General features: G+C 36.0%; 8 protein-coding genes across 16 annotated transcripts in view; 4 read left to right on the top strand and 4 right to left on the bottom strand.

Moving 5' to 3' along the window:
- The first annotated feature begins 33,323 nt into the window (after positions 1 to 33,323).
- On the top strand, positions 33,324 to 40,522 carry LOC117341529. Of its 3 annotated transcripts, XM_033903402.1 has the most exons (9): positions 33,324 to 33,387; positions 34,652 to 34,684; positions 35,415 to 35,503; positions 35,975 to 36,046; positions 36,735 to 36,843; positions 37,175 to 37,263; positions 37,709 to 37,777; positions 39,630 to 39,762; positions 40,444 to 40,522. In XM_033903402.1, exons 1-9 carry the CDS (start codon positions 33,378 to 33,380, stop codon positions 40,470 to 40,472), a joined length of 633 nt encoding a protein of 210 aa, XP_033759293.1. In that variant the 5' UTR covers positions 33,324 to 33,377; the 3' UTR covers positions 40,473 to 40,522. The 3 variants fall into 3 exon arrangements, with proteins under 3 accessions (XP_033759293.1, XP_033759294.1, XP_033759291.1); XM_033903403.1 differs by lacking the exon at positions 33,324 to 33,387 and having other exon boundaries at positions 34,305 to 34,680; XM_033903400.1 differs by lacking the exons at positions 33,324 to 33,387; positions 34,652 to 34,684 and having other exon boundaries at positions 34,697 to 35,503.
- A 1,759-nt stretch (positions 40,523 to 42,281) lies between these two features.
- Positions 42,282 to 52,893, top strand: LOC117341528. 2 transcript variants are annotated; one of them, XM_033903398.1, is made up of 9 exons: positions 42,282 to 42,353; positions 43,506 to 43,538; positions 46,466 to 46,554; positions 47,352 to 47,423; positions 47,953 to 48,061; positions 49,447 to 49,535; positions 49,922 to 49,990; positions 51,596 to 51,704; positions 52,829 to 52,893. In XM_033903398.1, the coding sequence occupies exons 1-9, from the start codon at positions 42,344 to 42,346 to the stop codon at positions 52,855 to 52,857; spliced, it is 609 nt and encodes a 202-aa protein (XP_033759289.1). In that variant the 5' UTR covers positions 42,282 to 42,343; the 3' UTR covers positions 52,858 to 52,893. The 2 variants fall into 2 exon arrangements, with proteins under 2 accessions (XP_033759289.1, XP_033759290.1); XM_033903399.1 differs by lacking the exons at positions 42,282 to 42,353; positions 43,506 to 43,538 and adding an exon at positions 44,105 to 44,497.
- Positions 52,894 to 59,933: 7,040 nt separating this feature from the next.
- LOC117341524 (tetraspanin-9-like) lies at positions 59,934 to 70,994 on the top strand. The gene is made up of 9 exons (XM_033903395.1): positions 59,934 to 60,012; positions 63,059 to 63,146; positions 63,716 to 63,946; positions 65,637 to 65,711; positions 66,494 to 66,622; positions 67,208 to 67,396; positions 68,254 to 68,337; positions 68,565 to 68,635; positions 69,041 to 70,994. Exons 2-8 carry the CDS (start codon positions 63,081 to 63,083, stop codon positions 68,628 to 68,630), a joined length of 840 nt encoding a protein of 279 aa, XP_033759286.1. The 5' UTR covers positions 59,934 to 60,012; positions 63,059 to 63,080; the 3' UTR covers positions 68,631 to 68,635; positions 69,041 to 70,994.
- Positions 70,995 to 72,484: 1,490 nt separating this feature from the next.
- LOC117341526 (tetraspanin-18-like) lies at positions 72,485 to 83,248 on the bottom strand. The gene is made up of 8 exons (XM_033903397.1): positions 83,096 to 83,248; positions 81,365 to 81,439; positions 78,010 to 78,240; positions 77,354 to 77,428; positions 75,970 to 76,083; positions 75,395 to 75,586; positions 74,659 to 74,742; positions 72,485 to 73,888 (listed from the first exon to the last, which is right to left on the bottom strand). The coding sequence occupies exons 2-8, from the start codon at positions 81,425 to 81,427 to the stop codon at positions 73,832 to 73,834; spliced, it is 816 nt and encodes a 271-aa protein (XP_033759288.1). The 5' UTR covers positions 81,428 to 81,439; positions 83,096 to 83,248; the 3' UTR covers positions 72,485 to 73,831.
- Positions 83,249 to 89,700: 6,452 nt separating this feature from the next.
- On the bottom strand, positions 89,701 to 98,680 carry LOC117341525 (tetraspanin-9-like). The gene is made up of 8 exons (XM_033903396.1): positions 98,496 to 98,680; positions 96,813 to 96,885; positions 94,779 to 95,009; positions 93,460 to 93,534; positions 91,962 to 92,075; positions 91,467 to 91,658; positions 90,986 to 91,069; positions 89,701 to 90,071 (listed from the first exon to the last, which is right to left on the bottom strand). Exons 2-8 carry the CDS (start codon positions 96,873 to 96,875, stop codon positions 90,012 to 90,014), a joined length of 819 nt encoding a protein of 272 aa, XP_033759287.1. The 5' UTR covers positions 96,876 to 96,885; positions 98,496 to 98,680; the 3' UTR covers positions 89,701 to 90,011.
- A 2,088-nt stretch (positions 98,681 to 100,768) lies between these two features.
- LOC117341127 (tetraspanin-9-like) lies at positions 100,769 to 127,884 on the bottom strand. Of its 5 annotated transcripts, none has more exons than XM_033902970.1 (9): positions 127,863 to 127,884; positions 110,219 to 110,324; positions 109,265 to 109,495; positions 108,512 to 108,586; positions 107,798 to 107,908; positions 106,671 to 106,853; positions 106,069 to 106,152; positions 104,603 to 104,724; positions 100,769 to 104,151 (listed from the first exon to the last, which is right to left on the bottom strand). In XM_033902970.1, exons 2-8 carry the CDS (start codon positions 110,282 to 110,284, stop codon positions 104,659 to 104,661), a joined length of 816 nt encoding a protein of 271 aa, XP_033758861.1. In that variant the 5' UTR covers positions 110,285 to 110,324; positions 127,863 to 127,884; the 3' UTR covers positions 100,769 to 104,151; positions 104,603 to 104,658. The 5 variants fall into 5 exon arrangements, with proteins under 5 accessions (XP_033758861.1, XP_033758859.1, XP_033758858.1 ...); XM_033902968.1 differs by lacking the exon at positions 127,863 to 127,884 and adding an exon at positions 126,101 to 126,172; XM_033902967.1 differs by lacking the exon at positions 127,863 to 127,884 and adding an exon at positions 125,888 to 126,094.
- An 8,356-nt stretch (positions 127,885 to 136,240) lies between these two features.
- On the top strand, positions 136,241 to 138,908 carry LOC117341126. Its single transcript, XM_033902965.1, has 2 exons — positions 136,241 to 136,792; positions 137,885 to 138,908. The coding sequence occupies exons 1-2, from the start codon at positions 136,309 to 136,311 to the stop codon at positions 138,679 to 138,681; spliced, it is 1,281 nt and encodes a 426-aa protein (XP_033758856.1). The 5' UTR covers positions 136,241 to 136,308; the 3' UTR covers positions 138,682 to 138,908.
- A 4,931-nt stretch (positions 138,909 to 143,839) lies between these two features.
- LOC117341125 overlaps positions 143,840 to 144,179 on the bottom strand; it is a 10,699-nt gene continuing 10,359 nt past the window's right edge. For both annotated transcript variants that reach the window (XM_033902963.1, XM_033902964.1), the window contains exon 3: positions 143,840 to 144,179. This exon is cut by the window's right edge. The gene's annotated coding sequence lies outside the window, so the exon portion shown is untranslated.

Here is a 144,179-nt window from a genome sequence, read left to right as displayed (position 1 = left end):
TTTTGCCGAAATCATTACGTTTTCCTGTTGATCACATCCCACTGGGGGTGCACAAAAAGATCCGAAGCTCCTAGCAGCTCTAGAAATGACGTCAGAACTGCACATTGAGTGTCACCATATTCCGTAGTATTGTAACCACGCGTCCGCGGTAGCGCGGTTAATTATTCACCGATGGAAGTTTTGCCGAAATCATGATGTTTTCCTGTTGATCACATCCCACTGGAGGTGCCCAAAAAGATCCGAAGCTCCTAGCAGCTCTAGAAATGACGTCAGGACTGCACGTTGAGCGTCACCATATTCCGTAGTATGGTAACAACGCGTCCGCGGTAGCGCGGTTAATTATTCACCGATAGAAGTTTTGCCGAAATCATGATGTTTTCCTGTTGATCACATCCCACTCGAGGTGCCCAAAAAGATCCGAAGCTCCTAGCAGCTCTAGAAATGACGTCAGAACTGCACGTTGAGCGTCACCATATTCCGTAGTATTGTAACCTCGCGTCCGCGGTAGCGCGGTTAATTGTTCACCGATGGAAGTTTTGCCGAAATCATTACGTTTTCCTGTTGATCACAATCCCACTAGAGGTGCCCAAAAAGATCCGAAGCTCCTAGCAGCTCTAGATATGACGTCGGAACTGCACGTTGAGCGTCACCATATTCCGTAATATGGTAACCACGCGTCCGCGGTAGCGCGGTTAATGGTTCACCGATAGAAGTTTTGCCGAAATCATTACGTTTTCCTGTTGATCACATCCCACTGGGAGGTGCACAAAAAGATCCGAAGCTCCTAGCAGCTCTAGAAATGACGTCAGAACTGCACATTGAGTGTCACCATATTCCGTAGTATTGTAACCACGCGTCCGCGGTAGCGCGGTTAATTATTCACCGATGGAAGTTTTGCCGAAATCATGATGTTTTCCTGTTGATCACATCCCACTGGAGGTGCCCAAAAAGATCCGAAGCTCCTAGCAGCTCTAGAAATGACGTCAGGACTGCACGTTGAGCGTCACCATATTCCGTAATATGGTAACAACGCGTCCGCGGTAGCGCGGTTAATTATTCACCGATAGAAGTTTTGCCGAAATCATGATGTTTTCCTGTTGATCACATCCCACTCGAGGTGCCCAAAAAGATCCGAAGCTCCTAGCAGCTCTAGAAATGACGTCAGAACTGCACGTTGAGCGTCACCATATTCCGTAGTATTGTAACCTCGCGTCTGCAGTAGCGCGGTTAATTGTTCACCGATGGAAGTTTTGCCGAAATCATTACGTTTTCCTGTTGATCACAACCCACTACAGGTGCCCAAAAAGATCCGAAGCTCCTAGCAGCTCTAGATATGACGTCAGAACTGCACGTTGAGCGTCACCATATTCCGTAGTATTGTAACCTCGCGTCTGCAGTAGCGCGGTTAATGGTTCACCGATAGAAGTTTTGCCGAAATCATTACGTTTTCCTTTTGATCACATCCCACTGGAGGTGCCCAAAAAGATCCAAAACTCCTAGGTAGCACACCACAGTAAGACAGCCTGGCCATGGGCAATTTTTTTGTTAAGCAAATAACTCCTGTATTATGATATGTATAAAAAATGAAAAAATAAATGTACACTATAATTGGTATATCCAGTATGAAGTAGTACATACAGGCTTCACATTTATTAAAACAAAAATCAATAAATTGGTTCCGGATTTTAAATATCCGGATTTTCCGAACGTGTGTTTACACAGGAAATTTAGTTTCGCCTACAGCGCAAAATGGAAGCCCACAGAAAAGGTAAGATAGCGGAAAAACTTAATTGACAACATATGTTCAAACAAGATTAATTCTGTCTTTGGGATAGAGATATTTAATTTTAAATAGGTTTCAGAAAAAAAATTGTGTAGAGAATTGTGCCATTTTGGGTCAAATATCATAATATTTTGCAATTTTTGAGAATTTTTTAAGCTGTTACCATGGTATTCACAGCTCTAAAAATCACAGAAAATATCAGTTTACTTATCCTTCAGAGCTCTATTAAAATTGCAAATGTTGTACAGATTTCAAATATATATACTTTATTAGAGGTTATATGTAAGGTTAACTGGCAATGTTTACATATCTAAAGCATGTGCCATATTTTTCAGAATTTGGCATTTTTACTGTACACTGCTACCTTATAAGGGCTGAAAAATGTTATTTTTTGGAAATTGTGCTTAATTATGCTTGATTAAGCTTCATTTTAGTTCATTATTGCTCAAAAATGCATAAAAACAATTTAAAACTTGTTTATTATCATTCTTGTCATATTAGAGGAATCAAGGGAGGTAACTCGCATATTTACCCATTTTAAGGGTGGGTTAATTAAGCATAATGTTAATGAGTCAGTGTAAATTGAAAAGATATTCTATGTTTTATAACAAACCCAAAATAACTTATTGGGTATCTAACAAACCATATAGACTGAATTCTGGTTTGTTTTACCTGTTTATTACCCCGTATCCATGGAAACTATTACAGTAAGTGTTATTTTTTTGAAATATTTGGTGAAACCATTATTTTCAATTTATTTATACATTGGTAAGCATGTAATTTCAATTGATGGAGTGTACGGTTGATACAATATTGTCAATTATTGTCACTTCCTTCGGTAAAGCAGAACAAATAGCATTTTCCGCATAAAATGGGATCAGCGGACACTTTCATATGATCATTGGTACATATCTGAATTACCGGGGTGGAAACAGATGACTGTGATGTCATAGGCATGACATTTTGAAATCTTGGATGTCATGTCATGATTTATCAGTTAGAATATTGCATGTGTTGCTAAGCTGAGGTTTGGAAAGGAATTTGGTTATTTATTATAACACCATTGAGTATTTATGACGTCATAGATACCGCATGATGACGTCATAGTTACTGATGACGTCATGGTAACTATGACGTCACATTACAAGGCTAAATTTGATAGTTGTATAGTATTTTTTGCTTGATTACATGCACAGAGACTCAAAGTACCACATTCAACTCAAAACACAACTTTATTCAAGAGATATACAGAATTATGGGAGTTTTCATCTTTAAAATTACCTCCCCTTATTACTTGATTGGGAGAAAAAGTTGTCAAAATAAACCTCTCAGGGAAATCAGCAATACTCGGTGACTATTAAAGATACACAGTAACCCGATATGTCATTTTGTTCGTCGGAACATATTCTAGACATTCATGGGGTTTTTAGTAAAATTAGAATTAACAAAAGTGATGTATAAGGTAGCACACCACAGTAAGACAGCCTGGCCATGGGCAATTTTTTTGTTAAGCAAATAACTCCTGTATTATGATATGTATAAAAAATGAAAAAATAAATGTACACTATAATTGGTATATCCAGTATGAAGTAGTACATACAGGCTTCACATTTATTAAAACAAAAATCAATAAATTGGTTCCGGATTTTAAATAACCGGATTTTCCGAACGTGTGTTTACACAGGAAATTTAGTTTCGCCTACAGCGCAAAATGGAAGCCCACAGAAAAGGTAAGATAGCGGAAAAACTTAATTGACAACATATGTTCAAACAAGATTAATTCTGTCTTTGGGATAGAGATATTTAATTTTAAATAGGTTTCAGAAAAAAAAATTGTGTAGAGAATTGTGCCATTTTGGGTCAAATATAATATTTTGCAATTTTTGAGAATTTTTTAAGCTGTTACCATGGTATTCACAGCTCTAAAAAATCACAGAAAATATCAGTTTACTTATCCTTCAGAGCTCTATTAAAATTGCAAATGTTGTACAGATTTCAAATATATATACTTTATTAGAGGTTATATGTAAGGTTAACTGGCAATGTTTACATATCTAAAGCATGTGCCATATTTTTCAGAATTTGGCATTTTTACTGTACACTGCTACCCTAGCAGTTCTAGAAATGACGTCAGAACTGCAAATTGAGCGCCACCATATTCCATAGTATTGTGACCACGCGTCCGCGATAGCGCGGTTAATTGTTCACCGATGGAAGTTTTGCAGAAATCATTACGTTTTCCTGTTCATCACATCCCACTGGAGGTGCCAAAAAAAGATCCGAAGCTCCTAGCAGCTCTAGAAATTAAGTCAGAACTGCACGTTGAGTGTCACCATATTCCGTAGTATTGTAACCTCGCGTCTGCAGTAGCGCGGGTAATTGTTCAGCGATGGAAATTTTGCCGAAATCATTACATTTTCCTGTTGATCACATCCCACAGGAGGTGCCAAAAAGGATCCAAAGCTCCTAGCAGCTCTAAAAGTGACGTCAGGACTGCACGTTGAGCGTCACCATATTCCGTAGTATTGTAACCACGCGTCCGCGGTAGCGCGGTTAATTGTTCACCGACGGAAGTTTTGCCGAAATCATTACGTTTTCCTATTGATCACATCCCACTGGAGGTGCCCAAAAAGATCCGAAGCTCCTAGCAGCTATAGAAATGACGTCAGAACTGCACGTTGAGCGTCATCAAATTCCGTAGTATTGTAACCACGCGTCCGCGGTAGCGCGGTTAATTGTTCACCGATGGAAGTTTACCGAAATCACTACGTTTTCCTGTTGATCACATCCGACTGGAGGTGGCCAAAAAGATCCGAAGCTCCTAGCAGCTCCAGAAATGACGTCAGAACTGCACGTTGAGCGTCACCATATTCCGTATTATTGTAACCACGCGTCCGCGGTAGTGCTGTTAATTGTTCACCGATGGAAGTTTTGCAGAAATCATTACGTTTTCCTGTTGATCACATCCCACTGGAGGTGCCCAAAAAGATCTGAAGCTCCTAGCAGCTCTAGAAATGACGTCAGAACTGCACGTTGAGCGTCACCATATTCCGTAGTATTGTAACCAAGCGTCCGCGGTAGCGCGGTTAATTGTTCACCGATGGAAGTTTTGCCGAAATCATTACGTTTTCCTGTTCATTACATCCCACATGGAGGTGCCCAAAAAGGATCCGAAGCTCCTAGCAGCTCTAGAAAGTGACGTCAGAACTGCACGTTGAGCGTCACCATATTCCGTAGTATTGTAACCACGCGTCCGCGGTAGCGCGGTTAATTGTTCACCGATGGAAGTTTTGCCGAAATCATTACGTTTTCCTATTGATCACATCCCACTGGAGGTGCCCAAAAAGATTCGAAGCTCCTAGCAGCTATAGAAATGACGTCAGAACTGCACGTTGAGCGTCATCAAATTCCGTAGTATTGTAACCACGCGTCCGCGGTAGCGCGGTTAATTGTTCACCGATGGAAGTTTAGCCGAAATCACTACGTTTTCCTGTTGATCACATCCCACTGGAGGTGCCCATAAAGATCCGAAGCTCCTAGCAGCTCTAGAAATGACGTCAGATCTGCACGTTGAGCGTCACCATATTCCGTAGTATTGTAACCAGGCGTCCGCGGTAGCGCTGTTAATTGTTCATCGATGGAAGGTTTTTCCGAAATATTACATTTTCCCTGTTTATCACATCCCACTGGAGGTGCCCAATCAGATCCGAAACTCCTAGCAGCTCTAGAAATGACGTCAGAACTGCACGTTGAGCGCCACCATATTCCGTAGTATTGTAACCACGAAAATCATAATGTTTTCCTGTTGATCACATCCCACTGGAGGTGCCCAAAAGATCCGAAGCTCCTAGCAGCTCTAGAAATGACGTCAGGACTGCACGTTGAGCGTCACCATATTCCGTAATATGGTAACCACGCGTCCGCGGTAGCGCGGTTAATTATTCACAGATGGAAGGTTTGCCGAAATCATGATTTTTTCCTGTTGATCACATCCCACTCGAGGTGCCCAAAAAGATCCGAAGCTCCTAGCAGCTCTAGAAATGACGTCAGAACTGCACGTTGAGCGTCACCATATTCCGTAGTATTGTAACCACGCGTCCTGCAGTAGCGCGGTTAATTGTTCACCGATGGAAGTTTTGCCGAAATCATTACGTTTTCCTGTTGATCACAATCCCACTGGAGGTGCCCAAAAAGATCCGAAGCTCCTAGCAGCTCTAGAAATGACGTCAGGAACTGCACGTTGAGCGTCACCATATTCCGTAGTATTGTAACCACGCGTCCGCGGTAGCGCGGTTAATTGTTCACCGATGGAAGTTTTGCCGAAATCATTACGTTTTCCTGTTGATCACATCCCACTGGAGGTGCCCAAAAAGATCCGAAGCTCCTAGCAGCTCTAGAAATGACGTCAGAACTGCACGTTGAGCGTCACCATATTCCGTAGTATTGTAACCACGCGTCCGCGGTAGCGCGGTTAATTGTTCACCGATGGAAGTTTTGCCGAAATCTTACGTTTTCCTGTTGATCACATCCCACTGGAGGTGCCCAAAAAGATCCGAAGCTCCTAGCAGCTCTAGAAATGACGTCAGAACTGCACGTTGAGCGTCACCATATTCCGTAGTATTGTAACCACGCGTCCGCGGTAGCGCGGTTAATTGTTCACCGATGGAAGTTTTGCCGAAATCATTACGTTTTCCTGTTGATCACATCCCACTGGAGGTGCCCAAAAAGATCCGAAGCTCCTAGCAGCTCTAGAAATGACGTCAGAACTGCACGTTGAGCGTCACCATATTCCGTAGTATTGTAACCACGCGTCCGCGGTAGCGCGGTTAATTGTTCACCGATGGAAGTTTTGCCGAAATCATTACGTTTTCCTGTTGATCACATCCCACTGGAGGTGCCCAAAAAGATCCGAAGCTCCTAGCAGCTCTAGAAATGACGTCAGAACTGCACGTTGAGCGTCACCATATTCCGTAGTATTGTAACCACGCGTCCGCGGTAGCGCGGTTAATTGTTCACCGATAGAAGTTTTGCCAACTATACACTCTGTCCCTTAGTCGCTACCTCCCAACAATACATTCAGTCCCTGAGTCACCACCTTCCAATAATACACTTAGTCCCTTAGTCACCACCTCTAAACAATACACTCTGTCCCTAAGTCGCTACCTCCCAACAATACATTCAGTCCCTTAGTCACAACCTTCCAATAATAAACTTAGTCCCTTAGTCACCACCTCTAAACAATACACTCTGTCCCTTAGTCGCCACCCCCCAACAATACACTCAGTCCCTTAGTCACCATCTCCCAACAATACACTCAGTCCCTTAGTCACCACCACCCGACAATACACTCAGTCCCATAGTCACCACCTCCCAACAATACACTCAATCCCTTAGTCGCTACCTCCCAACAATACACTCAGTCCCTTATTCACCACCTCCCAACACTACACTCAGTCCCTTAGTCGCTTCCTCCCAACAATACACTCAGTCCCTTAGTCGCTACCTCCCAACAATACACTCAGGTCCTTATTCGGCACATCCCAACAATACACTCAGTTTCTTAGTCGCTACCTCCCAACAATACACTCAGTCCCTTAGTCACCACCTCCCAACAATACACTCAGTCCCTTAGTGGCTACCTCCCAACAATACACTCAGTCTCTTAGTCGCTACCTCCCAACAATACACTCAGTCCCTTAGTCACCACATCACAACTATACACTCAGTTCCTTACTCGCGACCTCCCAACACTACACTCAGTTCCTTAGTCACCACATCCCAACAATACACTCAGTCCCTTAGCCGCCACCTCCCAACAATACACTCTGTTCCTTAGTTACCACCTCCCAACAATACACTCAGGTCCTTAGTCGCCACCTCCCAACAATACACTCAGTCCCTTAGCCGGCACCTCCCAACAATACACTCAGTCCCTTAGTCGTTACCTCCCAACAATACACACAGTCCCTTAGTCACCACATACCAACAATACACTCAGTCCCTTAGTCACCACATCCCAACAATACACTCTGTTCCTTAGTCGCCACCTCCCAACAATACACTCAGTCCCTTAGTCACCACCTCCCAACAATACACTCAGTCCCTTAGTCACCACATCCCAACAATACACTCAGTCCCTTAGTCACCACCTCCCAACAATACACTCAGTCCCTTAGTCACCACCTCCCAACAATACACTCAGTCCCTTAGCCGGCACCTCCCAACAATACACTCTGTTCCTTAGTCGCCACCTCCCAACAATACACTCAGTCCCTTAGCCGCCACCTCCCAACAATATACTCTGTTCCTTAGTCGCCACCTCCCCACAATACACTCAGTCCCTTAGTCACCACATCCCAACAATACACTCAGTCCCTTAGTCGCTACATCCCAACAATACACTCAGTCCCTTAGCCGCCACCTCCCAACAATACACTCAGTCCCTTAGTCACTACATCCCAACAATACACTCAGTCCCTTAGCCGCCACCTCCCAACAATACACTCAGTCCCATAGTCACCACATCCCAACAATACACTCAGTCCCTTAGTCACCACATCCCAACAATACACTCAGTCCCTTAGTCACCACATCCCAACAATACACTCAGTCCCTTAGTCACCACCTCCCAACAATACACTCAGTCTCTTAGTCGCCACCTCCCAACAATACACTCAGTCCCTTAGTCACCACCTCCCAACAATACACTCAGTCCCATAGTCACCACCTCCCAACAATACACTCAGTCCCTTAGTCGCCACATCCGAACAATACACACAGTCCCTTAGTCACCACATACCAACAATACACTCAGTCCCTTAGCCGCCACATCCCAACAATACACTCAGTCCCTTAGTTACCACCTCCCAACAATACACTCAGGTCCTTAGTCGCTACCTCCCAACAATACACTCAGTCCCATAGTCGCTACCTCCCAACAATACACTCAGTTCCTTTAGTCGCTACCTCCCAATAATACACTCAGTCCCTTAGTCACCACATCCCAACAATACACTCAGTTCCCTTAGTCGCTACCTCCCAACAATACGCTCAGTCTCTTAGTCGCCACATCCCAACAATACACTCAGTCCCTTAGTCACCACATACCAACAATACACTCAGTCCCTTAGCCGCCACATCCCAACAATACACTCAGTCCCTTAGTCACCACATACCAACAATACACTCAGTCCCTTAGTCACCACATCCCAACAATACACTCAGTCCCTTAGTTACCACCTCCCAACAATACACTCAGGTCCTTAGTCGCCACCTCCCAACAATACACTCAGTCCCTTAGTCGCTACCTCCCAACAATACACTCAGTCCCATAGTCGCTACCTCCCAACAATACACTCAGTTCCTTTAGTCGCTACCTCCCAATAATACACTCAGTCCCTTAGTCACCACATCCCAACAATACACTCAGTTCCCTTAGTCGCTACCTCCCAACAATACGCTCAGTCTCTTAGTCGCCACATCCCAACAATACACTCAGTCCCTTAGTCACCACATACCAACAATACACTCAGTCCCTTAGCCGCCACATCCCAACAATACACTCAGTCCCTTAGTCACCACATACCAACAATACACTCAGTCCCTTAGTCACCACATCCCAACAATACACTCAGTCCCTTAGTTACCACCTCCCAACAATACACTCAGGTCCTTAGTCGCCACCTCCCAACAATACACTCAGGTCCTTAGTCGCCACCTCTCAACAATACACTCAGTCCCTTAGTCACCACATCCCAACAATTCACTCAATCCCTTAGTCGCCACCTCCCAACAATACACTCAGGTCCTTAGTCGCCACCTCTCAACAATACACTCAGTCCCTTAGTCACCACATCCCAACAATACACTCAATCCCTTAGTCGCCACCTCCCAACAATACACTCAGGTCCTTAGTCGCCACCTCCCAACAATACACTCAGTCCCATAGTCACCACCTCCCAACAATACACTCAGTCCCTTTGTCGACACATCCCAACAATACACTCAATCCCTTAGTCGCCACCTCCCAACAATACACTCAGTCTCTTAGTCACCACCTCCTAACAATACACTCAATCCCTTAGTGGCTACCTCCCAACAATACACTCAGTCCCTTAGTCACCACATCACAACTATACACTCAGTTCCTTACTCGCGACCTCCCAACAATACACTCAGTTCCTTAGTCACCACATCCCAACAATACACTCAGTCCCTTAGCCGCCACCTCCCAACAATACACTCTGTTCCTTAGTCGCCACCTCCCAACAATACACTCAGTCCCTTGGTCGCCACCTCCCAACAATACACTCAATCCCTTAGTCGTTACCTCCCAACAATACACTCAGTCCCTTAGTCACCACATCCCAACAATACACTCAGTCCCTTAGCCGGCACCTCCCAACAATACACTCTGTTCCTTAGTCGCCACCTCCCAACAATACACTCAGTCCCTTAGCCGCCACCTCCCAACAATACACTCTGTTCCTTAGTCGCCACCTCCCAACAATACACTCAGTCCCTTAGTCACCACATCCCAACAATACACTCAGTCCCTTAGTCGCTACATCCCAACAATACACTCAGTCCCTTAGCCGCCACCTCCCAACAATACACTCAGTCCCTTAGTCACTACATCCCAACAATACACTCAGTCCCTTAGCCACCACCTCCCAACAATACACTCAGTCCCTTAGTCACCACCTCCCAACAATACACTCAGTCCCATAGTCGCTACCTCCCAACAATACACTCAGTCCCTTAGTCGCTACCTCTCAGCAATACACTCAGTCCCTTAGTCACCACATCCCAACAATACACTCAGTCCCTTAGTCACCACATCCCAACAATACACTCAGTCCCATAGTCACCACATCCCAACAATACACTCAGTCCCTTAGCCGCCACCTCCCAACAATACACTCAGTCCCATAGTCACCACATCCCAACAATACACTCAGTCCCTTAGTCAATACATCCCAACAATACACTCAGTCCCTTAGTGGCCACCTCCCAACAATACACTCAGTCCCTTAGTCGTTACCTCCCAACAATACACTCAGTCCCTTAGTCACCACATCACAACAATACACTCAGTCCCTTAGTCACCACATCCCAACAATACACTCAGTCTCTTAGTCGCTACCTCCCAACAATACACTCAGTCCCTTAATCGCTACCTTCCAACAATACACTCAGTCCCTTAGTCACCACATCCCAACAATACACTCAGTCCCTTAGTCACCACATCCCAACAATACACTCAGGTCCTTAGTCGCTACCTTCCAACAATACACTCAGGTCCTTAGTCGCTACCTCTCAACAATACACTCAGGTCCTTAGTCGCTACCTCCCAACAATACACTCAGTCTCTTAGTCGCCACCTCCCAACAATACACTCAGTCCCTTAGTCACTACCTCCCAACAATACACTCAGTCCCTTAGTCGCTACCTCCCAACAATACACTCAGTCCCTTAGTCACCACATCCCAACAATACACTCAGTCCCTTAGTCGCCACCTCCCAACAATACACTCAGTCCCTTAGTGGCTACCTCCCAACAATACACTCAGTCCCTTAGTCACCACATCCCAACAATACACTCAGTCCCTTAGTCACCACATCCCAACAATACACTCAGGTCCTTAGTCGCTACCTCTCAACAATACACTCAGTTCCTTAGTCGCCACCTCTCAACAATACACTCAGTCCCTTAGTCGCTACCCCCCAACAATACACTCAGTCTCTTAGTCACCACCTCCCAACAATACACTCAGTCCCTTAGTCACCACATCCCAACAATACACTCAGTTCCTTAGTCGTCACCTTCCAACTACAATAAAAATGGCAACGGTTTTCATCATCATTATTAGTTATGTCGTAAGGAATAAAGTCAAAATATATTTCGATGTTTGTTAATCATTTTGCTTGAACGAATGTATTAGTTTTAAAAAATACTTTCGGTTTAGCGTTGTTGTTTTCCTGTAATACTATTTATAGATTTTTTTCAGATGTATAGTACCGCTATACATTTAGTCGGGGGACTGATCAGATATGAATTTGGATGTTCTTCAAAATCGGTAAGTCTGTTTGCAAACATGACCGTGTATACTAAAAAAAATCATCATATGATCGGCATGTTATTACGTGAAGTAGCCCATATAATAGTTTTCATATGTCACTAGCGTCATAATTTGGGCAACGACATGAATCGAAATTAGGAAAATGAGCATAGCCTTGATGTTCCGACAAAGTTGAAAATTGATTCCATCAGATTCGGAAACCAAGTATATAATTAGGTCATTCCTGTTTCCAATAAATTATCTATTGAACATGCAACTTTTTATACTTCAGCTTTGTGCAGCACTTGCCGGTAACGCACCTGCCAGTAACGTTCGGTCTGGTAATAGCGGTGTAACGATATGCAGCACATTCTGTGTCGGAAATGACTGTAACAGGCAGGATTGCTACACACTGCAATCAAGTAGGTACCAGTTTTACTATCATGAGAATGGTATAGTAAAGTCATTTATCAAAACATACATCCATTTGTAAATACACATAGGCAGTGCCATGCTGTTCAACAAGCACTTTTTATGATATAACTGGCCAATTCTACAATGTTATACCGCCATATCATAAATCGTGTAAGGAACATGTAGTTACACAATTGTGACGTCACAAATACTTTATTACCGATCAATGAATATGTAACATAGTTTTGCTGCAAAAGACTGTCCGTGTCGAAATTTTCCATATGTAAACATACTTCTCATAAAAACGAGGATTGTTTGAAAAGAATCGTGTAGTTATCATTTATGATGTCACAAAAGAGTTATGTATGTATAACGAATTCAAATAGATTATAAATGTATTCCTGGTAACTGAATTTCATGTAATATCTATTGTTGAAACGTTACCCTATCATAACATAATGTATATCATCGTTTCATCATCTGGGTTTAAATAATAACATCCAATCACACAAAAGATATTATTGTTTCATTATCTGAGCTGATAATCAATCATCCCATCACACAATATATATTATTGTTTCATTCTCTGGGTTAATTATCAATTATCCAATCACACATTAGATGTTATTGTTTCATTCTCTGAGTTAACATCCGGCGAATCAACGTTTTACATTTATCTTTCAGGTATGACATCAGCACTGCCTTGAACGTCACATCATCACGTTTGAGTGTTGTGTCTCCTTATCATTAAACTTGATAGTGATCGGTGATATTCTTAATTCAAACAAATACTACAATTGCAAAATAAAATAATTGCAAAATAAAACAATTGCAGCAGGTGTTATTTTATTATATTAAGATTAGTACAATAAGCAATGATTATAACATTAATCATCTTTTCTTAGCATGGGTAATATTCGTATTTATTACATTTTTACCAGTGAAATATCAAAAATTATTCATTCTATAAAAGTGATATTTTTCACTAGTGAAAAATATCACTTTTGCTGATTTGACCAATCAAATTAATGATTAGAAAATACAAAAATAATTAACCAATCAGAACGCCCGACATATATGTCAGCACCTGGACAGGGGGAACTACTTTTTTTGTTTACAAATTATCGCTGTAGGCCTAGTTAGCATACGGGGTAGGTTTTTCGTTGATAAAAAATGTAATAAACAGAATATCTAACAGTGTCTTCAGTAATACCAAATATATTTCACTCGTGAGGCTAATATTTTGATATTTTCACTCGTGCTGCGCACTCGTGAAAAATATCAAAATATTAGCCCCACTTGTGAAATATATTTGGTATTACTGAAGACACTGTTAGATATCTTCTATATCACCAATGCTTCCTCGACTTGACATTGCTTTTTATCTCTTTGATTTATGTTACATCAATCAGTTCTTTTCCTTCAGTAAGTCTCCTTTGCCCGACCTCACACATTGGTGTCACTAGTTCTCATAAAATACTGACTGTTGATGTCCCACTAGAAACCCGTCCTCATGTTACCCTAAAGTTGATGTCCTGTTAGACACCCGTCCTCACGTTACCCTGACTGTTGATGTCCACTAAACACCCATCCTGACGTTACACTGACTGTTGATGTTTCCTAGACACTCGTTCTCAAGTGACCATAACTGTTGATGTCCCACAAAACACCCGTCCCCACGTTACACTGACTGTTGATGTCCCTCTAGACACTTGTCCTCACGTTACCCTGACTGTTGATGTCCCACAAGACACTCGTCCTCACGTTACACTGACTGTTGATGTCCCTCTAGACACTCGTCCTCATGTTACACTGACTGTTGATGTCCCTCTAGACACTCGTCCTCACGTTACCCTGACTGTTGATGTCCACTAGACACCCGTCCCCACGTTACCCTGACTGTTGATGTCCCACTAGACACTCGTCCTCACGTTACCCTGACTGTTGTTGTCCCACTAGACACCCGTCCCCACGTAACCCTGACTATTGATGTCCCACTAGACACCCGTCCCCACGTAACCCTAAAGTTTATGTCCCCAAGACATTCGTCCTCACGTTACACTGACTGTTGATGTCCACTAAACACCCATCGTGACGTTACACTGACTGTTGATGTCCACTAGACACCCGTCCCCACGTTACCCTGACTGTTGATATCCCACAAAACACTCGTCCACACGTTACCTTGACTGTTGATGTCCCCTAAACACCCGTCTTCATGTTGCCCTTGAATTGATGTCCCCTCGAAATCCGTTTTTATGTTACCCTGAATTTGATGCCCCGTATACATTCGTCCTCACATCTTTTTTGACTCATGCTCATCGCTTATTCTTACTGGAATTTTGTTGATATCAATTTCATAACTTTGATGATATCATGTGGACTCTTTCTAGGTAAGGTTCTCAAGCATCAGTCTTTTTATTACCTAGCAATCATATACAAATAGGGCAAATTAACTTTGTATTGATTGACTTTGGTCAGATACCAGTCACACTGATAAATGTACCCATAACACAAGCAAGGACACTTAATACCATAAAGTAGAGGACGGACGAAGTAAAGACAGACAGACAAAACAATAATTAAAGAGGCTTGGCACAACGATCACGTGACTTGTTGAGACTATTGGATGCCCTCTCAAGCTTCGGATTGATCCGATCCAAATAAGTTGAGTATGAGTTGATTGGTGTTATACAGCAGTATGATCCTTCCAAGACTTCTTAATGATGCTAGAGACATTGTGTTGCTCTATGGTCCCTCTAACACTCGTCAAAGATGACGGAGTAATGCTATAGCTGTATGGTCCTCAATGCCTCGGCAGTGATGATAGAGACTTCATACAGATGTATGGTCTATTTAGGATTCGTCAGTGATGGTAGTCATCACATATCTGTATGGTCCCTATAGGACTCGACAATGACGATAGAGACATCATACAGTTGTATGGTCCCTCTAGGACTCGACAGTGATGATAGAGACATCAAACAGCTGTATAGTCCCTTTAGGACTCGACAGTGATGATAGAGACATCATACAGTTATGTGGTCCCTCTAGGACTCGACAGTGATGATAGAGACATCACACAGCTGTATGGTACCACTAGGACTTGACAGTTATGATAGAGACATCATACAGTTGTATGGTCCCTCTAGGACTCGACAGTGATGATAGAGACATCATACAGCTGTATGGTCCCTCTAGGACTCGACAGTGATGATAGAGATTTCATACAGTTGTATGATCTATTTAGGACCCGATAGTTATGATAGAGTCATCAAACAGCTGTATGGTCCCTATAGGACTCGACAGTGATGATAGAGATTTCATACAGATGTATGGTCCCTCTAGGACTCGACAGTGATGATAGACTTCATACAGTTGTATGGTCCCTCTAGGACTCGACAGTGATGATAGAGTCATTATATAGATGTATGGTCCCTATAGGACTCGACAGTGATGATAGAGACATCATCAAGTTGTATGGTCCCTCTAGGACTCGACAGTGATGATAGAGACATCACACAGCTGTATGGTACCACTAGGACTCGACAGTTATCATAGAGACATCAAACAGTTGTATGGTCCCTATAGGACTCGACAGTGATGATAGACTTCATACAGTTGTATGGTCCCTATAGGACTGGACAGTGATGATAGAGACATAAAACAGTTATATGGTCCCTATAGGGCTCGACAGTGATGATAGAGACATAAAACAGTTGTATGGTCCATATATGACTCGACAGTGATGATAGAGAGGCATCATACAGTTGTATGGTCCATATATGACTCGACAGTGATGATAGAGACATCATACAGTTATATGGTCCCTCTAGGACTCGACAGTGATGATAGAGACATCAAACAGTTATATGGTCCCTATAGGACTCGACAGTGATGATAGAGATTTCATACAGATGTATGGTCCCTCTAGGACTCGACAGTGATGATAGAGATTTCATACAGATGTATGGTCCCTATAGGACTCGACAGTGATGATAGAGACATCAAACAGTTATATGGTCCCTATAGGACTCGACAGTGATGATAGAGATTTCATACAGATGTATGATCCCTATAGGACTCGACAGTGATGATAGAGATTTCACACAGCTGTATGGTCCCTCTAGGACTCGACAGTGATGATAGAGATTTCATACAGATGTATGGTCCCTCTAGGACTCGACAGTGATGATAGAGTCATTATATAGATGTATGGTCCCTCTAGGACTCGACAGTGATGATAGAGACATCATACAGCTGTATGGTCCCGCTAGGACTCGTCAGTGATGATAGAGACATCAAACAGTTATATGGTCCCTATAGGGCTCGACAGTGATGATAGAGATTTCATACAGATGTATGTTCCCTCTAGGACTCGACAGTGATGATAGAGACATCAAACAGTTGTATGGCCCCTATAGGGCTCGACAGTGATGATAGGACTGTATGGTCCCTATAGGACTCGACAGTGATGATAGAGACATCAAACAGTTATATTGTCCCTATAGGGCTCGACAGTGATGATAGAGACATAAAACAGTTGTATGGTCCATATATGACTCGACAGTGATGATAGAGACATCATACAGTTGTATGGTCCCTATAGGACTCGACAGTGATGATAGAGACATCATACATTTGTATGATCCCTATAGGGCTCGACAGTGATGATAGAGACTTCAAACAGTTGTATGGTCCCTCTAGGACTCGGCAGTGATGATAGAGAGGCATCATACAGTTGTATGGTCCATATAGGACTCGACAGTGATGATAGAGACATCAAACAGCTGTATGGTCCCTCTAGGACTCGACAATGATGATAGAGACATAAAACAGTTATATGGTCCCTATATGACTCGACAGTGATGATAGAGACAGATTACAGTTGTATGGTCCCTCTAGGACTCGACAGTGATGATAGAGATTTCATACAGATGTATGGTCCCTCTAGGACTCGACAGTGATGATAGAGACATCACACAGCTGTATGGTACCACTAGGACTCGACAGTGATTATAGAGACATCATACAGTTGTATGGTCCCGCTAGGACTCGTCAGTGATGATAGAGACATCAAACAGTTATATGGTCCCTATAGGGCTCGACAGTGATGATAGAGATTTCATACAGATGTATGTTCCCTCTAGGACTCGACAGTGATGATAGAGACATCAAACAGTTGTATGGCCCCTATAGGGCTCGACAGTGATGATAGGACTGTATGGTCCCTATAGGACTCGACAGTGATGATAGAGACATCAAACAGTTATATGGTCCCTATAGGGCTCGACAGTGATGATAGAGACATAAAACAGTTGTATGGTCCATATATGACTCGACAGTGATGATAGAGACATCAAACAGCTGTACGGTCCCTATAGGACTCGACAGTGATGATAGAGACATCATACAGTTGTATGGTCCCTATAGGACTCGACAGTGATGATAGAGACATCATACATTTGTATGAGCCCTATAGGGCTCGACAGTGATGATAGAGAGGCATCATACAGTTGTATGGTCCCTATAGGACTCGACAGTGATGCTAGAGAGGCATCATACAGTTGTATGGTCCATAAAGGACTCGACAGTGATGATAGAGACATCAAACAGCTGTATGGTCCCTCTAGGACTCGACAATGATGATAGAGACATAAAACAGTTATATGGTCCCTATATGACTCGACAGTGATGATAGAGACAGATTACAGCTGTATGGTCCCTCTAGGACTCGACAATGATGATAGAGACAGATTACAGTTGTATGGTCCCTCTAGGACTCGACAGTGATGATAGAGACATCATACAGTTGTATGGTCCCTATAGGACTCGACAGTGATGATAGAGACATCATACATTTGTATGATCCCTATAGGGCTCGACAGTGATGATAGAGAGGCATCATACAGTTGTATGGTCCCTATAGGACTCGACAGTGAGGATAGAGAGGCATCATACAGTTGTATGGTCCCTATAGGACTCGACAGTGATGATAGAGACATCATACAGCTGTATGGCCCCTATATGACTCGACAGTGATGATAGAGACAGATTACAGCTGTATGGTCCCTCTAGGACTCGACAGTGATGATAGAGATTTCATACAGATGTATGGTCCCTCTAGGACTCGACAGTGATGATAGAGACATCACACAGCTGTATGGTACCACTAGGACTCGACAGTGATGATAGAGACATCATACAGTTGTATGGTCCCTCTAGGACTCGACAGTGATGATAGAGACATAAAACAGTTATATGGTCCATATATGACTCGACAGTGATGATAGAGATTTCATACAGATGTATGTTCCCTCTAGGACTCGACAGTGATGATAGAGAGACATCATACAGCTGTATGGTCCATATATGACTCGACAGTGATGATAGAGACATCAAACAGCTGTATGGTCCCTCTAGGACTCGACACTGATGATAGAGACATATTACAGTTGTATGGTCCCTCTAGGACTCGACAGTGATGATAGAGATTTCATACAGTTGTATGGCCCCTCTAGGACTCGACAGTGATGATAGAGACATCATACAGATGTATGGTCCCTCTAGGACTCGAGAGTGATGATAGAGACATAAAACAGCTGTATGGTCCCTCTAGGACTCGACAGTGATGCTAGAGTCATTATATAGATGTATGGTCCCTCTAGGACTCGACAGTGATGATAGAGATACATCATACAGTTGTATGGACCATATATGACTCGACAATGATGATAGAGACAGATTACAGCTGTATGGTCCCTCTAGGACTCGACAGTGATGATAGAGATTTCATACAGATGTATGGTCCCTCTAGGACTCGACAGTGATGCTAGAGTCATTATATAGATGTATGGTCCCTCTAGGACTCGGCAGTGATGATAGAGATTTCATACAGATGTATGGTCCCTCTAGGACTCGACAGTGATGATAGAGACATCAAACAGTTGTATGGTCCCTATAGGACTCGACAGTGATGATAGAGAATCATACAGTTGTATGATCTATTTAGGGCCCGATAGTTATGATAGAGTCATCAAACAGCTGTATGGTCCCTATAGGACTCGACAGTGATGATAGAGATTTCATACAGATGTATGGTCCCTATAGGACTCGACAGTGATGATAGAGACATCAAACAGTTATATGGTCCCTATAGGGCTCGAAAGTGATGATAGAGACAGCAAACAGCTGTATGGCCCCTATAGGACTCGACAGTGATGATAGAGACATCAAACAGTTGTATGGTCCCTATAGGACTCGACAGTGATGATAGAGACATCAAACAGTTGTATGGTCCCTATAGGGCTCGACAGTGATGATAGAGACATCAAACAGTTATATGGTCCCTATAGGACTCGACAGTGATGATAGAGACATCACACAGCTGTATGGTCCCTCTAGGACTCGACAGTGATGATAGAGACATCAAACAGTTGTATGGTCCCTCTAGGACTCGACAGTGATGATAGAGACATAAAACAGTTATATGGTCCCTCTAGGACTCGACAGTGATGATAGAGACATCAAACAGTTATATGGTCCCTATAGGGCTCGACAGTGATGATAGAGACATCAAACAGCTGTATGGCCCATATAGGACTCGACAGTGATGATAGGGACATCAAACAGTTGTATGGTCCCTAAAGGACTCGGCAGTGATGATAGAGACATAAAACAGTTATATGGTCCCTAAAGGACTCGGCAGTGATGATAGAGACATCAAACAGTTATATGGTCCCTATAGGACTCGACAGTGATGATAGAGACATAAAACAGTTGTATGGTCCATCTAGGACTCGACAGTGGTGATAGAGACATCACACAGCTGTATGGTCCCTATAGGGCTCGACAGTGATGATAGAGACATCAAACAGCTGTATGGCCCCTATAGGACTCGACAGTGATGATAGAGACATCAAACAGTTGTATGGTCCCTCTAGGACTCGACAGTGATGATAGAGACATCACACAGCTGTATGGTCCCTATAGGACTCGACCGTGATGATAGATACATCAAACAGCTGTATGGTCCCTATAGGACTCGTAAATATTGGTAGTCATTACACAGCAATATGGTCCACATAGAGCTCGTCAGAGATGATAAAGACATCATACAGCGGTCTGGTCCTTTTAAGACTCACCAGCTAAAATAGTAACTATAAACAAGAATGCGTGTCAAAACAGATCTAAACAGATATTCCTCCTCATTTACCTCCCTTGTGTATGCTACACAGTTCTGACGAAAAGTAGAAAAAAAACTAAGGAGGACACGCGTCTTAATATAGAAATGACGGTTCAATTTAATTATAATTTGACGGCGCATTTTTTTATTTATTTTTTTTTATGTTTGCATGTTAACTGATATCAAAAGATCACAAAATACTCGTGAAATATCTAGCAGCTTGATGCACAATTTGTTAAACGTGAAGAAAACGGAACATCCATAATTATTCTGTGACCTTGAAGGAGTTCAGAATACAGACAAGGGAACAAAAACAAATAAAGGGAAGAGAGGAGGAAGGTCTTAACTGTTACAGAAAGTTAACCAACATTAAAATGCTGAGCATAGACAAGTCACGACTTATATTCTCAAACTAGCCGTACTTTTAACTGATTTCACAGTAAAATCACCGTATCCCATTTAACTTTGGAAGCTTCTCTCGCCTAAATATCCAATCCGTAGGCCCCAATGTTTTCACCTTCCTATTAAATCTTCTGCCCAAAAACCCACAATCTATTTTTGATTTGGTTCTGTGGTCCCTTAAGATAAAATCTTTGTAATTTGTATAGGTAAAATGAATGAATGTCCTAATTGCTATCATAATTGATAGCAACCGGACCTCATCAACAGTATCTCCTCCATCGCTGTTCCATGAGGATCAGTTCTCGGTCCACGTCTGTTCCACAAGGCGCAGTTCTAGGTCCACGCCCATTTCACAATTTACAGTTCTTGGTCCACGCTCGTTCCTCTATTTCATAAACGACGTTCCAGATTTAAAGATTCATCTATTGAACCAGTGAATGTCAGTTGCCAAATTCTTGTATTCCTCAAGAAATCGGAATCTGACTTAAAACTGAATTTTGATGCAAACCAAAGCTTAGTCATGATGACAACAAAAACTGACATCAAATGTCCTATTTGGTCTTCCAGTAATTACTTCAAGTAGTCCTACATGTAGATATCTCACAGTCGTTCAGAGAAGACGGCCAGATATGTCTACGAAAAATCTCCGACAGTTCTAGGGTTTCTCTTGACATTGGTCGACTCCCTCAAATGAACGTTCCAGCAGAGTTGTAGAATCAAGGCCAGATATTTCAAACTCTATAACGTAACTCTCGATTTCAATGCTATAATGGCCGACCAGTACCTTTCAATGGCCGATAAAGAACTAATATGAACCAACGATATCGTCAAATTTAGGCATCTGAAGTCCACATAAAAAGGTCCAGAGCATACCCGATCAGTGTACATCTTGCGCTTGCTTTTGCATGTAGCCTTAAATCATTTGGAACGTCATATAATCTTACTCATTTTAATATGTTTGTAGTAATACTACAACATATCGAAAGTTATGAGGAAAACAACAACAATAACACGACATTGGATCGTGAAATATCTCCGAGATCAGTCCGAAACATCTTGTTAATGGAGTAAGTTTATGGAAGCTGAGCTAAAGAAGATGACTTGTTTCCAAGCCCTTGCAAGGGAGTGAAAAGAATATTCACATCATCTCACTGTAAATGTAATCGAATGACTGCGGGGGTCTCTGAAGGATCAAGTTTCTGTTATGCTATGTTAAGGGGATGCTGAAGAGATGGTGTCTCTAACAATACGGACATTTATCGATTTCCTGTGTAATCGTGCTTTGTTTTCTTATGATGACACTTCCCTGATCGCCTGTCCTAGTGTCACCTTGGTGGGAGAAGGATGTCAAACTCTACTACTGTACGTCTGTCGACTTGAACTCCGAGAATCAAAGTTATGTTATGACAAGGCTCCTTGCAAAGCACTAAAATAGATTTTACAGTAAAAGAAAATATCACATTCATCGCAATAATTTATTATGGATTTAAAATTGTATTTAAATTTTCCTTTTCTAAGAAATCCTGGCAATCTTATGCATCACTCTAGTAGCTAAGTAAATTATATAGAACTCTTTGATGTGTGTCTTTGTATACCAGCTTTACGTGAATAGTGCAAAAAGTTGTATCTTTACCTATCTCTCAACTTTTCTGACACTATCGTGACGACATCATCATAGATATACATTGTCAGAGCTGTTGATCTACATGCACTTTTAACATATATACATGTATTTGCTTCGATACAAACATAAATATAATCTAAAACAGCAAAATTTGAAATAACATAATTCTTTAGGACGTTCAAGAACAGGATAACTTCCTAGTGTTTAGTGTAAATAAGTCATCTTTTTATACGTCCAAGGAATATCATATCCTACCTGTAGATACTATGTTTTCCAACTATGTTATCGCCAAATACAAACCTAAATTTGCATCTTAATGCTATTTACTCACCATAGGATTGTCAGATGGTATTTATTGGTAAGAAAATTTTAATGTCATCTACATGAGGCATAAATTGAATGTAAGATTTTAAACCAATAATATTTGAAGATTAATATTCTCAAGAAATCGGGAGTTTGTCAGTACCCTGATGTCAATGATCTGCTCACCTTCTGCTTTGTATTTTGAGACGAAAAAAAAATATTTAAAACCATTGCTTTATTGTTTGTAAAGTACTTTATCTCTCACAATGTCCTTGTATCTTTTGAATTTGAATGAAATACAATTTATTACAAAAGGTATTATAGAAAATTACTTGACAAAATTATAGAATTTACAGGATTTAATGATCAAAATTTAAAAAAAAAAAAAAGTCCTGATCAGGAAGTGTGTTCCTCTTGCAGGCCTCAGATCGCGGTTACTTTCCCGATATGTTCTGCGGAAGAAAAAATAAATCAAACTATTTTGAAACTTTGCACAAAAATGGTTTTTATTTCATGTTGTAAATCTATTCTCTCAATTTCAAGCTATTGACTTATTAAAAAAACATAATTTTCAACCATTTTTACTTCTTTGTTACAGTTACAAATGTGCGATAGTTTATTAATACATATACAAGTATTTAAAGTTTGAACAGTTATCCCACATATGTGAACATATGTAGGAGAATGAAAGCTTAGAGACAGGCCGGTCTGTGCTGTCGTGGATTTGTCCTTGGACAAGACAATTTACGCTCATTACCGTGGATTGCATATGACGACCCCTCATATGTTGTTCAGTGAGGTAGTCACGAGCTACTACAAGGAGGCCCCGCCTCAAAATGACCCCGTTTGTTCATGGGTTGATAAACTTGATTGATAAACAAAATTAAGAGTTAGACATGCCACTTATTTTCTGCGCTGTCATTGCTGTGTCCATGGGCAAGACACTTCACCCTAATTGCTCTGAATGGAATGCGACGGGCCTCCTGGATTTTTGGAGGTCGAGGAAAGCCGGAGTACCCGGAGAAAAACCACCGGCCTACGGTCAGTACCTGGCAACTGCCCCACGTAGGTTTCGAACTCGCAACCCAGTGGTGGAGGGCTAGTAGTAAAGTGTCGGGACACCTTAACCACTCAGCCACCGCGGCCCCTATCAGATACATACAAGTATTGTAACACTAATATACACACAACTATGATCAAACCAAAATATACACAACTATTGTGAACCTCAAATAAACACAACTATTGTTACACCTATATACATACAACTATGATCAAACCAAGATATACACAACTATTGTATTAATCAAATACTCACAGTTGTTGCAAAACTCAAACACACACAACTTTTGTTAAACATAAATTTCCATAACTATTGTAAAGCAAAAATACACATAACATCGATTGTAAAACTGAAATACAAACACCCAAAACCATATCTGGATAAACGTAAATATTGTAAAACCCAATATATATACATGTATTGTAAAACTCAAATTAATACACAACTTTTGTAAAATCCAAATTTATACACAACTATTGTAAAACCAAATTGTTTACACAACTGTTGTCAAGCCCAAATTTATACGCAACTTTTGTAAAACCAAAATTTATATTACAACTGTCATAGTAATAGAAGAAAAAATTGGAATATAAAAGAAACAAGTGTTACCTTAATCTACACAATTTAAAATACTTACATGTACTATGTAAATGGAACAGTATTTCAAATAACAGGAACACGACCGTCGGATATTCTGATAAATGTATCCGCTTTATTTACAGATAGCGGACATGTTTTCAAAGTAGCCGTTGGTAATTACTGACGACATTACGGCCAGGAATATGGTCCCTGGGTGTAACAAACATCCAGAGATGAGGTTTGTTTACGTGTGTAAATCGTGTGAAGACCAGTTTTGTATGGACTGTGTAACAGACAGTCACTACGGTCACACAATGGGTAAACATACTGATTACGTGGAAACGGGAAAGACAACAGTATATTGACATGCTTTCAAAATCCGACATTCCTAAAATCGAGGAGGATATTCGTGAAAGCGAGACGAACAGTGGAGGTTATCAGAAAATCACAGAAACATTAAACGTCAGGGGGGAAATATGAAAGAAAGCAGCACTGCAATAACCAAACACCTGAGAGAGGACCTGGAACTAAATCTGGACAGATGCCAGCAGGTACTAACATCTGGTTCAATCGTTGACGTCACTACATTAACGCTGAAAAACCAGGAAAAACTCACAGACTAACCTACCCTTTCTCGAGAGATTGCAGACAGTGGAATTCAGACCGAACTTTTGGAACGTATGTTTGGTAACATACCAGTCGCTCGCGAAGATCAGTCGGACAAACCGATTCTAATACCTGTTGTTCCGTCCAAGTCTACGACGTCATTTCATTTCACTACATGTGTATTTCGCACTAGTGATGAGGCTTGGTTATCGCACTTGGAATTAAGATGAAAGTAGGTACTAGTGGATTCAAAAGGTAATATGAAGACGAAGGTGGAGTGTAAATTCAAAGGCAGACCGATTTTTGTATCCCCGGCTAAAGGCAGGGTGTAGTTTTGTGTGTTTGGTGAAGTATCCGGGAAATCACGGCGGGTTGTCACCAGCTTTAACGTTAACGACACACCACGTTCTCTGTGTATCATTATCAATTAGTACACCTGTACCAAGGTATATAATCTTTGATCATAATGAAGCCTGCTTCATCTTGGACTGAATGATATTGTAAGTTAAGTGCGTACAGTTGCCAATATATCGATGTAGACTACATCTGTATTTAGATTTGTATCTGTAATATCAAAAGGTGTTTTAAATGGCTGCTCTAATATTAAGGACTTCATATAATCTTACTCACTGTAATATGTATGTGGCAAGTGACAGAGAAGTGATAAGTTTCAGTGTAGCTGCATGTGATGAAATTATCAATACAGGAACTATATTATGGTAGCAGAATCACACAAACTAGTACTTAAAGATGTAATTCTTCATCAGATATATAAACAGTTCTAATATTGCGTCCAGGTTTTTTTCTAATTGGCCTATACATGCAGGTGTTTTTATGACTTGTCTGATGTATAATATTCTCTCTCTCTTTTTACACGCGTCCTTATCTAATCTGTTTCAAAGGCCCATAGTTTCTCAAATACGTGCAGAATGCTCATACGTAAGTTGTGTTTTTAATTGTTCTTTAAATGACAAATTGTATACATTTCATGTTAAGACAAACTCTTCGTTACGTATGGGTTGACTGTAAGACACTGTGTTGCCAACGATTTCGAGAGAAAAACACTTTAAAACTGTAAAAGCTATTTCCTTTGAATTTTAGTAACATTTACTTGTGTTATAGCCGCCTGGCGTAAATGGTGTTTTGTGTCCTACACGTTTATAATGTTCTCTTTCTGAATGTGTCATTTTACACCCTAAATACATTTCTATCTTTACATGAGATCGTTGAAATTATGTATGGAACAAATCAAACAAATAGAAACATTGCATAAAGCATAGACGTGCTATCTATACTGATAGAGTTAATTTAGCTGTGCATGAAGAGGACTACTGTTCCTGAGGCCCTCCCGGGTCTCACCCTCTCTATGAGAATGACTGTGAGGACTCTCTGAAGGTTCAAGGCTCTGTTATTATATTTACATGGACCACTGAAGAGATGTTGTCCCTAGCAAATTTTATACATTGTATGTAGCATTCGCTTTATTTTCTGTGTAATCGTTTCTGGGTTTTATCTTCTTTTCCTTACGCTCTTAAAAAATAATTTAAAACGAGTCAGTCAGTCATCAAAACCATTTTTCATGAATGTAATTTAATTTTGTATGAAACACGCATTTCCATTGGCTGAAATAATTGTGTTATACCTCCATAACAAAAATTTTGACGTTGCGAAATGTAACGTCATTTTGATTGGCTGATGACGTTGCGTAATAATTTATCACAGAAAAGAGTTCGCCAAAGAAAGTGAAATATATTGGTGTGTATAAAACGAAATTAAATTATAAGAATTAACATTAATTATTTTTTTCTGTTATACAGTCATAACATAAAAAACTGGAGTGTACTCTCTTCGTAAACCACTTCGCGGTTTATTTAGAGTACACTCCAGTTTTTTATGTTATGACTGTATAACAGAAAAAATAATTGATGTTAATACTTAAATAAATAAGTCTTTTAATTCATCTTTTAGAAATCTTGGCATTCGTAAGCATTATTCCAGTAGGTGAGTAAATTATATATTTATATATATTTTTGAAGCGAGGTGTTGCATATCAGCTTTAGGTGAAACATGAAGGAAGTGTTCTGTCGACCGATATCTGTTAACTTCTCTGGACTTATCGTGAGACCATAAACATAGATATAACAGCTGTTGAATGCCATGTCCAACTCTTAACATACATACATGTATTTGTTCCTTGTAGATATATACAATTGTATATAAATTTTAGAAAGTTAAATTTCAAGTAGCATAATATATTAGGACGTTAAAGAAACAGGACAACTTCCAAGTTTTCGATCGATGTTCATCAATTCATTTAGTACATGCACGATCTTAATGTTTAGCCGAAGGATTATTTTTTGTCTTTATATACTGACCTTTATTTGCCCCTGATAGTAAGCGATTTACCATACAATCGACAGATTGCATTTATTGAAAAAATGCAATCTGGTTGAGAGATGAATCATATATACGTTTTTTATAAACATTAGGTGATCGTTACACTAATTTATTATCAAAAATCAATATGGATTGCATTAATAAAAATCAATATGGCATTTAAACAATCAAATGTCCACCATATTGAATAAATAAGAATAAAAAAATGTTTATAACTGCATATTAATATTGTTTTCAACATTAAGCGATCGCGATATTTTACTCACAGCCAATAAATATATGACAGCAAAGACTTTTTTTTTTTTATTGAAACATGTTGTATTTATTAGGGTTTCTTTTACTAGATCTGAAAATTGGACTCGTCTTATTAGTAGTTAACATACTTACATGATGAAGTTATAACACATAACGGCAATAGAAAATAAGCTGTCGACTGTCCAATGTTATTTTAGGACTCAAGGATTCATTCAATATTATCATGATACCTCTAAAATCGAATTTAAAAGGTTTTCCTTCAAAACATATTTTAATGGTAGAGCTGTTTAAAATCCTTATCATAAAATAAATGATACAAACCAATATGTAGTAACAAAATGCATTCTGTGAAACTAAACATTGTAGTTAGGTGAAACCATTTATCATGTGTAACTAAAATGTTATTGAATATAATTTTAATTTTGAGGTATAAAAATAAGTTCTCCTAATAAAGTTGATGTCAGTAAGAGAAAAATTCTTTTACTTCCTATCAGTTTCAATTAATTAGTAGTTCTTGCTATCCGCAGTGCATTGTATAGACCATTGCTGGCTATGTAACGATGCAGCTGATCTCTCTTCCTGTCGGAATGCAACAATAGCATGCAATGCTGGTGAGGTACTGTATATATCATATTCTTGTCGCATTTCATTGATAGTAATTAGTAATTCCTCGCTTTATTGATATTGAGGAAAACACACAACTTCGTTTAAACTTTGGAATTATCTTCCAGTGTACAAGTTTTAAAAAATATGTTCTACAAAGCAATCAGGACAATGCATTTAAATATTTACATAATAACTGTGCTTTGTTGGGATAATCTAGGTGTAAATCACTCGGTTTTCCATACCTCTATCAAAGCTTTGTCGAATTTTCTTATATAAAACGTCATATTTGAAATACCTTGTCTTCGGTCTGTTTGAGCTGTAAGCTTGCAGATCATCTTGACTCCTCATAAACCTATTTATCAGCGTAATGTCTTGTATGGGTAATGATAAAACACACAGGAATAAAATTGGGTCATACAATACTCTTAATAAAATTGCTGATTGGATTTTGTACCCAATTGTCATGAAACTTCATACAATTTAACATTTCTGATTACTTCCGGATGCCTTTACGTAACTATTGTACCCAATGCTCATGAAACTTCTTACAATTGTACATTTCTGATTACTTGTGGACGCCTTAACGTAACTAGTAAAAGAAAAGGAAAGTCCAGTAAATAGAAATGACAATTTTATCACTGATATTACGATACTTTTTATTGTTTCCTTTTTGATATTATTTATGTAACGAAAAATAATTACACAGAATACATACATTATACTTAACCAAACCTGACGTGGGAAACAGAAAAAAATTCATTAAATTCCCGACCTATACAGATATATTGTACATGAGTTTGTTTTCATCATTATACCGATCAAAGTAGCCTTTGATAAAAAAAAAAAACAAATATTTTGATGATCTGTATTTCATTTTTATTTTTTATTTCTAGGAATGTTTTCTGGAAAAAATATGTAAAAAAATATGTAAACAACCTCGCAGGTACAATGCCGGATGCCGCACCCAAACAGTGAGGTTCTAACTGGTCATTGTTTTTGGGGTTAGCTTAAGATATAAATCGAAATTATATGTATTGAAGTTACGTTTTACACATATCTTCTTAATATTTCAGACGATACAAAAGGAAGGCAAACCTTTCAGATACAATGTGAATAATGAAAATATAAGAAATGATAACTGAGTTTGAAGCCTACCATTTTTTTATGGTATAAATGTACGGGATTTTAAGTCCTTAAAACAACCAGGTTTACAATTTTGAATGATCCAATCATGATCACAAGCGTATGCTAGGATAATTACAACATTATTCCAACATTGTGAAATTTTATTGAGGATTTAGAAGTAATTAATATTTCATTTCGTTAGTAAATGTCATTCTTGCGAAATATTCCGAGAATTACAGAGGTGATGTTAAAGATTAAATGATGCAATGATATTTTGTGCAGCTTTGCAGAGTCATGCAGGCGTTATCAAATAGGAAAAGACTTCTAGATCCATGTGGACAATGATGTACAGGGCCAAGATGTCAGGAGCAGCTTTGTTGATCCATATTAAGTGAGTTAATAATAATAATAATTGGTAGAATTACCATAGAAATTCATACGGAAAATAATGTTTTTGAAGAAAAAGAAAATAGTCAATAAATGTTTGTACTACATATTATAATCGTTACGTATAATTCTCTTACCTGTGAAACCAGGACGACCATACATGTTGGTATCCTCTTCATACATATTGCACGTATGTACGTAGCATTGACGTTTGTCAGCATTCTAGAGGCTTAATCAAACTTCACGAAATAATAAACAACCAGATTATCCCGGACAGATATACGTTTCGTTGTTTTAGGTCAAGGTTACAGTTACTATCTTCGGTGGGGCCGGTAGGGCACATGCATTTAGGCATTTTCCCGCTCAGAACGTTTAAGAATTGCTTGATTAAAAGCCACCAGAGTCAACCTCTTTATCCGCTCTCTTAGATTTGGAGTGTCGATTCTTTCATCATTAGGTTCTGCAGAACATAACGCAATATCATTGATCACACCGCCTTAAAAGTGTCATGATACAGTTAACGTTATACAGTTAAAGAGACGTCATGATGACAAATATCGAATGAAAACCACAGATTACATAGAACTCTGCTCGATCATATCTATTCAATGTTTGTTCTGGTCGCAATTTTAGGCACGGAATCAACCTATAGCTGCCGGCATTGTGACTATGTTTCAGGCGAAAGTTCATGTACACAACGTGTTACTTGTCAGGAAACGGAGGTACAACTTCCCCTTTACATTTTGTTGTATTAAAATATAAAAGACCTCCTAAAGTATATGTGTTATTGTATCGTATGTTATATCTTTAATACGCTGATTTAAAAGATTTCATAAAAGAACATTAATCAGAAAGACAAACAAATTATTCTAATAGCTAATGGTGAACATTGCTTATTTGAATAGTAGATACTTTGGCCAGAACTTTATAAACTGTTGAAATTTGGCATCTCTATTAACATTAGTTCATTACGTAAGGATGTGCTCATATTCAAATTTTTTTTCTTCATTTACTTTTTTATACATTCTTTATATTCTGACGTTTTAAATTTCCAAGAATTCTAATGTAGTGAATATTTTTAGGTGTGTGCAAACCGGATTTATGTAATCAATGGGTTACTCCGATATTCCTTCGGATGTGAGTCGAAACATGTGAGTCCATTTCTCAATAATTTTTTTATTAAAAAGGAAATCTCCAGGTATTGTTCTATAGTTACTAAAACCGTTACGAAAATGCTCGAGTAATGTATTCATTTATATGCAGCTGCGATGCAGATATGCACGGTGGTCCATTGAACATGGAAATGTTACACCGTGTGTAGATTGAATAAGTTGACATTATATGGACAAATGGAATAGTCATTAAGATTGTCCAGCTTCGTAATACAGACAAATATAATTATTTAATGAATATGATTTTCCCATAAAATATGAGCTTATGCCGTTTTAAGAATGGGCCTAAATGCATTGTATTTGTATTCTTGGACAGAAGTATAGAAGAGTTAAACAAAAGCAAACTATCCAATGATCTTGATCAATCTTCTTAAATCACTTCATCGACTTCCAATTAACCAAATGAGTGATTATTGCAATAGCATTCGATAAACTCATTTGAAAACCAAATGTTAGCAATTACATGATCGATGATTACTAAAACACCTAAAATCCAAATGTTTGGTGCTCAGACGACAACAAACTAGGCTTGCAAACAGAAATGACTTGGACTCATATTAAAGGTAACAGTATGGCAGTAATTAAAACACCGGAAAGACATTTTTTGATGAACCAAGATGTACAATCAAGTTATTTGTCTGGCAGGTTATGGAGTTGAAGCCTGAAATATTTTGAAAAAAAGAAATTACTTTTAATACATATTCAAGAAATCCTGTTTTTTGTTTAAATATGGAAATACCGAGGTTGAACTTGCTCGGGAAATCGGGAGTGTGTCAGTATCCCAACGTCCATAACCTGCTCACCTTGCACTTTGAATATGAATACTGTAAACTTGGTTATTTTAGCGGGGGGTTAATTTCGCGATTTCGATATGTAAATTGTACGCGTTGGGGTAATTTTCGCGATCGATACGCCTTCGTTTGTATTTCCAGATTATGAAAATTGATATCAAAATAATGCACGAGGCGAAATTTTTTCGCGATCAAAAGGACTTTGTGTAATTAGCGTAAACTCCCCGATTCGTTGCGTTGGTGTAGTGATGTTTGATTGTTTCTATGCCGCCTTTATACACTAAAAAGACCGAAGAGTTCCAATACCGGGACATGGACATTAATATTGATGGTAGTTTTTCCAAAAGTGCAACTTTGTATCAAACTTTAAAAAATATGAAATGAGACTTTTGGATAGAATATCAACTGATTTATATAAATTTTGCTGTGATAAATAGGGGACAAACTGGATTATAAGCCAAACTCGCCGCTGTTGGACCTTTCCCCGACAAGAAATCAAGGTTTTTTAAGGGAATCATTAAAATCAATCAGATGCATAGGACTTTTAAGATTCATATTGATCTACCCATTTGCATTGAGTCAAGATACCTCGTTGAAAAAAATGATTTAGCACTTTGCAAAAATCTATAACGGTCTTTATGTTTCCACATTTACCAGTCACGTGACCAATCTAAATATGCGAGTGACCTGAGAGGGTCGTCGTTATACAGTGGATAATGTGTACTTTCATTTGAAATGGTGATTGAGCACGTGCCACATTTTAAATAAGGTAATAAAGACAAGGAAAATTAGTGTCGAAGTCAAGGTTATTATATAATGGAGGACAACATTAACAGTGATGCGGGATGCAACGTGGTAAAAATAAATAAATTTTGGTTACGGGTGTGTATTAAGTATAGCTGCAGCAGCGCATGTAATATGGTTAACATAAATCAGTGTTGGTTATGGTAGTATATCAAGTAATAATTCACCCTAGAAGTACAGGGTTTAGAAGTACAGGGTTTCCCCCTTTTTTGTGTCTCCCTAATATCCTGCAGAGCCAGAAGGAAAGCCAGGCAGGCCAACTTCTATAACGTTTCTCTCGATTTCAAAACCATGGATTGCACTCGGAGGACCATCAATATCGTTCAATTTGGACATCTAAAGTTATCTTACATGCCTAGACAGACTCGAATAGTGTATATTCCTCTCTTGCTGAAGAAGACATTTTTGAATCATTCAAGATCCGATAGTAGTGTACAAAGTAACAGACAGAACACGCCAAATATCGAAAGTTATAACGATAAAACAACTGCATCTGGAAATAAATCTGAGATAACAAAGTCCGAACTCTTACAAATGGAGGCGAAGGCTCGCTTATTCTTGAAATCTGAATCTTGATTTACACCAACTACTGGTACGTTATTCTTTGAAAATGGAATTAAATACGCCACGACCCTCTGTTTCCATTACAACACCTACATATGTATATCAATACAAATAGATATTTTTCAAAGCCATGGCTCCCACCGAAATCATGAGTAAGGACATATGTCACACGTGATAGCTAGAACTACATTAACTGTGGACACTCATCCTTATCTAATCAGGTTCAACGACCCACAGTTACTCAAAGTCGTCCAGAATGTTTATACGTAAGTTGTGCTTTTATGATTTTAAAATAACAAATATTGTTGTATTTGATGAAAAGACGAAATGGGGGTAATTACTGTGCGTGATTTCATAAAAAAACAATATTTCTTTTTCATGTTAGTAACATATGCTTGTGTTGTAGCCACATTGCGTAGAATGTTGATTTGTTATATACATGTTTATAGTGATCACTTTCTGAATGAGTCATTTATCACTCTAAATGAGTCCTTGATGTAATTTCGCTTTTAATAGTTATGGGCAAATACAAATATTGTATAAAGATAAAAACATGTTATATAAATTGGAAGAATTATGAAAGATGAGCTATGTAAAGAGTTTAGGGGCCGCGGTGGCCGAGTGGTTAAGGTGTCCCGACACTGTATCCCTCTTAGCCCTCCACCTCTGGGTTGCGAGTTCGAAACCTACGTGGGACAGTTGCCTGGTACTGGCCGTATGTCGGTGGTTTTTCTCCGGGTTCTCCGGCTTTCCCAACCTCCGAAACTTGGCACGTCCTTAAATGACCCTGGCTGTTAAAAGGACGTTAAACAAAATAAAAATTCTCTAACAATTAGGAAGTGTATCACTCACTTTATTTCCTGTATATTTCAATACCTACTCAAGTTGGACTCAATGAAACTACCAACCTTAATCTGTTTCATTTGCTCATGAATTTGACCAGATTAACACTGATCAGTGCGTATGAATACAAGGTTAAAATCCTTCAGCGGAATGATTTCACTTTTTCTACATTGTTGTTACAAACATTGACTAGACATGCACAATCCGGAACTCCTCGGGCTTTCCCTCATTTGGACTTGCACAAGCTTCGAGACATTAATATCTAGACCGACTTTTTTATTTAAAAAAAAACAGTTGAAATATAAGGATTGACTCTTGATTTGGTCGATTTCATGGGGTCATGAATTGAGTTGCTCTTTAGACAAATTCAACATGAACTGGTCTCAAGAGCATTTCAATTCATGACCCCATGGAATCGACCAAATCAAGATGCAATCCTTAAGTAATCGTGCTTTGTTTTCTTATCACGGCTTTTTTTCTGATCACCTGTCCTAGCGACACCCTTGAAAGAGCAGGATGTCAATCTCTACTAATGTACGTCTGTTGACTTACAATTCGAGATTCAAGGTTATGTTATGACAAGGCTCTTTGCATAGCACTACAGCTTTTATAGTTGAAAAAAAAAATCAAAAATATGTTATATCATCGCAATAATTTATTATAAATTTAAATTCATTTGTTTCTAAGAAATCCTGGCAATCGTATGTATTACACCGGTAGGTAAGTAGATAACATTTCTATATTACTCTTTGACGTAGGCTTTGATTAATAACTTAACGTGAATAGTGAAAGAAGTTGTATCTTGACATATATCTCTTAAGTTTTCCTGACCGATCGTGACGGCATCATATATATATATAACAGTTGTTGATCTACATGCCTATAGATACATATGTGTTCCAACTATGTTATTGGCCTATACTGGCCTGTATTTTCATCTGAAAGAAATCGATTCACCATAAGATTGTCAGCTGTTATTTATTGACAATATGAATGCCATCTAGATGAGAGATGAAAGAATGTAAGATTTTATACCAAAAATATTTCAATTTTTATTTTTTAATTTCGTAAATTAAAGTGACCATTGCACTGTATTTATCATAACGAATAAACATAAATTGTATTATCAAAATATTACTAATGAATAGAAAGAAGTCAACAATTTAATGTCAGCCAGATTGACTTTGACAGATTTATATAACTTCAATTTAGTATTTACACACTTCAGCGTTATGCAATCGCCATATCATGATAAACTGACACATTGTTAACGAATTGGCACCATTTATCATATATGTATGTAACAATTGAGCCTTCGAATTGAATTTTCATTTCAATGTATGATATTTAGATTGTAAAGAAAAGTTGATGTCAGATATATGGTAGTAAGTCAACAAAATGTATTTCCTATCATTTCCCTCCATTGATTTGTATTACTTGCTGTCCGCAGTGCATTGTATAGACCATTGTTGGCTATGTGATAATGCACCTGATCTCACTACCTGTCGGAACACAACAACAACATGCAATGTTGGTGAGGTACAGTGTATCATATTTTATCACTTTATAAGTAATTGATTTACTTATTCTTTTGACTGTTAAGCTATAAGTTTCTAGATCACTTTGATTTATCATACACTTGATTTTTAACGGTATCTCTCGAATGAGGTAGTGATAATTCTACTGAATTTATTTTGTAATAAATTGTCACTAAAAGAAGTCATAAATTATCATCAAAAGTCATATAGCTGTTACATTTCTTTCATTTTTGGGCGCTTTAAATTGTATGCTGGGTATATGAAAAACAAAATAACAAAGATATCCCAGATATTACTAAAATTTTATCGTTCCCTTATTCGTATTATTTAGGTTATGAAAAGTATTTACAACTTCGGTGAGAAAATATGAAAATCAACAACCTATAGAGATATAATACATAGGATTTTTAAACTCAGAGAAGCCTTCGATAATAAGTACACATATTAGGATTAATGTGATTTATTCTTCTAGCAATGTTTCCTAGAAAAATTCGTGAACACCCTAGCAGAAACTCGGTACAATGCCGGATGTCGCTCCCAATACGTGAGTTTCTTACTTATCCTTGATGTTAGGTTGGTTAGCTTAATTTATTAATCCAAATCGTGTGTGTTCGAAATTGTACTTTGTTTCATTTAGAATTGTGTCTTCTTAATATTGATAAAGATACAAATGAAGATAAAGAAGAAAAAAATGATAATAATATCAATATATTGTTTAAAAAGTCGTTATATCAACTGAGTTTTAAGCCTACCAGCGTTTCTCGTATAAATGTACGGGATTTTCAGTCCTTAAAATAGCCCCAGTGTAATGACTATGTCTGCTACCAATAGGACCATTCCGGAGACAATCTGACTAAGTACAATCAGAATAAAATGCTATTACAACAACGGGGTTTGAATCCAACAAGACACATTATTATGCTGTCAAAGTTCCAAAGAATTATCATCACCATATATATTGTCATCAAGGAAAGGTTATTATAAGTGATGGATGTATATCGTTTTCCTTTTCAAATGACGTACAGCATAATATCAAGCATGTTATGATAACGTACATCACTAATTCAACAAGATATCCTAGTATATTTCTTGAAGATAAAGGTAAATTCAAGTAAGTTACTGTCAGTCTTCCGAAATATGGACAATGAGCAAGTATAACGGGGGGGGGGGGGGGGGGGGGGGGGGGGGGGGGGAGAGAGTGTGTGTTAATGATGCAATGATATTTGACGCAGTTTTGCAGAGCCATGGAAGCGCTGTCACACCGGAAAAGACGTTTAGATCCATGTTCACAATGCTGTACAGGACCAAGATGTCAGGAACAGCTATGTGGATCAACATTAAGTAAGTTAATTATAATTTTGGGGCATGTATTGTGTTAGTAATAAAAAGTATGAATGTTTAACAGGTCGTAAGGAATTCTCACTCTTTGACTGTTTTAGAAATACATCAGGAGGATAAACTACGTCTTCCTCCATCTTTGTAGATCTTGGGGATTGATGATTTCACTATTAGGTTTTGAATATAACACAATATCATTGTTATCTCCTTTAGAGAAGTGTTGGCATACTTCAGTTAGATGACGTCATATTGGGAATATCATATATAACCGGAAATTCTGCTAAAACATAAAATGACATTATTTATCGGATGCTGGTTCTGGTCGCAATTTTAGGTACGGAATCAAGATATCGGTGCCTACACTGTGCCAGTGTTTCTAGCACAAGTTCCTGTACAGAACGTGTTACGTGTCAGGACACGGAGGTACAACTTCTCTTTTATTTTCAGTGTATTCCAATATTGTAGATTTTTTATACCGCAATAACAACAATAAACTATAACATGTTATTATATCACATTGTATCCTTTGACATGCTGATCTAAAAGATATTCCGAAAGAAAATAAATAAAAGCGACCAACTAATTAATCTTATATCTAATGGTAAACATTGCTTGTGTATATTGTAAATATATAAGCAAGGAATCTATAAACTGTTGAAATTTAACAAAGTTAAATATTTGTTAATTTCGTAAGCAATCATAATCTATGAAGTGAAGTGTTCATATTCTTACTCTTTTTTCTTCATTAACAGTTTATACATTTTTGTATTCGATTTAAATTTCCGAATTCCATTCTCATACCAAAGCTAAAGATTAAGTCCCGAGGAGTTCATAAAAATAACTTTTAATGTAATGATTTTTTGACTAGGTTTGTAAAAACGACATATTTGTAGACGGTGGGCTACTCCGATATTCCTTTGGATGTGAAGATACATATGTAAGTCTATGACTCCAATAATTTCTCGTTCTCAATGAAAGTGGTAAACATCATTCCATCGTTTGTAAAACCGAGCGAAAATGCTCGAGTAATGCATTCTTTGATATGAGATGAGACCATATCGTATCCAGGTGTGATATAAAAGTGTGCATATAAAGAAGATTCACAACCGAATACTAGTCTATAGTTTAAATATGTTTTATGAAATGACATCATATTGACAGCGGGATTATTATGTTTTCAAACTTAGTAATTGACATCTTAATACAGACAAATATAATAATTGTAATATATATATTTTTACATTACACTCCGTCACCGATTTTCAGATTTAGTCACCTCCCGTCGTCGACTTTTCTCGACAACCCCAACAGTCTTGTTTATCCAATAGTGCCATTTCAGCACTCGTAATTTTTTGTTTGTACAGTCCTGATTTTTTTTTATAACTTTGCTTTCAGGGACGTAGGCAAATTTGACTCTTTACGGGATATTTTGAGGGTTCAGACTTTTTACACAATATATTTAATATATCCATTATCATTTCATAGACAATAATGCATGAAGTATTTATGCAATATCGTTCACCTGTTTCTATGTATACGCTAAATCTATACACAATCTTTTTGGGACGAAACGTCCATTGCATTTAGATGTCTTGGCCGTTGGTCACTTAGCGTTCTATCATATAGCATGGCTTTGTATATATCACGCTAGCCACCGCCTTCGGCCCACACCAACCGAAGGGCTTGTGGTTGTTATTTCAACTACTACCAAAAATACTAGTGTTACTGTATCTGATTGTATTTCCTAAAAATGTTTATATATTGTGTGCTTTTATTTTTATTCTATGTATCCTGCAGTCAAACCTTTGCAAGGATATTGATATGATTGTCACAGGATTGTGAACGTCTGCCATGTATTGAATGGGCCTAAACACATTGTATTGTCTTTCTGGACTGAGATCTTGAAGAATTTACAAAAACCCCGTCATCTTGATCATAATTAATGGTCACCAGAATCAATTTTCTTCTCTAATAACTTAAACCAATTAACCAAGTGGATGATTTTTGCGATGACATCCGTCGAATTGTTAGCAGTCATATGCTTTTCGTTACGAAAGCGCATGGAATCAAAATGTGTGGTGATCGGATTAGGGAAGACATTAAACAAGGGTAGTACACAGGCATTACTTAGACCTATCAACAGTAGCAGGGTTTCAATATTTAAAACACCGGAGAGACATCTTCTGATTAACCAAAACATACAATCAAGTTATCTTTCTAGGAAGTTAATGACTTGTTGAAGCTTGAAACAAACTGCAAAAAGAAATGACTTTGATACATATTCAAGTGATGACGTTTTCGCAATATTTCTGATTTTTTTAAAATCCTCACACGGGGTCGTCTGATTATCCCAATCAAGACATGTTTATCACACCACTGTTGTTAACAATAATTCATCAACATGTCGTTCGCTAAGCATGCTACAAAATATCACATTATTTAATGAACCAGAATTGACTTTCTCTGCAAATGTATTAGTTTTACCTCGTATCTAATTTCAAAGAGATAGGTGAGCAGATCATGGGCGTCGGGATATTGGCGCACTGCCAGTTTTCCTAGAACGTTCAATCAGAATATGTCATATATACAAAATGTAGACATTAAAAGCTTGATAAATGTAATTCAAGTTAATAACATTACCTGTTTTTAAGTATTGTGCATCATACTGATAGGTGTATCTTGGCCAAATCTGCATGCTTATTATCAAAAATGGTGTTTAGAAAAATGAAATGAGGATCTCTCACAAATTAATATTTTGAATATCAAAATTGAATGTTTTCACATTTCAGAAATGTAAAGCATTTCTTGCTCTCGGGGTAGGCAGTCACACTGGAAGAAGAGACGACATGGCTGTAGGCTTATGCAGTTCATGCTGTGTAGGAGATGAATGCAACAAGGGCGATTGCTTTCAAATGAGACATGGTAGGTATACATATCATTTAATAATATCTAAGCTTCGGTATGGTTCAGTTAATTGACGTTTGTATAAAATGGTTGACCCAAAGTATTTGTCGCAGAAAACAATTCTTATTGTGGTGATGTGATTTAATTCTGATGTCTTTGATTTTAATGTGACAAAACAGATCTTTTTAAATTTTATAACCACACACAATTAAAATTGAATCATCATTGTAGTCAACTATGTAAGATAAGAACGAAAGAAAAGTTAATTTATCAACGATTAAAATCACACAGTCGTACTGATTTGAATAATACAAGCGGCATTGGAAAGAGGAGAAAACATAATGTAATAATCGCTTGAAAATTATTGCATATACAAGTTTAACCTACATGTTCAACATAATGAATTGGTTTAAACAGAACCTTAACTCCTCTGATAAATTACCATAGGCCGAGAAGTTAAACTGTGTAAATTCATACTCTAAATATCGACATATCTTTCACTTTCATATGAATCTTCTTTTATTTATTTATTTTTTCTTTAAACTCATTTCATTGTATTCCTCCAGTTGCAATCCTATTTCTATCGTCAAAAACGGCCATATATCACATCGTTTTTTGAAAAGATAGAATTGTTTTATAATAACGTTCATCGTTAAAAATTGTAAACCAGGAACAAAATGTCACATTTATTTTTTTCAGATATGAGGCCAGGAATGTTTGGACCATAACACTATCGCGCTTGAGGGCAGTATCTTCACATTAAAACACAGAAGATGAATAATGGGCTTTGTTGGTTTTTGATATAACAGCAAACTTATCTAGTCTAGTAGTGTCATCACATATTTCATACTGTAACAGTTTGTATTAAGTACATCTGCAGCAGCGCATATAACGTGGTTAAAAGCAAATCAAGTTTGGTTAGAGGTGTGCATTAAATAGAGCTTTCGCAGCACATGTAACGTGGTTAAGGTACAATCAAGTTTGGTTAGAGGTGTACATTAAATACAGCTTCCGCAGCACATGTAACGTGGTTAAGGTACAATCAAGTTTGGTTATAGGTGTGCATTAAGGCAGGTGGTAGCAGCGCATCCCGACAAATACAAAGTTATACACGAGAGGAGGAAAACTAATATCGCGGTGTTACATTTATATAAAGATGAGGAAAATCGAAGAGTCGAGGCCATATTAGACCAAGTAACAAAAGAACAAGACATGGGAATTATAACAGACCATAGCCGGAATTTCAGTGATCTTATTCACAATCAATAAAAATACTAAATAAGGGAACTATCTGAAAAATGTACACGTACGTAGATAACAATACAATATGTTGTTTATACGACCACATCCTGAATACGGGGCTTGTGTTTGGAACTTCTACCTCAAAAATGATAAAAATTGAGATAGGAAACGTAAAAAGGAGAGCAACGAAGCAGATACCGGGGATGACATATCTTAGTTATGAATACAGATTAAAGATCATTAACTTACCAACACTAAGGCACAGAAGACTGAGAGGAGATATGATCCTAGTATACAAACTAACAAATGGAGGATACGATAAAGCTGTCACTGAAGGTTTGTTCACTAATAAAAATAATAAGATAACAACAGGACATAGTCTGCCACTACTAAAAAAGAAGTTTACTAAATTTGAGAGAACTTTCCTTGAAAATGAGTTTGGTGAGTTTGGTGAGTTTGGTTACCTGTGTGTAATAGGTACAGCTGTAGCGGTGTGGTTGTTACGATGTTGTAAATTGTGTAAGGAGATGTACAGTGGGTATTTAATCTGTTAAGTAACAAGATGTAAACTTATTAACTTTTATTGTTGATGCAAAAATATGTATTTATTTCCTTTGGTATCAATTTGTTTACATCTCTCCTAACGTTTTCTAATGATGACGGTTAAAGCCAGCTAGACACCCGTCATCACATCACCACATGTCCTTGGTTGTTGGAGCCCTCATAGATGCCCGTCCTAATATGGCCCTGGTTGATAATGTGACCCTCAAACCTAACCATACATTCTTTATACGATCTTGGTTATTGGTGTCTCCGAGATAGCCGTCTTTACATGACACTGTTTTTGATGTCATGTTAGACACCCGTACTTGTTATAATATGGCTCTGGCTGCTGGTGTCCAATATGTTCCCTATGTCCCTTATCTTTATATGACCCTGGCGTGTTGTCTATTTTAAATATAACTTCTAATTTGTCCGCAAGTATCAGCTCTGAATGTGACTTAACCCGGAGTTGACCTAGATTTGTATGGAGGGTGTCGTAGTGACCTAGATTTGTATGGAGGGTGTCGTAGTGACCTAGATTTGTATGGAGGGTGTCGTAGTGACCTAGACTTGTATGGAGGGTGTCGTAGTGACCTAGATTTGTATGGAGGGTACTATGAATGAAGCAGCACACATCAAATCTATAGGAAAACTTGTTCGTTGTGATAAACCTTTTCAGCTGTAGCTTCAACCGAGATCGTGGCTAAGTAGAGTAGTCTTTATGTGCAAGTAAACTTGAGGTAGGACAACTATACCTATAAACTCTGTTATCTTATCTGTATGAGAGACCCATACTTACTCGAAGTCGTCCAGAATGTTCGGACGTAAGTTGTTTTTCTTTGTCTGTGTTTTAAATGACATTTTTTGTTGCAATTGATATAAAGACAAAATGTTTTGTAAGGTATTGTTTCCAATGATAAAATTCTAACATTTAATATATATTTCGAGAACAAAAATATTCCCTTTGAATGTTAGTAACATCTGTTGATGTTGTAGCCCTAGCTACGTATACATTACATAGAATGGTGTGATGTTCCATTCAAGTTTATTTTTGTACCGAAAAATAGTTTTATTTATAATTTCAAAAATATAATTTAGTTAAATATGTTGGCCCATTTATGAGATAGACTGTGTCAGCTACTAAACTAAAGTATATACCTACTTAATCATGTATAAAGGCTGGTAACCTGCCATACAATTTACCAGACATGTTATGTAAGAGATTAGTGGCCTACGGGTTCCATGTATAGGTATTAGGTAACTGTCTGTTATAGGAAATTGTCAATCGGTGTATTTAATTCCTGTACAGATAGCTGAAAGGGAGTCTTGGGTTTGGCTCTCGAGCCGGCCGCTGGCCGCAAGGCTGACCACTACTTTAGGATGTCATATTTTGTACATAGTGTATATACATGTATTGGATTAATAAACTACATAAACAGATGAAATAACTTATATTATATTGTGATCACTTCCTGAATGTGTAATTTTACACTAATTACATTTCTATCATCCCATTTCCTTAATAAAATTTCGCTTTAAATAGGTACGGAACAAGTACAAATAGTGAATAAGGCATGAATATGTTATCTACATTAATATACTTTGAGAAAACTATTGTTCCCACGCCCGTGCAGGGTTTGAGAAGGAATATGATTTATCTGCTTATTTGTGGATGTTAATAACGTGGGGCCCTCTGTAGATCAAGGTTCTCTTAGTTTATGTCTAGGACGCACTAAAGAGCTGACGTGCCATTTTTAACAATACGGATCTTTCCTTTTATTTTCTCGGTATTCTATGTTAAACGATGATTAAATACTACTTCTGACGACTTACAATCTACAATCCGTGAATCCGTGTTATTTTATGATACGGCTTTTAACATAGCACTAAACAGCTTTTACAATTAAAAATATCACATTCATCGATGTCGTCCCTCTTAAATCTTAATGTGTCTTTTAATTCATTTGTGTTTTTAGAAATTCTGATATTCCTATGCACTACTTCAGTAGGTAAGTAAATCATATATATGATATACATGTGATGCAGGGCTGTGTATATCAGCTTTTCGTAAATAAGTTTCTCGACCTTTTTTAAATTCTCTGGACATATCGTGTCTCATCTCTACTCAACTCCATGTCGAACTCTTAACATATATACATGTATGTTTTCGATCATATATATATATACAATCTAAATCATTTCAATTTGAAAAATAAGAATCCTTTAGGAAGTTGAAGAAACAAGATTGATAAAATCTATTACCTGTAAGTGATCGAGATCGGGTTATCTAAGTCTCGGACTAAGATAACCCGATCTCGATCACTTACAGGTAATAGATTTTTTTTCTCGCACCTCTTACATATATCTAGTTGTATAATAACAACCCATCTATATATGCGTTTAGAGTGTAAGAGTATCCCGTCTGGGGCCTCCCGGTTCAAAGCCGATTAACCACTTCATCTGCGCTTCGAATTCAGTCCTTTCGCGTAAAAATATAGTTCGGTTATATCAAAGAACAAAAACAATGATCAATCGGTACATATTATTTTAATAATAAACAACAACCAACCAAACAATGCATAGTAATTAAATACATGACAAAAACAGTTTGAATGCACATATTTCTATCGCTCCACGATTGTTTGGCGGATTTATGATTGGATTGTTGTTAATTGTGATATTGAAAACACCGCCATTTATTACACTTCCTGTAAAAACAGACCGTCCCGATGTCTGTTGTGCACATGTGTTTGATTGTTGGTACACGCTTGGGACACGGATCTGACCTCCATCATTGGGATTAGTGTTACAAAGCATGGAGAAAATGTTACGATTTTGTGCAATCGTCATTGCCCGGTAATTGTTTAGTGAATTAGGATTTTTGTGTCCGGTGATTTGTACGGCTTGTGTGTCCGGGATGTCGTTTTCCAGGAGTTTCTGACATAGATGTTTCCTGACAGAAGTGTTTGTAAGTCGTTTCTCACCTTTTATATTTGCGTTGATTGTCATCGTTTTCATTTGGTTTTTCAATTTGTTCCGACCTACAGGGCATTTCGAAAATCACTGGTCATACATTGTTGGACTTTTTATTGTACTAGCGGCCAGGTAGAATGGGTGATCATTTCTGGAGAAGTCACAGGGCCTTTTTTCTTTATATGTTTTATGTATTTTAACCGGACATCTCTCGAGGTTTTCCAAATGTTCATATGCTCTGGGTTTTTTTCTAAACAAAGATATGTCTGCCCCCGTCCTGTTCTTTGTCTGTCGTTCATTATACTCAAGGTGTTCTCTTTCCAATTCAGGATCGTATACATGGTGTATGTCTCCCCAGCATAAAGCCCTATGCTCTGTTGCCCCATCCCTCATTCCAAACAGCAAAGTGTTGTTGAACCACAACGTGTTTAATATTGAATTGGGCGAATTAACTCCCAGTTTTCCAGCATCATAGAGTTTCCGCGGTTTTTGTTTGGTTTCCTAAGCCTTGTTTTTTAAGATTTTTTTCTTGCTTTTTAATGTGTTCTTTGGTTTTGAGAAACAACCAGATGTTATCAAACTTTCTCCGTATTTCCTTTGTTTAGTACCTTTTCGAAGCTTCCTAACATTCCTCTGAGACTTGTTAGCTCGTACTCTTTTCCTCACCTTTTTGTCGGACACTCATGAAAAATTGAGCGAGAAGTTGATCGAGCTCGCTATATGGAATATCTGAGATTTCACAGGTTTCTGCGTGTGTTGATAAAAAATCTCGGAGCAGCTTTACATGACCACATGTCTTTCTTTTTGTGCTCGCATTTTCATTTTCTGTTATGAAATCGTCTACATCGTCAGGTGTAGTAGCTATAAATCTTGGGTTGAATGTCTGAGTTTTATTTTTTGGCTCAGGTCCACCATGGGTAACCTTGGGAGTGTATAGCAATATATAGGCCCGGGGGTTGGGACGACTCGCTTGTTGGCTGAGGAGGAGAGTTTTAAGGATTGAATGGTCATCAGGGCCTTGATTAATTCGTGCCTTGCACACCTGATCATCTCATCGTCAAAGGAGTGAATAACATAATATGTACATTGTATATGTCCCTAGGGTTTTTCAATAGACACAATTTTTACCACGTTTTCCATTCTGTCCAACATGCACAGTTTCACTAACTCTGAAGTTCATGCTTTTCTTGATCGATCGAGCAGACGATTATCGAACTGAATAATCGATAAGTGGTGACGTAATAAAAAATGTGTTGTCATTAAATGATGACGTTTGTTTTTTATGTTGTGCAAACTGTACTGTAACCATATGTTGATGTATCAGTTGATGATCTGGAATGCGACTTTACTATTACGGAACATTATTGATACAATATATATGTATGCAAATTAAATATGACAACAATTTAACAATTATACAATGTATCTATGTGTGTATACATACTGCATTGCGGTTTGTGCTCTTGTTCACCGATTCGAGAGTATTACGTCACTTGCGCGGATGTATACATGAATGGGTTAAAATTCCGCCAAAACTCACGTAAAGGTACCAGACAGATCGGACGAAATAGAAAAATCTAGCACTGGGTATCACGTGAGATTTCCCTGTCCGAGGTGCGAGAAAGCGATTTACCGTAAGATTATCAGGCTGTATGTCATGGCAGTATGAATGCCTTCTGGTTGAGAGTTAAATAGTATGCAAGATTTGATATCACCGATTTTTCATTTCTATAAACATTGGTGATCATTACACTTTGTTTATTATCAAAAGCAGTACAGACTTCTTTATAAAGTATCAGTAAGGGTTGCAATACTAGAAATTATATGTAACTCTCATGTCATTTAATTTTTATTTTGAGGTATAATGATTATATCTTAAAGTAAAGTTAATGTTAGTTTATATGCAGTAAGAAAACAAAGAATTTATTTCCTGTCCTTTCTATGTATGTATTGGTATCCACAGTGCATTGTGTAGACCATTGTTGGTTGTGTAATAATGCAGCTGACATCGCCACCTGTCGGAAAACCACAACAACATGCAATGCTGGTGAGGTACTGTGTATTATATTCTTATCGCATTTTATTGATTAGTGTCTTAGTAATTCCTTGTTGTATCGACACTGAGAGAAAAGTACAATTTCCTTTACGTTTCGGGATTTTCTTCTTGTGTACAAAATTGTTTGAAAGAAATAAACAGGACATGTTCTACAAAGCAATCAGGAAATTAGAAGTATTCACTTTTTCAATTTAATTCACATTTAATATCTGTGTTTTGTTGGGTTCATCTAGGTGTAAGTGTCTCAGTATTCCATATTTCTATCAATGGTCTATCAATTTTTGTCATATGAACTGATTTACCTTGTCTTAAATCTGTTTACGCTTTGAACTTCCAAACCACGTTGATTCCTCATAAACCTGTACATCAACTTAATCTCTTATGATAAAAAAATGGTGAAAAATTAAGGTCTTCATTACAATAAATAGAATTTTCGACATCATTAATCTACAGATTGGATTTTGAACATAATTCTAATGAAATGCCATACAGTTGTTACATTTCTTATTACTCCTTGGCGCCTTAACGTGAACAGTAATAAAAAAAAGTTGGCCGGGAAAAAAGAAATAACACATTTATCCCGGATATTACGATACATTGATCGTTTCCTTTTTGGTGTTCTTGGGGTTACGAAAAGCAGTTGCTAATGACACAGAATTAATGATACTTAACCAAACAGGAGAAATTACATGAAATCCGCCACTTACAAATGTCTGAGACCCTTCATCATTATAGAAACCAAAGTTGACCTTGATAATTAAGACGCATTATTTCGATGGTATTTTTATTTTAGGAATGTTTTCTAGAAAACTTCATCAACAGCCTAGCACAAACTCGGTACAATGCCGGATGCCGCACCCAAGCAGTGAGTTTCTTATTTTGGTTTAGGGGTACTTAGCTTAAAATGTTAATCGAAATCTAATGTATTGAAAGTACAGCTTGCTCTACATAAATTGGTATCTTCTTAATATTTAAGACGATACAAAAGGAAACCGATTCTTTAAGATACAATTTAAAAATAATGATAAAAACAATAGGAAATTATTTTAGGAGTCGTTATGATAACTGAGTTTGAAGCCTACCAGATGTTTATGGTATAAATGTGTGGGATGTTAAGTCTTTAAAACAGTTAAATAAGGACCATTCAAGGGACATTTATGATAACCTTCATGATAAAAGGATATTAAACCCAACAGGTTAGAATCCGGCAAGACACATTATGCTGGCAAAATTCCAATTATCATCAACATACATAATGCCATTAACGAATAGGTCTGACAATTAAATAAGGAGTACATTCATGTTTTATTTCGTTAGTTATTGTCTTTCGAAATATTCCATGAATCGCGAGGGGGAATGTTGACGATTCAATGTTGCAATGATATTTTATGTAGCTTTGCAGAGTCATGGAAGTTGTGTCACACGGTAAAAGAAGTGCAGATCCATGTGGACAATGTTGTACAGGACCAGGATGTCAGGAGCATCTTTGTGGATCTCCATCAGGTTAGTTAATAATAATTGATAAAATTGCCATAGAGATTCACACGTAAAATATTGGTCTGGAAAGTTTCCGAAAATTTTCATGTGTTAACGGTATGTATTAGTCCGCTTCCAGTGAAACTAGGGTGACTATAGGTTGTTTCCCCTTTCTCTGCCTTGTACGCATGTACGTAACACCATTGTTTGTCAGCGCTCTAGAGACCACATTCCTTAAGGGATTTTAATCAAACCTCATGCAATGATATAGCAGCAGAATATCTAGAAAATTCAAGTTTCATAGTTTTAGTTCAAGGTCAAGGCTACTATTTTCAAAATTTTGAAAATTTCGAATCATTATAACAGATTACAGGGGTTTCTGTTCAACCAAATCAAAGTACTGGCAGTACTGAGGGAGGCGTTATTCAGATGAAAATGTGACATTTGAAGTAAAGCAAGAATAGAAAGTAAACTGATGTCAACATGATTGTTGACATATAAATTCAAGAGTGAGGTTTTTAGTATTTTTTGTAGTAGTATTTTAAGCCAATTAGACGAAAAGGTTTTCAGTCCTGATGGACACACAGTGTAATGGTTTAACTATTCTGCTGTACAAAATGGTTTTAACCATCTTGTAGTTCAAAACACACTTATACTAAGGTAGTTTCGCATATCCACTTAAGTGTTTAAATTCAACTTAGGTTGTTTAGAAATACTGCTTATTGTTTAAAACCAGCTTCCACTTAAATAGTTAAACATTTCTTATTAAGTGTTCAAAGCAATCTGATGTAAATACTGGTTTTAATGTCCTGATGAGCATAATGTCTTTAACCATCCTGATGAATAAAGCGGTCTTAACAGTCCAAGTTTCAAACTTCCACTTAACCACTCCACGGAAACTAATAACTATCGAATAGCTTTAACAAAGACTAATCATTATACCGATCTACAAACAGCTGTAAATTATACTGTTGTGTAATAAAATAGTAGTGTTATTCACAGGGTTGTGTTAATATTGTTTTACATGACAGGTTAACTTTTTCAAATATTTACGATGTATTTTTACATTTAGGACGTAATCTGTGCACTTACGTTTACATGTAATTCAATTTAGAAATACATATATCAGAAATAACAAGAACACAGATAATTGTTGATATGTTGAAAATGTGACAGCACATTGTCACAATTTAACTTATTTGTACTTGATTGCTTTATATGCTACCTACATGTATATTTCTTGTAGTAAAATGGTAGTTGTGTATTGTGCCGTGATTACAGAGATAGCCGCTTGAGGTGCCAAACGATTGGTTCCGCAATGAAAGCCAATCCTGGCTGATGCTATAATGTGAGGCACGCCTCCCATGAAAATGAAAATATTGATTCAAAGTTGGTCCTGGTCATAATTTTAGTTGCGGAGACAAACTATAGGTGCCTGGACTGTGCCAGTGTTTCTAGCTCAGGTTCCTGTACACAACGTATCACGTGTCAGGACACGGAGGTACAACTTTACTTTTATATCTTTATTTTGTATTTTATATCTTTGATATGCTGATATAAAAGATCTTCTAAAAGAAAATTAATCGGAATGACTTATATTAATTATTCCGATACATAATGGTAAGCATTGCTTATACACACAAAATATACATAATAAATACATTGGCCAGAAATGTATTAACTGTTGAAATGGGACATGAAGTTTAACATCAATTAATTTCATAATCTACGAAGCGGAGTTGCTCATATTTCAACCCCTTTCTTCATTTTTATCCTTTTATACATTTTTGTATTCGTTCCAGATTTCTAAATACCAATGTCATGACAGAACTTAAAATGTGGTCACTACGAGTTCACTTAAACAAACTGTAATGCAATGTTTTTTAGGTGTGTAGTAACAGCGTTTCTGCAGACGGTGCATTTCTCCGATATTCCTTTGGATGTGAACAGAAACATGTGAGTCCATGTGTCATTGATTTCTGATTTTCGTGAAAAAAGATAAATCTACATATATCATTCTATCATTTGATATACCGTTACAAAACTGCTCAAGGAATGCATTCATTAATATGAGATGAGAACGTTTCGTATCTAGCTGTGATGTAGATAGGTATGTATAAAGAGAGTTAACAACCGATTACTAGTATGTAATAAATAAATATAGTATGGCATGACATCATATGGACAAAGGGATTCGTAATACAATCAAATAAAATAATTATAGCACACATGTATATGTAAATATAATATCGATATGAGTGTCACAAGAATGAGAATTCATGTCATGTAATGAATGAGAGGTAATACAGGCAAATATAATGATACTAATGTATATAAATATATTTGTAACAAGAATGTCAGCTTTCATCATATAATGTGTTTTTATGCCTACTGCCATTGGACGAATCGCTTACACGTGACTATTGTTAAAAAGCGATATTACCTGGCAGATCTGGTCAATAACAGTGCTGCTAAAAACAGATTCTGTATTGCCCTAAAAAATAATTAATCAATTATAGACTTTTACTGGGTTAATATTCTGTGATATAAACCAGAATGAGGCTTTGGCTCGGTCAAAATATTTCCTTCTGATCAATATCACAGTATATATAATTGTATACTTCCGTATATTGAATGGGACTGAATTCATTGTTAGTGTCTTCATTGACTGAAGTCTGGAAGACTACGATAAACTTCAAAACTCCAACCATCTTGATTAATTTTCATGGTCACCAGAATCATCTTAAATCACTTACACGACTACCAATTAACCAAATTGATGATTATTACTATTTTATTTTTTGTGGTCAGATCTTGGCAATGACATCATATGAAGTTTGCAAACAGAAATGACGAAGACCCATATCAAAACTAACAGGGTTTCAATAATTAAAAGGCCGGACAGATATCTTTTGATTAACCAAGACAATACAGTCAGGATAATTGTCTGAAATATGACAGATTTTGCGAAAGGAAGTGACTTTGATACAAATTCAGCTAGTTAATATGAGAAATAAACTTAAAATTCGAAATTCCGTTTCGCTACGCGTGTACCGAACATCAATTTACGCAAGGAAGCAGAACGGACCGAACAATACTTGTCAATATGATATTCAATTATTAAAACTAGGGCACCCTATTGATTTGTATTACATTCGGCAAATGTTAACGTCTGAAGTTGGTAAATATGGCCATATTCAGATTGACAAAATTATGTTAAAATCAGTAATTGCTTAACCAGAATTGCCTATCAACGGAACTGGCGTGGGCATTGGATAAGGTAAAGGAACTATATATGTAGCGCAGGATCTACGGATGTTTATTTCGAAAAGACAACATACTATGTTTCATTAAAACAGCGTTACATATGACACATCATTAAGTTCAAAAATTGAACCAAATTTGACAATGACAAATAGGATCTACTGTATCTTAATTTCAATTTGCTTAAAACACAGAACTCTTGCTTGTTATCATAAACAGTGTTTGAAGAGTAAGAGGAGGCTCCTCTTCCCAAAAAATGACTATTTTTGATATCAAATTGACATTTTCATATTTCAGATTTGTGCAGAATTCGCTGCACATGGTCGCCGTAGTGCTATAACCATATGTTCGTCATGTTGTGTTGGAGATGAATGTAACAAGGCCGATTGCTTTCAACTGGCACAAAGTAGGTATACCTATCATATAGTAATATATAAAAGTATACATATCCAATCCTGAGAGAAATGTCTAATGGAACATTAGTATCCTGGTAAATAAACATATATATCTATTTTGTTGCCCAGCACTATCGCCGCTATCAAGAACCATAGGGAGTCTTGTTGCAATGGTGTCCTTTCTCTAGTTTTAAAATGGTTTGGAAAGCTTCTTAAACGTTTATGTAACGACTTATCAACACATTTTTTGGGAGGGGGGGTGGGGGGTAGTATTACCGGTATTTGTCGTTCGTCACCTGTACATGTATTCGACACAAACCTCTGTTGTCACCTCCCGTCTCTAATCGGGGCACTCTTTTCGTGTAAAACCTTCGTTACATATGCATATATATCATCCTTCTTGAGCTCGACTTACATTACTTGAAATTGAGCGGATAGAGACTAGCAGAGTAGTAGAAAGTATAAATACTGGTGCAGTTTTCAGATGACTAAGTTTTTTCAGGTTTACTACGATAATATTTAAGCTTAGAAAGCCTTCCGCTCAATTATAAGTGGGCTAGGCGAGGGTTGTTTAGAATTACTGATCTCCAGTACTAGTCACAGAAAACAATATTCTTTATCATGATATGTTATAATTTTGATGTTTGGACTTTTTGTTGCAAAATAGATAGTTTGAATTGTATAACTACACACAAGTAAAATTACATCATCATCCTATTGAATTCAAATATGAAAAATGAGAACGGAAGAAACCAGTCATTTATCAAGAATTAGTTTTACCTTCTTACTGATCTGATTAATATAACCACCATTTAAAAAACAAAAAGTAGACATAACGTAATAATCGCTTAGTTGATGTTAAAAGAAATAAAAATAAAGAAGGACGATATAACATATAACTAACACCTATGTTGAACAATCAGAAGTTGTTCTTATCAGAATTATAACGTTTCCGATAAATGACCTTGAACCGATAAGGTGAGATTTTACACTAAATGCCGACATATCTTACAAAAAAACAAAAGCAGTCATTTTTTATTACTTCCGTTGTAACCTTATTTTCATCATAACAAATAGTGAAAACTATAGCAATGTATATCGTTAAAGGTTTCATAGTTGCACATTTTTTTTTCAGATATGACGCGAGAAATGTTTGGGCGATAACACTGTTGTATTTGAGTTCAGTGTCTTCACATTAAAGACAAAGAAGAAAATAAACAATTGGCCTTGCTTGTATATTTTATACAACAGCTGTATCCACTTTAATAGTGTCATTACGTGTTATAGAAAATATCAGTTTTCCTTTGCAGTCTTATCAGGGACAGCTGTTGAAACAGTCCAATAACGTAGTTTAAGATATAGTATTTGGCTACCGGTTAACATGTTTAGTTCAAATCAAATCTGTTTATGGGTGTGTATTAGGTACAACCGCAGCGTCGCACGTAACGTGATTTAACTAACACCAAATTTGGTCATGGATATGTACTACATAATGTTTCTGCGGTTCATGCAAGGCGATTAAAATGATATCATTTTTTTGGTATAAATGTAAAGTTTCCGCAGCGCGGTTAAAATCTAGCTTAGTTGTTTATGTTTGCATAAAGAACAGCTGCAGCAATTTATTATTAAGGAGATGAACAAGAGTTTTGGCATTAAACATTGACTACAATAAATTATTAGTAATCAACAATTTGTTTGCATTACAGCCATGAAGTACCTTAATTGGCTAATTATAATGACACGAACAAATTCCGACGGGGGATTTCTCTCCAGTATCTTAATCCGACGGCGAATATCAGTACACAGGCTTTCATATGATTTTCATTCAAATATCAAATATTTGTAATCTATATGACACATGATTTCAATTATTTCCAGATAATCCTAGATTCACCTAGTTATCGGAAGATTCTGGTGTTTTACATTTGATCCAGGGACTTCTTACCCGTTGACGTTTAGGCGTATTTTTGTAGGCGTAATAAAGCTTTTAAGTTTTGGAGTTAACGAAATTGAATTTAACCCTCTTTTGGTGCGTTTCCGATTCAAATTGTTGTATACAGTTTTTTAGTTTAATGAACCAATTGAAGAACTGAATATGGACTTGCTCAAAAATAAGGGAAATCCTGTTTGTGATACATTTCCAACAGAAAAAAAACGTGTAAAATATTGTCAACTGATAAAATTGCAGAAGAGTTTTAGCACTACAGTACTTACAGTACTTTGATTTAGTTTGTTGGCAGTTTCGCTAATTCTGAACAATATCATAAGTGGAATTGAGCTTCGTAAGATCGATAGCAACTGGACCTATTCAGTTTTCAGTTAGACTTATTACATTTTGGAAACTGAGCCCTGAACACGTCTGAAGGTTACGAGTCCATAACTTCCACATATTTATTACGGCGTTATTACTATAGTGACGGGGGCCGCGGTGGGCGAGTGGTTAAGGTGTCCCGACACTTTATCACTAGCCCTCTACCTCTGGGTTGCGAGTTCGAAACCTACGTGGGGCAGTTGCCAGGTACTGACCGTAGGCCGTTGATTTTTTCTCCGGGTACTCCGGCTTTTCTCCACCTCCAAAACCTGACACGTCCTTAAATGACCATGGCTGTTAATAGGACGTTAAACAAAAACAAACCAACCTTTAATGACGTCATAATTGTCACGTCGGCGATAACGAAAGATGGATGTTAAAAAGGCGGTTCCGTCTTTAACGATAATAATTTGTTCATTCATCGTAGGAACACAATTCCTGGATATAGTCTTTGAAAATCGTTGTCAAATGTAAATATAAGCATTAAACTGCTTTCATTTGGAAGTTATGGGCTGATGAATGCCAACTGGATAAAGACAACTTCAACATGATGCGCTAGCGCGCTTTATTAAATTTGACTTTGTCCAGTTGGCATTCATGAGCCCATAACTTACAAATGAAAGCAGTTCAATGCTTAAGTATCACACAGTCGCGACTTTGTGTACTGATATTCGCCGTCGGATTCAGATACGAGAGAGAGATTTTCCCCGTCGGACTTTTCCGTGCCATTATAATTAGCCAATTACGGTACTTTATAGCTGTAATCCAAACAAATCATTGAGGACTAATAGTTTATTGCAGTCAATGTTTAATGCCAAAACTCTGTCCATCGTGTTTTGATCGCGATTATTGGGTATTTTGGACAAAAATCATAGCAAATTCTTCGTTTGACAGAAGGGCAGCCGGATAATATTGAGCATAAATCAAACACGGCAAGTTTATGAGATTAACGAATTACTGATATGTATAAATGAAAAAGCGTAACATTAGTATGTTAAAATGCCATGTATCACTATAAAACATACCCCAGCCATGTCCTTACGCCCTTCGGGTAGATACTCCCCGTCGGATTTGTAAATTCCGGTATCACCCGGTGATCCTTGCATGAACAAGTTTGTTTGAACTTCCTACAACCATCATTATTTGTTTGAACCAACTAATAACATAAAAAGTCTATATAACGTACAATCAAGTTGGTGTGTTCATAATGCTGACTAATTATTTTTTATAAAAAGTATCTCTTATAGCGTGCGAATAAAATAAAGCTCGAGTTATGGTTTCGAGAACGGAACTTGGAACATTCGGCATATTTCCGAAGATTGCCAGAAATTAACCGAGATGTTGCGATTGCATTTGGACGGAAAGTACCGACAGTTCCCGGTTGCAGAATCGGTATGTCGAAAATTACCGATAGTTATAACGACTGTCAAAGGTCATGTCATATAAGGTCACATTTTCGTAATTAAACGGCGAAACGTTTATCACCATATTTTTATGTTGTACATTGGCATACTAGCTAGCTTCGCTCTTTTCAGGCATTGCCTGTTTCATATTATTGCTGTTGATGTCATCCTTGACACCCGTCCTTATGTATCCCTGCTGTTGATGTCATTCTAGACACCCGTCCTTATATATAACCCTGCTGTTGATGTCATCCTAGGCACCCGTCCTTATATAACCCTGCTGTTGATGTCATCCTAGACACCCGTCCTTATAAAACCCTGCTGTTGATGTTTATCTAGACACCCGTCCTTATATATAACCCTGCTGTTGATGTCATCCTAGACACCCGTACTTATAAAACCCTGCTGTTCATGTGTTCCTAGACACCCGTCCTTATAAAACCCTGCTGTTGATGTTTATCTAGACACCCGTCCTTATATATAACCCTGCTGTTGATGTCATCCTAGACACCCGTACTTATAAAACCCTGCTGTTCATGTGTTCCTAGACACCCATCCTTATATATAACCCTGTTGTTGATGTCATCCTAGACACCCGTCCTTATATAACCCTGCTGTTGTTGTCCTCTAGACACCCGTCCTTATGTAACCCTGCTGTTGATGTCATCCTAGACACCCGTCCTTATAAAACCCTGCTGTTGATGTTTACCTAGACACCCGTCCTTATATATAACCCTGTTGTTGATGTCATCCTAGACACCCGTCCTTATATAACCCTGCTGTTGTTGTCCTCTAGACAACCGTCCTTATATGTAACCCTGCTGTTGATGTCATCCTAGACACCCGTCCTTATATGTAACCCTGCTGTTGATGTCACCCTAGACACCCGTCCTTATATATAACCCTGTTGTTGATGTCATCCTAGACACCCGTCCTTATATAATCCTGCTGTTGTTGTCCTCTAGACAACCGTCCTTATATAACCCTGCTGTTGATGTCATCCTAGACACCCGTCCTTATATGTAACCCTGTTGTTGATGTCTACCTAGACATCCGTCCTTATATATAACCTTGCTGTTGATGTCATCCTAGACACCCGTCCTTATATAATCCTGCTGTTGTTGTCCTCTAGACAACCGTCCTTATATAACCCTGCTGTTGATGTCATCCTAGACACCCGTCCTTATATATAACCCTGTTGTTGATGTCATCCTAGACACCCGTCCTTACATGTAACCCTGTTGTTGATGTCTACCTAGACACCCGTCCTTATATATAACCTTGCTGTTGATGTCATCCTAGACACCCGTCCTTATATATAACCCTGTTGTTGATGTAATCCTAGACACTCGTCTTTATATAATCCTGCTGTGGATGTCTTCCTAGACAGACGTCCTTATATATAACCCTGCAGTCGATGTCTTCCAAGACACCCGTCCTTATATATAACCCTGTAGCTGATGTCTTCTAGACACCCATCTTAGATACTCCCTTATTGTCTTAGATACACCCTTATTGTCTAAGATACACCTTATCGTCTAAGATATACCCTTATCGTCTCAGATACTCCCTTATTGTCTAAGATAACCCTTATTGTCTTAGATACACCCTTATCGTCTTAGATAACCTTTATCGTCTTAGCTACACCCTTATTGTCTTAGATATACCCTTATCGTCTCAGATATACTCTGATCGTCTCAGATATACTCTGATCGTCTTAGATACTCCCTTATTGTCTAAGATTCACCCTTATCGTCTTATATACACCCTTATCGTCTCAGATACTCCCTAATCGTCTTAGATAACCCTTATCGTCTCAGATACCCCCTTATCGTCTTAGATAACCCTTATCGTCTTAGATAACCCTTATCGTCTCATATAACCCTTATCGTCTTAGATACACCCTTATCGTCTTAGATACACCCTTATCGTCTTAGATACACCCTTATCGTCTTAGATACACCCTTATTGTCTTAGATAACCCTTATCGTCTCAGATACCCCCTTATTGTCGAAGATACACCCTTATCGTCTCATGTACACCCTTATTGTCTAAGATACTCCCTAATCGTCTTAGATAACCCTTATCGTCTCAGATACTCCCTAATCGTCTCAGATACTCCCTTATCGTCTAAGATTCACCCTTATCGTCTTATATACACCCTTATCGTCTCAGATACTCCCTAATCGTCTTAGATAACCCTTATCGTCTCAGATACCCCCTTATCGTCTTAGATAACCCTTATCGTCTTAGATAACCCTTATCGTCTCATATAACCCTTATCGTCTTAGATACACCCTTATCGTCTTAGATACACCCTTATCGTCTTAGATACACCCTTATCGTCTTAGATACACCCTTATTGTCTTAGATAACCCTTATCGTCTCAGATACCCCCTTATTGTCGAAGATACACCCTTATCGTCTCATGTACACCCTTATTGTCTAAGATACTCCCTAATCGTCTTAGATAACCCTTATCGTCTCAGATACTCCCTAATCGTCTCAGATACTCCCTTATCGTCTTAGATACACCCTTATCGTCTTAGATAACCCTTATTGTCTTAGATACACCCTTACCGTCTTAGATAACCCTTATCGTCTCAGATACCCCCTTATTGTCTAAGATACACCCTTATCGTCTCATGTACACCCTTATTGTCTAAGATACTCCCTTATCGTCTTAGATAACCCTTATCGTCTCAGATACACCCTTATCGTCTTAGATATTCCCTTATTGTCTTATATACACCCTTATCGTCTTAGATAACCCTTATCGTCTCAGATACACCCTTATCGTCTTATATACACCCTTATCGTCTTAGATAACCTTATCGTCTCAGATACACCCTTATCATCTTAGATACACCCTTATTGTCTAAGATACTCCCTTATCGTCTTAGATAACCCTTATCGTCTCATATACACCCTTATCGTCTTAGATAACCTTTATCGTCTTAGCTACACCCCTATTGTCTTAGATAACCATTATCGTCTTAGATACACCCTTATCGTCTCAGATACACCCTTATCGTCTTAGATAACCCTTATCGTCTTAGATAACCCTTATTGTCTTAGATACTCCCTTATTGTCTTAGATACCCCCTTATTGTCTAAGATAATCCTTATCGTCTCATATACACCCTTATCGTCTCATATACACCCTTATCGTCTTAGATACACCCTTATCGTCTTAGATACATCCTTATCGTCTCAGATACATCCTTATTGTCTCAGATAACCCTTATTGTCTTAGATAACCCTTATCGTCTTAGATACACTCTGATCGTCTTAGATAACCCTTATCGTCTAAGATAACCCTTATCGTCTCAGATACATCCTTATCGTCTCAGATGCATCCTTATTGTCTTAGATACACTCTTATCGTCTTAGATACACCCTTATCGTCTTAGATACATCCTTATCGTCTCAGATACATCCTTATTGTCTCAGATAACCCTTATCGTCTTAGATACACCCTTATCGTCTTAGATAACCTTTATCGTCTTAGATAACCCTTATCGTCTTAGATAACCCTTATCGTCTTAGATAACCCTTATCGTATCAGATACACCCTTATCATCTTAGATAACCTTTATCGTCTTAGATACTCCCTTATCGTCTTAGATACACCCTTATCGTCTTAGATACACTATTATCGTCTTAGATACTCCCTTATCGTCTTAGATACACCCTTATCGTCTTAGATACACCCTTATTGTCTTAGATACACCCTTATCGACTTAGATACACTCTTATCGTCTTAAATACACCCTTATCGTCTTAGATAACCCTTATCGTCTCAGATACACCCTTATTGTCTTAGATACTCCCTTATCGTCTCAGATACACCCTTATCGTCTCAGATAACTCTGATCGTCTTTGATAAAAACACATATCGTGTCAGATAAATTATTTTCATCTTAGATACTCACTTATCGTTAAGCCCTCATTCTGAGAACGTGTATGAACCCGGATTCGACCTAGATTTTCTTTATGAAGAAGATGCCTGACCTTCCGGAACACCTGGGCCCAGTTGTTCCGGAAGGTGATTAGCTTATTCACTTGATTAATGAAAAAAAAAATCTCCTTTTCAGCAAAACATGTGTGTGTGTGTTTTCCTTATTTTCCAGGTAGTAGAAAACGGGAGAGTGAAATAAAGACATAGTCACGTATTCGAATTTGTAATCACTGTATCTGGGCACTTATGTTTCCTTCGTAAATAAGACTCAGCTTATACGTACAGGTCAATAAAATGTAGGCTGTAATGACTATTGAAAATCATGTAAAATAATTATATTCTAGATAAAATAAAATACATGTACCGATTTAACATCAAATGTGTATTTAATCCATATACACGTACAATATATACATGTTAATTTTTAAAACATCCCACGTAAAAATGAAATGAAAAAACGGAAGTTGTGATTCTTACCGGAACTTCCCGACAATTTCCTGTTTTGAGAGACAGCAGCTTTCTTGATATCTACTGCATGCAGTATACTGTATCAATGTATCTGGTATATTTGAGTCATTTGGTACGGTTTGTAAGGATTACCGTAGAAGATACCAGGGTATAAGGTACAGTGATACTATTAACAGGTACATATATATATATATATATATATTGATATATCTCTCTCTTATATTCATCAAATATCATTAATAATTTTGCTATTCATATTTTTAAACAAGACGCGAAAAGGAGAGAGCAACTTTTGTTAATTTGTATTGAGTTATATTCAACAGTTTACATTTCATCTTTTTAGAAACAATGTATCATACCTAAGAGTACAAATATCAAATACGACAATACATATTTTGTATGACAGTGAATTTAATTGCAACACGTAATCACCGAGTTATAAAAATGAATACCATTTAACATAGCAGATCTCTTTACCATTATCTTGAGGTATTTTGATTATCTTAATTATTCTTTAACTTAAAGCAAATATTGTCGACAAGAACATTTTAAGAAAATTCATTGAAAGATGACAGTAATAAGTTGAAAATATGTAAATGAGGGGCTTATATTATTTCCTATAAATACTAACCAGAAGCAGACGCCTGTGGTTAATCTGTATACGTTTAATAAAGCATAATGGAAGTTATAAACGTTGAAGTGGTCACAGGAAGCATGTCTCAGAGTAGGAATTTTATCCTTCATTCCACCTATACACATGAATATATGTTTGATATAATATCTATATCGAGAATCTAGATCCCTGAATACTTCAAATTTCTTTGAACGTATACACATATATATGTGATATATACATATATCGAGGGTCTAGATTTCTCAAAACATCAATTGTTCCTTGAACGCATACACATTTCGCACAGTTGACATCATTATAAGCTGTCGTGCTTATAGTGATACATATGTATATCGGTAGTTTTTGTTTATTTTTTTTTCATACCCTACACCGACGCGTACTATTTTGGACTTCCGGTTGCTGAAAATTATATCACCTGGTAGTTTCAGTTGTGCGTGTATATATATGTTTGATACATGATCTTTATTGGGGAACTAGATTTCTGAATAATTCACATGTTCCTGTACGTATACACACGTGTATATGGTTGATACAATATCTATGTTGAGGGTCTAGATTTCTGAATACATCATTCGTTCTTTGTACGTATACACATGTACATGTATATATGTTTTATATAATATCTATGTTGAGGGTCTAGATCTTTGTATACGTCACTCCTTACTTTTACGTATACACATGCACATGTACAGTTCCTATAAAGGGACTTATGACTGTATGCACACCACGGATACTCATCTTTCAACACTATAGAGTTTGTTTCTTAATAAAAACACCCTTTATCATTTTATTTAAATATTAATGAATTGGGAAACACTCATAAAATTCTACCTCCAGAGGAAAAAAGTTCCAATCAAACGTCAGATCTACATTTTGAGCACATTTCATAACAGTTATAAAGCGCGCGCTGATACATATGCTGATGAAGTCGTGAGCCATATTGGACTGTGATATCAAGAAACGGTAGAGCAAAGTTTGAAATATAAAGGGGAGACAACTCCTCTCTATGTGATGAAAATAAAAGGTACAGTTATGTGCTGTATGTAATTTCCCGGTAATTTTTTTTCTTCCATTTTCTAATATTGATCATAATATATCACGTTTATATGATTTCATTTTTGACAAAATTGATTTTTTTTTTATTACAGGTATTATTATTTTAAAATGTCTATACATTCTGTGAAGTGAAAATGCACTCAAAATAAATACTTCCTTGTAGGTAAGATTCCTCTACTAAAATATAATTGTCTGTTTAAGCACTAAACATTTACAGAGAACTGTGCCATATTTATTTTGATATAATTGTTTTCTTCATAAAGTCTAGATATCAAGGAGAAAATTGTCACCTGAAGGCATAACAAATGGTAGTACAAAGATCACTCAAGTCAACTTTCATGATAATTGGCTTTGTATTTCTTGACCGTGTCCCTATGAATTATCGTATTTGCAGGCATATTGATATATATATATATATATGTATGGAATATGTGAGTTATACATAGTTATTCGTTTCTAACTTTACGCGCGAATATTTTTGAAATACAAAGTAAGATAGTCTGCACGTCTTTTGTACAAGGAATTGTCAAGTTACGCATAGTGGTATACAATTTTCAAATTTTTATTCTGATTATTCAGAATAACATTATCGTTTTCATTTCAATTGTTAATCTCTACCTTTGATCCCTGCATGTCAGTTAATCTCTACCTTTGATCCCTGCATGTCACTCTGTAATTGTATATAAATCTTATTTAGCCCTTTGTCCTATATATTACCCGTCTGAGTAATCTCCTGCGAGGTGTCCTGCTGGATGTCTTCTGCAGTATACGTCACCAAGTGTTGTTAGCATTCAGTTTTGCGCTTTAACAAGGACTAAATTTTACTAATTACCTTAATTTATTCATCACTGATATGTATCAAATCATATTAACGTTTTCGTCGATAAAGTGACAGAGGCTTTCATATCCGGAGCACGTGTTCATATTATCTTTTTCCAGGGATCACCATGTCAAATTTATTTTGTGCCTATATTGCTCTTTTTGTACACGACCATGCCTTCATATATTACTAAATGGTTATAATCAATAATTCAATATGTGCTACAGTCTTGACCGCACTCGGAAATTGTTTATACATTTCACTTAATGTAAATAATAAATTAATCACCGAGACGACTGTACATGTATAATATGAGTGCAACAAAAAAAAATATTAATACTTCAAAAGTATTATCCTGTGTTAATTTATATGCTCATAAATATCCAGAATATATGACTGGTATATTGAAGACTGGTCGTTTATATCATCAGCTCCTTGCCATTTCCTCTTGTCACTTTGTCACTATCGCACTTCGCATTTTGAGAACCTGAATTATTTTGATTTGCCTACCTTAGATTTTACGTTGCTGGTGTTGCCGAAAAAAAACTGAACACGCAAATCCTTCTGGGACAGAGACACTTAAAAAAATACGTCCTTTTTCTGCTGATTTTCTAAGCATGGTCAGTTTTGATAATTGTGTTAACATGTGAACCTAATAGATGTTGGTCTGCTCATCATGGTCAGTTTTGAGATGGTTTTATTTGAATTGAAGGAGGTCATTAACCCTAACAAAGATGGGACTCAATTGCGCTGGAAAATTTGGGAAGATCTTCCTCATCGTCCTGAATATAGTGTTCATGGTAAGTCTCACCTTGTGGCCTAGAAAATTACACCGTTTGTTCCGGGATTAAAGACGTTCTTAGCTACGCAAAATATATCATTACTCTACTATGAATTACAAACCAAGGCGACGTAATTTGATTTTTTATTATCAATATATATTTCATGAAGATCAAACTGTATAGATTTCCTGACAAACATATTCAGCCTTTTATTTCTTGTGTTTTATTCATAATAATATTGATTCTAAGTTATGTTCTTAAAAACCTTAAAAGTTTATCTTAAATCGAAAACAACATACGCATCTTCCGTGCATCATGACATACTATAAAGAGCCGATACTGTAAGCCTTAGTATCAAGGGGCGCCCTGAACTACCTAAGAAATATATGGAGGACTAATTTGTTTATTTTCTTCATAAACGACTTAAAAACCTTTCTCGTCTGTATGTATCCAATACTTCGTTGAAACACGTTGCATGATTTAGGTTTATATCGTTATTCAATATTTATCGTAAATATCAACAACTTCATTTTTATATTTTCTTTTCTGTGTATATCGTGGACATTCCATTAACGTGTATGTTTCAGCTGCTGGGACTGGCCCTGTTAATACCTGGGATACTAGTCCACGTGAATGCTGACTACGTCAATGAGCAAATATTACCTTTGATGAGTACGTTTACGTTTGGAGGGATCTCGTTGGCTGGGGCTGCTCAGGGACTTTCCATAGCTTTAATTGTAGTTGGGGCAATCATATTTCTGATTGCCATTATTGGTATTCTGGGAGCCTGCTGTGGTTGGAGGATGGCACTTATAATAGTGAGTTATCAACTTGTTCCATCTGTCTTAGATACCGGCTAAGTCAAACTTAATGTATACATTTTTAAGGTCACAGCCTTTAATAGTAGCCAAATATAACTTTCAGGATCGCCAGCCCAAGCAATAATGATAACTAACACTAACGGTCATTGTCACAAATTCAACCTTCTACGGTCGTTAATTCTAACTCGCCGATTAAAACTTTTATGGTCGACAACTCAAATCATCATGGTCGCAAGTATAAACTTTCATAGTCCCCAAACTCATTTTTTGTCAAAAGCTCACTCTTTCAGGGTCGTCAACTCTATCTTTCTGAGCCGACATCATGTTGTCATTGAGAAATTATCTCACTGTGAGGATGATCGTGGATGATTGAGACGGTTACTCTTCCTGAATACCTGGTCTTGTTGACCTTGCACATTTCGCACGGATCCTCTTCTTAATAATGTATTTCATCCAAATTGGTTGTATCACTATTCGAGTTAGGATGAACGATGAAATCCCCAGAATATTGTTTTACATGAAAACATTTTTGTTAAGAAGAAAGTGATCTCTTGTAATTTTCCTGAGCACTTCAATCTGTATTGTTTGATCAGTATCCTAACAAAGGGGGTGAACTTTAACGGCACACAGGCTTTCTATATGCTCTTAAAATCGTATGGCAAGCATGGACATAAAAATAGTGGACAAAGTGTAATCACGAATTTCACAACAATATATTTACATTCCTAATGTGGTTTGCTGATATGAACATACCAAGTGAAAACAACAAACATATGACCATGAATACACTATGAAAACCGTATGAAAACATTGTCTCTCGTGCAAATCACCTGATTAATCCGGTCATATTAATACGCCATCGACAGTAAGACAGGAAGAGTAGCTTCCCTTGGATCGATAACGTTGGTACGAGATAAGTGTTAAAATATTGAGAGAGCTTATACATTTTAATTAATTATACCATAATTCAAGAATTAAATAATAAATAAACATTATACAAAATTAAACAAAAAAGACCGGAAAATGCGGAACGACATTAAAACAATGTCGTGGTGCATAGGCGGGATCTCCCGGCTGTTCTAATAATTTGGCGTTTCGTCGTATACATGACAAATTTTTCTTTTTAATAAAATTTCTCGTTTTCTCGATATAAATTTTTTAAATCAAGGTTATGTAAATATATGAATTTACCGCGCGCCACGGGATATGTAGCTAGCTACTGGTATTCATAGCCGCAATGAAAATTTTAAAAAATCTATTCAATCCATATATAAAGGTAAATGAAAAAAATCACACTTTTTAAAACAAACAGAAATGATCTGGTATGTGTATATACTAAGAAATTACCCAAGACCTAATTGATTTGCAACTCTTCAAAAAAAAAAAAAAAAAAAAAAGACAAATTTTAACATACAATATGGAATCATTTGCTATAGAAACAGTATATAGAAAATGTAATAAGCGTAATCATGATTTAGTGCAATGATTTCCTCGATAAAAGCGTAATAAACCATAACCGCTGAAAATGTACCCTTCCGATCCATTGTTAAACGTAGCTATAAGTATTCTACTTTTTACTAGCAGCTGCGTTGCCGAAACTGTGCTATGTATGAAGAATCATTTTACATGAAATAAGGCCACTTTGTTTGGTATTAACTGTGAAATAATATTGTGTTTGCCTTGTCAGTACGCTACAGTGGTGTTAGTCCTGTGGATCGCACAGCTTGTGATCGTTTGTCTCTACATCACCATGAAGGACAAGGTAATTGAATTCTTTGTTTTCCTAGTAGTACACGTAGTTTTCGTTAGTTTTGTGTGAAATTGTCTCCTATTAACACAATCCGGTCATTAGCGGATGGTGTCCAGGACTTCTGTGGCCATTGATTGACACTTTTAAAGTGCAATCATACTGAAATATGACGCATGTACACATGTTGTTACAGGCCTCGAAGTCATATTAAGGTATCAAATCCAGAACCAGTTTTTATTCCCAACTTAAATGATGAGCATCAATTAACAAGTGTTTCTTCTCCAGTCTTTGGTGTCTCTCATCCTGGCGAGAGTGCCCTTTTTACAGAAACAATAACGTTCGCTACAGCCACAGGGATGAATTATGGATAAAGTCACAATTTTAGGCAATGTCAAAGGTTACACTGGCAAGGAAAAGTTTCGAGGGAAGAAAGATCAGTTCCAATATTTAGTAAGAACTTATACATTAGACAATGAAGTCAATAGGTACGATTCTTGGACATGCAAGATATCAGTTCGGGTCAATGTGTAATCATACAGCAAGTTGTTATGTCTAAGATATCAGCTTGATATGAGAGTCTTATCGTGCATGTTAGCAGAACCAATATTTGGCTTTATCTTTGTTGAAATACAATGTATATGTCATATATTTTACAGTTAATTGCATATTCGTATAAGGATGTATTTACTTATCTAAAAAATACAGATAGCACTTCTAGTCCAGTAAGTGTGTTCGACATACGCCTACATAGAATGACCATTCCATTGGTGAGTAACTCACATCCAATGTTTTAGATTAACACAGAGGTTCAGGAGCAGATGTTGGATCAGTTACACCAGAATTACGTCGCAGACGAACTGTCCACTCTCAACACGACCACCTCCTCCAAAATATCTACTGCCTGGAATTACCTTTTCATTCAGGTAAGTCAGGTGGCCAGTCTAGGCTCTGGTATGTAATATCGCATCCTTTTGTTTTGATTTCGATTGTGTAATCTTGATGATACTTTTATAGTATATGCAGTATATTATGTCTATCCCTTGTTAGGATGATGTCGTATATCATTTTCTGTTGTGTTGACGCTGTGGTATAATATATTCTGTTGTTTAGACGATGCCATATATTTGCAAGTATATTGACACTGTCGTATTTTTTACTAACAATCACGAACTACCAAAATATTTGCCATCATGATATATTGTTTGATATTCTGAAAGTATCAGTTGTATATTCTTACTGGATATGAAGTATATGACTATACGGTATCGTTTCTTTACAAAGACCTGATATGATATTTGTATATCTTTTTAAAATTTAATTGTGATTTTGTTATTAACATAACTTTCATTTTCACAGCTGAAATGTTGTGGAGTTCACCCTGTGTCCTTGCTAAGCAATGATTTTGTCATTAATATAACTTTCATTTTCACAGCTGAAATGTTGTGGAGTTCACCCTGTGTCCTTGCTAAGCAATGATTTTGTCCTTAATATAACTTTCATTTTCACAGCTGAAATGTTGTGGAGTTCACCCTGTGTCCTTGCTAAGCAATGATTTTGATGAGACGGAATGGAGGAAATCGAATCCCACGATGACGGCACGGATCCCGAAGTCATGCTGTGGTGCCACAGAATCAAACTACCTCGTGTTTAGTAATCCGCAGTGTACAGACTCTCTTGTCACAGGATATTACGAAAGTGTCAGTATACACAAATCGGTGACGTCACTGAAAATGAAACATTATTCTAGCAGCAGATACTGATAAGTGAATATCAATATTGTTTAGTTGGTAAAATCAAACGCAGGGTATTCTTCTGAGGAGGGTGTCGTCCTCTAAAAGATAAACATGATAGTTAAGTACAAAACATGATAACCTGAGATAGCGTGTAAAATCAAATTGACAATATTTTGCTGAGATGGTTTCCGTTCTCTCAAAGATTGATATGTTATTTAAATACAAACAATGATACCATGTGTCTATGACCAACAACTGTATGATCGAAAACAGACGATTTTATTGTACTTCAATTGTTTTGCTTATTTCTTTCGTTACTTTCAAACAATTAATATGTGTCTGCTTCTTTGAATTTAAATGCATTTACAACATCATGTTTAGTATGTCGATGTAACGACTTTTAATGAGTAGCGAGAACATGTCAAACTACGGTTGTTAATTTCAATGAAATATAATTATACTTTCGTGGATAGACTGATAAAGCAAAAATGGATTCAATGAAAATGACAACAATAGATACAATTATGCATTTCTTCCATTGTAACACAATCAAGAACTTTTCATAAACGAGCAAATACTTTTTCTCTAAAACGGAACAATGCGGAAACTTACTTATTGAAATTTTGACAAGTTGTAATTCGGCAAACATTTGAAACAGCGCAAATAAGAACATTAGCAAAACCGGTTTTCATTAAGACTATACGGAGGACTAAATAGTGAATCAAGAAGAAATTTATATGTAACTTTTGTAAGCGATTTACAGTAGATAGTATCATATGCATATATTAACTTATTTATGTTTATATGCTATCTGCTTTCAGGGCTGTTTCGACACAATCTACAATCTTATTGACCGTTATAATGTCGCTTTCATCGCCATAGGAGTAATCACTCTAATCGTACAGGTACGTATCAGAGACAGAGGGCAGTTTAGTTAGATAATCATCTTTTATAGATTTAAATTTTTGTCAGAATTGATCCACTAATTTCAATACTAGATTATCTCCCCTTAGTTTGAAAATTAGAATCAGACATATCCTGGAGATAAGAGATACTGTCTACAATTGTATAATATAGTATTTATTGTCGTTTGAAGTGCCAACTACCAAATAATTTTTAAATTGTTTTACAGGGGGTCGCTATTGCCTCTGCTTGTATGATATACAGACAGATGACAAGCCATAGTCAGTTTGCGTAGAGAAGGTATGCCATAGTTGAAAAATAAAATCTTATCTATGACGGAAAAATACTTCAACGTTATTAAATAGTTTCTCCTACATATATTCCTTCGGGACATTTATAAGAATATATTTGAGCGCTTTGTTGAGTGATATATACCTTAATATCCCGGATAGACCTCAGTGGGTATAACAGTTGTTGTTGTTGTTTATATGACATGGTTTCTGGTAATTTTATAGTAACTAAGCAAACGAATACCACAATCAGAAACCGGACATGCATTTCTGATCAATAAATAAAACAAAATATGTTTTATCTTTTACTATATTTTAAATAGAAATTATGATTAATACTCTGTTTTAATCTGCAAAAGTATTCGTTACGTTTCGCTTTTGAAATAGTCTTTGAAGTCTGTACTTTCTATTTTAGGATGTTTACCGGTGCTGATATGGACAAATCGCTATTTACTTCTCATTAATAAGGAGCTATAGGATGGAGGTTTGGGGATGATGATTAATTCATTTAAACAACGGACACTTTTCTTTCATGTCGTTGACATGAAATCTACGTCATAGGCGTTTCCTTAGAAATACACGGAATAACTTTTTATGTGTCTTAAGGTGCATGTCAATTTTATAAACAAGTTTTGTATATCTAATTGACACGGATATGGCAGTATAACTGTTATTTATCGTCATGTTACTTAGTGTTCAATTGGAATGGTTATATAGGACTCAGATGACATGTGTTGAATTGTACAAGGATTATTGATGTAATGCCATTCTCTTAATAGTGATTACGATTTGAAAAGTTAACTACTTCAGTAGGAGCGAATATTCAACTAGTAGAGCTTGTTCAGCAATTCTTGTTTTTGCAATCTTGAGAGATTATTGATCTAATCAAATGACGTCATTTTAGCGCACTCAAAATTTAGTGGATAACCGCATTTACTTATTTCAGTTTCATTTTCAACATACCCGATGGTGCGATTACAGAATTAATAATAAATTAATGAAATATAGCATATGCATAAATCAAATTCGTCGTAGGAGCTGATAGACCTTTTAAAACGCATGCACATGTAAAATAGAATTGATGTCCTAAATACATATTATCGAGACAGTCGTGTAAGTCATGTAAAGAAACTTATTCTCAAAAAGAAATCTGCGATCTTTCAAGAGAGAGGTTTGAAAACCGTCAAGAAGATTACCAAGGTAGCTAAAATCAATTTGGATATGCGCAAGGATAAATTAGCAAACCCTAATTGCTTGAATTAATGTAAAGAAAATTAGCGGAATACTTTCGACAAGAAAAGTGCTAACATAGTATTACAGCTAAAAAAGATACATTGACAGTATGACGACATGGTTGCGTGTATCCAGTAGAATATATATGCAACTGCATTAACCAGGACCCAGTTGTTGAAAACAGTGATTAGGCTAATCACACTTTTAAAATTCTGGTAAAACCCTTTCTGGTAATTTGACAAAATTTTATGAAATTATACCACCCACATGTCTCTTCCTATTTGCCTATTTTAAGGAATAAACACACTCAGGTTTTGCAGTGAAGGATATAGAATATTTTCACTAATCAAGTAATTAAGCAAATAAACATTTTAACAGATGGGTCCTGGATATCGCTTTTAATGAGTTGATAATCTGTCATGGAATGATAATAGATAACCGGCTCGAGTGGAGTCAATACGCCAGGACATTTGTCTGACTAAATATAATTCAAAGTATTATTACGCAATGAATGAAGAAAATAGACGACTTAATAAATGCGCAATAACCAGCATAAATTTACAAATAAATGTATACCTCGAGAAAGTTTGAAAATAAAGGTTCTTCAATATCTAAAAAAGGTTATTCAGCAATTATAGTTTTTCAATGGAGAGGTAAATGATCAAAAGTCATGCAATCATGAAAAGCGTAATGTTTGAGAGGTACATTACGTTTTCAAGGGGAAAATATTTTCGCTTTTCGTTGATTTTCTCCTGAAACAGGGTTATGTGATAAAGATAATCTTTCACTGATGACACTACTATTAGGAGCTCATTATATCGCTTTATTATTGCGTATTCCTATCACCAAAACGCTCGAGACAAATTAAGTTCGTGTATTAACTGCAATGCTACATTTAACCGAGTATAAGGTCTCTTATATGCTGTCGTATACATAAATGTTAAGGGCTATGACCTCAAAGCATATGTGCATTATCATTGGTTATTTATTTGTTGAGGTATTGTTAGGCCTAGAGTATTACAGTCTATCGTTGAAAAAGCTGCAGTAGAAAATACAATTTCATTTCCGTAATTTATTTAGATAATGTCTATAATGAAGCTGTCGCGGTAACCTTATTGTATCGGTTTTAGTACCTCGGCTCTCGTTTTGATAACATGCCATTCATGTAATTGATCCATTTTCACATTATCGGGTCGAAAGAGAAAACTTTTTTATTGCGTCCAATTTTCCTAATTGTTCCTGTCATTACTAAAACAAGTTCAAATCACGGGTTTCGTTTCACTTTATGTTTTCCAGTTTGAAATAGTTACTTTTTATCCTTTATATTTATTCATCATATGCCGTAAATACCTCATTTTAAAACATTATTGCTGTGACATATTTTATAAAGCATTATTATTATTATATATATATTAGTGTAATATTACTAAATCATATGCATTATGTACATAATTACAATTGGACGGCAGTATATCAAATAGTGTTAGAAGTAACTACATCAGCATATATAAGTATATGTCTTGTTAATTAACAACACAAAATTTAAAATGTTACACTGCCATTGTATCTCATAATCGTATAATAATAATCGTACACCATCACGTTGAATATTAAATATAAATATGTGTATCATTTTGTTTGTTTTCTGTTCCTTTCAATACTTTGTTTACACATGACACTTAAATGTACATTAGCAATAAGGACGTCATAAAAGAGAAAGCATAAAATCAAGTGCTTAAAATGACTAGTTCTACATATGTAAGGACGAGCTTGACCCTGTCCTAAGTTTAAGGTGAACATATACATGTATATGAGCGTTTGAATACAGATTCTTCCCTAGAATTCCCTAAAATTAATTTTGCGGATTTCACTTTAAAAATTGAAGTTGTGTCCGATATTTGTTTTCTTTTTGACATTTTCCATAAATCTTTCAACATTTTAAATTAGAAGTCTTTTTTGTTGTTGATAGTTTGCTCTTCTTTCAACATTGTAATGACCATGTTGATGATCGGGGATATACTTCGCCGTTGTCCCATGTTTTAGGGAGCATACGGGTACTTAAATGTAACACCAACCTCATCCAGCTGTTTGTAGATCGTTGTAGGCGAATATACCTCTATACCTTAAGTGCGGCTCCTAAAGAATCGCATTTTCCCCACCTGTTTCTTGTAGACATTAATGATGATAATTTGAGGTTCTGCTACATCTATGGGCAATACAATACCTCTTCATCATGTTTCAAATACGCTATTGGTAATATAAAATTGAAGTCAAATTCAGCATCCCCGACTGTGCTACTGTTTTTGAATAGGACTTTGAATCGAATTAGAACATCTTCTTTGAAATTTTTTTGCAAAATCGAAAAGTCCCTATTATTTCAAAATTGGAGGGGATCATCTCCCTTCTAACATAATGGACTTTTTAACATAAATGTTGGTCTCTACAATATCTTGGAACGGAAAAAACATTTAATTGAAATGAAAATAAGTACATAGTATTTATCACTACTTTTTATAAGCAAAGCTGACATCACATGTACAATATAACACATCTGACATCAAATGTAAAGTACTTAACAAAAACAAGATTAAAATATATCATAAAAAAGGAATTTAAATGTTTCAAAAACAGAGAACGTTACAATTTTATTAAAGCAAGAACATTACAATATATCACAAAAACAAGAAAGATACAATGTATCAGGAAAACAAGAAACTAGGAATATATGCCAAGAAAAGAACTTTGTAATATATCACAAGTAGAAGAAAGTTTAAATATATCACGAACAAACAAGAACGTTAGATTTACATTTTGTCACACAAAAAGCATTAAAATATACAACAGAAACAAGATTGTTAACATGTATCCCAAAACTAATAAAATTAATGTACAGTACATAACTAAGCATGATATGTATGATATACAACAGAAACACCTATCGTACAATTACGCGTCATAAAATCTTATATTTTGCATTTTTTCACAGTTTTTATTTTCTAACATTTTAGATAACAGTGAGAACCGGTACAATATGTACAGTAGTATTATTGATTGGACACATCTGCTTGGCACCAAACTTCCAATTGTTTGGATCATTCGTTAGAAGATATTTCAGAGAATTTTTACAGAATCATTACAGAGAAGTTGTCAATAAAAGCGGATTTCGACAAAATACAAATAATCTGTCTCTTATCGGCTTGTACGATAGACGTTAGTTGAAAATTCACTGTATATATATCCTATACGATAATATACTAACGACTTGCTTTTTATCGTCAGCTACTACGTATAAATGCTTTATTTCACTGAAGGACAAACTGAATGATACTCTTATATACCGCTATTTCATAGAACAACATAGTCGCCTCAAAGCGGTTCACAAATTACTATCCGTGGGTTTTGGCCCCCTCTGGTGCCAATGGCTTACTCAACTCCCTGGAGAGCATACAACCGGAGCTGCTATTTCGGTGCTTACAAAATACATGTCCTGCACTGTCCCACCACGTACACATGCAACTGAGTCGACTGGAACACAATGGAGAACTTTGTTCAAGGATACAACACAACGCCCGTCCCGGGACTCGAACTAGCGATCCTGTGTCCTACCACTAGACCACCATGCCTCCATTATAAGATAATAACAAACGAAAGCAGTCAGAAATGAAACATTCTTACCTACATAAACAACATCAATGCTATACTATGTTTATAATTTGCTTCAGAAAACGTAGAGAAAAGTAGAGATGGCGTGGACTTCCAATGCGGAATATGTATTTTCTGTATTCGCACATATGTATTTCATTTTTTTTATAAAAAAAACATGTACTGTTTTGCATCTTAATATGGAATAAGAACTATACTGTCAAACTTCCAAAAAGGCACGTCGTATCAGATGTCCATCACTGGATCACATCGTCATACAGCCACATGGTCACATGACATCACGTGTCCTGTGTCCATTATGTAACTCACACTATATCGGTGACATATAGCTACAGCAGAGACAGAAGGAGAATATCACCAAGAGAATCTGTTGACAAACAAAACATTACATTTTAAGGTGTAAACGCTATCTTTTTCAGATTTTCATATCTTTTCACGATTGTCGGTTACATTTTAAACAATAACAAAGTACATTTTTTCTACAAATTGTGTTTGAAGGAAGAAATAGGGGAATCTCAACCTTTTTTTAAACTGCGAGCCGGGCCAATGCGTGCTGTGATGCGCATGTACCAAATAGATCCTGCAATTGGCATTACGTCAATATGAATCAGTTTTGACGTGCTGAGATATCATTGGTGGCGTGTTGACAAAGCATTGTAAATGTATGAATGTCTCACTAAATCGTAAGTGCAGGACTAGAATTCTGGTTGATGACCTTATGAAATATTGCCAAATTCTTACAATTTCCTATCGCCGTTGCATACATAATAACGCTGGAATAAGCATTTGCATAATTCATTCTAAGGATGATATTTTGTTAGAACCTATAAGACTTATGAAAAAAACATGTTTTAAATGTTGCATTTCTATTAACTTTACATTCAATATGTAAATCAGTATCATTTCCATTTTATAACATGTCATGTCTTTAGTATGCTTAAGGGATATAGCTCTATAAAGCCGACATCAGTTCACCACTATCAAAATGAGACAAACATGGATATGCAGCAGCCTCCGAAAATACAAACACTCTTCAACCGCATGTATCTCACATATCAGAGGAGGACGTCAATAGTTGTTAAAGGCGCACTGAAGAGTACAAAATATAACTGGCATATTGATACTTTTGCTACGAACCTGAATCAATACTGCGACGAAACTCATGTAACCCATCGTGTCTAAGATTGTACCAAAACTAGACATGATCTTTGTGTAACAGCCCTGAAAGAGACAAAAATCATAAGTGTAAACGTGGGATTTTGCGACGAGGGGGTAGGGGTTGGGGGGTTGGGGGTGACGTAATTCAACAAGCAATAAGACAATTACACAGCCTAGAATTCCCCATTCTCCAACACGTATTATTGTATGTGAAAAAAGAAAATACGTGAAGACAATTCCACCACGACAATTCCCCAGCACGTATTATTATGATGCATGTAGAAGGAAATTAGGCGAAAAAAAACACGCTTAATAAACCCCCGTTTACAGTGAATCATTTGTGTCGAAATTTGAACAGTAAAACCGTATCAGTTTAAACTCAAAGAAAAATGTCCTGAAGCAAAGTAAGGTTATACAAATTAGAACGATATTGATGTTAAACTAAACATTGAACAAAATTATTTTACAGCGGAACAAAGACAACAAGTGACTTAAAATGTACAACTCTACTTCACATAGGGAGGCCGTCATTAAATGACGAAATCTGTTTATAGACTTTAAACAATACATAACTAAACCCCGCACATATGAGAAGGGACGACGTCCTTCGATGACCAAAGTTGCTGATAGGACTTTTAACAATACTAAATTAAACTAAGCGGCATCCTTAAGAGGTTTGTAACATCATAGCATATACTGATAACACCAAACTTACCTCAGGCCAATAGGTACCGCTATTAGCCGTATCGGTGCATGCAGCGTTGATATACGAAGCATAAGTAGCTTCCGTTACCCCTTTACAACATCCTTTCGGTATCTTCTTGCCTGACCCAGTTCCGCTCCGCCAGGCGGTGGTGTCAAAATCATTCGTTGATGACGTCACGGCATTCATGCCACAGCACTCCATCTTGACAAAAAGCAACATTATGCAGCATTATTAATTCTTCATTTGTCATTGAATTTCTGATATGTTTTTTTATTTACCCTTCTTTTGGTCTGTTATGTTCGATCATACATTTGGATATGTTAGGATTGAAGGAATAGAAAAATAATCTGCTTCATTCCAACACCATCCGTACAGTTATCATGTCCAAAAAGTATAATGTCACTTGACCAGATAACGTAACATCACGTGACGCTATTTATAGAGTATAATGTCACCTGACCAGTTAACGTAACACCACGTGACACTATTCATAGAGTATAATGTCACCTGACAAGGTAACGTAACATCACGGGATACTATTTATAGTATCACGATATGATAGTGTGCATTATCAGTTGACTAACCGACATGAACATGTAGTTAAATGCTGAGGAGACTTCATCGCCTTTGTCAAGGTCATCTACTTTATAACCGCTCGTCAGCTGACTCACGAATTCCTTCTTTATTGTGTCATCCAACTAAAACAAGCAATACAATAGATCATGTTTAGTTATAGGATATGCCATAAAATAAATGCTCAACTGTAGGATAAACTATGAAATCAGTGTTTAACTATAGGTAATACCATAAAATAAATATTCAACTGTAGGATATACCATAAAATAAATAATAACTGGAGGATATATCATAAAATGAAGTATAATTAATTCTACGATAAACAATATAAAGATATCAAATTTGATTCTAGGATAGACAATGTAAAGAAATCATATTTAGAAAAAGAATTACCATAATTGGTAAAATAGGTAACAGGAAAACATATGGCATATTTAAAGAAAGGTATACAACAGCATAGTATTTACCATTAGATATATATCACATTTATTAAAACATAACGTCAAGTGTATGTTGTTTAGCATAACACAGAATATAAATCATATCCTTATAAGGAGAAAGGGGACAAAATTGAAAAAATGGTATTGTATAATTCTCGTCTATGTTCGCGTTCTCATATCCTTGATCTTATCCTATCGTCTTTACGTGTAGCGTATGTTGTCTTTGTGTTCTGACGTATATCATATGCAATCTGTTATGCATTTACCTATGTGCTGATTCCGAGTGTATGTCTACTCCATTCCTATTACCTACCAACCCACGTAGGAATACACGACACTTTAATATAGTTATGTGATTTGGCGAAATAAATTTAACGTGTGTGTTCGTTCCTTTATTGGCTGGGCTAATTCAGAACGCCCTTAACTTTAGGATGGCCGGGTGGCAAAATCGTAACACATTTGCCGTTCACTTAAGCGGTCGGGGTTTGATTCGTGAAAAGGTGTCGGATCCTGTACTCGACCACATGAGTTTTTTCCGGGTACTCGGGTTTCCTTCCACATCAAGATCGCCCGTGCTTTGCAATAGTTTAACAGAATATATACTTCATACAATGTATGTATCAATATTTCAAACTCAAAAGATAACTTTTGAAATCCTTGAAATCACGGATTGTGTTAAGTGAGAGTCCTGGTTTTTAATATGTGAAACTATTGCAACGTTAAATCTAACTTAATAACGATGAGGATGTAAAACAAAACAAAAATTAAATAAGTAACAACGCACTTCTAATGCATAAGAATATAGCATGTACTCCGTCTCTGACTTGTAATTTATTATCTACGTTAGTCGAAGCTGTTTATTGTGCGTTGTGCTGACATTGTGGAGCTTTTTTATGGGTTGGTGTCGTGATCACCTAATTATCTGAATATTTTAGGTTAGGATTATACATACCATTGACCTCAGAACGAAGAAGAACGCTAGTACGACGATTTGGACCAAAACCAATATGATCACAATGATAGCGTACTGTAAAATAAAAAAATGCATATGTGACGTAAATGCAATATGTAAGGTACAATACATACCCAGTTATTTAAACTTATTACACGTATGTATTACCGACAGTTTGATTATATAGATGACAAAGAAGTTAACCTTGTGGGTGCAATTATGACTTTAAATCGAGCAAATATCAAATATCGTGTACCAGGTTGTTGTTGGCACACGTACATTTAATTGTTATATTTACCTTAACCAGTACAACATAGAACAATATTTGTAAGGTTGCCAATTTAAAACTCAATTCCAAGAAGTACGATAATATATATCGCTTTTGTTCAACACGATGGTCCTACAATCAACGACAAACTTTTGTGCTTATGTATAAAGGAAGTCATTTATACGAATACTAACGGTCATTAACAGATAACAAGGTATGGACACAATGGAACTAGGGGAAAAGGGAAGGCGGGCATTACTAGTCATTAACAGATAACAAGGCATAAGTTTTTAGGGTAAGACGACTTTCCAACCGTTGGGAGTATATGTTATCACATATTTATGAGGAAAGTGATGCAAATATAATTAATATCAGTATGCACACTTACTATTACAAGCAGAGTCTTCAATTTGCAGCAGGCTCCCAGCACCCCCAATGCTGCTATGATTAATATTACGCCACCCACAATAATGAATATAATTGGTAGGTTGTTGGAGATGCTAGCCAGATTGATTCCGTTGAAGGAGATATTTTCTAACAGGGGTTTGATGTTGTCGCCAAGGAAGTCAATATTTGTCATCATGATGATTCCTGGTATCATGATGGCGATACCAAGCACCTAGAAACAGGAATCAATAATATAAAACAGGAATTATTCATATAAAATAGGAATTAATCTCATAAAACAGGAATTAATCATATAAAACAGGAATTAATCTCATAAAACAGGAATTAATCTCATAAAACAGGAATTAAACATATAAAACAGGAATTAATCGTATAAAACAGGAATTAATCATATAAAACAGGAATTAATCTCATAAAACAGGAATTAAACATATAAAACAGGAATTAATCTTATAAAACAGAAATTAACCATATAAAACAGGAATCAATCTTATAAAACAGGAATCAATCTTATAAAACAAGAATCAGTCTTATAAAACAGGAATAAATAATATAAAACAGGAATTAATCGTATAAAACAGGAATTAATCATGTAAAACAGGAATTGATCATATAAAACAGGAATTAATCATATAGAACAGGATCTAATCATATAAAACAGAAATTAATCATATAAAACAGGAATTAATCATATAGAACAGGATTTAATCATATAAACAGGAATTAATCATATAAAACAGGAATTAATCATATAAAACAGGATGTATTTTCCCTTTATCCAACATTCAAGGATCACATGAGGACGTAAAACATTCGCACATTAACCAAATTTGGAAATAAGAAAGAAAACAAAATGAAAGACGGGAAGGAAAAGAAACGATTAAGTTCAATAGATTAGGGACATGTCTAATTTGGTTTTGTTTATTCATTCTTAATAGACTTCAAGGAGGTATGTCGATAAATATAGAATTAAGAATTAAACACGCGTAAAACGCATGTTACAACGGCACGGGACAGACTTATTATTGACTAATTGTAGTTGGTAATTAAACATGCAGATTACTGCAAACGATATACAAACAACATGTAAATAAATATTGAACTGTGTTATTATATATTGTTGCATCTATATCGGTAACAAACGTAGCTCGTTTTCCACTGCTGTTGCTGGTTTACTTAAACTTATTACACGTATGCATTACTGACAGCTTGGTTCTATACACCTTGTGGGTGCAATTATGACTTCAAAACGAGCAAGTATCAAATATCGCTTACTGTCCTTTAAATAACATTCTTTTGCATTTAGTTTATATGCAAATATAAGTTTACTGTATAAAAGGTTTGTCATCAAGCGAAAGACAAGGCATAACATGCCAGAGAGATTTCTAGTTTGGTTGGCTTCCTGATTGTTAACAACATACAAACACGACATACACAACACTGACATTACGTCTGAAGATTCAAACTGGTCTTGATAAAATTAATCGAGTTCATGAAATAAAAAAAACCTGGCTTTGTTGATATCATTGACCGATTTCCTATGGATATTGTCAGAATGACAACAATGACACCATGTTATCCAGCCTTACAGACATTGTGAAATCAGTGTCACGGTGCACTGACTCCGTTCTAATGACATAAGATATATTTTATCAGCATAAAGGCCATTGTGTAGTTTACGTAGATATATCATTCAATTTACATTAAGGTATCTTGTCGCATTGATAACGATTATTCGTGAACTTTACTTTACTTTAGCATATATCTTTGAGCATGTCTGGTTTAGTTATGTTCGTATTAGTTAGTCTTTAAGATAACACGACACACAGGCCTGAAAAAGACAATAAGAGAAAAGGCAGAGCACCAGAAAGAAACAGGTGATACACATGGATTAGGTTGTGACAAAAATTCCATACAAAATGAGTAAGATGTGATTTTTGAAAATCAAAATCATTAAGCATGAAGAAAAAAAAAATAAAACAAATCAGCGATTCTTCGAATGCTGGAATATATATACATTGTATATATTTATTACATTTTACCATTGAACGTTCGAACATAATTTAGTCTATAAAAGAGATATTTTTCACTAATGAGTTATTTGACCTGTCAAAAGATTGCTTACAAGCGAAAACGTGGAAAATTAAAAGACGATTTGGCATACTGTTCGGCCTTGCAATTAAGTTCCTCTCCCATTTACTGACTGACGATACTGACGACTTACCATGAAAACTATATTCAGTCATATGACGATACTTACGACTTACCATCAACACATTGTTCAGTCCTATGACAATACTGGTGACTTACCATGAACACTTTGTTCAGTCCTATGACGATACTGGCGACTTACCATCAACACTATTTGCAGTCCTATGACGATACTTGTGACTTACCATAAACACTATTTTCAATCCTATGACGATACTGACAACTTACCTTGAACACTTTGTTCATGCCTATGACGATACTGACGACTTACCATGAGTACTTTGTTCAGTCCTATGACAATACTGACGACTTACCATGTGTTCAGTCCTATGACGATATTGGTGACTTACCATGAACACTATTTTCAATCCTATGACGATACTGACGACTTACCATGAATACTTTGTTCAGTCCTATGACGATACTGGTGACTTACCATGAACACTTTGTTCAGTCCTGTGACGATACTGACGACTTACCTTGAATACTTTGTTCAGTCCTATGACGATACTGGTGACTTACCATGAACACTTTGTTCAGTCCTGTGACGATACTGACGACTTACCATGAATACTTTGTTCAGTCCTATGACGATACTGACGACTTACCTTGAACACTATGTTCAGTCCTATGACGATACTGGTTACTTACCATAAACACTATTTTCAATCCTATGACGATACTGACGACTTACCATGAATACTTTGTTCAGTCCTATGACGATACTGGTGACTTACCATGAACACTTTGTTCAGTCCTATGACGATACTGACGACTTACCTTGAAGACTATGTTCAGTCCTATGACGATACTGGTTACTTACCATGAACACTATTTTCAATCATATGACGATACTGACGACTTACCACGAATACTTTGTTCAGTCCTATGACGATACTGGTGACTTACCATGAACACTTTGTTCAGTCCTATGACGATACTGACGACTTACCTTGAACACTATGTTCAGTCCTGTGACGATACTGGTTACTTACCATGAATACTATGTTCAGTCCTATGACGATACTGGTTACTTACCATGAACACTTTGTTCAGTTCTGTACCGATACTGACGACTTACCATGAATACTTTGTTCAGTCCTATGACAATACTGGTGACTTACCATGAACACTATGTTCAGTCCTATGACGATGATTTTCGAGATCGTCTCTGTGCAGCAAACCATGGTGGATTAACTCTGAAATAAAAATGAATATAAAAATCATTTTCAAACATATTCAATAAATTTTAATTATTTTCGCGATAGCCAGTGCCGTCTCGAAAGCGCTGTCATGTTATAAACCAACAAAGCTAAAGACATAAAAAATAGTAATAATAAAAATACAAACATATTTGCACAAATCTTGTGTTGCACAACTACAAACATCAGCGGATCTGTTTTGATCAATTCAATGAACCCTACATAAATCAACAGCAGTAATTTCGTAATTTTGGATTCTTCATAGATGACATGCTATGCGCCTATAGCAGTCATTTGTAACGGAAAAAAACTTACCACACCCTATCAACAGAATATATGGACAAAAGAACCTCCGATTTTTCAAACGTTAGAATTCGATCATCATTTTCATTAATTAATCAACTCTTTCGAAATTAGGTCAGTCAGATAATATTGTTTTCATCAGACGTAGAATAAGCAAACATTTGGTTGTGCAACTCCAAAGCATGCTTTCCACTCGTACCCACTCGATAAATAGTGAGCTTTCACGACATGCAGCAGTAAAGATGATGGAGGGTTCATCTTTCATATTCCCTCAAAAGAAGACCGCAAAATACAATGCTACATCCTAGGGCCCCGCTTTCCTATCTTACGACATGCCATAGAATGTATTGCTTCACGGATTCTGCACGGAATACTTGATTTAAACACTTACCTTGCTTATTGGAATGCCCCTCTATTTGTACTCTTCACTGGACAAAGGAAACGGGCGTTTTCGACAGCTCGCAGTTTTCAATTGCGACATGTGTGTAAAATTAACATTTTCCCGAGTTTTATATATAATTAATTCATGCACTTTATTTCTTTTGTATTAAAATCTTTTAAGTAGAATAACATTATATTAAATTACTTATTACTTAAATTACTTTATTCAGCATTTTACTGTATCTATATATTAATTCATATTTAAAGGGACAGTTGTGTCTTTCATACAATCCAGCTATAAACTGTGCTGGTGTAAGTCCCAGAGGTGTGCCGTTATCGTGTATATCACATTTAAATTACTTCTAGTAGCTGCCCTGCTTCAGATCATATACACACATATCTTATGTTCTTTAATAAATATCCGATCATTACCATATGGACTTCAATTAATTATTTGTTTATCTCCATTTCCATATTTTATATTGGTTCAGGTATTTTTATATAAGGTCTTTACTTTTCGTTTAGATATCCACTTACACGTTTGTTTCCGAGAGTCACTTCCGAATCATAGAAGAGCACAGTATTTGTATGTAGTTTTATATGCATTAGTTCGTATTCTGTCCCAGTACATTTATATATATATAGATATATGTGTTATGCAAAATGATATATGTTTCACTATTCCGTAAATCTATCACTGATAACTGATTTTACGAAAGACGCACACATACATATAAAAGTAGCACCATTGAAATAGCATTAAAAAAATAAAACTATCGGCAAAGTACTCATATCTCAACATCAATTAATAAAATATAAATAAAAACAGCCTTCGTGTTTATGTAAAATAACCCCAAACATTAAACTTACCTGTTTATGGATATTAAGATAACTTATTTCCAAAAGATAGCATTAAACCTATTTATGGTTTTAGAATTAATAATTTCCAAAAGATTACTTTAAACTTACCTGTTTATGGGTAAAACAATGAATAATTTCCAAAGATTATAACGTTTGTTTCCGTCAGTCTACTGGAGTTGTAATGCACACGTCTCAAGGGGCTCCGCTTTAAAAGATCTTAAACAAATGGTTCCATAATAGCCACCAATTAAACAATAGAAGATATGTGTAATGTTATCTTATAGAGTAATCTCAAGCCAATGACTTCAAGTTATTGCCTATAAAGCATGTCACAGCAGGAAGCGGGATAATTGAGATTTTTTTTTCTTTTTCCAATAGAATAAAAAAAAACCAAGAAGTTGTTAAAATAAGGTATAGAATAAAATATTTTGAATAAATTGCTAGATTTATGTTCACTTCTCAATAGTGTTTCGTTCAGAACATTTAAATTTTGCACTGAAGTTCCTATCCCAAAATCATTACTAAGATTTTTCAGCTTAATAACATGAAGTAGTTATATTAGAAATTTGTCAGTACAGCATGTCAAAAGATAAAATACCGCAAATTTATCAGGTTTATAAATAAAAATAAAAACGCATTTAAAAAATATGTCATGACTATGTCGGTAAACGCTGAAAAGATAACAAAATTCGGAAGAAAAAAAACTAAAGTAGCCGTAAAGCTAACAGTACTTGATTGCGGTAGATACTGATATTCAGGGTGGTGTGTATCGGCTCCATGCGTTGACACAATAGCGAAAAGCATGTTTGAGTAATTGGAGATTCACTACAAGTTCTTAATGAATGAATTGTGAAGCCTTCACGTTATAAATGTCCTGCAGTATATTTCATACATAAATTTCTGAATTGACTAGAGTCAATAGGTTTTTTTTTCATCCAACTGGATTTAAAAATGTTTAATAAAAGTATTATTTGTTCAAACTAACCATACTTTACTCCTGATTGCTATATACCTATATATTCACGTCTAAATCGTGGTCGTATTCAGACAAATATAGCATTTCAACTTTTAACAATGTGTTTTTAATTCTTTTAAAACGTGACCCATTCCTAAATAATACGGGAGTTTATTTGTGTACATTATATCTAAATGAATTTTCAATCTTGATGTACATTCTAATGAATGGTCAATTTAAGTTCATGTACCAGTATTAAACAATTGTAAACAAAAATTCAAAAATAAAATAAAATAAATGACCCCCCCCCCCCCCCCCACCCCCACCCCCCTCTCCAAAAAAAAAATTAAAATTAAATAAAAAAAATTAAAAAAAAAACAAAAACAAAAAAAACCCAGAAAAATAGAAAACTTATTCATAGCGCAAAATCACAACAATTTTGAGGAACTTGCTTTGGGGAAGGATTATCGACTTTACCTTGAGAAAGTGAAGTACATATGTAACAGTCGTAGATATCAAAGTAAATTTAGGGAATCACTACACTATTTTATACTTGTTAAAAGCCTATTAATATGAAATAACACAATATCAAACTCACGTCGTTAGACCGTCTGAAACTACTACTTATTAAAGCTCAGCATTTTGGGAGAGGGGCGATTTGTTGGCCCGTTGTCAGTATAATGTGACCGGGTTAGGTGTCATTCTGGGTGTCTTCGGCAGTATGCTTCAGAAAGGTAGCACCATAATGTTGACATCAGTTCCGCGCTATCACAAAGAAGACAAATGGAACTATCATCAGCCACCAAAACAACACACCAATACACTATGCGCATTCATCTCGCACACAATTGAGACCGTCCTTAAATGACCTTGGCCATGGTTAGGAAGTTAAACACGTTAAGGACGATATTCAGTTATACCTGCGCTGAAACAGTATATTTTGTATGCGTGCAAATCTTTCTATAATCCATATAACTGAAATAATCTAAAATAAGTTACTTCCGGTTTAAACATGGGCATGCAATTTAGGTTGACAGCCTATATAAACCTGTACATTTTGCGATAAGAAATACATTATTATTACGTCAACCAGAACAGGTGTTACAGAAATACATCCGGTGTATATGAAAATAAATTCCTCAACATTTATTTCCCATCATTACAAATGTATAGATCCATCGCCCAGTGATGTATTTTACACACTGGTGAAAGTTCAACATTGAAAGCATTAATGCATACAAAAACCTCGGGTTCAAAATGAAGTCATTTTTTCTTCACCTTTCCAGCATTACAATGATAACAATATAGCATAGAATACCAATGGACACACCCTATGTAAAAGAACTTTAAGGCAGGTCACAAACACATGTAAAATATAGAAATACAGAATGTTCTAGACAAACTGGAACACTTGATTTGGTATTTATCCCTGACTCTTCCGAGTCTGTTATATGCCTCTGGCACCCCAGAAATAAATGTTCACTATAAATACATTCACAAAACATGGCCGAATACCAATAAACGAGTACTACAAAAGCTTGCGAAATTCTACATTTTTCTCGGGTTCAGTTATAATTTCATTTATTATAGTATAAAAACAACCGAATGAAAGAAAAATAATTGTGTTGCTTATCATTACAAGTACGCTATATACCCATCGAATGTTTGAAAGGGGTCCATCTTATTAATCCAAAATATTTTACTCCATTCATTAAAAGTCAGATCTTTGTTGCTTTAAAGTTCCTTTACATGTGGATACATGTAAATCAATATCATACAAGTATAATATCTGTGAATGAAAAATTCAACAATACTTAACATAGATAAAACGCATAAATACGTTACACGTGACAAAGAAGCACGTGAACCATAACACACACATTTGTTTGTATACAAACTGATCTGTTCACAGCAAAGAGGACCCTCTTCTGTGTCTATTTTATTGAACAGGTCGACAGAAGAACTTTTAATTGTCTTGATAAGTTATGTGCCCGTTATAAGCTTTCCTTTGTTTATTTTGACATTAGAATACTTAACCAAAACCAAATATAGAACGTAAATTTATAAAATGTTATGTAAAATGTACATTTTTTGTGTAAATGTCATCTCATGTTTGATATACGCAACAATTACAAGAACATATTTAAATATCTGTATTGTGTTGAAAGTCGTTCATTGGACGTGAAATGACAATTATCCATAAATCCTTAAAGTGTATGGATAGTAAGCACAACAAGAAATGTCCGATGATTTGGACGGATATTAAATAACAATAATCAAATAATCAAATTGGATATTAAATACACAAATAGATCGAATCAAAGGAATGCTAACTGGATATGAATACAAACTCCTTGAAAACATATGTTTGCAAGATATGACGTCAAAATACAAGTGTGACGTCATAAACAGTACGTCATCACAATATATAATGTTTTTGTAATGTGAAATTTAAGAAATAACACAATCATGTGGTACTATGAATGATATAACAGACACTGGATAATTTAGTATAAATAAATGTCTTAAACACAACGCCAATACCTTGAACGAGTGAATATATCTGAACTCTAGTACCTGACATGAATAACCTAACAACTTGTTACACAAAATGGCAAAGTACGCTTTAAGCATAAACAGAAATATAACTTATAATTTCCAAAGTAATGCTGAAAAATCGAACTTCAATTGTATTAAGCGTCCTATTTGTACAATAAGTTCACATGATTTATTTCTATTTGCAGTTGAAACTCTTCTAGCTTCGACTTAGTAACGTAACTGATAACTATTTTACACATAATGAGTTTGATGATGTGGACTGAGAAGAAACACTGAGACTAAGGTGGTCCAAAATATATAAAACATCTTTATAATTGTCATATAAATACGGCGCCTACTTGAATGGGGACAACATCCGGGTTTCTTTATAGATTTGTTTCAGTGAAATGCTATGTCGCAAACACGTTTGTATGCTGCGATTTAAATTAGAAGTCCCGAATACACGGACCTAGCAATTTTCTTTCTTTTGTTGATAGTTTACTCATCTTTCAACATTTTAAAGACCATGTTGATGATCGGGGATAGACTTCGCCATTGTCCTATGTTTGAGGGAGCATACGGGTACTTAAATGTAAGACCAACCTCATCCAGCTGTATGTGGTTCGTAGTAGGCGAATATACCTCTATACCTAAAGGCGGCTCCTTACGAATCGCATTTTCCCCACTTTGTTTCTTGTAGACATAAATTATGATACTTTGAGGTTCTGCTACATTTTTGGGTTTCAAATACTCTATTTGGGAGTCGCAATTTTTCTCCTTGATTCATGTAGACATTAATAATTTGAGGTTCAGTTATACTGCGTTATAAGCCTGAAATTGGTACACTGTAAACGGACACATCATACATCTGACCTTATTCATGATTCATTTACATTGAAGGCACACGGTAGCCGCTGTCATGTCAACCAGATACAAATGTCTGCACTGATTATTTCGTTAGCAAGTGCGACAGTCATTATTGTAATGTTCTGATTTATATGTTTCTCAATGTATTGCTAAATATCTGTAAATCTGAGGATCACACACCCCTTACCAGTGTCATCAGGTTGTGCTAAACATTGGATATTGGTTTCTCGTTTCGAAATATTATTAAGATAATATTGGGATCTATAGTTGGTATAAATAGTAAAGAGTAGTATGAAAATAAATTTTATATGGATTATATAAATGTATGTCAACTTTAACATGGCATACATATGTAAGTGCATAATCATTTCAGTTTAATCCCTGTATCACTTACAGTATTTCAATTAAGGACAATACAATACCTCTTAATTGGGTTTCAAATACGAAATTGGTAATATAAAATTGAGGTCAAAGTCAGCATCCCCGATCGTGATACTGTTGCGTTTGAAAAGGCTTGATGAATAGGAACATCTTCTTTGAAAATTATTTGCAAAATCGCAAAGTCCCTATTTTATTCAAAATTGGAAGGTATTACCTCGCTTCTAACATGATGGACATTTTAAGATAATTGTTAGTCTCTACAATATCTTGGAACGAAAAAAACATGTCGTGACGTAGCTTTTTAATTGAAATGAAAATAAGTACTTTTTTATGTAACACTACTTTTTTATTGTAAACAAAGCTGACATTACATGTACAATATGTCACAACTGATATCACATGTAAAAAACTTAACAAAAGCAAGATTATAATATATCATCAAAAAAGAAACAAAATATATATAACAAAAAAGAAGTTAGAAATGTTTCAAAAACAGAGAACTTTACGATTCTAATAAAACAAAAAAATGACAATGTATCACGAAACGAAAACAAGAAACTAGGAATATATGCCAAGCAAGGAACGTTGTAATATATCACACGTAGAAGAAAGTTATAATAGATCATGAAGAAACAAGAACGTTAGATTTAGAATTGCCACACAAAAAACATTGAAATATATTACAAAACCAAGAACGTTAACATGTTTCACAAAACCAATAGAATTAATGTACAGTAAATAACTAAGCATGACATGTATGATATACAACAAAAACAATAATTGTACTATTACGCGTCATAAAATCTTATATTTTGCATTTTTGCACAAAAGAAAGTAAAATAGAAAAGAAAAATATAAAATGTGAAAAGGATCACAAAAAGATTTTTTTTTTTGTGCTTGTTTATTTCCCTATTTCTACAACAGGTGAGTGCTATTCAACTTTCAAGGCATGGAATAATCATTACAACTGTTGAATAACATCAAGTTTATATCACACGTGGAAAAAACACTAGATGCATTGTGATTGGTTGAAACGATGACCGGGACTATTTTAAAATCACGTAGTTCAATGCGTTTTCATTTGCTAACATTTCTTGGCCTCTTTGCAAGGTTCCGAGAAATCCGCTCAATCTTCACAAGGTTCCGACAAATAATAACGCACAGGAAGTAGTTCGCAGTTGTTTTTGTCTTAATTTAAATAAATATATATATATATAAATTACATAGAAACACAAATGACGAAGGAAGACAACTTTTTGACTCGTGCCCTGACCGGGCCTCGAACTCACGATCTACGGCACCCAAGCCTAGCCAGAAATACCTGTAGCTTATACCTCTGCACCACAACATTATTACTTTAATAACATTTTAGATAACAGTGACAACCGGCACACTACGTGCTCTAGTATTATTGATTGTACACATCTGCTTTGCACCAAACGATCATTCGTTAGAAGATGATTCAGAGAATTATGACTGAATCATTACAGAGAAGTTGTCAATAAAATATTCGATAAAATACAAATTGTCTGTCTCTTGTCGGCTTGTACGATAGACGTTAGCTGAAAATCCATGGTATGTATATCATATGCGATAGCTTACTAACGACTTGACTTTTATCGTCAGCTACTATTAATGCTTTATTTCACTGAAGGACAAACTGAATAATACTCTTATATACCGCTATTTCATAACAACATAGTCGCCTCAAAGCGGTTCACAAATTATCATCCGTTGTTTTGGGGTCTTTTGGGGTCAATGGCTTGCTCAACTCCCTGGTGAGCCGGAGCTGCTATTTCGATGTTTAACATACTCTCCCACCAAGTACACATGCAACTGTCGACTGGAACACAACGGACTACATTGTTCAAGGATACAACACAGCGCCCGTCCCGGGACTCGAACTAGCGATCCTGTGTCCTTCCACTAGACCACCATGCCTCCATTATAAGATAACAAAAGAATGCAATCAGAAATGAAACATTGTTTCCTTCATAAACAACATCAACTTTGTTGTGTTTATAATTTGCGTCAGGAAACGTAGAGAAACGTAGAGATGGCGTAGACTTCCAATGCGGTATATGTATTTGCTGTTTCCGAACATATTTATTACATTCTTTGATAAAAAAAAGTATGTATTGTTTTGCATCTTAATATGGAATACAAGAACTATACTGTCAAAGTTTCAAACAGGCACGTCGTATCAGATATCCATCACCGGATCACATCGTCATACAGACACACGGTCCCGTGACATCACGTGTCCTGTGTCCATTATGTAACTCACACTATATCAGTCATATAGCTACAGCAGAGACAGAAGGAGAATATCACCAGGAGAATCTGTTGACAAACAAAACATTCATAGATAAAAAAAAAAGTATTATATTTTAAGGTTTAGACGTTTATTTTTTTCATATTTTCATATCTTTTCTTGATTATCGGTTACTTATCAAACAATAACAAAGTATATTTTTCAACAAATTGTGTATGGAAAAGTTATCGATGACCATACGTGATAAGGTATTTTAAATAACCGATATAAAAGAAGATGCCGCATTCATGAGTATTTATTCAATGGGTAATCTCTCTTAGGAGGGGAGATTGGAATCCCAACCCTTGTAACCTGCCAGACACGAGGGTCACCGCGTGCTGTGATGCACATGTCCCAAATATATCCTCCTATTAGCATTACGAAAATACGAGTCATTTTCGACGTGGTGCGGTATAATTGGTGTCGTAACAAAAAAATCAAATCTTGTTGTATGTAAATGTACGAATGTATCGCTAGATTTTATTTGCAGGGCTAGAATTCCGGTTAATGACCTCATGAAATATTGCCAAAATCATACAATTTCCTTTCGCCCTTACATACATAACAACGCTGAAATAAGCATTTGCCTAATTCATTATAAGAATGATATTTTGTTAAAACCTATAAGACTTATCAAAAATATGTTTAATGTGTTATTTTTTCGGTGCATTTCTATTAACTTTACATTCAGTTTGTCAATCAGTATAATTTCGTTTAAAAATATGAGATGTCTTCAGTATGCTTAAGTGAGGTAGCTCTATAAAGCCGACATCAGTTCACCACTATCAAAATGAGACAAACATAGATATGCAGCAGCCTCCCAAAATACATACACTCACCACCCGCATGTATCTTACATATCAGAGGAGGACGTCAATAGTTGCGAAAAGGCCCATCAAACAGTACAAAAAATAATTGACATATTGCTACATTTGCTACGAACCTGAATCAATACTGCGATGAAACTTATGTAACCCATCGTGTCTAAGATTGTACCAAAACTGGACATGATCTTTGTGTAACAGCCCTGAAAGAGACAGAAATAATTATTGTAAACATAGACATTTGCGTCAGATTTTACCAGTAAAACCGTATCAGTTTAAACTTAAAAGAAGAATAATCTAAGGCAAAGTAAGGTTATGCAAATTAGATCGATATTGATGTTAAAATAAAAATTGGACAGTATTATTTTACAGAGGGACTAGTGACTTCAAATGTACAACTCGTAAAACTTCTATAGACTTCACACATGGAGGCCGTGTTTAAATGACCAATACAAAATTTAACCCCGCATATATGAGACGGGACGACGTCCTTCGATGACCAAAGTTGTTGATAGGACTATATACGATACAAAACTAAACCGAGCGGCATCAATACGAGGTTTGTAACATCATAGTGTATACTGATAACACCAAACTTACCTCAGGCCAATAGGTACCGCTATTAGCCGTATCGGTACATGCAGCATTGGTATACGAAGCATAAGTAGCTTCCGTTACCCCTTTACAACATCCTTTCGGTATCTTCTTGCCTGACCCAGTTCCGCTCCGCCAGGCGGTGCTGTCAAAATCATTCGTTGATGACGTCACGGCATTCATGCCACAGCACTCCATCTTGACAAAAAACAACATTTTGCAGCATTATTTTTTTTCATTTGTCATTTAATTTCTGTTATGGTTTTTTTATTTACCCTTATTTTGGTCTGTTTGCTCGATCATCAATAGAAAAAGAATCTGCTTCATTCCAACACCATCTGTATAGTTATCATATCCATAAAGTATAATGTCACGTGACCGGAAACGTAGTTTAATGTGGCACTCTTTATAGAGTATAATATCTCCTGACCAGATAACTTACATCACGTGACACTATTTATAGCATCACGATATGATAGTGTGCATTATCAGTTGACTAACCGACATGAACATGTAGTTAAATGCTGAGGAGACTTCATCGCTTTTGTCAAGGTCATCTACTTTATAACCGCTCGTCAGCTGACTCACGAATTCCTTCTTTATTGTGTCATCCAACTAAAACAAGCAATACAATAGATCATGTTTAGTTATAGGATATACCATAAAATAAATATTCAACTGTAGGATATACCATTAAATAAATATTTAACTGTAGGATAAACTATAAAATAAGTGTTTAACTGTGGGATACACCATTAAATAAGTGTTTAACTGTAGGTTATACCATAAAATGAATATTCAACTGTAGGATATACCATGACATAAATATCAACTGGAGGATATATCATAAAATATATATCTAACTGCAGAATATATGATTAAATGAAGTATATTTAATCCTAGGTTAAGCAATATAAAGATATCAAATCTGATTCTAGGATAGACAATGTAAAGAAATCATATTTAGTAGTAGGATTTCCATAAATGATCACATTTAAAATGGGTAACACGAAAACATATGGCATATGTAAAGAAAGGTATACAATAACATATGTTTGACCATTAGATATATATATCGCATTTATTAAAACAGAACGTCACGTGTATGTTGTTTAGCATAACACAGAAAATAAATCATATCCTTATAAGGAGAAAGGGGACAAAATTGACCAAATGGTGTTGTATAATTCTCGTTTATGTTCGCGTTCTCATATTCTTTGTCTTATCCTATTGCCTTAACGTATAGCGTATGTTGTCTTTGTGGCCTGACGTATACCATATGTTTTCTTCTATGCATTAGCCTGTGTGCGGATTAAAGGTATATTTCTACTCAATTCCTATTTGCTATCATCCCGCGTAGGAATACACGACGCTTTAATGTAATTATGTGATTCGGCGATATGGATTTAACGTGTATGTTCGTCCCTTTATTGGCTGGGCTAATTCAGAAGAAATAACGCCCTTAACTTTAGGATGGTCGGGTGACACAATGGTAACACATTTGCCGTTTACTTAGGCGGTCGGGGTTTGATTCGTGAAAAGGTATGGGATCATGTGCCCGACCACAAGGGTTTTTTTTCCCGGGTACTCGGGTTTCCTCCTACATTAAGATCGCCCGTGCTTCGCAATTGTTTAACAAAATACATACTACATAATATATTATATATCTATATTTCAAATTTCAAAAAATGACTTGAAATACCTAAAATCACAGATTGTGTGAATTGAGAGTCCTGGTTTTTAATATGTGAAACTATTGCATCTTTAAATCTAACTTTGTAACAGCAAGATGAGGATGCAAAACAAAACAAAAATGAAGTAAGTAACAACGCCCCTAACATGCATAATAACACATGTACTCAGTCTATGAACATTAACTGATTATTTACGTTAGTCGAGACCGTATAATATACGTTGTGTTGACATTGTGGAACTGTTTGGGGGGTTGGTGTCGTGAACAGCTTAACATCTGAATATTTTAGGTTAGGATTATACATACCATTGACCTCAGAATGAAGAAGAACGCTAGTACGACGATTTGGACCAAAACCAATAACATCACAATGATAGCGTACTGTAAAATAAAAAATATATATATATGTGACGTAAATGCAATATGTAAAGTACAATACACATCCAGTTAGTTACACTTATTACACGTATGCATTAAAGACAGGTTGGTTCTATAGAAGACAAAACAATTAACCTTGTGGGTGCAATTATGACTTCAAAACGAGCAAATATCAAATATCGCGTACCAGGTTGTTGTTGGCACACGTACGTTTAATTGTTACATTTACCTTAACCTGTACAACATAGAAGAATATTTGTAAGATTGCCAATTTAAAACTCACTTCCAAGAAGTACGATACTATCTATCACTTTGTTCAACACGATGGTCTTACAACCAACGACAAACTTATGTTTGTGTAGAAAGGAAGTCATTTATACGAACAGTTGGGTACTCGAGTCATTGTAGTTAACCTTTTGGTGCCGCTAATCAAAATAGTATAAACCACCAATGTTGCAAGATTTTACAAACTACTTCATGTTCATATATGCTAGTATGTATTGTTTATATATCGAATTTGTTGTTGCATTGCAAAGAACTCAAATATATGAAAGAGAACAAAATTATTATGTAATGAGGCTTCCACCTTTGATGTTTGTTTTTGCTAATTTTGATTTTCCTAATGAAAGAAATGTGCATTGTAAGTGAATTATATAGATACAATTAAGTATAAACCCGTGGAAATAATATGTGCAACTCATACTACAGGAGGCAGGCAACCAAAAAAAAACAGTTGTGATAGCCTAATATTAAAGGTTATGAACTGAATACCATAAATGGACAGAATGGAACTAGGGAAAACGGGAAGGCGGAAAACTAGTCATTTACAGATAACAAGGCATGGACACAACGGAAGTAGGGAAAACGGGTATGCGGGCAATACTACATGTAGTTATTAACCGATAACAAGGCATGGGTACAATGGAACTAGGGCATTTACATATAGCAAACCATTGATACGGTGGAACTAGCGGAAACAGGAAGGCGGGCACTACTAGTAATTATCGATAACAAGGCATATATACTATTGAATTAGGGAAAACGGGAAGGTCGGCAATACTAGTCATTTACAGATAACAAAGCATGATACAGTCGAACTAGAGAAAATGGGGAGGTGGTAATACTAGTCATTAACATATAACAAGGCATGCCTTTTTAGGCGACTTTCCAGCTATTGGGAGAACATGTTATCACATATTTATGAGGAAAGTGATTCAAATATAATTAATATCAGTATGCACACTTACTATTACAAGCAGAGTCTTCAATTTGCAGCAGGCTCCCAGCACCCCCAATGCTGCTATGATTAATATTACGGCACCCACAATAATGAATATGATTGGTAGGTTGTTGGAGATGCTAGCCAGATTGATTCCGTTGAAGGAGATATTTTCTAACAGGGGTTTGATGTTGTCGCCAAGGAAGTCAATATTTGTCATCATGATGATTCCTGGTATCATGATGGCGATACCAAGCACCTAGAAACAGGAATCAATAATATAAAACAGGAATTAATCATATAAAAAAGGAATTAATCTTAAAAAAACAGGAATTAATCTTAAGAAACAGGAATTAATCTTATAAAACAGGAATTAATCATATAAAATAGGAATTAATCTCATAAAACAGGAATTAATCATATAAAACAGGAATTAATCTAATAAAACACGAATAAATAATATAAAACAGGAATTAATCATATAAAACAGGAATTAATCATATAAAACAGAAAATAATCCTATAAAACAGAAATTAATCTTATAAAACAGGAATTAATAATCTAAAACAAGAACTAAGTATTTAAAACAGTAATCAATCATATAAAACGGGAATTAATCATATAAAACAGGAATTTATTAAATAAAACAGGAATTATTATATAAAACAGGATGTAATCTTATAAAACAGGAATTAGTCATATAAAACTGGAATTAATCATATAAAACAGGAATTAATCATATAAAATAGGAATTGATTAAATAAAACAGGAATTAATTATATAAAACAGGAATTAATCGTATAAAACAGGAATTAATCATATAAAACAGGAATTAATCATATAAAACTGGAATTAATCATATAAAACATACAACATGCGTTTCCTACTACTTTGGCTGATTGAGTTAAACTTATAACATTTATGCATTACCGACAGCTTGGTTCTTAACACCTTGTCGGTGCAATTATGACTTCAAAACGAACAAATATCAAATATCGCGTACTTTCCTTTATTTCCTTTAATCTTTTTTTTTTTTTTTTTCATTTAGTTTATATGCAAATATAAGTTTACTGTATACAAGGGTTTGTCATCAAGCGAAAAACAAGGCATAACATGCCAGAGAGATTTCTAGTTTGGCTTCGTGATTGTTAACAACATATATACACGACATTCATAACACTGATATTACGTCTGAAATATCAAACTGGTCTTGATATAATTAATCGAGTTCATGAAATAAAAACAAAAAACCGCTGGCTTTGTTGATATCATCGACCGATTTCCAATGGATATTGTCAGAATGACAACAATGACACCATGTTATCCAGCCTTACAGACATTGTGAAATCAGTGTCACGGTGCACTGACTCCGTTCTAATGACATACGATATGTTTTATCAGCATATAGGCCATTGTGTAGTTTACGTAGATATATCATTCAATTTGCATTAAGGTCTCTTGTCGCATTTACAACGATTGTTCGTGAACTTTACTTTAGCATGTGTTTTTGACAAGCATGTCTGAGGTAATTTAGCTATGTTCGTATTTGTTGGTTTGTTTAGTGTTTAAGATAACACGACACACAGGCCTGAAAAAGACAATAAGAGAAATGGCAGAGCACCGGAAAGAAACGGGTGACACACGTGGATTAAGTTGTGACAATAATTTCATAAAAAATGAGTAAGCTGTGATTTTTGAAAATTGAAATCATTAAGCATGAAAAAACATTAACAAAATCAGCGATTCTTCAAATACTGAAATATAAAGACATTGTATATATTTATTACATTTTACCATTGAACGTTCGAAAATAATGTATTCTATAAAAGAGATATTTTTCACTAATGAATTATTTGACCTGTCAAAACATTGCTTTCAAGCGAAAACTGGGAAAATTAAAAGACGATTTGGCATACTGTTCGGCCTTGCAATTAAGTTCCTCTTCCATTTACTGACTGACGATACTGACGACTTACCATCAACACTATGTTCAGTCCTATGACCATACTGGATACTTACCATGAACACTTTGTTCAGTCCTATGACGATACTTGTGACTTACCATGAACACTATGTTCAGTCCTATGACGACGATTTTCGAGATCGTCTCTGTGCAGCAAACCATGGTGAATTAACTATGAAATAAAAATGAATATAGAAATCATTTTCAAAAATATTCAATAAACTTTAATCATTTTCACGATAGCCAGTGCCGTCTCGAAAGCGATGTTAAGTTATACACCAACAAAGCTAAAAACATAAAAAGTAATAATAAAAATATAAACGTATTTGCAAAAATGTTGTGTTGCACAACTGCAAACATCAGCGGATCTGTTTCGATTTACATAAATTAACAGCAGTAATTCCGTAATTTTGGATTCTTCATAGATGACATGCTAGGCGCCTATATCAGTCACTTGTAACGGCAAAAACTTACCACACCCTATCAACAGAATATATGGACAAAAGAACCTCCGATTTTTCAAACGTTAGAATTCGATCATCATTTTCATTAATTATTCAACTTTTTCGAAATTAGGTCAGTCAGATAATATTGTTTTCATCAGACCTAGGATAAACAAGCATTTGGTTGTGCAACTCCAAAGCATCCTTCCCACTCGTACCCACTCGATAAATAGTGAGCTTTCACGACATGCAGCAGTAAAGATGATGGAAGGGTCCATCTTTCATATTCCCTCAAATCAAGACTGCAAAATACAATGCTACATCTGAAGGCACCGCTTTCCTATCATACGACATGACATAGAATGTATTGCTTCACGGATTCTGCACGGAATACTTTATTTAAACACAAAGCATACTTTGCTTATTGGAATGCCTGTACTCTTAACTTGACAAAGGAAACAGGCGTTTTCGAAAGCTGGCAGTTTTCAATTGCGATGTGTGTGTAAAATTAATATTTTCCCGGGTTTTGTGTATGATAAATTCATGCACTTGATTTCTTCGGTATTAACATCGTTTAAGTAGAATGACTTAACTTTATTCAATTATTTTTTTCAGCATTTTACTGTATTTATATATTAATTCATATCTAAAGGGACAGTTGTGTCTTTCATACAATCCAGACAGTTTGGTCCCAGAGTCCCAGAGGTGTGCCGTTATCGTGCATATCACATTTAAATTACTTCTTGTAGCGGCCCTGCTACGGATCATATACACACATATCTTATATTCTTCAATAAATATCCAATCACTACCATATAGACTTCAATTAATTATTTGTTTATCTCCATTTCCATATTTCATATTTGTTCAGGTATTTTTATGTTCTTTACTTTTCGTTTAGATATTCACTTACACGTTTGTTTCCGGGAGACACTTCCGAATCATAGACGAGCACAGTTTTGTAGTTTTATATTCATTAGTTCGTATTCTGTCCCAGTACATTCATATATCTATATATTTATATGTGTTATACAAAATGATATATGTTTCACTATTCCGTAAATCTATCACTGATAACTAAGTGTACGAAAGACGCACACATATATAAAAGTAGCACCATTGAAATAGCATTAAAAAATAAAACTATCGGCAAAGTACTCATATCTCAACATCAATTAATAAAATATAAATAAAAACAGCCTTCGTGTTTATGTAAAATAACCCCAAACATTAAACTTACCTGTTTATGGATATTAAGATAGCTTATTTCCAAAAGATAGCATTAAACCTATTTATGGTTTTAGAATTAATAATTTCCAAAACATTACTTTAAACTTACCTGTTTATGGGTAAAACAATGAATAATTTCCAAAGATTTTAACGTTTGTTTCCGTCAGTCCACTGGAGTTGCAATGCACACGTCTCAAGGGGCTCCGCTTTAAAAGATCTTAAACAAATGGTTCCATAATAGCCACCAATTAAACAATAGAAGATATGTGTAATGTTATCTTATAGAGTAATCTCAAGCCAATGACTTCGAGTTATTACCTATAAAGCATGTCACAGCAGGAAGCGGGATAATTGAGATTTTTTCTTTTTCCAATAGAATAAAAAAAAAACAAGACGTTGTTAAAATAAGGTAAAGAATAAAATATTTTGAATAAATTACTAGATTTATGTTCACTTCTCAATAGAATGTTTCGTTCAGAACATTTAAATTTTGCACTGAAGTTCCTATCCCAAAATCATTACTAAGATTTTTCAGCTTAATAACATGAAGTAGTTATATTAGAAATTTGTCAATACAGCATGTCAAAAGATAAAATACCGCAAATTTATCACGTTTATAACTAAAAATAAAAACGCATTTAAAAAATGTCATGACTATGTCGGTAAACGCTGAAAAGATAACAAAATTCGGTAGAAAAAACTGAAGTAGCCGTAAAGCTAACAGTACTTGATTGCGGTAGATACTGATATTCAGGGTGGTGTGTATCTGCTCCATGCGTTGGCACAATAGAGAAAAGCATGTTTGAGTAATTGGAGATTCACTACAAGTTCTTAATGAATGAATTGTGAAGCCTTCACGTTATAAATGTCCTGCAGTATATTTCATACATAAAGTTCTGAATTGACTAGAGTCAATAGTTTTTTTTTTATCCAATTGGATTTAAATGTTTAATAAAAGTATTATTTGTTCAAACTAACCATACTTTACTCCTGATTGCTATGTACCTATATATCCACGTCTAAATCGTGGTCGTATTCAGACAAATATAGCATTTCAACTTTTAACAATGTGTTTTTAATTCTTTTAAAACGTGACCCATTCCTAAATAATACGGGAGTTTATTTGTGTACATTATATCTAAATGAATTTTCAATCTGGATGTACATTCTAATGAATGGTCAATTTAAGTACATGTACCAGTATTAAACATTTGTAAACAAAAATTCAAAAAATAAAATAAAATAAATAAATGACACCCCCCCCCCCCCCCCCCCCCCCCCCCCTCCAAAAACCAAATTAAAATTTAAAAAAAAAATAGAAAACTTATTTATAGCGCAAAATTACAACAATTTTGAGGAACTTGCTTTGGGGAAGGATTATCGACTTTACCTTGAGAAAGTGAAGTAAAGGTCGTAGATATTAAAGTAAATTTAGGGAATCACTACAATGATCGGAAATAACACAGTCTCAAACATCACGTCGTTAGACCGTTTAAAATTACTGCTTATTAACGCTCAGCATTTCGGGAGAGGGGTGATTCGCTTGCCCGTTGTCAGTATAATGTGACGGGTGAGGTGTCATTTTGAGTGTCTTCGGCAGTATGCTTCAGAAAGGTACCACATTGTCGACATTAGTTCCGCGCTATCACAAAGAAGACATATGGAACCATCATCAGCCACCAAAACAACACACCAATACACTATACGCAAACATCTCGCACACAGTTAAGATCGTCCTTAAATGACCTTGGCCGTGGTTAGGAAGTTAAATACGTTAAGGACGATATTCATTTATACCTGCGCTGAAACAGTATATTTTGTATGCGTGCAAATCTTTCTATAATCCATATAACTTAAATAATCTGAAGTAGGTCCTTCCGGTTTAAACATGGGCATGCAATTATGGTTGACATGAGGACGAAGTTCAATCACGCCTGTTTTTACCTAAAGGTATGTTCAACTTTGTGTGGGTTTTCTCTGGTTGCCCCCTAAATTAACAACCATCGCTTGCCTCCATTTAAGCAAACATGAATTATTAGTATATGTTGATATAACGTTTTTCACAATTCCTGTAAAATGTTTTAAAGCTTGAAGTAAATATCTTTAAGGTCGTACGGACCGGAGCATCCTTTCACTAAATTTTTAAATTGATTTATGCCACGAGTTCCTTGCTTGTATGTTCATACAGTCAAACTTCGTAATCTCGAACTCTGATAACCCCAATACTATGCTTAACTCGAAGTTAACATTCAGTCCTGACAATTGATATTATATTTGAAATAAACTCGGTTTTATCGAATACTCGGGGTTTTTTTTTATAACTTCGAGATTACGAGGTTCGACTAATCAGTGTATGTTGTAAATAATGACGAGAACACAAGATAACTAGCAACAGTACTTTATGTCTGAAATACAATAAATCGAAACATTTCCTGAATCATGAAAATAGAGTGGCGCAGAAAAACACTTTCTCTACACCTGGTAGACGAAACAGTTCAGATTTCTTAAAATACAAATCGGGAAAACCCTACAATCATTGAAATACTAAATATCATCTGGGAACACAATTTCTACTCGTGGATATAATTGTTTGTACGAAGGAAAAGTATTGCATATCGGCCAGTCTGTCCGACAATGTGGACTTCCGTTGGGAACTCAAGTTTCCTCCCTCAGAGGCATATCGGCGCGCTTCCATCCAGGCCAGCAATTATGATATTATGTAAGACGTAATGCTAGAACAATTAAAATGAGTTCTAAAACAACGTTAATTTATTATCTAAAATGCACTTCGATTATTTGATAAAAATGCCTGAAATTATTATATATATTCCTTCTGCAGCGTCACTGATTTTAGAATAGAACCTGTGTTATTTAACAGCATCCGGGATGTTAAAGAAATAGAACATTAGATGTGAAATCTACATTATGGCTGTATCGACAATTACAGGTATTGTTTTAATAAGATGAGTATTTGACAAATACCTGCATAACTGAAATAGCGTCATTATCATCACATCAACAGGTATGTTCATTAAAAGTAATAAAAATGGTATCAAGTGTATAACAATAACAATGTGTAGTAGTTAACTGCGCATGTGTAACAGAAAAAACAAACCAAATGTTCATTAACTTAATTACAATTACGGTACAAAAACCAGACAACAATGGGAACAATTGTATACGCTTAAGTAATTTAATTGAACAATGACGTATTCTGGCGTCTGTTTCCTTAGTTACCCCTACCCCGCCTCTAGTAGATATTCATAGTCAGACTAGATTCCTCTGGTCGCCATCAACAGTATCGAAGTATAATGTTTGTACACCATACAACAATGTCGTCCCCTAACATTGAACTTCATCGGGATTTTCTCTGAATAAAGTAATCGAATTAGGCACCAAATAGTAATTTCATCGAAGCATATGCGTCAGTAGGAAAACACGAAAAGTTGTTCCACCCCGTTGCAGTCTGATGATTGTGAATTTATTGCTTTGGCAAATTAAATTTGACGAGTTTTTATCTAAAAATACAACAATCGCGAGCCATATGAGGGAATGCATTGCCATGATATCTAACCTGTAAGTATATCTAAACCTGTACAGTTTGCGATAAGAAATACAATATATAATAAATAACGAGGTTGACCTGAATATTACGTCAACCAGAACAGGTTTTACAGAAATACATCTGGTGTATATGAAAATAAATTCCTCAAAATTTATTTTCTATCATTACAAATGTTTTACACACTTATGAAAGTTCATCATTGAAAGCATCAATGCATACTAATACCTCAGGTTCAAAATGAAGTATTTTTTTCTTCACCATCCAGCATTAAAATGATAACAATATAGCATAGAATACCAATGGACACACCCTATGTAAGAGAGATTTAAGGCAGATCACAAACACATGTAAAATACAGAAAAACAGAATGTTTGAGACAAACTGGAACACTTGATTTTGGTATTTATTCTTGCCCCTTTCGAATCTGTTCTATGCCTCTGGCACCCACGAAATAAATGTTCACAATAAATACGTTCACAAAACATGGCCGAATACCAATGAACGAGTACTACAAAAGCTTGCGAAATTCTACATTTTTCTCGAGTTCAGCTATAATTTCATTCATCATAGTATGAAAGAAACTGAGTGAAAGAAAAATTATTGTGTTGTTTATCCTTACAAGTACGCTATATACCCATCGAATGTTTGAAAGAGGTCCACCTTAATAATCCAAAATATTTTACTCCATTCATTAAAAGTCAGATTTGTGTTGCTTTAAAGTTCCTTTACATGTGAATACATGTTAATCAATATCACACAAGTACAATATCTGTGAATAACAAATTCAACAATACATGTACTTTACATAGATAAAACACATAAATACGTTACACGTGACAACGAGCACTTGAACCATAACACACGTTTTCTTGTTTGCAAACTTATCTGTTCATAGCAGGTATGTCCTTCTTCCGTGACTATTTTTTTGAACAGGATCTATAGAACTTTAATTGTCATGACAAGTTTTGTGCTGTTAAATTTTTTTTCTTCGATTATTTTGACATTGGAACACTTAACCAAAACTAAATATAGAACGTATTTGTTAACTTTAAACTGTAAGTGTCATCTCATATTGGAATTACAAGAACGCATTTAAATATTTGTTATTGTGCAAAAAGTCGTTCATGTAATTGTATTATGTAATCATTGAAAGCAAATGAAAGAACACCATAATATTTATGTGTCCTTCTGTCAGTTATGTTGAAGCTCATTCTTGAAGTTTCATTGTAGATATTGATAGTGAAACAGGTTCTGGACAGAACTTTTCAATGAATGTGTCAATAATGATCTTTGAAAACACATGAGAAGAGCTATATTTATTATATCGATCCTATAATTATACATTACATTATATGACATGCAATAAACCACATTTTACTGTCAGTGTTCTAGTTTGTGGTCGATAAAAATACATTATTATTGTTACGATGTTTCCTTGCTTAAACAAATTATCAGTTATAAATCATTTTATCTTTATTTATTTGCTTCATTGATTTCCGTCAATAGATAGCACGGAAACTGACTCATTAGATACAAAAAATGACTACTTTCGTGAATCAATTCAGGACGTGAAATGACAATTATTCATAAATCCGTGTATGGATAGTAAGCACAACAGGAAATGTCCGATGATTTGGACGAATATTAAATAACAATAAAAAAATAATCAAATTGGATATTATATACACAAATAGATCGAATCAAAGGAATGATAACTGGATATGAATACAAACTCCTTGAAAACATATGTTTGCAAGATATGACGTCAAAATACAAGTGTGACGTCATAAACAGTGACGTCATCACAATATATATAAATAATGTTTTTGTAATGTGAAATTTAAGAAATAACACAATCTTGTGGTACTATTGATTATATAACAGACAATGGATAATTAATCATAAATAAATGTCTTAAACACAACGCCAATGCCTTGAACGAGTGAATATATCTGAACTCTAGTACCTGACAGGAATAACTTAACAACTTGTTACACATAATGGCAAAGTACGCTTTAAGCATAAACATAAATTTAACAAGTTTTCATTAACGAAAGAAGTATTTTACAGTAATTAATATGGCAATTTCCATGCTCGCAATAAAGATAAATAGAATACTAAACTAGTCTTATTATCACACCATTATACCCGTTCTTCCTGATTCCTTTACTAACATTATTACTGAACCCATGCAGATGATCTGAAACAGAAAAACACTACATCAGTTCAATAAAGGTTTTAGATGAAAACAAGTTTTAAAATATTAATTGTTATTAAGTTTATATAACATTTATTGTTAACAAGTTTTAGAAACATTTATTTTTATTATTGTTTAAATTCATAAGCATTTTGTTCATTTTACAAAATGCTGGCAACATTTCATATGTACCGAAATATTAAACTAAAGATTAAAGCACATCAAACAATTGTAAATCCCGGCAATTAAAATATTTCCCAATATAGATAAAACATTTAGAATATAACAAACAAGTAGGTTATTTACATATGAGTAGGCCTGAATAAACGCGGTTATCTTGTATTAGCAAGTACTAATATCCCACTTTTTCTGATATGGAAGACTACCTTCTTACTAAATCCATAGAGAACTCCACAACAATTGATAAGGATAATAAAACAAATTAAGTATATACCAGAACAATTCTTAACACGTATCCTATCACGTGACTATTACCAGCCACGTGACCATCTACACCATCATGTCCTTTTCCCCTGCCTGTTTACAAATCAGGCAAGCGGCGATGATAGCACAAATCTGAAAAATATTAAGTTTTGCACACAAAAACTGTTAGTAAATTAGTCAGTGTATTTTCAGGGCAACAATATCATGTTAATGAAGTCGTGTTATGTTATTATCAAGGTGTTATACGATCTTCTAACTGTGCTCGTGTTCTTACAAAACATGGGAATCAGGCATCTATTGTTATTGATGACCAAGAAATCAAAGCCTTATTAAAACTACCGTGAACACACTAGGGCTCGAACTAGCGACCTCAAAACGAATATCCTTATGTAATATCGGGAGGAATTCCCTGGAACCGTGTCTAGGAATTGTTTATCACAGCAATCTTATAGGATTATCTGTCGATATATGTCTCTTACTAGAAGAATTTATGAAATATCTGTCCCTCTATCTAGCTCTATCAGCATACATCCTACTTGTAGTCCGAGGGAACACGTCCCTGGGGCACTACACAGTAATGAAAAATACTTAGACTACAATGGGCTCGAACCATTGACAGATTGCTCTCGTATTGTGCACCCTAAGACTAAAATGGAAGGAAATTCCCACTAGCTGGACTTTGTACAACAACGTGTAACCACAATGTTTACGTACATTGCTGGCAATGTCTCTAAATTAGACTGGAGTTTCAATAACATTTCCTTTCATACTAAGGACTTTATACTGAATCCAATAAAATCGACGAAGGCGTGTCATTATGTTTTCATTTTTACCAATTTTTTAGTTAAAACAGAAATCTTAAATTAACCCCGTAAATGTTATTGTAAACACATAAACTGTACACCACTGTATCAGATTTGTTTGCTTACCAACTATTGGTATGGTTACAATTACAATTTACATCATTTGTAAAATAACTTTTTAGGTTGGTTCGTATTGAAAATACTATAAGTGGCTAATTGACCTGATGGCACATACTAACTTTCTTGGATGTAAAATAACTCATATATTTCGGTGGGCTGCAAATATATCACTGAGAGAAAAGGAAGAGGTAAAACGAATCCGGGGATTTGTCTAATGTTATTCTATAAACCGGGAGTTGTCATTCGAACGGAAATAAAACATTCCACGCATAATGTACACCACAGTTGTTAAATTCCACACACAAAAAATAATATTTTCACATCATATCAAATACACACGAGGTTAAACATATCAATCACACTTCAATTACAATTTAAAAGGTAATGTGTTTATGGTAAACGAATATATTTACAGATCAAAATGCACTTCACAAACATTAAAAGTGAATATTGATGGAAAAAAATTACGTGAAGTGAAATAATTTGATTTAAATCCACACAATTCCGAGAACAGTCCGAACCACCCGAAGGCCACGCCGAACTTTGTATTTACCTCTATAACCAGAAGGGTGATGCCGACTCCAATAAACCAGTTGCTGTATGTCATCACCTTGTCGTAGACTGCTTGGTAACAACCCTGTCATTAGACAAAGTAAATAATGATAAGTTTATAATTTTATGGCTAGATAGCGCAATATAACATAATGGATAATGTATTGCATCGACTGTAACAAATGACTATTAAGAAATATGCACAGATTAGAAATTAGAAAACAGATTAGAAGACAAAAACAATTGTAATTTCTATAAAGGTAAATAGGCTGAATCGCTTAAACATCCCATAATAACCCCTCGGTAGTTTCATAACATATTCATGGAAATGACCCAGCCAATCAGATTAATGGTAAACAGACCGAGAACTGCCCTGAATTCTTCTTGTTACCCATTCCTAATTTTCATAGTATTTCACTTGTTCCTCTCAACAATATTTTGTTACAACCTACTTGATTGGAAAGCCCTGAATTTATTCGATAGGAACAATTAATTTCTCCAGACGCCAGGGGTATTCTGTGACCACCGATCCCTCCGCTTGGGCGCAGGTAACATGATCAGATAAGAGTTATTTAGCATTTTCGGTTTGCTGGTCATACTTACAGTAGCATAGTACCCGGATGTAACCGTATCTGTGCAGGCTGCGTTGCTATAGGTGGTATAATCGCTGACAGTGGCGCCACAGCAAGCCTTCGGTATCTGAGCTGTTGGAGTTCCGGCTTGCCACACACTTCCATCATAGTCATTAGTAGCACTAGTGACAGCATCAACACCGCAGCATTTCAACTGTAAAGAAATGAGAGTACTTCAATAGAGTTGATACTACTAACTGTGACCAAACGACCACCTGCCATCACAATCAGATATTACAAAATACATTAGTATTTCCAACTCAAAATTTATGAAACGAGTAAAGTATATGAACAAAACATGGGTTCGTGATTAACTATTACCAACAGAACAATATTATGTCAGATAATCCAAAACAAATCCAATATATCATGTATCAATTTCATGAATTTGGTTTTCTTCTTTTTTTAACGTCCTGTCAACAGTTATGGCCATTTAAGGATGAACTCCACTGAATGCGTAATGCATGTGTGTAGTCTGTGTGTAGTGTATTTTAGAATTCTGCTGTGACGACGAAATATTGCAAAGTGTGCACAAAAATGTATCACATCCAGCGGTAGGTGTAGTACATATGGTATCTTTATTCCAATTTAAGTATTAATACTTTGGATTTATCTGCTTTCTTCTTTTATTCTACTTAATTGTGAAAATGTTTAATTCTTAAAAGCACTCTAGTAGATATATTTTATTGATACATTAAGAAAAGAAAGAACAGAAACACAAAGAAGTGAAGAAGGAAAGTAAAGATTTAAGATTTCAAGTGTTCCAGAAGATAAATAAAAGACACGGAAGGAAATCCCAGATTCTTCAAAGTACCCACAGTTAGTCGTGTCTGACGACATGCGGTGTGATACAGCAGGCATATCCTTTTCATAGGTTTTACCAATTTATCATTATACGTATAGAGTAAGCAAAAGATATGTAAAATTTAAGCCTGTAAGTACTAAAATCCATATATTATAAAAATAAATCAATGTTTCAAATCGTTATCTACATATATGCATATACATAAACATATATATAAGACTTTAGATAGCCACATCATTTCTTGAAAGTATCTGTACACTGCACTTTTGTCATTAGTGTTTGTAATATCTCACCTCTATTGACAAGTAGTTCCAGGCAGTAGAGAGTTCATGTGACGTCAAATCATCATGTTTGTAGTTATTTTGTAACTGTGACAAAAGCTGAGCCTTGGCTTCGGATTCCAGCTGTGAGGAGAAAAAGTTACATTTTATTCCCCATGTTTAATTATTGAAATGGAAACTTTTTTCATTCGAGATTAGGTCACATAGTCGAAAATGTTGGCATTATTACTGAATGATACAGCACAACGCAGCCACCTCATCTGTCCCCCATTCCCATTCCTAACCGTTCCTTACAGCCCGCCGTGATTCCATTACATGATTATAATCATTTATTTCGTTCTTCAAAAACGCCCAATACATTTTTCAGGAGGGGGAGTCGTCTTGGTAAGGGCATTATTTTGCATGTACAGGTAAACTGGTTCTACTTCCATCGCTTGTAAGATACGGTTTTCGAAAATAAAGAACGCACTTTAGAAGGAATTTGTATTTTTGTACTTTGTTGGTAAATAAGGTTACTAAATTTTACCACGGAACAAGGGTCATTTTAACAGTTCTCTGTCTGTGGAATCTTAATAATAAAAACAACAGAGAATACTCGCACAAATACGCAAAAGTTACTTCAAATACATTTCTAAATCATTGAAGAGAGACAATACGTATACAACTTTACCACGCATGACAAACCACAAGATGACAATGAAGAGAGACAATAAGTATGTTACTTACCTTACCACGCATGACAAACCACAAGATGACAATGACAATTTGTGCAATCCAGAACACCGCAACGATGATAGCATACTGAAAAAGACAAACAATCAGATAAGAATAACAGAATTTCAAAATTACACAATATCTACAGATGTAATAGAGGATAGAATTTGGTCCTTGGTATCTAAGGCCCGCTTTCTATCATCGTTCCTTATCCTTATGCATTATTGGATTTAAGAAATAAAAAAAACAATGCTAAATTAAGGAACTTTTCTTGATTTCCGCCAACCATCCTTATGGCGAAATTTATGTTGGGTTTCCTTAAGTTTAGAAATATTGATGAAACAGGACAAAAATGAGAATTTCATATTTACATAATCAATACAGGCATAACATGGGACAGTATTGGTAGATCAGACTGTTGGGAATCATAATGTTAATCATTAGTTAAGAGGTAGACTGAAATAGGATATCCGCATAGAAAGCTAGGGGCTGTTTTGATTGACTCATTTATATTACAGATTAGATTATTCTGACCACTCTAAGTGTAAGGTATATGAAAGTGAAACTGAGAGGACATCACTAAATGTAAAAGTTAGAACTGCTTATGCCGAATTTGTATTTAATCAGAGATTTTATGAAAGAAGCCAGAGATTTGCGAAATAGTCTTAAAATGAATATAAAACATTAAATTAACCTTGATTGAATATCTCGATGGATGTTGCGTTTGCTAGGACCAGGAGTATATATACATGTTATCATACGTACCACAACAAGCATGCATCTGTTTTTGCAGCAAGCTCCAAACGCTCCCAATGCAGCCACCAATAAAATGAAAGCTCCCAGTATAATTAGTGTTACAGAGAGACCATTCGCTGCATTTCCGAACGTCAGACCGCCTAGTGACAACTGGTTGAGGAGCGGCATGACTTTGTCATTGACAATGTCAACGTTGACCTGGACAAGGATCCCCGGAATTAGCAACCCGAGGCCGAGCAACTTAAAACAAAAGAGACAAAAATATTTTACCGACGGGACCAGGTTCTCGCAAAACAGTTGAATTCTAGGATTTTCTGTTCTGTTTGTATTATTCTTTACTTTTTTATATTTCATTGCAGTAATGCAATAAAAATCACATACACAAGATGTTAAATACATGTAGTCATGTCGTGCAGGCAATATCTTAGGTTTTAAATGTATCTCCGATTTCAGTTCCAATTTGTATTCGTCGATGAAAGAAATATTTCGTACATTCGGCCATTCTACCTACATATATCAATAAAAAACAAGACAATGTTCGGATGTTGCCTACTTTATCGTACATTATTTCGTTTTGACCTGTGGTTCTTATCAACGAAAAATTAAATTTCCGGGTGTAACATTTTCTATGTATGAAATCAAAATCACTGTATCACCATGTGTTGACATTTTACAAAATTTTACTATTATCTGTATGTAAAAATAGTGATAAGCATTTTAGGAACGAAAAAATAGTCAACGTCAATACTTGCTAAAACTCAAGGGTAATACTTATCAAACGTCATGGTGACACTTAACAAAGCTCAATGTGATACTTACCAAAGGTCAAGGTGATACCTATCAAAGGTCATGTTTATTACGTATCAAATATCGTTCAATGTCAATATTTACAAAGACAATATCAACACTTACTAATATCAAGTTCAAAATAGTTACTTTATGAAGGTAAAACGCGGTACTTACCATGAATATTATATTTATGATGATCAGGAAGAGCATCCCAACCTTTCCGGAACAACTAAGACCCATGTTGATTTTTCTTTACTTTAGTCCTTCAGTATGTTATAATCTGAAAAGAGAACAATTTAAAAACGACTTAATGAACTACTTGTAAACAAAATCACAAAAAAACATTAAAACAGCTTTACCAAAAACAAAAAGTGTGAGTTATTAGTCCCCTTTCGGTGAAACTGACGGATTACAGGTTTTCTCCCCATTCGTTTACAAGTCTGTCCGTCTGTCCACTCAATTTTCTGCACACTTCTCAGTCATGCTTCACGGTACCATGAGAGTATGTTGGTGAAAGTTGGTATGTAGCGTTAGCATGAGTACCTAGAGCTCAAGCTCGAGTTTCAGGGGTTTTTTTTTAGTCAAGGTCACTGTTATTATTTTATCAGGGGTCAGTAGGGGACATGTATTGCTTTAGTAATAATGCTTCTTCGTCCTCGGAACCCGTCGGGTGTCAGGCTTATCGCTATAATAAGTGACAGAGTGAAAAGAAGGGAAGTCACTCTGGGAGATCAACATGATACGTACACGTACGTATCCTTTCACACCGAGATCCAGTATAAGAGTCAATACATTCCTGTAAAGCCAGGGATTGATTGATAGGTTGTTGACAATATCATTGGGTGCGAGTGGAACAACTCTCAAGAATATACGAGCTAGTAATACTTGACCCGATTTGAACAGATACTTTATGTATTCTGTATAGATAAAATGAAGTATCTCTAAACTTGGATAAAACGTGAAAGGTCCTCAAATAAGTACGAAGGTCGATACACATCAGGATCATCATCCCTTCTATACGTCAAGGGTGAAAACAACGATGCTGAATTTCTATCAAGAATATAATCTCATAGAGTTATTATTCCATAATATTATATTGGGCACATAATAACTGGTTGTGGGTAAAGCGCCTTATTCGTACTCAAATGATATAGATTATAGGCCTTAATTACACCACTCTCCACCAGGGCTGCGCTCCATGATCATAAACTACACGAAAGTAAATAACAAGATAAAACCCAGTCCGAATGTATACACATCTACTCTGGTAAAATATTTATAAATTGCATTTCAATTTATTTCAGTTAACCAACCAAAACGACTGTTATGCAACTCTACTTCTATGAGCCCTAATTGGCAATTTACGAGAAGTCCTGCCAACAAGGTGAATGACTTTGTGGTGTTCGATAGTTTAAGTCTATGATTAAAGCACCTATGCCAATGCGCCAATAAACTTGGTCTGGAATGAAGCATAACACACTCAATTATAATCCACAGGGACACGCGAATCAATGTCATTGTGCATATTTTGGAACAGACGAATTATATGTTTAAGGTGTGTATTCTATCTACTACATACTCTACGTCACAGGGACTTGAGTAATCCCGTGGTGTTGGCCAGACGAGTGAAATGTTTGTCACAGTACATACTATTACATACTTTACATCACAGGGACTTGAGTAATCCCGTGGTGTTGGCCAGACGAGTGAAATGTTTGTCACAGTACATACTATTACATACTTAACATCACAGGGACTTGAGTAATCCCGTGGTGTTGGCCAGACGAGTGAAGTGTTTGTCACAGTACATACTATTACATACTTAACATCACAGGGACTTGAGTAATCCCGTGGTGTTGGCCAGACGAATGAAATGTTTGGTGGATAACATACTCCTACATGCTCTACGTCACAGGGACTTGAGCAATCCAATGGTGCAGGTCAGACGAGTTGAATGTTTATCAGAGTACATACTATTACATACTCTACGTCATAGGGAATTGAGAAGCCATATGATGGTGTATGTTTAGTCCCCTGCAGAATCGGGGTGTGTTTTTTGGTGTTTTTTTGGTTTGTGTTTGTCTTGTTTCCATCTTTGGGTAACGGACAGGTTAAAATATAACCTAACCCCCGACCTCCAAACTTGGGATCTGAGACTTTCCCTTACCTTTCTGCCTGACTTTATAGTAGTCGATCTCTTAGATAAAATATACATACAGGCAATACATTAACCCATTCATCGCGGGTTTATCTCAGGAGTCAAGTTATCAAGAGTTAGCCGCCAAATAAACACCTACATATACATGTAAAAGTTCAAGGAGTAGTGGTGTACAGCAAGCCGGGATCGAACCCGCGACCCTCGGCTTACTGGTCCACCGCTCTACCGACTGAGCTAAATGGAAATTCCCCCTAGCTGGAAGCTAGAAGGCGACCATACAATTATGTACAGTATTTACAATTAAAACCCGGCCTGCTACACTACTCCCTCCTTCAAACGTGTTCGCCCCCGAACACACCAACCCAGGTTCTCTCTCCAAGGAAGCCTCTTGCTTTCACTTGGAGTGGTCTGCGGCACCAATGTAAAAGTTCAAGGAGTATTAGTGTGCTGCCAGCTGGGATCGTACCCGCGACCCTCGGCTTACTGGTCCACCGCTCTACCGACTGAGCTAAAGGGAAATTCCCTCTAGCCGGAAGCTAGAAGGCGACCATACGTTAGGCGTTCGGTGTCCAAGTGTCCAATATACATGCTCTGTTAAAGTCAAACTTTTAGTGTTTTAGGATTTATATGTTTTCCCCGACCACACTACTGTAGAGTCATCATATGAAGAACCTGATGATGGTGGGCTAATAATAAAATCAATTGAAATATAATCTGGAGAAAGCAAGTTATTTAATACAAACGGATTTTTTTAGGGTTTCTTGTTACAAGTTTCCCTTCTCTATATAGTGGGTTTTTTCTTCAAAATTTGTACACTTACAATAAATAGTTTTTATTGTTCCGGAATAAATACGAATACATTTGTATTACTAATGTATATGGTTATTTTACTGACAACGTATTGACAGGTTGATGGGATTTATAAATTTACATTGTGGCCAGGTGAAAAAATCTATTAAAATGTATTCCGTATTTACCAGGGACTGACAGCTTATCATTTCATACCATAGCAATTGTTTCGCAAATCTCTCGCCTCTCCTCACCGAGTTCAGGTCGATAGTCTATATACATTATACATGGACACACAGCTGAAGTCATACACCTGTACAGGTAAATTATGACTGGGTTCGTGTTCCAGCTCGGCTTGATTAGGTCTGGTACCAGGCAACGTTACAAATATTGACGCGGAAGCGTCATGAAATCTCGTCCGCGTGAGCATGACTGTTTCTATATATAGACGTCATTGTCATGTGCACGCTAGGAACAATTTCGAAATACAGGTTTCTTTGAAGTCATTATGAATTCCTTTTATCGAATTTAAAAAAAATTAAAAGCCATTTTCTTGGAATTCATTATTTAAAAATATATCCTTTCAGGGACCTTTATAGTCACTTGATGTATGTGATATTACGAGGACTACCTGTAACAAATATTCCAAACTAAACAGGTAAAAGCTGGTTATGATGGACGCTCGCCACTAGAGCTAACCTTGAGGCGAAATTGTATCAAGTCATTGGTTAGGTTGGGTTTTATATACTGGTTATCATTAGCTATGGCACTGAAGTACAGCCTCCCTTGTGTGAGAGACATAAGTGTATTGTATGTGTGTGTTTTTAGAGGCTGTAGTATGGTAGTACATGTACCTGTCTCCTTGTGGTAACACGGAACAGTTTTTTTTTGGTTTATTTTGTTTAATGTCCTGTTAACAGCCAGGGTCATTTTAAGGACGTGCCAGGTTTGGAGGTGGAGGAAAGTCGGAGTACCCGGAGAAAAACCGACGGCCTACCGTCATTACTTGGCAACTGTCCCACGTAGGTTTCGAACTCGCAACCCAGAGGTGGAGGGCTAGTGTTAACGTGTCGGGACACCTTAACCACTCGGCCACCGCGGCCCCACACGGAACAGATCCGGCTTTATAGTGCTACCTCACTGAAGTGAAGTCCACCGCCGAAGACACACAACAGGCCACCACTCTTTCACATTATACTGATAACGGGCGAACAAGACGCACCACTCCCTAAACAGCTTAGCATTAACCAAGAGCATCAACTACCATCTGTACAAACTCTCGTATGGCTCGCCGAGGTAGTGAGCTTAGCTAAGTACACGATGATTAGGAGGAAGTTAGTTATGAATAATTAACACTATCAAGGTCAGCAGGGTCAGAGCATATTGTGTAAATGTGGGGAAAATCGATATAAGTTAATAGGAAATATGTAAATATATAATGACACATGTACACACGCGTATAATTTAAACTGATGTGGCTAGGGTTACTCAAATCTTGTGATATTGGCCAACTGCTTTTAAAAGAAAACAAGCAATACAAATGTTGTATGTGAGTTCATTCGTTAAGACCACGTGTGTTATTTGTTCCGGTGCAAGTAGTACGAACCAGTTAAAGGTACAAATCAGTTTTGATCTATATCATGACGTAGGGATTCTTTAATGAGATATCTGACGGCAATACACGTGGGTCTTTTACGGCAGATTTATCTACCATAAAGCACTCTCCCCAAATCAGAATTATTGTTAATTCCTATTTTAAGACATATCCATTATATATATATATATTGGTGATTTAACAAACTCCTTTACGTTTGAATCAGTGGACCATTAAGTACAACTCTCCCTCGCGATAAGATCTTTATCATCGTATATCGATCTACATTTTACATTGAACATAGTAGTCTTTATTGATCAGGCAGTGTAGTACAATTTAACGATGAGAGCTTATATCAAATATTGGAACAGAACTATCTTGCCTGTATGTAGAGTTGTGTAAATAGTGTCCGATCAATATAAAACACTATACTCGTCCTGATAACACTATACTCGTCCTGATAACACTATACTCGTCCTGATAACACTATACTCGTCCTGATAACACTATACTCGTCCTGATAACACTATACTCGTCCTTATAACACTATACTCGTCCTTATAACACTATACTCGTCCTGATAACACTATACTCGTCCTGATAACACTATACTCGTCCTGATAACACTATACTCGTCCTGATAACACTATACTCGTCCTGATAACACTATACTCGTCCTGATAACACTATACTCGTCCTGATAACACTATACTCGTCCTGATAACACTATACTCGTCCTTATAACACTATACTCGTCCTGATAACACTATACTCGTCCTGATAACACTATACTCGTCCTGATAACACTATACTCGTCCTGATAACACTATACTCGTCCTGATAACACTATACTCGTCCTTATAACACTATACTCGTCCTGATAACACTATACTCGTCCTGATAACACTATACTCGTCCTGATAACACTATACTCGTCCTGATAACACTATACTCGTCCTGATAACACTATACTCGTCCTGATAACACTATACTCGTCCTGATAACACTATACTCGTCCTGATAACACTTTACTCGTCCTTATAACACTATACTCGTCCTGATAACACTATACTCGTCCTGATAACACTATACTCGTCCTGATAACACTATACTCGTCCTGATAACACTATACTCGTCCTGATAGTTCTGGACTACAGTACTAACTACCCGTGTCCCACGTCATCATATCTTTTTTATTTAAATATATTTTATTTGCCTCAAGAACTTAAGGATTATATAGGCAGAAGTTATTTCAAAATAAAAAGGATTGTCTAAAAGGTAAATAAGCTGATGGCACTATTTTGTGACAGAAAAGATGTAAACTCCATCCTACAGCTATTTGTCCTTCTAATACATGTCAGTGAAACTAAGGACCAGACGTTCCTGAAACTAAGCGTTTCTCACACTCAGTATTGATGACTGATTCGCTCGTTGGCGTGCGGTGTGCTGGTGCTGGTCTTTGACAGAATGTTTCAGTGAGGTAGCACTATAATGTCGGCATCAGTTCCGCGGAGCTGTGATCGGACGATATACAATGTGAAACCGAATCTTGTGCCCGTACACTTTCTATTGATGATATTTATATCTGAACGATGAATAGATGAGCGTTTGTGCCTACATGTAATGAAACTAGCGCCGAAATAAGCAGGAACAATGCGTATTATATACAAATATCGTATGTCTTTGCGGTAACTAGTGATACTTCGGGTCGAATTAATAATAATCTGAGGACCGAATACTGAAGAACTTTGGTTTATCTTGAGAATAAAACTGTCATATTAATGAAAAGATTATAGCTTTTACTACTTGTTAAATATACATATTTTCCGGTTATTTCAATTCTGACGACCTAATCTAAAAGCAATGACCCGTTAATCAATACAAGACCAATATTTCAAATATCTTCAATTGACTGTAGATTTACAAACTGTGTTCGTCAGTATCGAGATACATGCTTTACCAATGCCCTTACAGGGCTCTTAATCCAGGTCCAAGTTTTCTTGTAATCCAGTAAGCTCAAAACTTCGCGACAACACATACTCAAATAGATATTGTGAGAATACCGGAACATTGGTGGTTTTTATCGAAAGGTAGTCAATTACAATATCAATAGGTACATCCTTGCTATGAATTGAAAAAATATTGACCATATTTATTTGTATTTTATGTAAAGAGAAGGTTTGAATGAAGTCTTCACCAAGCTAACTAGTGAAGCCCTGACTAACACGCTCCGCCGTTTGTCTGCAAATACGACTTAGAGATAAAAGTAAATACACACACTTGTACGATACCAGGAGCTCAATTCTTGATTAGGTTGTTTTAGGGGTTTAACGTCCTCGCAACAACCAGGGTAGTAAGAGGACGGTTGTCATGGAGACACATAAAAATTATAGAGGACAACAACAAAGGCATACAAGGCAGCAGTCAGGAAAGAAGGGGAGAAACAAGAAAAAAGGACAAAAAGACAGGATAAAGATGTTTGGTGGCAGCCGATATGTTTGGCATTTTCAATGTCCCCTAAATATAAGACTTTTGAAGGAAGAAAATCCCCGATTCCTCACGGGCCCCAATTTGAGTCGCCTTTTATGAAGAACTTGTAGTTTGATACAGCACGATTTATTCTTGTGTACATGAGAAACCACTATCCGGCAGGTTTGATTGGAATCAGTATTGAAATTCAAATAATTCATGTAAAATTTGCATTTTAAATTTGACATTTTGTCAATATATAAACTAAAACCGTAGTGCCGGATCAAACACAGGATGAGAGATATCATTACCATAACTTTTCACACTTAGCATATAATACAATACATTGTACATAAATAAATAAAATTTGTCGCCAAATGACAGGACCGTTGGCAAAATCACAATACGTAATCTCGCCTATTCAAAATGGGTCTTGTTGCATAATCCATCAAATGGTTTCATCGAATGAGATTACAAAAAAAAAAAAGGTATGTTACATGTACTACACTGAAATAAATCATTAGTTGATTTCAATGTATTCCCAAGACGTCAAGTGTTTAATCGATGATTAACACCAATAAGATCGTAAGTTTTCCGGGTGTGAATTATTTATCAGTATATATTCAGAAAGGTTCAATTGTGCGGACCCAGAGCTATAACAATGGCAGCTATAAGGCCAAAGCATTTAATATGTGTTTCATGTCACGCTCTTGATTCATGTATTTAGTATTTCAAGGGCTGTACAGAAGAGTTTAGGCCAAGACACTATTTTTGTTTTATGTAAAGTATTTAACTAATTTCTGGTATATACATTACTGTTTGATGTCACAAGTTTTTAAAAATATGATTTGTATAATTTTTTAAATAACATTTCATATAGGTTATATCGGAAGATGATTATGACTTTAATAGTACTTCATTGAAAATTGTCATTTAAACTTCTAGAACAGGCCGTAATATAAGTGTCGCTGGGGATATAATAAAATATTCGAATCTTACTTGTATCAAGAATTTTCCATTGGCTTTAAGATTGATGTTATCAGCAGATAATACGTCTGTAACATCGCTTTTGAGAGGCACAGTGACGTAATGTTTTCAAACAAAGAGTTCGTCTATAAAAAGTGAATTTCCAAAGGGGTTGTGTACCCAAGTATACTTTATGATATGAAGCTCTTTGCGCTTTTTTTCTCATACATTCAAGTTGTACCTTAATAAACCTAAATATCTATTTAGCCTCATATATGTTAATGTAGCGGATAATTATGTCTCTAATGTATTCTTCAAAACTCTGGCGTTTGGGATATATAATCTAAAATTAAATATTTTGTATGAATATACTAGATAATTGTGGTCGACTATTGAAATGTTGAGTCGCAGAAGTACCATATTACACATGAAAGCAGTTATATTTAGATTTCAGTGAAGATAATAGGTCCTTATTTTAAACTGTATACCATATATCTGGGTAATGATATAACGTTGGTGGGCGTGTGACAAGGGGAATCGTGAGAGGGTGGTGAGATTTAATCTAAAAATAGACATATTGTCGCTATTTTCGTCGTAGTTACTTGTACTTATACGTTACATTTGATATTATGTAAAATTCGATACAATGTAGCACAGACATATTTTATTACATTAACACCTCAATAATCTACTTTCACTTACTTTTGAAGTCAATGTAAATACGTTGTACTTAATATACTTTCACTTTCGCTTACAGTTAATGAAAAATGCGCTAGACACGACACAACATATGGAGTTGTGTGTTATTTTAATAACATAAACAAATGTCCTGGTGTCGATATAAGATATAAGATACACCGAATCGCCTATCTCAGAAACTCTTACGAAATCAATATAACCCGGCTGTTATCTTAACAAAATGGATTGAAATAAACACCATGTGTTACGATTGGTCAGTTTTTTTATATCCGGAGTCAATCCACTAGCTTCTAATCAATAGCCAACAATTCTATCATAGAAATATGCAAATATGCAAAGAATTTGAATTAATAATTTGTACGTTTAACCTTTCCAACGTAATTCTTTTTCGCCGGAATAATGATGGAATCAACAATCGGCCCATCATAACGTAAATGGCTGTCATTTGAATTTAAATACTTTTTAACTTTCAGTGAGTATTTTGAAACTTTGTCCGTAGTAACACCACATAATTTGACCTCTACTTTGTTTGTTCTATAGAACTTACCTTTGTGGTTGTTAAGTTTGAAAGATTCCGATTATAAACTGAGTGAATGTCTTCCACGACAACCACACGACACTGGCTATATAATCTGGAGTGGCTCAGAAGTGAACGTCGGTGTGTTTTAAATAGGTAACAATTCTAGTGCGTGACTAATGATATATAAATAGTGGCTTAGATGAGTTTTCATTTCGTAAGGAAGAACTTCCATTAGTAAATGATATGAAGGAACTCGTGATTCATCTACAAAACGTTCCTTTGTGTCTTCTGCGTATTACCGGTTATATCGTGCCCATATAAGATTATTGGTGATATTGTGTCTCGATCAGATTATCGGTAATATTGTCTCTATCAGATTATCAGTAATATCATATCTCTATCAGATTATCGGTTATATTGTATCTCTATCAGATTATCGAATATATTGTCTCTATCACATTATCGGTTATACTGTGTCTCTATCAGATTATCGGTTATATTGTCTCTATCAGATTATCAGTAATATCATATCTCTATCAGATTAACGGTTATATAGTGTCTCTATAAGATTATCGGTTATATTGTCTCTATCAGATTATCAGTTATATTATGTCTCTATCAGATTATAGGTTACATTGTGTCTCTATCAGATTATCGGTTATATTGTGTCTCTATCAGATTATAGGTTATATTGTGTCTCTATCAGATTATCGGTTATATTGTCTCCATCAGATTATCGGTTATATTGTGTCTCTATCAGATTATCGGTTATATTGTATCTATCAGATTATCGGTTATATTGTGTCTCTATCAGATTATCGGTTATATTGTGTCTCTATCAGATTATCGGTTATATTGTGTATCTATCAGATTATCGGTTATATTGTCTCTATCAGATTATCGGTTATAATGTGTCTCTATCAGATTATCGGTTATATCGTGTCTCTATCAGATTATCGGTTATATTGTGTCTCTATCAGATTATCGGTTATATTGTCTCTATCAGATTATCGGTTATATTGTCTCTATCAGATTATAGGTTATATTGTGTCTCTATCAGATTATCAGTTATATTGTGTCTCTATCAGATTATCGGTTATATAGTGTCTCTATCAGATTATCGGTTATATTGTGTCTCTATCAGATTATCAGTTATATTGTGTCTCTATCAGATTATCGGTTATATTGTGTCTCTATCAGATTATCAGTTATATTGTGTCTCTATCAGATTATCGGTTATATTGTGTCTCTATCAGATTATCGGTTATATTGTGTCTATCAGATTATCGGTTATATTGTGTCTATCAGATTATCAGTTATATTGTGTCTCTATCAGATTATCAGTTATATTGTGTCTCTATCAGATTATTGGTTATATTGTGTCTCTATCAGATTATCAGTTATATTATGTCTCTATCAGATTATCAGTTATATTATGTCTCTATCAGATTATCGGTTATATTGTGTCTCTATCAGATTATCAGTTATATTGTGTCTCTATCAGATTATCGGTTATATTGTCTCTATCAGATTATCGGTTACATTGTGTCTCTATCAGATTATAGGTTATATTGTGTCTCTATCAGATTATCAGTTATATTGTGACTCTATCAGATTATCAGTTATATTGTGTCTCTATCAGATTATCGGTTATATTGTGTCTCTATCAGATTATCGGTTATATTGTGTCTCTATCAGATTATCAGTTATATTGTGACTCTATCAGATTATCAGTTATATTGTGTCTCTATCAGATTATCGGTTATATTGTGTCTCTATCAGATTATCGGTTATATTGTGTCTCTATCAGATTATCAGTTATATTGTGTCTCTATCAGATTATCGGTTATATTGTGTCTCTATCAGATTATCAGTTATATTGTGTCTCTATCAGATTATCAGTTATATTGTGTCTCTATCAGATTATCGGTTATATTGTGTCTCTATCAGATTATCGGTTATATTGTGTCTCTATCAGATTATCAGTTATATTGTGTCTCTATCAGATTATCGGTTACATTGTGTCTCTATCAGATTATCGGTTATATTATGTCTCTATCAGATTATCGGTTATATTGTGTCTCTATCAGATTATCAGTTATATTGTCTCTATCAGATTATCGGTTATATTGTCTCCATCAGATTATCGGTTATACTGTCTCTATCAGATTATCGGTTATATTGTGTCTCTATCAGATTATCGGTTATATTGTGTCTCTATAGAATTATCGGTTATATTGTGTCTATCAGATTATCGGTTATATTGTGTCTCTATCAGATTATCAGTTATATTGTCTCTATCAGATTATCGGTTATATTGTGTCTCTATCAGATTATCGGTTATATTGTCTCTATCAGATTATCGGTTATATTGTCTCTATCAGATTATCGGTTATATTGTGTCTCTATCAGATTATCGGTTATATAGTGTCTCTATCAGATTATCAGTTATATTGTGTCTCTATCAGATTATCGGTTATATTGTGTCTCTATCAGATTATCAGTTATATCGTGTCTCTATCAGATTATCGGTTATATTGTGTCTATATCAGATTATCGGTTATATTGAGTCTCTATCAGATTATCAGTTATATTGTGTCTCTATCAGATTATCGGTTATATTGTCTCTATCAGATTATCGGTTATATTGTGTCTCTATCAGATTATCAGTTATATTGTGTCTCTATCAGATTATCGGTTATATTGTCTCTATCAGATTATCGGTTATATTGTGTCTCTATCAGATTATCAGTTATATTATCTCTATCAGATTATCGGTTATATTGTGTCTCTATCAGATTATCAGTTATATTGTCTCTATCAGATTATCGGTTCTATTGTGTCTCTATCAGATTATCAGTTATATTGTGTCTCTATCAGATTATCGGTTATATTGTCTCTATCAGATTATCGGTTATATTGTGTCTCTATCAGATTATCAGTTATATTGTCTCTATCAGATTATCGGTTATATTGTGTCTCTATCAGATTATCGGTTATATTGTCTCTATCAGATTATCGGTTATATTGTCTCTATCAGATTATCGGTTATATTGTGTCTCTATCAGATTATCGGTTATATTGTCTCTATCAGATTATCGGTTATATTGTGTCTCTATCAGATTATCGGTTATATTGTCTCTATCAGATTATCGGTTATATTGTGTCTCTATCAGATTATCGGTTATATTGAGTCTCTATCAGATTATCGGTTATATTGTCTCTATCAGATTATCGGTTGTATTGTGTCTCTATCAGATTATCGGTTATATTGTCTCTATCAGATTATCGGTTATATTGTGTCTCTATCAGATTATCGGTTATATTGAGTCTCTATCAGATTATCGGTTATATTGTCTCTATCAGATTATCGGTTATATTGTCTCTATCAGATTATCAGTTATATTGTGTCTCTATCAGATTATCAGTTATATTGTGTCTATCAGATTATCGGTTATATTGTCTCTATCAGATTATCGGTTATATTGTGTCTCTATCAGATTATCAGTTATATTGTGTCTCTATAGAATTATCAGTTATATTGTCTCTATCAGATTATCGGTTATATTGAGTCTCTATCAGATTATCGGTTATATTGTCTCTATCAGATTATCGGTTATATTGTGTCTCTATAAGATTATCGGTTATATTGTGTCTCTATCAGATTATCAGTTATATTGTGTCTCTATCAGATTATCGGTTATATTGTCTCTATCAGATTATCGGTTATATTGTGTCTCTATCAGATTATCGGTTACATTGTGTCTCTATCAGATTATCAGTTATATTGTCTCTATCAGATTATCGGTTATATAGTGTCTCTATCAGATTATCAGTTATATTATGTCTCTATCAGATTATCAGTTATATTATGTCTCTATCAGATTATAGGTTACATTGTGTCTCTATCAGATTATCGGTTATATTGTGTCTCTATCAGATCATCGGTTATATTGTGTATCTATCAGATTATCGGTTATATTGTGTCTCTATCAGATTATCGGTTACATTGTGTCTCTATCAGATTATCGGTTATATTGTGTCTCTATCAGATTATCGGTTATATTGTGTCTCTATCAGATTATCAGTTATATTGTGTCTCTATCAGATTATCGGTTATATCCTGTCCTTATCAGATTATCGGTTATATTGTATCTCTATAAGATTATCGGTTACATTGTGTCTCTATCAGATTATCGGTTATATTGTGTCTCTATCAGATTATCGGTTATATTATGTCTCTATCAGATTATCGGTTATATTGTGTCTCTATAGAATTATCGGTTATATTGTGTCTCTATCAGATTATCGGTTATATTGGGTCTCTATCAGATTATCGGTTATATTGTGTCTCTATCAGATTATCGGTTATATTGTGTCTCTATCAGATTATCGGTTATATTGTGTCTCTATCAGATTATCGGTTATATTGTGTCTCTATAGATTTATCGGTTATATTGTGTCTCTATCAGATTATCGGTTATATTGTCTCTATCAGATTATCGGTTATATTGTGTATCTATCAGATTATCAGTTATATTGTGTCTCTATAAGACTATCGGTTATATCGTGTCTCTATCAGATTATCGGTTATATTGTGTCTATCAGATTATCGGTTATATTGTCTCTATCAGATTATCAGTTATATTATGTCTCTATCAGATTATCAGTTACATTGTATCTCTATCAGATTATCGGTTATATTGTGTCTCTATCAGATTATCAGTTACATTGTGTCTCTATCAGATTATCAGTTACATTGTATCTCTATCAGATTATCGGTTATATTGTGTCTCTATCAGATTATCGGTTACATTGTATCTCTATCAGATTATCGGTTATATTGTGTCTCTATCAGATTATCGGTTATATTGTCTCTATCAGATTATCAGTTATATTGTGTCTCTATCAGATTATCAGTTATATTGTGTCTCTACCAGATTATCGGTTATATTGGCTCTATCAGATTATCGGTTACATTGTATCTCTATCAGATTATCAGTTATATTGTGTCTCTATCAGATTATCGGTTACATTGTATCTCTATCAGATTATCAGTTATATTGTGTCTCTATCAGATTATCGGTTATATTGTGTCTCTATCAGATTATCAGTTATATTGTGTCTCTATCAGATTATCGGTTATATTGTGTCTCTATCAGATTATCAGTTATATTGTGTCTCTATCAGATTATCGGTTATATTGTGTCTCTATCAGATTATCGGATGAATAAAAGTATCGAGTGCAGATGGTAAACCTCAACAAAACAATACCATACCTACTGTATAGTTGGTAATGTTCGCGGGGAATTATTTTCGCTATATTCACGGCAGTATTTATAAAACCAAGGCGGCCATTAAACATATCGCTCAGAATCTATACATTGAATTATCAATAGATACAAAATGTAGAATATATATACATTATTTCATAAATGTGCTCATCTGTTTACCGCAGAATGTTTACAAGGCGGTGTTTTATGATATTAAGTAACCGCGAATAAGTTCCGACTTGGATAACCGTGAAATATACAGCGCTTTGGCACATGTTTACAACAATCAGTATGTGTTTTGTTGACATTTTGTTAAAACGTTACCTGATATTCACGGAAAGAATTTTAAATCACGATATTGTTGTGCAAGCCAAGTCTAAGTTCGATCACAATGCAAGATTTTAAATACAGGAGTAAACCCAGTCACGACACTCATGTAAGCATACAATTGAGGTGTGTATGGGGTTGTGTTTGTAGGTGTGCGTTGCCTTTTAATTTTGCCATTTAAATGCCCGTTTTCTCGTATACTTATCTATTTGGCAGGGATTTAAACCGACATCTACATTACTGTACAAGGCATATGCCATTACCTAAAGGGTTTTTAAATTACTGTTAATCGAGTGAAAATTTAGGTTTTATTATAAAATGAATATATAAACTTGAATTTAAGATATTATATCATGCATTTACATTCGAATTCCGGTCACAGTGTTAGTTTAAGAATGAAATATAATACACTGTAGGGTACATGAGTCCATAGCTCGCTCGCGTACACCTCTATATACCCACCTAAAATGTATATGTATATTCCACACCTACGAAGTCTAACACACCCTTAAATACCAAAATGCTTCAACACATATGTATAGCGTGTATATTATCCAAATATTAATGATAAACTAGCTGTCAATTGGGCGTTAAACAACACGACTTCAAACTAAAATAATGGAGGGATTGTTGTGCATTGTCAACAAGTTTAACTAACATCCACTATTACGAACTTTCAGTGGACAAGTGCGGTGTCGAAATACATGCATTCTACCCGCCAAGAGTTGTCTCTATCAGCACTCTATCGACACATACTGTACACAGTACATATCATTGTAGGAACGTAAATTGTATTAGCACATGACGAGATATGACAATAAAGATATACGAATGCAATAACCCATCCACAAGGCGAAATGAAATCAATTTCAAATCAATATATTCTGCCATGTCTATTTCAACGTGTCATGAGCCACTGCAATACAAGACATCAACAACTATAAAATCGAAATGAACATTTGAGCACAAAGGTTTGATAGTCTAGTATCCAGACTATATACCCATGGTGATTTGGGGTCGTTGAAATGGAATGTGAATTCTGACTTACCTCCCCGTCTCTAGATAAAATGGCGTTCGAATGAAATGAAGATTGTTTTATGGATACAGTAACAACAGACACCTTATAAGAGACTATAGCCGAGCTCTGTCCAGTCAGTCAGTAATCAGATGTTATATATCCGTGGATTTGTGTACAGGTAAACACACAGTATACCTATATAACAGTACTTCAATAAGGCAACGTTCATTAACCCGTATTTACCTGTAGATCTGTTTATAGCGCAGTATATAACAACCGTGTGCGTCACTCACCTGTGACGGAGCTGCAATAAACCCCAGCACTGACCATCCACAGACCCACCTGTATGGGGCACAATTGGGTGGTCTATTTTGTCTTTACTGGACGTTTATATACTGAATATAGAAACCTTAAAGATGCTACACAGCCGAAATCAGGCACAATAGTCCTCACGTAATTGCATAAAATGGCACCCACAAAATTATATCATTATATTTATATATATATATATATATATATCAATACATATAATAAAATATATTACATGTAATAACAGCGCTCTTAATACGACCGCTTTAAACCAATACTACAGTGTCAATATTTTATTTTATCTTTTGAATCTAAAACATAGAGCTAATAAGCTTTTTATCGCCATTACTCTTCGTCGAAGATGTAAACGAAGCAACTCTTTATAAGTATAAATAGCGACAGATTAGGAGATTTTCAGTTTGAAAAGAAATAACCATGGAACAGTTTTGGAAAGACTTCCATTTTCAGCCAATCAAAATAATAATCATTATGTGACAGAAATTTAAAAAAAAAATTAAATTAATTAAAAAACATGGTAATTTGATTCTTTTGCCTCAGCATTATCAACATCATGAAGCGCACGTTTTAATGCGTACACTATCAAAATGTAAACAGAGTGGCAGTTAAGACAATGCTTCCATTACTCTTCGTCGAAGATGTAAACGAAGCAACTCTTTATAAGTATAAATAGCGACAGATTAGGAGATTTTCAGTTTGAAAAGAAAAAACCATGGAACAGTTTTGGAAAGACTTCCATTTTCAGCCAATCAAAATAATAATCATTATGTGACAGAAATTTAAAAAAAAAATTAAATTAATTAAAAAACATGGTAATTTGATTCTTTTGCCTCAGCATTATCAACATCATGAAGCGCACGTTTTAATGCGTACACTATCAAAATGTAAACAGAGTGGCAGTTAAGACAATGCTTCCGTTGTTGATTGGTTCGAAGTACCAGTATCGTGATCTCATCTGTTAAACTCAATGTCGAATCAATTACTTTAACCAATTTTAAGTAGAAACTGCCCCGTCTACTCCCCAAAATATCATTTATTTTCAGTATACTGCAACCTCCCACGTGGTGTGTAATACAATTGTATGTCATACACTAGCGTAAACAATATAAAACATCATGCACGCGACAACTATAAACTTTCTGTGATTCAATAGCGATACAATCAATGATTAACCAGACCGGCTTTATGCCATCGCTATAGAATGGTAGGAGAGGCATGTAGTATTGTCCATGTCAGTCTCGTCCCAGTTCAATGAAACATTTAGTAACTTAATTTTTTGACATATTTTTATCAAGCTTTATACAAAGGTCAAGCATTAGTATACTTCGGACATCGTTGTGTCTTAGGCTTCAAAGGTCAAGGCCGTGTCGTGCATAGACAAGCCTTAACTGTTTCAAAGTTGAACACTAGCAACTTGTAACATGTTCATAGATTTTGATCTGATTTTATCCAAAAGTCACATGATCATGGCAGCGATGCCGTTAATTTAAAAACAGTACAATGCTGCTTTTGTGTGTTCCAAATCTAACGGAGTCAATTTGTTTCTACTTGCAGTTGGCATATACCAATAATAATCTATTTTCACTGCTTGTCAGCAGCTTGGTTCCATGTAAACGCATGCGCAGAGTATCTACTTAATACAACAACGATAAACATGGTAAATATTGGATAAACTTACCTCCTGTCCTTGTTTGTTTATCGGGTTTCCACTTCAACTAGTACCAATATCCGGTTGTCATCGTCATTACCGAGACCACCGCTAAACTCCAGACCTAAAACAGGGCAGTGTCAATGGGGGCGTTAGATAAAAAACAGATTAAGAAAGAAAAGGTGAGATCCCAAATTCAGTCACCTCTTTCGAATCATTTAATTCGGACACCAGGTACCTGTATAATTAACACATACTTCCTGTAGGACTGACCAGTACCTGTATAATTAACACACACTTCCTGTAGGACTGACCAGTACCTGTATAATTAACACACACTTCCTGTAGGACTGACCAGTACCTGTACAATTAACACATACTTCCTGTAGGACTGACCAGTACCTGTACAATTAACACATACTTCCTGTAGGACTGACCAGTACCTGTATAATTAACACACATTTCCTGTAGGACTGACCAGTACCTGTACAATTAACACACACTTCCTGTTGGACTGACCAGTACCTGTATAATTAACACACACTTCCTGTAGGACTGACCAGTACCTGTAAAATTAACACACACTTCCTGTAGGACTGACCAGTACCTGTATAATTAACACACACTTCCTGTAGGACTGACCAGTTCCTGTACAATTAACACACACTTCCTGTAGGACTGACCAGTACCTGTATAATTAACACACACTTCCTGTAGGACTGACCAGTACCTGTATAATTAACACAAACTTCTTGTAGGACTGACCAGTACCTGTATAATTAACACACACTTCCTGTAGGACTGACCAGTACCTGTATAATTAACACACACTTCCTGTAGGACTGACCAGTACCTGTATAATTAACACATACTTCCTGTAGGACTGACCAGTACCTGTATAATTAACACACACTTCCTGTAGGACTGACCAGTACCTGTATAATTAACACAAACTTCCTGTAGGACTGACCAGTACCTGTATAATTAACACAAACTTCCTGTAGGACTGACCAGTACCTGTATAATTAACACACACTTCCTGTAGGACTGACCAGTACCTGTATAATTAACACATACTTCCTGTAGGACTGACCAGTACCTGTATAATTAACACATACTTCCTGTAGGACTGACCAGTACCTGTATAATTAACACACACTTCCTGTAGGACTGACCAGTACCTGTATAATTAACACAAACTTCCTGTAGGACTGACCAGTACCTGTATAATTAACACACACTTCCTGTAGGACTGACCAGTACCTGTATAATTAACACACACTTCCTGTAGGACTGACCAGTACCTGTATAATTAACAAACACTTCCTGTAGGACTGACCAGTACCTGTATAATTAACACATACTTCCTGTAGGACTGACCAGTACCTGTATAATTAACACATACTTCCTGTAGGACTGACCAGTACCTGTATAATTAACAAACACTTCCTGTAGGACTGACCAGTACCTGTATAATTAACACAAACTTCCTGTAGGACTGACCAGTACCTGTATAATTAACACACACTTCCTGTAGGACTGACCAGTACCTGTATAATTAACAAACACTTCCTGTAGGACTGACCAGTACCTGTACAATTAACACACACTTCCTGTAGGACTGACCAGTACCTGTATAATTAACACACACTTCCTGTAGGACTGACCAGGTACCTGTACAATTAACACACACTTCCTGTGGGACTGACCAGGTACCTGGACAATTAACACACACTTCCTGTGGGACTGACCAGGTACCTGGACAATTAACACACACTTCCTGTGGGACTGACCAGGTACCTGTACAATTAACACACACTTCCTGTGGGACTGACCAGGTACCTGTACAATTAACACACACTTCCTGTAGGACTGACCAGTACCTGTATAATTAACACACACTTCCTGTAGGACTGACCAGTACCTGTATAATTAACACACACTTCCTGTAGGACTGACCAGTACCTGTACAATTAACACATACTTCTTGTAGGACTGACCAGTACCTGTATAATTAACACACACTTCCTGTAGGACTGACCAGTACCTGTATAATTAACACACACTTCCTGTAGGACTGACCAGTACCTGTATAATTAACACACACTTCCTGTAGGACTGACCAGTACCTGTATAATTAACACACACTTCCTGTAGGACTGACCAGTACCTGTATAATTAACACACACTTCCTGTAGGACTGACCAGTACCTGTATAATTAACACACACTTCCTGTAGGACTGACCAGTACCTGTATAATTAACACACACTTCCTGTAGGACTGACCAGTACCTGTATAATTAACACACACTTCCTGTAGGACTGACCAGTACCTGTATAATTAACACACACTTCCTGTAGGACTGACCAGTACCTGTATAATTAACACACACTTCCTGTAGGACTGACCAGTACCTGTATAATTAACACACACTTCCTGTAGGACTGACCAGTACCTGTATAATTAACACACACTTCCTGTAGGACTGACCAGTACCTGTATAATTAACACACACTTCCTGTAGGACTGACCAGTACCTGTATAATTAACACATACTTCCTGTAGGACTGACCAGTACCTGTATAATTAACACACACTTCCTGTAGGACTGACCAGTACCTGTATAATTAACACACACTTCCTGTAGGACTGACCAGTACCTGTATAATTAACACACACTTCCTGTAGGACTGACCAGTACCTGTATAATTAACACACACTTCCTGTAGGACTGACCAGTACCTGTATAATTAACACATACTTCCTGTAGGACTGACCAGTACCTGTATAATTAACACACACTTCCTGTAGGACTGACCAGTACCTGTATAATTAACACACACTTCCTGTAGGACTGACCAGTACCTGTACAATTAACACACACTTCCTGTAGGACTGACCAGTACCTGTATAATTAACACATACTTCCTGTAGGACTGACAAGTACCTGTACAATTAACACATACTTCCTGTAGGACCGACCTAATAATAACAAGTCTTGGTCAGGGCCATCTTAGGACTGTCTTTGACATGTTACAGTTTAACCCTACTTGTTGAACTAGAGAAGATAAAATGTGTTTTTCAAGATGGCCGCAATCTTGGATATCGGTTCGACAGAAAATAGTCACATTTGGTCAGGACTATCTCAGGATCATTCAGGAAATGTTTGAATAAAGTCTTATCGTTATGCGAATTTTTCACGGACGGGGGACAACACACGACGACGGACGAAGCACGATTATATGTCATCGTGACCCTTAGAGTCAGATAGTTTACAAAAATAGTTAGAGGCAGCAAAAAAAAAAAAAAAAAAAGATAAAGATCTGAATTTGCTGTCCTCTACCAGGGGTTGCGAACTCATTTAATCCCAACTTTGAAATAAGGAACTTGTCCACATTAGGTCAAAATGTGGTAGCCTCCTACGGTCGTAGACTCGTACCCATTCTTATACATGTAGCATTCCACTCCCCCACTTTCATGGACGATGAGACTTTTTCAGGGACCGAACTGTAACACAACAGTGATAAGATGGTATCCATACGAAATATCAACACTAAAACTATTATCTGCGTTTTTGGCATTTTAAAGAGACAAGCATGTTAGAGTTACGGGCCCTGTTGTACTTCTTTTCTGTGTTAGGCAAGCAAACGTCCGAGGTAGGTATGTGCATATATGTCATATTTGTTCTGTTCGGTGCACATGGACTTGATACGAATTGCTAGCCATATGCATTATAATGTTATAAAACGTATGTATATATGTGGACTGTGGGTTGGAAATTCTGACAAGTCCCTGTGCTTCGCGGCATCGCAATAAAAACTCTACAGAGCTTACATGTACATTTGTATGTTCATTATTGACCTTGTAATCGGCGATATATAGTGGTTATTTATTTATTTATTTATTCATTTATTTATATGATGGGTTCATTTCTTCCATTTCGAGAAAAAAAATGTTTTATTTGACAAATTAGTCTTATGAGAAGCGGAATCAAACAGCTGTTTCGTCCTCCTACGACGTTTCTGTGATGTTGAGAGTCCAAATCTCTCGAAATCCAAAAGGAAGTTCAATATCTCAAAATCGTCTAAAACGAACGCTGAGAGTACATCAAGCGAGAAATTAATTATGAATTCGTAATGGCCTATCAACACCAACATGTGTAATTAGTTTTAACATTAAGAATATGTTTACAAAGTTCTGGGTGCAAACGTAAAATACGTTTATAGTAACAGAAACCCCAAACTTCACATCCATATAAAACAATAGATTTGACAGCTTTATCAAATATGCCAAGTTGACAATCTATAGACAAATTATGATCCCTACATTTAGCAATAACACCATACTTAAGAAATAATTAACGATGATTCGTGTATTGTTGCAGGATATACAACGAGGACGAGGATATTTTGCAATTAAATTAATAACGAAGGCCACAGGCCTGTATTATTAATTAAAATTGCAAAATATCCGAGTCCGAGTTTAAACCAATCAAAACTGGCGTTGCTTAGCAAACATGGTAGAAATTGTTTTAATACCATTTTTATGCAGTTACTTGATGTTAAATTGTGTTGAACCAGCGTAGGTAAAATAAACGACTAGATACTTATTTTTTATCTAAAATTCAAATCATTAGGAATTCTTTTCCTTCCAAACATCATTATTTAAGTTTCGCTGGTATTTACTTTAAGATGGCAAAGTTTGGAATATTTCAAAAATGGATTTAGCTGTTTTTGCAAATCATCAGCAGTGTCTAGTGGTAAAATAGTATCGTCAACATATAGCATTACATAGAGTTTCAAATATATATCTAATTCCTGTTCTTTACAATCATATGACTTAATAAAATCTTCTAAATCGTTCAGAAAAAGTGGGGGGAAAACGGAGAGAGATAATCACCTTGTCGGAACCCAAACGTACACAAAATACATTTGGGAATACGCCATCTTTTCTTACTTTGGCCTCGAGAGCATTGTACACATTTTTAATAACCCAAAACATTTGCCATCTATATTATCTATCCAAGATATATTCAAAAGATTAATTCGCCATACACTATGAAATGCCTTTTCAAAATCTATAAAGGTGCAAAATAATTTTTGTTTTTTAAAGTGTTTAGATTATTCAGTTTAAGTTTAAAGTGAGAAAATATGGTCAGTTGTGGAGATTAAGCAAACTATGTGGAGTCAAGATAAAGATGCATTTTTGATAAATGTTGTCAGCCCAAGTAAACATAACTGTGTTGTAGGTATATACACTGTAACTGTGTTGTGGGTATATGCATTACATGTACACTGCTTATCGTGTTGATTTACATTACAATATCACACATATATTCGTATATTGCTTTCTTATCTTTGTACTATATATAAAAAAAACTAGCCAGATTCCAAGCACGCTATTTCCATGCACACATTCCTTTTCAAAATGGCGATATTAAGTAGTCTGTTTATTTTCATTTATTTGCGATTTTCGTTAAAGGTGATGTCGATGATATTACAACTTCCCGCCATCTCCGACTCATCCATGTTGAAATTGACATGCTGACGTCACTCCTTACAAAGAAAGAGCTGACAAGGCAACAGCTCACTTCCTTGGAAACTCGTGTCAACGACTCGACCAGAATGAACCAAAACGATGAAATCAACATCCGGAAGCTGAGATATACATTACAGGAGTTAAAATTGTTGACAGAGAAGTAAAAGGAGCTGTATCAGAATGTCATTGATAAAATGAGAGCATTGTTTCCGGATAGAGTGTTGATGGATTACGTACCTAACAATGTGTTTGTCAAAACTGTTCAACAGGATATACTAATACATTGTACTAATATAATTTTAGCCTGCCTCATACTTTTTCATTTACGCAGAGTCCAGTTGTGTAATTATCAAACAAAAATATTGGAACGCAACTCGATCAACCGTGACATGATTTGAATGTTTCACGTGACGTTGCCAGCAAGTTCTTTCTGTCATTTCCTCGGGGTTGACAAAGAAATCACATATTAGCGATTACCAGAGAAATCACACTCTAGGGGGTAACAGAGGAATCACACCCTAGGGGTTGACACTGGAATCACACCCTTGGGGTTGACAGGAATCACACCCTAGGGGTTGACAGAGGAATCATACCCTTGGGGTTGACAGAGGAATCATACCCTAGGGGTTGACAGAGGAATCACACCCTTGGGGTTGACAGAGATATCACATCCCTAGGGGTTGACAGAGATATCACATCCTAGGGGTTGACAGAGGAATCACACTCTTAGGGTTGACAGAGATATCACAAGCTAGGGGTTGACAGAGATATCACACCCTAGGGGTTGACAGAGGAATCACACCCTAGGGGTTGACAGAGAAATCACACCCTAGGGGTTGACAGAGGAATCACACCCTAGGGGTTGACAGAGGAATCACACCCTAGGGGTTGACAGAGAAAATATATATACACTGTAGGGCCCTGATACCGCGGACATGGCTATCTCAACCCTCGTGTAAGAATTTGGCTGGTCAGCACAAGCCTCGTACTGACTGGCCAATTTTTTACACGAGGGCTTAGATCTAGATATCACTGTCCGCGTCATAGGTCCATGCTTGATTATTTTGACCAGCTACTGCAATTAAAAAGTAACAACATGTACGATGTTGGGAACCATTTTCGTCGCGCCAGCATGACATTGTACGTCAGAATGTATTATCACACGAAACATAAACTAATTAAGCTATTGTGACTGGGGTCTTACCTTACCAAATGTGAGATCGGTTTTTCTTTTACCCTGGTATTCACAATTGTACCTGTACGAAGTATTCTTCTCTCTTACCCTGGAAAGGGATATCCACAATTTTACCGGTGTGGAATTTTCTGTTCTCGCATACTTTACAGGGTTATTCGGCGGTTGCAAGGGAAAAGATATAAAAAAAGCTATTTGACGCTGCTCACAATAACGTAACGTCATCATTTTACGCTGAGTCACCATATCGTAAATGATGACGTCATCAATTTTGACGCACCTTCCAAGGGGCATTGTAGATGGCGCGAAGAAAAACGTTCATAAAAAATGACATTTGCTTGTAAGTATGTGAGAAAAATAATCAAACATGGGATTGTTCCGCCAACAATGATATCTCAACCTCGTGCATGAGTTTGGCTGGCAAGCATTTGGCAAGCTTGGTGCTCACTTGCCAAACTCTTACAGCCAGGTTTGGATATCCCTGTCCACGGAACAGACCCATAATAGGTATGTTGCTTTCTTACCATATCCATAAGTTTACCGGTGTAAGAGGTAAGAGGTGTAAGGGAAAAGACAAGCTACACGTGCTCTTTGCATGTTCTCAACGATTGGATTTCGTCACGTCAATAATCCAACGGCGTCACAGCAACAATATAATGATGTTAAATCGACAAAACATTCACGTCACGTCAACATTGTCTTGCATTGATGTAACGGCAGTATTAGATACATACCCCTTGGGTTGAGATCCCTTGTCTCACCCTGAAGGATGTACAGAACTCTCATAAACAACCCGACTCTTTGTATGGCGGACTAGGAATGACTTTATTACCAAAGATTTAAGAGAGTCTCGCAGCGAGATTGCGATGTGTATCGTCTTTTCGCCCGCGGGACGAAAGAACGAAGATAATCGTCTTTTAGTCCTGCGGGGCTAAATAACGCTGATTAGCGGGATGAAATACGATGAACAGTGACCTTAAAATTTCGTTATTTCGCGTTACTTTTTTTCGTAATTTCCTTCTGTCTCTGCGAAAAGACGATGATTAATGAGGCGAAATAACGAAATGGCACATATCAGCCACCGTAGCACAGACCGGTAAACCAGCTTCTTAAGAAACACAGCGACACGACCAGGGATCGTCAAAACACGCACCTCGGATCTTCACGTAATCGGCGCTCTAACCGACTGAGCTGTTGCGGCCCATGCTTCTGTCTGATTTTGATAATACTGGATCTAAACAAGTTACCATTAATTTTTGTGCCAGCATAACGGGAGTGATTTATTACTTTAATGTATCACTGAATATCTTTTTAACGTCGGTGGTTGTCTGACTGTAAATCAGGCATTTGTTTGACGATTTTGCGTCTTTTCTTTAATACTAAACAGACCTACTACACATATTGCTAGCATACAGATAGTTTTGTGATAAGCAAATTATGTGAAGTCGAGATAAAGATGCATTTTTTATAAATGTTGTCAGTGCGAGAAAATGTAACTGTATTGTAGGTATATACATGTACACTGCTTATCATGTTGATGTAAGTTAGATTATATATGTATATTTAGATAATGCTAGACTATCCTCTTTATGATAAGAAAATAAAATGAACTTGAAATGCCAGCTGAAAAAAAACCAGCCGCACATTGCTTCCTTAATATATGTACTACTGTATATTAAAGATCAGCCAGACCTGAAATAGGATATTTTCATGCACACACGGAATATTTCTTCTCCGTTTTAAAATGGCGAACATGATACTAAGTGCTATATTTATCTTCATTTCATTTGCGATTTTCGTTAATGGCGATGTCGATGACATTACAACTTCCCGCCATCTCCGACTCATCCATGTTGAAATTGACATGCTGACGTCACTCCTTACAAAGAAAGAGTTGACAAGGCGACAGCTTCAACTTTGCATCACTTCCTTGGAGACCCATGTCAACGACTCGACCAGAATGAATCAAAACGATGAAATCAACATCCGGAAGCTGAGATCTACTTTACAGGAGTTAAAATTGTTGACAGAGAAGGAAAAGGAACTTTATCAGAATGTCATTGATAAAATGAGAGCATTGTTTCCGGATAGAGTGTTGATCCGCGGTCCGGGTAATACGGCAGAAATGTTGAGGGAACTGGAAAATATTCTAAGTCGTTTTACTGACGTATTTGCTGAGCCGGAGATGGACCACGTACCTACAGAATGTGGACCAACTCCATGCTTCGGTGAGTACATTTTATAAAAACTGTTCAAGAGAGGCTCCAAATAAATTATTCTTACCACATAACTCATAACAATTTAATTACCGGCATTCAAATCATTACTTAGATAAACATTGATTTTATTTTGACCTTGAAATGTAAATGGTGGTCGCGAATAATACCACACAAACATAGTATACCGGGGCATAAGGAGGTATTTCTAACATCAAAAAAGCTCTTATTAGACACAATTAAGAACTTTGAGAAGTTTGGTATAAAATATGCCTATTTTGTGCATTTTTTTATATATTAATTCATGTTTTTAATTCAACATTATTTTGCTATATAGATGACCCTTGATGTCATTTCACAGGTTTTTCACATTTTTTCTAGGTAAGAGATAACTTACAAACGTGGCAAGTAAAGTCAGGTTGCACGTGTTATGACATAATGATAATGAACGACGGGGCGTCAGTTTTGTGGCTTTCGCGACGTCATACAAATATGATGGATTCTTGATCCTGGAAAAAAGACAATTTACAAGCGCTTTATTAAATTCTGTAATATTCACCACATAATTACGTCAACACTTTACCGAAATTATCGCAATATTCAAGCGTATTAGGTTTTTAATCTACTTATCTATTTTTTTTATTATTTATTTTCTTGTCTTTTTTTAATATTTATAAATGTCATATCAGCAGCTATTTAAAGAGAGCCTGCTTCAATGTATGGATAAAGGAGAGTTTTTCTACACCCCAGAAAATGTAGGGTCTATTATACATCGCTGATATTTGATTTATATATATATGTACGTGCAATACAACTATATCATATAACCATGTTGTAACCCGTTCGTACGATATCCGTCATTTTTATATTTTAAAAAAATGAGTATAAATTTGATGTGATCTCGTCTTTTTGGCCCTTTGACACAAATTGTCGAAGAGCCATAGAAAAATAGGGTACAATATACCGTGAGAATTCAAATATTTGACAACAGAGAAAAAAAACAATGCTTAAAATAAAGATTGATAGCATCTTTCTCCACATCATAATACAAAATGTGATACTGTTTACTTTATTTATAATCAAATTTTATGTTTTCTATCTCAGAGCCAGTTTCTCCGATGCCACAACTAGTTAATACAATTAACCTGTGCGACAATGCCCAGGAATGTCGACTGGCCTCGTTTGCTGTAACTGAGGAAAACAACATCCTGGCCCTGAAAGCTTATGGTGACCAAGTTATTCTCCACTCTGGTCAAGACGGCGCCGTGATTCAAAGATACAACTTTGAATTTGAGCTTGAAGGGATGGCGTACAAAGACCAAGGAACATTTTTCGTGGATCATTCGCCTCGTAATGATCGGCTGATTTACAAATACAATACATCATCCGGGCAACTAACCGAGCTGATGGAAATTTCCAACGGATTTTCTTCATACGGAATGGAAGTTCTGGACGGGATGCTGTTTATTGGAGGAAAATATGGACGTGGGATGCACGTGTATTTACTAGATCAGTCACGTGTTGTTGAAATTTACACTTACATCACAAACTATGACCAGTATCACAGTGTTTATCTGTGCGCCTCGGAACTTGGCTCAAAATATGGACTGTTTACGGGACGAATTGTCCGAAATGAAATGGTTTTGATTACATCGGCTGGAGAAAGAATATGTTCTATAAAACAACGCTATGAGTACCAGTCCATACCGTGTGGAGTTGTGAGCAGGGACGGCACATTCTTCATTCCCGGACACAACTCGGTCATTCGGTACAACAACAGGTGCGAGCCAACCGGAATGTTTTCTGTTCCAGATGCGGGATATATCGCAGGACTGGACAAACAAAACGATTTCCTGTACGTAAACAAACAAAATGGCCAGATTGCCGTTTATCAAATTTGAGTTATGGAACGTGTCAAGTTGTTTTCAGTGAGAGAAACATACCACCAAACATATTACTTGGTATCCAATAAAAACTATTTAACTAAAAAAAAAAAACAGCTATATAGACAGAAACAGCGGCATCGGGAATGGAGCTACTTCCCCTTACATCGCAAATGGCCGCATGCTACAATTGATTTCACCCTTTGTGTAACCAAAAAAAATGAATTAAAATATTTTGCAAACTTGGCAGTCAATCTCGTTTTCATTTCAAATTGACGAACCACTCAACCTGAATCTAAAGTGAAAAGTACATTATGGCTTGCATGTAAGAAAGATATTTTATTTAAATTTTACGATCCTATGTTATGGGAAACTTCGCAAGATTACAAGCCTTATAACTCACTGTGTCCTGTCGCACACACAAACATGACAACGACCCGAAAGTACTGTTTTGTTCTAGGGCCAAATGCTACATATACCAAAGACCACTATCACACAACACGAATATGAACTTAGCAGTGTAAAACGTTTGAACAAAAACGATATTGTGACACAGTTTAACAGATTAAGTAAATCACAAACTGTTTTCTAATTGGAGTTATATTGTATGTTATCTTTTATTATTATCATATTCCTAACGACCCACTAACATTTAACAGGTCATTGGGGTCACCACATGATGGCCAAATAAGGTATTGAACGAAACAACATAAAACAAACGGAATATGTAAACATATCTTGGCGCATACACAAGAAAAATGTATATGTTTTATACGTTACGGGTATATACGTTTGATGAGACTTGTTTGGATATATCGAAAGAGATGGACTAATGTAAGAAAGACATTAATCTTGTTTGCAACAAGCATTTTCATTGGTTTATGTTATCATCAGTCTATAGCGTAAAAGATGGCGTCGGCCTTGTTAACGTCGCGTTTGATTGGCTGATACAGCGGAGTAATGATTTCAAAGATTTCTTATTTAATATTCGACTGATTCAAAAGTATGTTCAGATAATAACAAGGATGCGTGACAATGTCTCTCAACAAAGACTCAATGGTACGTAGCTTTCGACAATCACCTATTTGTCTCAATCACCTATTTGTCTCAATCAACTGATTGTCTCAATCACCTAGTTGTCTCAATCACCTATTTGTCTCAATCACCTAGTTGTCTCAATCATCTATTTGTCTCAATCACCTAGTTGTCTCCATCACCTAGTTGTCTCAATCACCTAGTTGTCATAATCACCTAGTTGTCTCCATCACATAGTTGTCCCAATCACCTAGTTGTCTCAGCCACCAAGTTGTCTCAATCACCTAGTTGTCTCAATCACCTAGTTGTCTCAATCACCTAGTTGTCTCCATCACCTAGTTGTCTCAATCACCTAGTTGTCTCCATCACCTTGTTGTCTCCATCACCTTGTTGTCTCAATCACCTATTTGTCTCAATCACCTAGTTGTCTCAATCACTTAGTTGCCTCTATCACCTAGTTGTCTCAATCACCTAGTTGTCCCAATCACCTAGTTGTCTTATTCACCTAGTTGTCTTAATCACCTAGTTGTCTCCATCACTTAGTTGTCTCAATCACCTAGTTGTCTCAATCACCTAGTTGTCTCTATCACCTAGTTGTCTCAATCACCTAGTTGTCTCAATCACCTATTTGTCTCAATCAACTGGTTGTCTCAATCACCTATTTGTCTCAATCAACTGGTTGTCTCAATCACCTATTTGTCTCAATCAACTGGTTGTCTCAATCACCTATTTGTCTCAATCAACTGGTTGTCTCAATCACCTAGTTGTCTCAATCACCTGGTTGTCTCAATCACCTAGTTGTCTCAATCACCTAGTTGTCTCCATCACCTATTTGTCTCCATCACCTAGTTGTGTCAATCACCTAGTTGTCTGACTCACATAGTGTCTTAATCACCTAGTTGTCTCCATCACTTAGTTGTCTAAACCACTTAGATGCCTCAAACATCTAGTTATCTCAATCAACTGGTTGTCTCAATCACCTAGTTGTCTCAATCACCTAGTTGTCATAATCACCTAGTTGTCACAATCACCCAGTTGTCATAATCACCTAGTTGTCATAATCACCTAGTTGTCATAATCACCTAGTTGTTCCAATGATCGGTTTCAGCCACCTAGTAATCTGCTGTGAGATTCCAAGGCTAAGGTCCAGTTGTTTTGAAGATGATTAGGCTAGTCAAAGTTTAACAACAATTAAAAATCCTGATTTTTTCCAACCGGTCGATTTTAAGGAATAAACACGCATAGATTTTGAAGAAGATGAGAAATCAGATATTCACTTATCACTTGATTAAGTTTTTTTTTCAACAAATGCATGGCAGTGTAGCATAAAGGAGCGGAGATTTCAAGTCAAATCTTAATTAGATTGTCTGTACCATTATAACTGAGGGCTCGATTCCACTCTTTAATAGAATACAAGGTGTTATCGAATGATACATAGGCTTAAGATCTTAAATGCATTGACATAGTCAACTAATTAAACACGCATTTGTTATGTAATGGGCATGTTTGGTTTAGGTTTAGTATACTAACTAACAAATATGGTAGTTTAAGGACGGCCTCCTTTGTGTGCGAGATGCATAGCTGTTGTAAATATGTGTTTTTGGAGGCTGTGATATGTTCGCGTTTGTCTGCTTGCGATAAATCGGAACTGATACCGACTTTGTAGAGCTACATCACTCAAGCATACTGTCTTAGATATCCAGACACTCCTTCCGGTCACATTATAAAGACAAGGGCGAACCAGTCGTCCCAACCCTAAATGCTGAGAGATAAACAGGAGTAATTATCGGCTGTAGATGGTTCGAAGTAGCTATATAGACCTATATTTACACCTGAGTACTTAAGCTGCATCTCCAAGGTTTATTCTAAATGTTCACTAAATGTTCATGAACTTTGCGAACCACTGAAAAGGCGCATAAGTCATCTATGAACGTCCTATCAACAACTGTGGTCATTGGACGGCCTCCCAAGTGTGAGATATACATGCGTGTGTGTTAGCTGTGGTATGTTCTATCGTCTTTGAATAGACCAGGCTCACGTAACTCATGCTTATTTAATTTTTTTTATTTATCTACCGTTCGCTGTTTCACATATCATGATGGAATGTGCACATTTTAAACAAATACATTACAGATTTCTGATTTTGTAACCTTCATTGAAATCTCTGTTTGATACAGTTTCTCCTTCTCTGATATACATGCAAATGCTCTTTGCCACAAACTATGGAAACTAACCCGATTCCATTGAAAACTTTATATACTTTAAAATATATAATTTCATGAATATATATTTGGCCTTAAATGACCATATAAAATACGTAAATAACTAGTATTTAGCGAAAAAAATACATAGCCTAATTCTTTTAAATTTGAATTTTTAAATTTAAATTTGAAATTTGAAAGCAATAATCGTAAATGGAATTTTGTACCGTTTACTGTTGCATCCTTTTGTGTTAGAGTTATCTCCCTGACCTAATGTGGAATAATATCGTTACTAGAAGCGATCCCACTTCGGTTACATGTAACGCGCATGCCTAATCGACTATAGCTATAAACCACTGATTTCCTTTCGTACGACAACATCAATTATACTTTATTTGCGCATGCGTCTCTATATGGAAGTACGACAGTGGATTGGTTGTTGTTTATGCGCAGTTGTCAAGCAAAGAACTGACACAAGGTGGTGAAAACGCCACCTAGTGAGTAATAAGATTTGTTCCCCCTGACTACGCATAAGACTGGTAAAATATGTGATGCTCATAGTAGGCCTGTGTTTGTTTGTGATAATACTGCAGGGTTGGAACTGATCTAGCAGATTAGATCATAAATGACGGAGGACTAACCTAAAAGGACGATGTATGATTTAAACCCTATGTCACAATACAAAGTTGTCTCCCCTTAGTTGACGCTACAATCTAAAGGGAGAACTATTGTTTCGTACAATAATTTCATTTCTCCAAACTTTATAACAATGGACGGCTTATCTTAAGATACTGTATCCCCCTTCGGGAAATGCCCGGTCCATTTTTCAGCGTTTGCTTATTTCAAAGATTCCAGAGCAAATGACAAGAACCTGCAATAGCCTTTCCGATATTACAAATTGATCACAAAGAAGGCATTTGACATCTTTAATTCATTAAACGAACATTATAGAAAAATAAACTAAAATGCATATATACATGCAAACTTTAAGAATATCATTGAGGATGAACAATACTCGATTGAAATATAAATACATGTTTTTGTTTGAGCATGTGAAGTACACACCCACAAAGTCATTATGCTCCAGTAAATATTAAGATAAACCTAGTACACAGAATATAAGTTAAACAACCCGATCTACATGTACATATTCAGATAAAAAAGATGGTAGACATAATATCCTACATCTACAAATCAGGATAAAACTTATATATTGTAGTACCCAGAACATCGTACATGTACAAATTAAGACAACATTTATAGTACCCAGAAAATCGCACATGTACAAATTAAGACAAAACTTATAGTACCCAAAATATCGTACATGTACCAATTAAGACAAAATTTAGAGTACACAGAACAACCCACATATACAAATTAAGATCAGACTCAAAATAATAGAACCTCTTTATTTTTAAACAATCTGTGTGATTCACAAAAATCTTTTGAGACATTTGAAAAAATGAGGCTCCGTTGACTAGCTGTTTGAGTGAGTATTGCATCTTTGAGATTGTTACTCCAATTGAAATATTTTGTATATGATATAAGAAAATGCATCACGAATAATTTATCGTCAAACTTTGTTAACGGTAATCATGTTATAGAGTAAAATTACTTATTTCACACTTTCAATATAAATTTCGAATCTCATAAATATATATACAAGTATACATGTAGTTTGGTGAGTTCAAACGCTTTAACGGCTATACATCAACGATAGATCCATGTTTATACATTACAATTTGCGTATATTGTCATGTACTTCATCTCGAGTACTTTTTCATGAAGAAACAATGTTTTAAATATAGTGAAAACGATTCCAACGATATTGTATTAACGTGAATACCATCAAAACCCTTTCCGTGATAATAAACATGTAACATCTATCAATGCGGGCATATCTTATAGTGAAAACAAGATAGTAGCCGGGGGTGGTGGGGGTGGGAGGGGGGGGGGGGGGATATACAACCATCCGATTTATAATCTAGACATAAAACTATAAAAACATTATATTAAAATGCTGCTGCTTTAGATGCCATAACTCTGTGTCATAAACAAATTCAGAACACATGCCAGATGGTTTGAAAATACTGATAAAGTAAAGAATTGCTCTTTCAATAAAAAGGATCAAAACAAAAAATGGAATGTACTCACGAAGCGGTTGAGGATGAGAGTACACTCCGTTTTTTATTTATTTTTTTCTTTCTTATAGCTGCGTAACATAAAAATGCATTCACGTGAACCCTCATGATTTAATTTACTGTACACAGTCCTTGTGGG

The sequence above is a fragment of the Pecten maximus genome, chromosome 13 (assembly GCF_902652985.1).
Source record: "Pecten maximus chromosome 13, xPecMax1.1, whole genome shotgun sequence".
NCBI lineage: Eukaryota > Metazoa > Mollusca > Bivalvia > Pectinida > Pectinidae > Pecten > Pecten maximus.
This window is presented reverse-complemented; position numbering and strand designations above follow the sequence as displayed.

Excerpts from the sequence above, each read along its gene's own strand:
- LOC117341529 (XM_033903400.1), top strand. The coding sequence starts at position 35,363 with ATGTATTTCCTATCATTTCCCTCCATTGATTTGTATTACTTGCTGTCC. Across the intron at positions 37,264-37,708 it reads TTACGTGTCAGGACACGGAG|GTTTGTAAAAACGACATATT; the intron begins GTACAACTTCTC and ends TTTTTTGACTAG. Across the intron at positions 37,778-39,629 it reads TTGGATGTGAAGATACATAT|AAATGTAAAGCATTTCTTGC; the intron begins GTAAGTCTATGA and ends TTCACATTTCAG.
- LOC117341528 (XM_033903398.1), top strand. Across the intron at positions 48,062-49,446 it reads TCTTTGTGGATCTCCATCAG|TTGCGGAGACAAACTATAGG; the intron begins GTTAGTTAATAA and ends TCATAATTTTAG. Across the intron at positions 49,536-49,921 it reads TCACGTGTCAGGACACGGAG|GTGTGTAGTAACAGCGTTTC; the intron begins GTACAACTTTAC and ends AATGTTTTTTAG.
- LOC117341524 (XM_033903395.1), top strand. The coding sequence starts at position 63,081 with ATGGGACTCAATTGCGCTGGAAAATTTGGGAAGATCTTCCTCATCGTC. Across the intron at positions 66,623-67,207 it reads GGAATTACCTTTTCATTCAG|CTGAAATGTTGTGGAGTTCA; the intron begins GTAAGTCAGGTG and ends TCATTTTCACAG. Across the intron at positions 67,397-68,253 it reads TCACAGGATATTACGAAAGT|GGCTGTTTCGACACAATCTA; the intron begins GTCAGTATACAC and ends ATCTGCTTTCAG.
- LOC117341526 (XM_033903397.1), bottom strand. The coding sequence starts at position 81,427 with ATGGTTTGCTGCACAGAGACGATCTCGAAAATCATCGTCATAGGACTG. Across the intron at positions 77,429-78,009 it reads TGAAGACTCTGCTTGTAATA|TACGCTATCATTGTGATCAT; the intron begins GTAAGTGTGCAT and ends TTTATTTTACAG. Across the intron at positions 74,743-75,394 it reads GCGGTACCTATTGGCCTGAG|GGCTGTTACACAAAGATCAT; the intron begins GTAAGTTTGGTG and ends TGTCTCTTTCAG.
- LOC117341525 (XM_033903396.1), bottom strand. The coding sequence starts at position 96,875 with ATGGTTTGCTGCACAGAGACGATCTCGAAAATCGTCGTCATAGGACTG. Across the intron at positions 95,010-96,812 it reads GACTGAACATAGTGTTCATG|GTGCTTGGTATCGCCATCAT; the intron begins GTAAGTCACAAG and ends TCCTGTTTCTAG. Across the intron at positions 90,072-90,985 it reads TCATCGCAGTATTGATTCAG|ATTCTCCTGGTGATATTCTC; the intron begins GTTCGTAGCAAA and ends GTTTGTCAACAG.
- LOC117341127 (XM_033902970.1), bottom strand. The coding sequence starts at position 110,284 with ATGGGTCTTAGTTGTTCCGGAAAGGTTGGGATGCTCTTCCTGATCATC. Across the intron at positions 106,153-106,670 it reads CATCCGGGTACTATGCTACT|GGTTGTTACCAAGCAGTCTA; the intron begins GTAAGTATGACC and ends GTCTAATGACAG. Across the intron at positions 104,725-106,068 it reads TCACCCTTCTGGTTATAGAG|ATTTGTGCTATCATCGCCGC; the intron begins GTAAATACAAAG and ends AATATTTTTCAG.
- LOC117341126 (XM_033902965.1), top strand. The coding sequence starts at position 136,309 with ATGGCGAACATGATACTAAGTGCTATATTTATCTTCATTTCATTTGCG. Across the intron at positions 136,793-137,884 it reads TGGACCAACTCCATGCTTCG|AGCCAGTTTCTCCGATGCCA; the intron begins GTGAGTACATTT and ends TTTCTATCTCAG.